The sequence below is a fragment of the Clinocottus analis genome, unplaced genomic scaffold, assembly GCF_023055335.1.
Source record: "Clinocottus analis isolate CAN_PGR_092001 unplaced genomic scaffold, fCliAna1.0.p SCAF_12, whole genome shotgun sequence".
Lineage (NCBI taxonomy): Eukaryota > Metazoa > Chordata > Actinopteri > Perciformes > Cottidae > Clinocottus > Clinocottus analis.
The window spans coordinates 3,769,061-3,910,000 of NW_027175843.1; the positions used below are offsets into that span (position 1 = coordinate 3,769,061).

A 140,940-nucleotide genomic window follows, 5' to 3' on the forward strand; every position below is an offset into this window, starting at 1 on the left:
TTGGTTTAACGATGGTCACAATTGCAGGGGCCCACGACTGGAGAGGGCCAGAAGGAATACATCTTGTGAAATAAAACGTATAATATAATATTTAAGAGCAGTGAAAAGCCATTATCACTTTTTTTACTGTGAGTACTTATTTTGGTGTCTCTGTCTGTGTTGTTGTCACTGGTTTAAAGACGGCTAGCTTGTGTTATAAAAGTCAGACGTCCTTCCTCCCAGCAGGCAGACTCCTCCTTTCTCTGAGAAAATACTCCAGCTTTGTGTGTCTATTCTTCTCAAACAATTATGAAGACACAAAGTGACATCACAGTTCTGTTCTTCTCCACCAACCCCGTCTCTCAGAAAGGACGCTCAGATAAACTTTCTGTAAGCTGTAATGAGAAACTCCATCACTGCTTTGATGACGTTCACCTGCAGCGTTTTATCAAGTGAGTGAAGCTCTCGTGAAGATGTATCTGCGGTGCGTGAATCCTTTGGCGCCAGACTTCCGCATGTGATTAGGAAAACAGAAGTCCTTTGGTATGAGGTCACTGACAAATCATGGGTGTTTCATCAAATAATGAATAAACACGACATGTGTTCACCTTGACCTTTTACTGACATTCAGTATCCACATTTTGTGACTTGCCAGATATGGTAATAATATATATGATAACGTCCTCATTATGTCGTGATAGAAAGTGTAATCCAGATTACACTTTCCCTAAAAATAGTTTTTTTTGTGTCAAGTAATTTCTAAATTGACTTAAAGATAAAACCACTACACCCATTTTTGATTGGCACTTTTTTTTGACACTGTCACTATCGCTCATTTGTCTAAAGTAAAAATAATAATAATCCACTTTGACCTGTCTCTTTTCTCTGCTCTCTCTCGCTCGCTGCCGAAAAGCGACTCGCTCATAAAAATGGTGGCGAACCCGTCGCGTCCGTCGGGTCTCCGCCGGTGACGCTGTCGAGAGCCCCTCCCCTTCCACTTCTCTGTTTCCCCTCAAAATAGTGAAACAGTCCTCATCTCTTCGCCCCATTCATCACCCCAACAAGCAAAAGATCAAAACCCACCCGTGTAATTACTGCCCCGCAGAAAGGAGGCCTTTTGATTATTACTCCCCTCTCTCTCTCTCTCTCTCTCTCCTTCCATCCTCAAATTCTCCCTGTTTCTCTGTTGTGAGGAGCCGGGACAGGGGTGATTTCGGCGCTACACTCATTACACACACTCCACAATATGTTCAAACGCCCAGAAAATGTGTCTCGCTGAATGGGGGCTCGCTCCTGCAGGCCGGCCGGCCCTCTGGAAGAAAGCGGGCAGCCTCACTCTGGGCGAGAATAAGAGGCGCCGGCGGGAGGGAGGATATTTCTCAGCCGCAAACCTGGCCCTTAGAGCGGCTTGCATGAATAATAATAATGAGAATAATCATAATCATAATGCTGATAAAATACTCAAAATAATTGCTACCCCGGAATAAGAGGATTACGGCGGGTGGATATGTGAATGGTGGCGCGTGAAAGGACGGGAATCTATTAGCATCGGGGAGGACAAAAGAGGAGCTGGATGCCATTAAGTGAGATTAAGCTAAATAAGGCTTGATTTTCTTCCAAGGAACAAGGAGGAAGGAGATGAGGGTGGGAGTGAAGGAGGAGAAGAGGGGGAAGGCGGCGAGGGGGGGAGGCTGATTCATAGATCAAAGTAAGATGGCCCAACTTCACGTCTTTCATTTACATATAGCTGCTTTATCTCCGGAGGGATTAGCTACCTTGCTATTTTCTCCGGGTCGCTCTCCATTCGGCCACCTTTTGCCCAACCAGCCATTTCCTCCTGCTCTCAGGATGGTTCTGCTTCTTCTTCTTCTTCTTCTTCTTCTTTTTTTTCTTTCTTGAGTTTGGCTCCTTAATTTCTCCCCCCTCTCGTTCTCTGCCCTTTCTCTCGGTTCCTCCAAGAGGCTCTCACTTTCTCGAGTTTGGTGGTTTCATTGTCGCGGCGACGCAGGGGTCTGGTCAGTCTTTGTGTTGGCACTTTAACTCATCTCCATTTCATCACTGTTGTTCAATGGGGCGAGGAGGGCTTGTGAGACAATGCACACCCACACACACACACACACACACACACTCACACACACATGCACGCACCAACGCACACACACACCGTTCACTGCGGACGACTCGGCGCTGAATGCTTCTTACTCTCGTTAAAGGTGCAGCGCATCCAACACATGTGGCAGCCAGATGAAAGTCATACGGTGCAAAAGATGATGTCACTAACAGGTGTGATCGTCCAAAGTAAAGTAAAACTAAAGTTAACAGGATGAATTACAAGCGATTCCCAGATTTCACTAACAATCAGCTCCATTTTACACTTTTTTTATCCTTTTACCAATTATTACTTATTCTGGTAGAATCAGTCATTGGAGGCAAGTTTTTTTTCCCGGTTTGCTGTTTGTAAACATGACGATCCAAGTTGAGCGCTTCATCCTGACGATGCGTTCCTCATATTTCTGTCTTTTTTTTCCCAGTGTTGTGGCATTTTTGCTGCTCGCTCCTGAATGCGCGCTCACAATCCAGTTCGCCACGTTTTTATAGAGGTCGACTTCCAGAAACATCCCGAACAGGCAAAAGAAGAGAATGCAGGCACAGTGTGTGTGTTTGTGTGTGTGTGTGTGTGAGTGTGTGTGTGTGCGCGTGTGTGTTTGTCGGCCTGCTTGCCTTGAATTGCCTCTTGTGTGACGGACAAAGTACTTTGCATTGAATCGCAATGAAATGGCCATTCAAGCTGATTACCGGGCTATAACCGGCCACCTCAATAGTCAAAACCAGCATTTCAAATCCGTGCGTCTACTTTACAGTAAAGCACGGCGTACGAGACCGCAGGTTGCCATAGCGACTGTACGCGCTGTCGCCGCTACGATTCAGCCAGCTAGCTACCGCCGGTGAAACTTAACATAACAATGGATGAAACTGGCTACAAAACAAACCCCTGCCTGTGGTGGACGGCCAAAGCCCAGCGTCCCAGTAAGAGACTGGGAGCCGAGGAAAAACATCCGTCACCGAAAGAAATTTAGCAAAAACTAGGTTTACTTTTTATGTGACAAAAGCATCGGTCGAAGGAATGTTGACTTTTGTTTTTCAGGTTTTGTTATAACTCTTTAACTCATGAGATCACTGTTTGTTTGGAAAGTTGCAAAGAACCACACGGGGTGGGGGGGATAACTTTTTAAGTAACTTTCTCTGAAGATATCATACGAACCGTTGCATTAGACTACGACGCCCAGTAGCGATGTCATGTCTTTGAACTGACGAACGTCTGCTCAGGAAACGTGTAAATGGTTAGAAGGTCCTGGGGGTCGACTCCCAAACGAAACAGAAGTGCTGCGATGTCTAATTTGAAGGACTTGAAATTATATTCATATATTGGATATGAATGTTTGCCTTTGTATTAAACACAAGCACAATTTGTGGTTCAGTTACTCATGCTATTTTGTAGCGTTTTGAAGGAGAGAAAAAAGGCGTCGACGATGAACATACGAAAGTGTAGAATCAGCTAACGTCAGTGGACGAACCCTTCATGTGTTGAACTGTCAGATTTAAGTCCTTTCATAAACAGATTCCTCTAAATCATCAACTGTATTTGTTCTTTGTTCTCCATTCAAAGCTGCCTTCTACAAAATTGAGCTTTTTACACCAACAAATATGTGCCACGCTACGAACTCTTCAAAAAAAAAGAAAACGCCTGATATATCTCGGTGGATTACAGCCGTTGTTGTGTGTCTCCAAGCAGTCCCTTTATACTCCAACATGTGTCTCTAATGTGGAGCGTACGCATTGTCTTGCACTGTCCCCTCTCTTCCAGCCTCTCATCTCAGAGTGTTGTTTGCCTCCGGCCTTTGTCGCGCGGTTTCATAGCACTTAACCAGTCAACGTGGGGAGTCCTTGGCTTAGGAAGTCCTGAGCCATAAATTTCATCTCCACAATGAGCGGAGCGCAGGGGCTGGTCAGGACCCCCATTTACTTTTCTAACCCAGCTTTTATTCATTCCCTCCCTAAATAACATCAGGCCCTCCTGTGCTGTCCCGCCCTGAAATTCCCGGTCCCCTCTTGTCACCCCTTCTTTCTCATACCGAGCCGATACAACGGGGTTACCGCTGAGCCCGCCGGCCCGCTCATTAAGCATCGTGTTCTCTCCCACCCATTCCTGCCCTCTGTCCCATTCACGCCGCGGTCCTCATTACAACTTTACAGGGCCGCCATCAACCGTCACCTCATTACCCCGATCGGCCGGCAAAAAGACGCGCCGAGATGGTGTGTGGTCACGGGAGACACTTTGTCTTTGGGAAATCTGAAATCACCCCAGAAGGCTTGGCCAAAGATGGGGTGTAGGGGCTGATTTCAGGCAGATTTATTATGATGAAAGGGCTTTTTTTCACGGGTTAATACGTCAGGTGGGGAAATAATCAGTGAAACGTGCTCAGCCTTCCTGTTAGCTTCAAATTTACTGACATATTTTACCCTCGGGGTCAATTTCATCCCAGCAATTTAAACCAACAGAAAATTATTATAATGAATATTTGTCAGGTACTTTATGTTTGGTTGCTGGTTACCTAAATAGCCCTTTAGATTAAAAATTAAAAACCACCCCGCCTGATACAACCAGAATACATGTATCACCATAAATTCTCACTGATTGACCTCCAATTGGAAAGAGATATCTTTTTGGTGTCTTAATGGCTTTGTATTATTTCTAAGTACGTTTTTATTTGTGTATCTATAACATTTGGAATGAAAACAATGTATTTTTTCAAGAATAGTGACAGGGATTATGTTTGGGGTGAAATTGACCCCAGGACAAACAAACACTATTTTCAGAAATTGAGAAGGATTTTCTTTGTAAAACAGAACATCATCAGAACATCAGTAAGGAACACATAACAGGTGTTTTTTTCCCAAAAAATATTTAAGTTCATTTGAGCATTATGATAGCATTATGAGAGTACGAGCAAATAAAGTGTGCTAAAATGAGCGGGAACTGTTAGCAGACAGGTGTCGGTACTTACATTTATCAAGAATGTTGCAACGTTGTGCGGGAACTGTGTGTGTACAGTGTGTGGTCATTGAAAATATCTTCTGATTTACGTTTTTCATCGAAAATGAGGCAAGGCTAATGAGTCTGAAGAACGTAAGAGAAGGAGTTTTTATTTTTATTTCCACGATGGAATCAAATCTTCACGTGGTCCCTGTAAACCTGAGGTTCTCCAGGCCAGACTTGGATGTTGAGGGGTCACAGTCCATCCAGTTGAAAGAGGTCTCCACGTGCAAATGGTGCAGACGATATTTGAAAGTTCATCCAATTAAATTATGTGCCAGAAAACATGGAGCATAAAACATGTGTGTGCATGTTGTATCCAAATTAAATGTTTGCTGGTCATAGAAACTTTATACAGCAATAAACATATATATATATATATATATATATATATATATATACAGTTAGATAATGAGTGAAAACTTGCTCATGGTCCTTTTGAAATGTGTGTGTGCGAGTGTGTGTCGCTGTGGTAATGAACCCCCGGCCCTCAGTTTGCCCTCTGAACCCTCGGTGGCCTTGGAAGCAGGAATTCCAGTTAACACATCACAGATCAGTTCTCTTTTCTTCTGGTTTTGTGTTTTCTGTCGCCGCTCTCGCCAAACGTCGGCTGGGTGTGTCGACGGAGCCTGACAGCCACCAGAGCCTCTCCCTCCTCTGCTTTCCTGTCCTCTTTCTTCCCTTCCTTTCTCCGGCTCCTGTGTTTGGGCTCCTCTTTCTTGCCTCCTTTTCTGCTTAATTGAGTTGTTTGGCAGGCGGGCTTGTCAGACAGCGGCGTCTATGTGGGGAGTCTGAGGGGCAGGGGGGCACCCGCCATTGTGCACCCGGAGACGGGTTAGTTTTTCACCGTTACTGCCGCATGAGAGAACATGGCCCAGATTAGGACGAGGGCGGGGCGGAGGGGAAATTTTAAACCATCGCGGTCAGTTTTTTAATCTAATATTTGATTATTTAGAAGAACATCTGCGTCCCTTTTTGTCACATCTTGATGAACAGTTTGTATTGGCTTATGAACTACGACTTTTGTGCAGATTTGCAATTCGAAATAAATACGTGAACAGTTCAGTTTGTCATGATAATCTACAAATTTCGAGGACACATATTCCCCAATTTCATGGCGAGTACAAAACATTGCGACATGATTCAATTAACGTTGCCGTTTATTCAAAAACGCTAAATACAATAAGTCTGCATCAATCATGGGGCGTACGGCCATTAAGAGACGAGAGAGTCTCCTCAGTTTTAAGTGTTCAGCAAACCCATAAATATCGTCTCCATACCAGAGTGGAGAGTGGTCTGAAGAAGGCAAACACTGAGTGTGTGTGGACTCATCAATCATCAGGACAGAGGAGAGGGACAGAGACGCCGAGCAGCGTTTTCATTTCGCGGGTTTTTTGTTTGTTTTTTGGTGCATCCACGAGTATCCTAGTCATGTGATGCTGTAACTGGCTGGGATGTGAGCGCTGTGGCATAGCAGTCCCGGACCTTTTTTGCGCCACGGACCGGTTTCGTGTCAGACGATATTTTCACGGACCGGCTTTCACGGTTTGGGTGATAAATACGACTTCATACGTATGTCGTAATAATATGATACTCAGTGTGATGGGAGAAAACGTCACCCGACGTGTGTTTGTGTCCTGTTAAATCCGTAAATTTGACCTTTACGTTCAGTCTACTGCTTAATTTAAACCCGCTTCACAAAGACAGGATGTTGAAAATAGAGGCAGGGTTTTCAGAGTTGTTTGGTGATCTGAAGGATGCTCTGCCTTGATTTTAATCCAGAACATCAAGTTGAATCAGACTTTTAAGTTTTGCTAATTTCCTTAAAACATAGTCAGCTATTACATTTATTACAAGTTTAAATATCTTTGTGCCTCTTGTACCGTTACTGTTTCTAATTTGTATACAGTATTGACCATATTTTCCGCAGCTTTTCGACATTAATCTGCGCACAGTGCGACTTCCCTTTTAACTCCGCGAGCCGCCTTCAAAATAAAAGCATCTCATCTTGATACAGGAAACCAGAGCAAGGTCAAGATCAAGACATACAACAAAAACAACAAACTTGATCGACAAACTGCTCGTCATCGGTGCCACAAAGTGGGCTTCAGGCTAAGTCGGTCCAGCGGGTTCTGCGGCGCCGACCGGCCCACAGCCGAACAACCGAGGTTCCATCTTTGCTTGCCTCCTCTTCCTCCTCCGGCACAAAGCCGTTTTTTTTCACCTCAGTAACCGCCAATATGACCAGAAAATTAAACTTCCTCATCGTAGCTTTAAATATTTAAACTATATACAGAGTAAGATGTGACACATTATGTTATCTGTTTATGCTTTACAATTAAGAACTCCATTAAAAAGGACTTATTGGTAGCATTTAATAAAAACACCTCCCGCCCATCACTCATCATTACATTCATCCCCCTGTAAGGACTGCGAGACGGTGAAGGGCCAAATGAACAATACTGCTTCTATTGTTGTGATTGTGTTTTTATTCTTACATCTTCTTGTTGTGTGAACTGTTTATTTTGATTTATTTTTTTTGTTGTTGTAGAAGAAGCGCAGTCTTTTCTCTTCCCTCAGGGTCCATGAACCTGTCCATCTGCTCACGCACACACCAAAACAGACAGCCAAGGGCAAAGGGGAGAGTCTTTGTTTGTGTGTGTGTGTGTGTGTGTGTGTGTGTGTGTGTGTGTGTGTGTGTGTGTGTGTGTGTTTTAAATATGAGGTTTTTGATGGGTCGGGTGTGCAGTCAGTTTACATGGTACAAGGTCTGGACCAGAGCCACTAGACTTCAGCTCCCTCCCAGAGGCTGCCCCACCTCTCTTTACTTTTAAATCACACACACACACACACACACACACACCCTCAGGGCTGCTCTGACAGCTACCCCCCCCCAAACACACACACACAGACACACTTGTGCCATCACACAGCCGTTCTCTTTCTGCTGACCAGCAGAAACCCTGGACACCTCAACCCAAGGACAGTGTACGTGTGTGTGTGTGTGTGTGTGTGTGTGTGTGTGTGTGTGTGTGTGTGTGTGTGTGTGTGTGTGCGCGCAGGGGTTGCTGGGGGCCACAGCTCACTCCTCCTCTCCTCCAGCCTGCTGGAATGCCAAAACCAGCCGGCAGGGTCAAGGCAGGAGTCAAAACACTTCAGAGGAACGAGGAAAGGGGCCAAGCGGCGTCGTGCATTTTTTATCGCACAGGTACATGATTTTGACCCGTTGAACAATAAACCCAAACGACTGGGCTTTGAAGCCTGGAGGGGGAAAAAAAGGAAAAGAGAAGAGCTCCGCCGTAAGTTAAAAGGTGGAGAACGTGTGTTGGCTGTGCTGCCTCAGAGGTCAGTAATGAGGGGGAACTCAACCTGGATGCACTTGAACAGAGATAAACAGGGCGCTTGTCTTATGACTGCTGGAGGTTAACAGAAGTTCCTCAGTAATGTGCAGCGATCGTACGATTCTCCTTCAATCGTGACGCACATGTTACAACTTTGCAAGTATATTATTGAAATCATGCGTCTTCATTGGCATTACATTACACCAGCTCTGCAAACCGAAGAAGCTGATGTGGAAGTAAAATATGGACCCATATTCTATCATTTCTTTCAGTGTCTTGTCAGGCTAGAGAAATAGTGGCAAAATCAGAGCAGTGTGAACACAGTAAGACGACAAATTCAATCAATTTAAGACAATGAACAATAAACTCAATGAACTGTGTTGATTGCATCACAAAGAAGATGCCCAAATTATTATTTTTTTTTAAATGGGTTAAAAAACACATTTTGCATTAGTGTGTGAACTTGATTTGTCCTACTTTTGCTTCTCAAACACATGTATTGTTTTCAGGCTCCAGGCACCGGAAAGAAATGCAGATATTATACCATCGGACAGATTGAATGTTTTCGGATCCAAAAACAACACGGTTAAGGTTAAAAAAAATATCACAAAATAAAGGACGTTGTGTTAAAATGGGTGACTCGTCATACAACTTGAAACGTTTGAAAGAACTGTTGTATTGCGTCAGCATAATATTTTGGACGATAATTCTGAATGTGTGAACTATGCGCCTCCACGACTAATGAGTCCTGAGGATCGCGGCGTGTTTGCGTTAATAAATGTGTGCGTGTTGTCGGGCAGCGTACCCGCCATGCCGAGTCCTCTGTTGGGAAGGGCATGGTCCATTCCTCCTGTGTGCAGGTGTCATGGTTGGACCTCTTCATTTGCATACATTTGCATGCCGTCAAACGGAGCCGCCGCTGACAGCTTCCAGAGCCGACTGTCTTCCTGGACCCGGGCCCAATCCTGTCGGCATGGTTACACGGCACTGCTAAAAGCGTGGTGCGGCGGGCTCGCGGCCAGGACGATCAGCCTCCGCGAGAGCTTTCGGGGAGACTCCTGTGAGCGGACAGACATCACCTCACGCCAACGACCTCCAAATGTCACTGAGTGAGGGCATGAAAAACAGCAGCGCGGTGTGTGTGTGTGTGTGTGTGCTGGTACACGATGACACTTTGGGTCCTTTACGACCGAACAGAACCAGAACGGGAACTAATAAAAACTATTATCGTGTCTCCATTTATTTAATATTCAGTAGTTGCACAAATAAATATATATTTTTTTTATATCTATAAACTAAAGTACTCAAGATGTACTTTGATGAAACGCATCAATGCGAGTGTTAATATTGACGTTTCTGAACAATTTGATCACAATCGGCGTGTCAATGGCTCAAAAAGCCATCTGCTTTGAATCAGAAGCCAATTATGAGATGAGTCGACCGTTTGAGGCCATGGTTTCATCTCACATTCCTCCAATTTATTGAAATACCCTCCGCCCCTTTGCTGCTAGTCCGTTAGCTAACATGGAGCCCACGCTGTCACTAACTGTCGCTGATATACCAACGACGAAAAAATCCTTACACAAGATACTTTTGCATGTATTATATTGTGTCTTCTTCTGTAACCTGACCAATGTTTTCCACTAAAACAAATATATATATTTTTTTCTACAAAATAACGTCTTTATTAAAACACCCGCTTTCTCCCCTGTGTCCACGCTCCAACCTTAAAAATAATAAGAATAAACACTGAAGGTGAGTCCACTGTCCAACCTCCTTCTCTGAAATGAACTGCCCTTTACCCCCCTCCTCCCTCGTCCTTCTGTCTCCATCCATTTTGCTTTTTTTGGCAGTCGCGCCGAGACCTTTCAGAACGACTTGTTTGGCCCCAGATTTTCTGGACATTCGGCGCCAGGAGACACAGAAGCCAAAGAGTCAAAACGGGCTTTCTCCTCGGTTCCTCCGGCCCTCTCATCCCGGCCTCCTCGGCGGGTGTTTGTCATCCCCCGCTGAGCCAAACAGACGTGTGTTTACCAGTTTACTGTAGCTGGCCGGGGAGGCTTGTCGGTGTGCAGGCCAGCGCTTTGTCTCTCACACTGTGAAACACAACAGCAGTTAGACTTCTCCCTGACAGCATGCTAATCGTCTGATTTAACTCTCCCATGTTTAATCATGAGGGGAAACGAAGGGAGAGAGAGGGAGAGAGATAGAGAGATAGAGAGAGAGATTATGATAATTGCTTCAAAGTTCTTTTGTGTTGGATCCCATCTGTACACTTTTAGAATGAGGTGTCACTTTGGACATGTCTGCTTCGTTTCGGTGCAAACAAACCGACAGAAGACTGGAAGTGTTTAGTTTTTTCCCCTACAGTTGCTCTCTAAACCTTAAATGGGTGACTTTTATTTAAATCTGCCAGGAATTAAGAAATGAGGTGTTTGCATGTCGGCATATTGTTTTAATAATCACAATAATAAGTCGGATTTAGCTGTTTCCAGTCGACTCAATGAAACTCAGGAGAAAACTCCTACAAGATGACGATATAAAGGTATCATTGGATCTGACTAGTTGAGTAACGAAGGAGATCTTTGTAATAGTTATAGTTAAGACATTGAGCTGTGAAAACCAGTGAAGGTTGTGAAGATGTCATCTTTAGTGTGAGGCCTTGATGGAGTATTTCTAACAAGGCGTTATGCCAACTGCTTTCATGACATCTTGTCTTTATTGGATGGTCAACCATTGACTACAAAAGGAAACGCATGGAGAGAGAAAGGTGGACGACTTCCAATGGGCACTTAGCCAGAATTGAACTGTGTTGTAACCTTGCGCAATAAAGCCCGGCTCGCAGCTCTGGTTCCAGTTCATTCCAAAAGGTGTCGGATGGAGTTGAGGTCAGGTTTGGTCATAGTTCCCAAGTCAACCTGAGCGATCAACCACTTCCCACTACCAACACGTCCACTACCGACACCAACGCCCATTCAAACGTAGTTATTTTACATAAAAAAACATTGAATTTAATGCAAAACGCAATCTTTTCCTCAATTTTACTTTACCAAGTAATGTTGTTGCCTAAACCTAACCAAGTGAGCCGATAAAAAAAGGAATTAAAGCTACGCTGGACGTTTATTTTGAAAAGACACGTATGTGTGTAACAAGTGGAAAATGACAAGCTCTCCATGAGTCCGAAACTGACGCTTAATACTTTCTATGATTGAAAGTACAAAAAGTGCAAAGTGCTCAGTATGCAGAATGACCCGTGTGTGAAAATGACACAATGCAATTCTTTATTGCAATGAAATAAAACCGCATGTCAAAGAAAGAGTTTGGTTTAAAGATGAGGGTCTTAAATCAAGAATTAAAGGTCGAGTTTGGAGATAAATTATCTGTCGAGACCCCACGGTTTCTTTATTGGTAAGACATGATTGTTTGGGAGTCCGAGTGAGTTCTGGTGCTCAGAACATGTGAGATTTACAGACACTACAGTGTGTCGGGCCGCCACAACAATCCGCTTTCTCTGCGACACAGACAATGGTGGGACTGTTCAACCACAGACGTACAAGTGTCCCGGCCATCTGTCTGCGTAGCCCCACAGTACAAACATTGTGTTACACACACACACACACACACACACACACACACACTGCTGCCAGCCCCCCAAAAACACACAGCCAGCCCACTGTCATACATGTGCTAACAGAAATGCTCATACGACCGCGTGATTTACATATCAAAAACTTTCTTTCTTTAAATTAGGCTAAATTATTTGAACGTAAATGTAAAGACAGCTGGAAAAATGTATAAAAATCTATGTAACAATAATGTTGATGGTCAGTCAGGTAGTTGTTTTGACACATTTTGTCAAGAATGAAAAATAGTTAGATTTGAGGTTTTTTTTCAGCTTTTTAAATGGATCTCCGGAAAAGATCTCTGTTTTATATTGTTGTAATTTGAATATCTTTAGGTTTTGTAGTTTAAAGGCATCATCTTGCACAATGTTCAGGTATTTAATAGATAAAAGAAAAGCTGGAAGATCCCAAAAATGAGCAAACTGTGAGGGAGAGGCAAGTAAAACAGACCAAGAGGATTAATGCTTTGAACAATGAAATGGCAAAGTTGAACTAAAAGCACTGTCAGGGGGCATCCCTGTGCTCTCCCACTGACACACACACACACACACACACACACACACACACACACACACACACACACACAGGGCTTTAAATCTAAAGAGACTATATATGGAGTAGAGACAAAGGGTGTGTGTGTGTGCTTGTGTGTGCATGCATGCGCGTACCAGCAGAATAAGATCGGGTCACCATACAGTCTCGGTGACAGTTGAGTATTGAAAGGCTGCAGCAGAAGAGAGATGCCTCTGTGTGTGCGTGTGTGTGTGTGTGTGTGTGTGTGTGTGTGTGTGTGTGTGTGTGTGTGTGTGTGTGTGTCGGATAGAGGGAGAGAAAGAATAAAGAAGCCTGCAGACAGATTCTCCTTCTCTGTCTGAGTCAATACTGTTTGTATGTGTATGTTTATGTGTTTATGTGTGTGTGTGTGTGTGTGTGTGTGTGTGTGTGTGTGTGTGTGTGTGTGTGTGTGTGTGTGTGTGTGTGTGTGTGTGTGTGTGTGTTTCTATCTTTCTAGATTTAAATATTCTGAAAATGTTTTTAAACTGTTCTTCACAACCTAATGGTAGAAACAACTGTCACCGTCAGGTAGATGTAAAGTAACACAAACATGACTTAACCACAGCTCTATTGGTCGACAGGTACCTCTTTTAAGAATGTCCACCTTGTATTTTTGACCTGTGATTGGTCAGCTTGTGCTTTTCTCACGCAAGCGTCTGTTGGAGGTGGAGATGGTTGAAAGTGGAGACAACATAGAAGACGCTGATACAGACTCGGTCGTCTTCTCTTTCTTCAGCAACAAGCATCTAAAGCGAAGTCATCTCCACTGCAAACCTTCTGCTCAATGAACACGGCGATACTCGGCAATACTCTCCAATTCAGCTATCATCATTGTTTACCTCGGTGTGATTTTAGTTCTTTTCAAGCTATTTTTGCCCGCAACAGTTTGAAGGCTATTTATTACACACGTGCATATTGCTAAAAAAATGAAACATTTTATCCATCAGGTTTGCTTTGCTGTGGATTGTGTAAAACAGTACATCCATTCACTTGGAAAAGTATTTGTTGACCGCAAATTGATTGTGAGATGGAACTAGATGGACTAAGTAAATCCTTTAATTAGAAGTGACATATTTCTGTACAATTCTCACAGAAACTTTTACTTATACTTTGACTTTTAATGTTTTATTCATATTTAAATATCTCAGCTAAACTGCAAAGTTTGTGCCATGACGCCATGTCGGTGTTAGTAGCTAAACAAACTTCTTTAAAGAGGGAAACGTCATGTCTTTGTGTGTTTAAATGTTCTTTTTTAATAATTAGAAATAAAAGAAATGTACTTCATTCATTTAGAATGATCCAGTTGTACAAGTGGGCGGGGCCTATGCCCGTTAGCCCCACCCACAGCGTCACGCCTGCTTGGAATTGATCACGACCCGTGTTAAATAAAAGGCGGCATCATATTTCTACCTCGCTGGCCAACTCGAGCGCTACTCGAGGAGCATCGTGTCCAGTCCGAAACACACACCGCTGTGGTACAGCTGTCCACCACCAGGGGCAGCAATGAGCCGGATGCTGCCTGCGCCATCTTTGATATAGCATGTGTTGTACTGCTGTCGGTGGAAACGTGCACAAATATTCAATTAAAACAAGACAAGCAGTCGACTATATAAGGGGTTGAAAAACATCGACATGTTGCGCCGTACCTTTTGAGGCTTCTGTGGACATCTATTGAAGATAATGCATGAATTCAAATTAGATTCTTCACAGAGAAACTGTCTTCACGCTGGTTTGGACGAGTGAACAGAGGCCGGTTTTGTGCGCGTGTGTTTTGTCCTTATTCACTGCGTCGCACAAAGACAACACAGCCTGGGAGACGAAACACACACCTGCATCCAAACCCACAGAGGAGACCCTCATGTGACGGCCTGAATGGTGTCACTTCTTTCTTTCTGTCTCTTTCTTTGCTTTCTTTCTTCATTTCCGTCTTTCTATGAGCGACAGGCTGAGCACTATAATCTGCGTACCATCAGCATACTGTATACAGAGACGCCCCTGTGTTCAGTATGAGAGACAGTTGGCGTTAGCAGTGTAAATCACAGTGAGTGCTGCCACAGTGAAGGAAGCAGAGACACATTCACTGTCTAGCAGATGGCTCGTGCGCGGCCGAGGCTGAAAACCTTCTATTCTCACACTCAGACGGTTCAAGGAGCTGCGACTGTTTCAATGCTTGTTTGTTTAGGGCAGGAATGACAGAAACACATTTTCATTGGAACATCAGCGCTGGATAATACGTAAATATACTCTTCAGTATCGCCTTAGCGAACTGCGTGCGGCAGAAAAAAAGTACTAAAGAAGAGAATTTGCTGACATACTGTTTCAATATTTTGTTTGCAACTGCTTGAATGTATATGGAATTGAATAATCTGCAGCTTCATCTTTTCTGCTAGCCATGCTAAATAATCCGAAATGAACTTTAATCTGCTCTAACATTGACCAAAACCAAGCAAGTTGGTATCAATCGCCTTCCAGAGTGATCCATATGAATGCGTTCTGAAGCTTCCATGTATGTGAAAAGTTTAGGCATCTTCTGTAAAACCGCTCGGTGAAGGACAAAGACAGATTGACCCTTTGCTAAGCCCCGCCCCCTGCTGCTACTCCGTCAAGCTGCCAGAGCCACTGTGGAGCAACACTGTCACTCACTGCACTCACTGAATATATTTGTTTTGTTGTCGAAAAACAAAGAAGTGATTTCAGACAAAAGCCGACAGAAGGGCCTGTGTATTTAAAGATGGATCAAGGACATCAAACTGATTCAGCTGTGAGAACAGGTTAAAAAGATGAAGAGAAGCTAAAGCTACAGGTCACAGCGTTTGAGTGAACCATCACCTGACGGTCGAGGTGGAAGACAATCACATTTTAAGTAACACTGCTCCTGTAATGCCGGGGCAGCGCCAAGTCTATACATTCTAGCGTTGAAACATATATCTCCTTCCAACCTCTCTAAGTAAGGAATATATATATATATATATATTACACAACTAGTGTTCTGAAAGCTGCAGACACTAAGCTGCTCGCTGCTGCTGAGGAATAAATAATTCTCCTTTTACACCTTCAGAAGGGGGGAAACAACTGCCTGAAGTTCACAGAGCGCTGTGAAGCGTGGCGCTGTGCTCTGTGTGAGCTCTCGCAAAGTGATGCTGGTCAAGGAGAAAAGCTGCAGGTCCATTAAGTCACCGATATGAAGAATGCTTTACGGCTGAGCCGAAAAAGATGGTGCGTATATGAAGTGCTGGGCCCGCAAATCAGTTTAGAAACTGAAAGGTTTAAACCCACGTAGGCTACGTCAGAGGTTACATCGCATGGTGATGTGGCTCTTCTAACCCACAAGGAGTTTCGTAACAAACGTAGTTCTTTTAACCCAAATCATGACATGGCAACACTTTATTCTCACATGTGCTGTCCATGATGCCACCAGCACCTAATGTGCTGTTAAGAGGTTGTGGTAATCACCTTCCAAAATACATCTGAAACTGCTTAAAAACTTGCCCACTGAACCAATTGGTAGAGTCGACGCGTTTAACAGCGGATATCCTCATCGTTCACGTTTGTATCAGTCAGTCTTACGGTTGTGTTGGGTCACATCTCAAACACACACCGTAACCTGCACTTTTGTTTGTTTTTACTTGCTCCCTAAGTCACTTCAGAACATTCCCCCATGTTTTATGTGAATATTTTAACAATATATCTTTTGCGTTTTTTGCCAATTAAGAAGCTAAATCAGTCAAACATATGGAAGCAAAAAGCACGGCCTCCATTTCAGAAAAACCTGGACCTTTACATCTAAGACGAAGTGAGGTTCATGTGTGTGATCACCTCAGCTTGTCAATGGCAGATCAGCGCTTGTTCCGTAAAAGACGCCACAAAACCACAGAGACCCGTGTCTAGATATTGTTTCCCAATTAGCCAGAGCGGCGGTCATTTCTGCAGAGACTGTTGCCAACATCTGAAACAACAGCCAGTGTATTTAGCAATTAGCCGCAGTGTGGCCCGATGGGGGTGGGAGTGTCCTGGCAGAGAGAGAAAACATCAGGGACGGACCTGGAGACGGAGCAGGGTAGAGACGACTAATTTCCCTCAGGAGGACTCAGATGCACACACGAGCGCAAACACATGAATGCAAAATGTATACGCACATACAGACATATGCACACAGACTTGCATTCAGCCACACACAGACACACACACACACACACACACCACCTCTTTACATCTTTGATAAAACCTCAGGGGAGTTCAGGGTTGGAGCCAGTGTCGCTGCAAACTGAGTGTTGACCAGTGTGTTGTGCCGCGTATCTCTTGTCTAATGAGGAGGTGCCAGTGCCACCAGTTAATTTAGCAGAAGACAATCACACCCTGACTCACACTGACATTTATAGGCAATTAGGACCTGCCTGAGAAGAGTGTGTGTGTGTGTGTGTGTGTGTGTGTGTGTGTGTGTGTGTGTGTGTGTGTGTGTGTGTGTGTGTGTGTGTGTGTGGTAAGTGTCGCAGCTCTGTCAACGATATTTATCAAAACTGACAGAACAGCCCTGTAGCTAATTTTGTTTGCATACAGATAATGGGGAGACAAAATTTTAATTGCATCATGACATTAAATTCAGCTGATATTGTGTATTTTAAGGCCTGTAAGCAGTATAAAGTATCCATGGGGGTAGTGGTACACACACAGAGATACACGGAAATGTGACCTTTCTGTCATGAAGTTGGCTGTGTGTGTTGGGAAATAGTGTTTGACAAATTCAGTTTTTTTTATAGTGTTTTTTTTAAGGATGTGTTTGATACTTTATGAATATGAAACCTTGATGATTTCATTCGTTAAGGTAAGAACTTATGAGTTTCATGTTGTTCAATCCAAAAATCTGAAAATATTTTAGACAGCCATGAAGATTAGATCATGAAAAAGCTCTAAAAAAAAGATAATGGTTTACCAGTTTTTAAGAACATTTGCTTTAAATACGGCTAAGAATAACCCCAGAATATAAATTGGTGTAATTGGCGGATTCCAAAGGCGCACCAATCATGTATCACGCTATGATATGAAAATTTATATTTTCATATCATATCATCATCTCCATTGAGCATTGTTGAATGCTAAATTTTGGTAAATTTAGTAGAATTCTACAGATTCAAATAGACAAAATTGAAAAATGCACATGTTACGGACGTAAAATAGATCAGAATCTCAAAATTGACCAGAGCATGAAAAACCTTGTGTTGGTCTGCAGGCAGTGAACGTAACTTCAAGTCACTTCTGCATCATCTTCACTTTTCAGCACCAGCCTGCTCTAAAGCCCCAAAAGCGACTTTAAATTCTCAGCCATTCTCCGATCGAAATGCACGTTCACAGAGACTCGATGACGTTTTGAGGGTGGGTTGTATTTTCAGCCCTCGGATGAACCCATAGAATCTCTTACAGCCAGTCAAAGGTCACCACACAGTGCTAAGCGGTGAAGAAGCGATCGCCTGGAGGACCGTGTGTGATGTAATGCTGCTTGCATCACACTGTATCTCCCCCAGCTGATGACAGTCAGGCCTGTTTCCCCTGCCAGCACATCCCAGCTGCTATGAGGCAATGTAGTCTGCCAGGCACAATACGGCGTGTCAGCCCTCAACAATGGAGGACTTGTGCTCCCTGGATGGCATCATTGTCACAGTTTTTTTCTTCTTCTTCTTCTTTTTTTGGGGAGGGAAGGCTTTGTGAGTTGTTGTTGTTGTTTGTGGATGTTGTTTTAGGTGCATGTCTCTCTAGGTTAGCCAGTTATTAACCCGTGCATTGTTGGCGGGGAGACAAAGGATGCAGTGAGTAGTGATGCACGGCTCGTATGCAGACTGGATGTGGGTCATGGGAAGAAAAAGGGCTACGATAGTGCCGTGGGATCTATACTTTTAGGTTTCAAGGGCGCCAAACCAGGTCAGACACGATATGGTAAAACCAGGACTGGAGACTTGAGGTGGTCTTATTACGTGGCTTTTGAAAGAAAGAAATGACTCAATCATCTCTGACAAATGAAGAGTTCAATTTTAGTGTTATTGTGTTATAACTTTACTACATTTCAGCATTTCTGTTATTGTTGCCACAAATGCCAAGGTTCTGTACTTTAAAGCCACTACCAGGAACTTTATTCTTTTTATTCTGTGATGAATTTGGCGACCCATGTGGACAAAAGTGATACTGTTTTTGAGTAATAGAGTGTCTTAAGGAAACCTCTCGTTTTACAGGTGAGCTGGTCAATGGTGAGGCCTCATTGGAGCTGAGCTGAAGGACTCTTTATGTACCTCCATTAACACTTGTTAACTTATGTTCTTCATATAGAAGCATCAATATTGGATTGAGACTGTTTCATAGCCAGTTTAAAGTTCCTTAAAGTACCTTTAAATCAGAAAAAAATGTGTTCCTGAAACTTGACTTGGACTTCTCGTGGCTTAAATTTTCTTGCAGTAAATAGTCCTTTTTTACAACCTAGATTACATTTTCATAGTTTGGTTGTTTTATCAAAAATATTGTACCTATCAAGTTAATTGCTGAGATCTCCAACATACCAACATCACAAAAAATTAGACAAATGTGGCAGAAGATGTCTGCAATCAGACAGTGAGACATTTGTCATACCCACAAAAATAAGACCAAAGTCATCCCCATCTTTCTATACAAGGAAGGTTTGGTCACCTGTGACTGATTTGCAGTGGAAAGAACATTAATTATTGGAAAAGGTTTTGCTCTGTGGAGCAATTATTGTTGACTTGCAGTGCCGTGTAATTATGGGTGGGTTAACACTTCTGAGTCCTTTGACAATTAAAATAATGAACCTCTTACCGATAAACAGGTGCCCTGGTAGTGACACTGGTGAATGCCTCGGGCCAAAGAGTTTGCAGGGTCTCTTCTCCTAAAAGATTCATTAAAACTGGAGAAAATAAGTCCCATGAGAGTAAAATTCCAAGGTGAAGGATGCATCTTTTTGTTATTGCATTGCAATGTTCTTGTTAGACATGTCAAAGTACTGATATTGATACTGAACTACTGTGTGACTGAAGTTTGAAGAGTAGTCTGTGACAGATATACATTACAGTTCATTGGGGTTGAGTTAAACATGTAGTCATGGGATGTGTGAGGTTGGGGTCCTTGGATTGTCTTTTTTTTTAATCAAATCTATACTAGTGAAAACCTCTGAAAATATGATGGATGTGAGTATTTCATTCCCAATAAATCTCTTCATTGGAATGAGAAAGTGTGTGTCATTTCTTCTTATCTTCTTGATGGCTATCCTTTATATCCTACATTGTTTCCTCATAAATTGGAACGAAATTGGCCGAAAGCGGGGTGTGACGCTGGGGACGCTGACCAAGTGTCGGTATTTGACGAGGTGAGACATGGTTGCCAAATCAGGTCACAGTGACCGGGCAAGGAGCCAAACCTGCGAAGACCCGTGGAGAGGAAACGTTCTTCTTCTTCTATCCTTCCTCAGAGTTCCAACCTCACACATTTTGTTGTCACAATGTAACTCCTGATCCTGTGCCCGCTCCCTCCTCCTCCCCCATCTTCCCCTAGTGTAGCGTTAAAGTCATAATCCCCCCTTTCCTCCCTCACCGCTCCATCTCACCAGGTCCCCCTGAGCTTTGCCCGTCCTCATTAGCGTGTATTTTTCCCATGTTTGTTAATTGTGTCCCGCTTTCCACGCCACCTGCCCCTCCCTCGCCCCTTCTCTTTTCCTCCTTGTTTCCTCCTCCTCTTCCTCCTCTCTCTCTCTCGCTCGCCCTCTCCCCTGCTCATCTGTGCTCTCTAACAGCCACTAATTGTCATCATAAGGATGCGTCCGCTGTCACAACTGGAGAACAGACTGCAGACCGACAGTGTGCAGGCTGGCTCCTCTGGCCCCTGGAGGCCTCTGCACCGGTGTCTGGGGGCCCCGGAGGACCTTGGCAGGCGGCAAACCTCCCTCTGCAAGTGTAGCTAATGAAGATGGGATGAGCATTTTTACCTGAGAAGGAGAGGCAGTGAACTCAACATAGGCAAACTGGGAATTAACTGTAAGTGAGAGGGGGACAGAACGTGCTAACAAGGTGACGATGGTTAGAACTACGCAATAGTATAAACAGACGACCTTTCTTGATGATTTCATCACTTATGTCATTTGTTAAATCCTCAAGATCCCATCCAACCTCAGAAAACACATTTAGGTAAATTAAGATTAATCCCATGAGCCGCGAGATTAATCTAATGAGCCGCAACGTTAATGTTTAGTTATCATAATTAGCATAAACCTGTATATCTAGCAGTGTTTCCCACAGAATTGGAGTATATCTTTGGCGGAGGGAGAAGGGGTGAGACAGGTGTCTGATCCTCTAATTTAGCTAATCGTGGTGTATAGGCGAATGTTCGCTATCTAATGTAAATAAGATCTTGTTGATTTGAGTCATCTTAGCTATAATGATTGCAGCACTAGTTGACAATGTTAGCTAACTTTATGTTAGCTAGCCACTGCGCCTTAGGATTGACAGGAGCTGTGAGAGCGCAGCATTACAATTTGAACCACGTTGGAGATGCATGCAAGTGTGTGTAGTAAGCGGGGCTAGCTAAAGTGCAAGTGTGTGTAGTAAGCGGGGCTAGCTAAAGTTGCAAGTGTGTGTAGCAAGTGGGGCTAGCTAAAGTGCAAGTGTGTGTAGTAAGCGGGGCTAGCTAAAGTTGCAAGTGTGTGTAGCAAGTGGGGCTAGCTAAAGTGCAAGTGTGTGTAGTAAGCGGGGCTAGCTAAAGTTGCAAGTGTGTGTAGCAAGTGGGGCTAGCTTAAGTTGCAAATAGGGCTAGCTAAAGTTGTTATGCTTACAAAATGTCTTTCTCTCACTGTTTCAGAGAAAGCTCCTCAGAATTACCTTTGATACTTAAGTAGAGTAAAGATACGTTAAGACTTTTACTAATGTATTATTTTATAAGGTGTTTTAAGACTACTTTATTAATAAGTTGTTGTAAATGAACGTCATGAAAATGTGATGCCGCCGTGTTTCTACGAGCGGACTGCTGAATCAAATGGGTTATTATTGTGCACTATGTTATACACATTTGTCCAAAATTCTTGTTTTGTTTTCATAAGATTACCCATCAAAATATTTTTGATGGGTAAATATAAATCCAATTAAGCTTGAATAGCAACAGACAAACTTCCCTTTTTTATTGTCAATGAACTCATTCAATATCATATTTGTACATGATGGTTTCACCGTTTTTAAAGCAAACCTTTTTTACTATAAGCATTGGAAACACAGTCATATTTACTGCATTACTGAGCAGTGGTAAAGTGAGGTACTTTCATAAAAAGAGTACTATCCAGGTAAAGTGTATTGTAGTTTGAGTAAAGTTGACTGAATTGGCATTGAGTTAGGATGTCTTTTCTCTGCATACTGGTGTTTGTGCATGTTTATGTCTCCGTGTGCAGCCGAGCATGTGTCTCCATACATGCACATGTTGGTGTGTGCGTGCGCGTTGGTGTGCAAGTGGGAATTTGCGCTTTGCGGCATGTGCGCCCTCAGCATGGGGCCACGGCCGGCCCCGTGCCGGCCAGCTGGAGGCTCAATCTGTTGAGGGGGCGCGCTGCTCAGTGGTGGGAGGTCGGCCGGACCCACAACGACGCCCCGACCGCTCGCCCCGGCCTCCCCTTCTGACCGGGACGTGCAGCTTGGCAGGCCCAGCCAGGGACTGACAGCCCTGCACAACCCAATCCACAAGAGTCTAGGAGGAGGAGGAGGAGGAGGAGGAGGATGAGGAGGAGGAGGAGGAGGAGGAGGAGGAGGACGGTGATGGGCTGGGGATGTGGAGATGGTGGCAACTTTAGGGAGGGAGGGAGTGAGGGGGAGGCTGCTCACAGCAAGGCAGCAAAGACAGCAGCGGAGCAAAGTCCAGGCACACTGCCAACTGCAGAGAGAGCAGTAGAGCCGCTGAAGGATGGAGGTGAAGAGGAAAAAGGGGAGAGAAGGAGGTAGCAAGAGAAAGGATACATTCGGGGAGAAAAAATGACTGATTTAGGGAAGAAGTGTGAATTCATTTTTGTTTACTTTTTTGAAATTGGTGAGGACTCTGTGTATTTTATACAAGCGGTGAATGAGAGCATTATAATGGATGTGTATGGTGCCACTCCCATGCTCACATATGTTTCCTTGGTCGTTGTTTTCGGGTTGATATATTTGTGACAAAAATGTTGTCCGAGATGAAAAAAAATTCTGGTCAAAATATCTCTAAAATACCTTAATTTTTTCACATTGGGTTGATGTTTAAAGCTGTTTTTGTCTTGCAGAGTTTCTTTCTTTCTTTTTTTGCCCTTTACCACCGGTCCTGTTCGTGCCTTTCATGGACAGGATCTCTAGACGCAGCCAGAGGGGGTGGAGGAAATTCGGTTCGGGGGCCTCGGGGATCGCCTCTCTGCTGTTTGCTCTGGGTCGTGACCGAAAGAACGAGGTCGCGGATACAAGCGGCCAAAATGAGCTTCCTCCGTAGGGTGGCCGGGCTCAGCCTAAGAGATAGGGAAAGAAGCTCGGACATCACGAGGGAATTTGGAGTTGAGCTGCTACTCCTTCGTATCGAAAAAAAAAAATAAAAAATTTACAAACAAAAAAAGACTCAAGATTGAACAATTTGTAGATTCTGAACCAGGTTGATGACAAACATCCAGAGTGAGTGGAAAATTCAAAAGTGCTCGCTGCTTACTACAACACATACAACATACAACACTTTTCATTCCTAAATCAGATCACAAATAAAAAATTTATGAAGATGAAATGCCTTCACCACGATAAATGTACCGGACAAACTACTTGTGCACTGAAATACTTTAAAAGGCCTGTTCTGCAAGCTTTGTCTACATAATTTTGTTGTGTGTGTGTGTGTAGGTGCTTTCTGTGTGTCTTTACCAGGCTGGTCCGCTGCTCTCTCTGACAGTTTGATGCAGGGCACCGGGGTTACATCTGAGGGAGTGTTTTTAGCGGTCACCAGTCTACAGAGGGGACGCTAGCTGGCACCATCTGGTCCTGAGATCCAACGTTTATCTGGCACGGTCTTGGCCAATGTCCATACCTGCTTGTTCTGCACGCACACACACACACACACACACACACACACACACACACACACACACACACACACACACACACACACACACACACACACACACGTACTGGGGGTCAAGCTACCCTAAACGACAGGCTGAGAGCAGATGTCCGTCAACCCTCCAAGTCCAGTTAATTAAGCAGAATCACAAACAGAAAGGACACATATGCATACTCTACACACGCACACGCACACACACACACACACACACACACACACACACACACACACACACACACACACACACACACACACACACACAAGCATACTGTATGCCCACAGCCGGATAGCCCAACGGCTGTTTGTCCTTACTCCTTAGCTTGAAGGAAAATATGTCCACAAAGTCAGCACATAACTGTGTGTGTGTGTGTGTGTGTGTGTGTGTGTGTGTGTGTGTGTTTGATTGATTTTTTTTTAATTATGTTTTTTAGTCAAAAGCTGCAACCACGGATAAAAGTGGTAATATCATGGACTGAACTGTAAATAGATATTATTATCCTATAATAATAATGTAGAGTTTATTTTTACTTTGGCCTATTGTCTTTGATCAAACATGATGGTTCTGAGAAGTTGAACATGTCATGTTTTGGGTCAATTCACATCGGCATGATAAACGTCAGAGGTGTCCTGTGGAATCCACTCCTATGAATGTAGCGGATGGATTTGATTTAAGAAGTAATGCATGAAAGCAAACCAGCTTCACATGTTCGCAGTTTCACATTTATCTTTGCAGAAATGTCATGAATGCAAACTATTTCCATGGAAACAAATAATTATCTCATCAACTGTGTACGTGTGTGTCTGTAGATATATGTGTGTGTGCGCGTGTGTGTGTGTGTGTGTGTGGTCGGGCTGGCAGCCCCTGTGGTTGACTGTGGCATCATATCAGTGCCGGTGAAGGGCCTCAGTGTTGCTCCCTCCATTGTAATCCCAGCAGCCGGTGGGGTGAAGTAAAGGATTGTGCGATCCAATGAAGCGTGCCGTTATCAGAGACTTCAGCCCCGGACATGAAGCTGACATCACCCCGTTGCCTCAGTTCAGACCTGCGTGATGCACAGCGGGTCACTGTTGGACGGGGAGGGAGAACCCCCGAAACGGCTGCAGAGCCATGCGGATCGACTGCATCATCGGTTTACCAGGCCCGGTTCCGCTGGAAGGCAGTCCTTCGGCGCCTAAAACACGGCCTCTTGTCAAATGAAAGAAGTTTTGTTGGAAAATGGGGATGACGGTGGCTTGATTTATTTTCCTTTACTCTCTGAAGATTTGAGTCAAGTCATGCTTTGGCGCTAGAAAATCCTGAAATAATTATTACTAATTATGAATACGTTATTAAGACACCAGCGGGCAGCTTTGCATAGCCACACAGCTTGAATATTTGTTCAATAATATTTATTAAGAATGAAGGAAAACAGTTTGCATTCAGAGACTTGAAAGTCCTGAATCTTAACTGGCAATTTGAACCTCATAAATCCTTTAATTTACATATATGTAAAAAAAATATTGAGACAGTCAGACACATCGAGACATGTGGGTTCGAACAACATCTGATCCCCCTGCATGACGGGGATAGATTGGATGCACTGGCGGGTTATTGAGACAGAAAACCACAGGTTTCTGATCTGTGGGGGTTCACATGAAGGAGAGCTGACTTCATCCACGTTTCAGTCTCCGGCTTCCTGCGGTGTGCTCAGCTCTCCGCCTCAGAGGAATGAGATGAAACCACACCTGCACCGACTTATCTGTGCTGCTCTGCTGGACAGAAACAAGAGACAGGGACCTGCAGAGAGACTGACGCCAGAAGTCCAACTGGCAATGCAGATCAAGCTGATTCACAAAGTGGAACTCTTGCGCCCTCTGTCGGCGAAAAGCCGGAACGTTGACTGTTCAAAAAGGGGTTTTAATTCAATCATTGATTCAGATTAATTGCTCACTTAACCTATAAATTGAATTGAGTCAGAGCTCAGCAGGTCAGGAGAGAGGAAATTTATGTGAAATGTGTCAACAGGGAAGCATGTAATCCAACAAATATGTATCACATTTCCAGAGACATGAATCTTTATGTGACCAAACCCTCAAGAAATAGTTTGGGCAGCATCAAGCTGGACAAGCGTGCAGACAGCAAGGCATGTGCAACAGACAGCAGACAGGAGCTGGTCAATGAGAAAAGAAGCTGAAAGGGGGAGAAAAAAAAATACAATACTTGTGTATTTGTAAAAAAAAAAAAAAAAATCATTTTAAATAGATATAAATTCTAATTATTAGTAAAAAATATTTTTAAAAACAGAGAAGGCTTAGCAGGCGCTGAAGGCCCGCCCCCTGATAAGATGTCTAACTGTGAGAAGTTGAGTTTCCTCTGTGCTGTCTGAGTTTCTCGCTTTGTTGACAAAGCCAGACCGGTCGCGCTGCTTTTAGTGCATGTTCATGCTTTATGAGCACACACCACTGGTTAGCTCGCGGCTAATATATTGTAACTAAACGTTTTTTTTTTTGGAGCGGCAACAGTTTTGTTTGAAACAACGAATTCACCTGATGAACTCAGAATCCAACTCCACTTTGTTGTGTATGATAAACTCAATCATTTCTCACTGGAAATACATTCTAAAATTGTAATAAAATAAGTAGCATTCCTGAATGGAGTTTATGAAGCTTGAAGAACACAGACATCAGTCAGTATCAGTCAGTCCTCCTTCCTTCTTATCCTCCGGCTGATTCACTGCCTGCAGGTAACACGTGAAACAGAGAGCAGAGGTGTGAAACCGTTTCACACGCTTGCGGCCTGAAAAACTATGAACTGCAAATTTACCAGGAACTCAAAGAGCTTTATTAATCCAGTCACTATAAGTACAAACAAATCTCTATCACCGAAGGAAACACATTTAAAATAAATTCATATTTTTTTAGATAACCGAAGGAAATCAACGAGTATTTTAGCATCATAGAGTTATATAGTCATTTTATTTATTTAAATAATGAGTTGACAATCGTTTTTAGCTGTATTAGGACTGGAAAATACTCAGCCAGGCCTTGTAGTCGATTTTTTTTAAATTTTTGTAAAGAAATGTCTTGAGTAGTCTGTGAGATGTTTATTTTACTTTGGTGTGTACTTTAGTTTGAACCCTCTGTGTTGGAAAGCCCGCGGGGTTTAGTACGTCTCTGGCTCTCATTGGATAACAGATTACCATAAAGCCTCCTCAAAGAGCAGCCTTCATAGTCCATAGGCGGGTTTTTAATATGTGGGAGCCCTCTCTGATGCAGGTCCTGAGCTGAGACATGTTGGGGAAATAACAGAGTACTCTCTCTGCAACCTGAAGGTCATGCTCTCCAGGGTGTATACGACCTTTCTGGTCCGGATGCAGCACAGCTTGCAGCCGCTTTTCCAGGGCCGAGTCCTGCTGCTCACCAACACCCTGAGTGGAGGAGTGTTAATGGCACTGGGAGACACGTTGCAGCAGAGCCGGGAGAACTATAAAGAGCCAGGCCGAGTACGAGACTGGCGGAGGACAGGTGAGAGATGGAGATAGAGAGGAAAGAGGAGCTCTCGCAGCCACTCAAATTCACATCTGTTAATATATAATCCAATTTTGTATTTTGGAGAGTGTCTGTGCAATGTTTTACATTTTGAATGACCAGCTCAAAGCGATTAATGCTCCCATTTTCCTCTCTCCACCTGCAGGTAGGATGTTGACGGTGGGCTGCTCCTTCGGTCCCGTGGTGCATTACTGGTACTTGTGGCTGGACGGAGTGTTTGTGGGCAACGCTCTGGAAACGGTGGGGAAGAAGCTTTTCATGGACCAGGTGGTTTTCTCACCGGTTTTGTGGCTGAGTTATTTTCTAGGTGAGAAGGACCTTCTTCCCTCAGCGCACACACAGTATACACACATCTAAACGTGTGTCACAGTTTTAGTACACACCGTGTACATTGGGATAGAGCGGAGCCTTCCTCCACTGCCGAAAGGCCCGACGCGGGTTCTTTAAATATTCATATCTCCGCGATAAAACGTCACAGAAATGAGATTTAAATGTTGCTGGAGGCGCAAGGCTTTCAACACGATGATCGGTCGTTCAGCCAAGTCGGCCACTTCTTTAATCTCGTCTTGTTCCTCTTTTTTTCACACACATTTCTCAACCTCTCTGCTTCCATTTCCCCCTTCAAAATAAACCCCCCGAAAACACACTTGAACATAGCTTTCATACAAAAGCTTACATTGCTATTGGCTGGAATAAAAGTCGCTAGAAGTTACTAAATGACGCCATCGCCTAATTTGCAAAGTGTAATGATTCAAGATGTTTTTACTGTCATATGCACATGTAACTAACAGTTAGTCCATACAATGAAAATCTTAATTTGCTCGGTCCTCCTCACATAGGATTACAACAAACTTAAGGTAAAAAAACAAAATAATAATAAAATAAGGCACAAAATATAAAAGATATAACAGTATTGCACAAAAATATGAAAATAGTATTGCTCATTGTATCTTTATACACACTATCTTTATAATGGAAACCGTAGACACAGACACAGTTGACGAGGTGACTAACGTGATTTATTTTAGTGCGACAGTGAAGAAACATTTTCATCCCGCTCTGTAAGCCGGGACGGGGTCACCTGCGGCTTTGTGCGAAAAACAAAAACTGTTGTAATATACATTTTTCATCTGCACACACCCCATGAAGTTATTCCTCAGGCTCATTTTTTTTATCTCAGTCCCTCTCATTTTGATAAAAGTAGTGACAGACAAGACTTCTATTAGACATGTATTTAATATTCACTGAACATAAGACCTTCGGTAAACCAATTTCTATCACCAAAACAGTTTGTCCACATGAGTAAAGGTATGTTTTCACAAGCTGGAGACCTGCCATGTACCAGCTTCAAGCCTCCACCATCATTCCCCGTCCCCCCAAAAAAAACAAGGATCACAGGACTCAATGACTTCAGCCTTGACCTCGGTGGTCATGAATTTTGAACTGTTGCTTGGCACTTAGGTCCTACTTTTATTGCCACCCCTGACACTGAGTTCATTTTGTGCGTGGTGATTGAAAAAACAACAACAAACAAACAACAGACCGCCTCCATTGTTCTCTTTTTCTTATAAAAGTGGTGGAATCTGACTGTGTATGAGGCTGTAGACTACATTTTAAATAATACATGCTGTTCACTCATAAATATATAATTTCATCATATGTTCCATCACTGACAGCTGACATGTGTTCAGAGTCACAGCGTTTTATTTTGAGTTAACTTTACGCTGTAATATTTAAAAACCAAGGCACAGAAATGCTGTAACTTTTCCTCAGAAGCAAACTAGTATCTGATCAGGATGAACGTGAAAGAAGGAGGAGACGGAAAGAAACTCAGGATTTGTTAAAGAAAACCTCGTCGTGAGACAGACCCAGAGTTAAAGTCTTTGTGAAACTGAGTTTCCTTCATCTCAGGGAGAGCTTTCACTAAATCTGCTTCTGAAACAGGACCTGACAGACAACTGTGTTTATTGCAGGTACAAGTCTCATGGAGGGACACACTTTATCCGAAGGATGGAATGAGTTTACAGACAAGTTCTTGGAATTATATACGGCAAGTACACCTGTCAGGGTCTCACCTGTAGATCTGGAGCAGCTGATCAGTGATAGTTCATCCTCAATGGGCAAACTAGGAATCTTCAGTATTCGGCCTACGCGCAAATCATGCATGCGCGGCCGACTCCTAACGTAAACACACACCTTAATCAAAGCACATTCATTGAGGCTTTGACAAACTTTAGTTTACTAATATATTTGCCAAATGCATTAAATAACTATGAAATTGACACATATTTATTTTGATAATGTGTACATTTCAAAGCTTCTTTTGACATTTTCAAATGACATATTTTATGTTGCAGAACAATACGTTAAAATACAGTGAGCTTGTGTTAATCACAGAACTTTTAACAGCATCTGACCAAAAACAGATGCGCTGTGTCACCGCATGCTAACTAAATATCTTCTTTGAGGAAGCTCACTTACGGTTCCCTCTCTATGATTTGGTAAAACAGATCTTATTTGCCTGCTGAAAGAAAAGTTGTTGATGTTGTGCCATCAGTTGAGTTGTGTTAATGCTCCCCTGTGTTCTTGCCTGCAGGTGGAGTGTTGTGTTTGGCTTCCTGCTCAGGCGATCAACTTTTACTTCCTCGCCCCTAAATTCCATGTTGTCTACATCAACTTCATCACTTTGGGATGGGACACCTACCTTTCCCACATCAAACACAGAGTAAGTCAGGCAGTTTTCATAATTCTTAGGAAGATAATGTTTGTTTTACATATTAAATGATCATTTTACAGCTTTTGTTTTTATGTTCTTGCCTTCGTGAAAAACACAACACCATTTCTTTGCTTGTGTTGTTCAGTGTCTTTGTCACAGTTTTCGACTTGATCAGTGGTTGAAAGTGAAGGGATATTGATTACATTGACGTGTGTATTGTTTTTTGTGGGACAGGATGACAGCCGCACTGAGCTGCTAGCAGACAGCAGTGCTGTGGAGGTTCAGCAGGAAGCGCTCCCATCATCCAAAGATCTGGAGGAGAAAACTAGAGACGGAGTTAATGCTCAAGTGTGAAGTTGTTGATCAAAGGCAAAAGAACATTTAGCATAAACCAAGTCATTCACTGAACAGCTGAGATAAACAGTATATGGGCTTCAGAAATGCTCCAACGGAGGTAATAGGGAATAAAATATAAGATGCTAATGAAGAAGATGAACCATTTGTTTGGTCACAGATCCGACAAAAAGCATTTGAAGAACCATGAAACTCTGCCAGTAGTGGCATATATATATATATATATATATATATATATATATATATATATATATATATATATATATATATATATATATATATATATATATATATACATATTATCAGCTCAACAGGTTTGACAAAAGTATGTCATTACAACACATGTCCAGTAGAGGACTCCCTTGTAACTATAGAATAGTAGGAGACTGACTGACCTCCACACATTGGAGAAAAATCATCATTGATTGAAAAAAGAAAATCATAAAACAAATGTGCTGTTTATTTTAGAGATATGGTCCCAGCAGTTTGGAAACAAAACAGCAGCGTACTGAAAACATCTGATGTCATGATGTGTCTTTGAGGTCTCTATGTATACATTTGCGCGGGTGAGCTCCATTCATGACGTCATCATGAAAAATTGCATGTTGTTGACAAAAGTCATTATTTTTAGAGAAGAGATTGTTGTGGTGTTTATAAGAGTGTGTCAGAATGTAGGGGATTGGCTCACAGGGTGAAGAGGTCATTTCTCATTTCACTGTGAGCTCCGTCGTGATCGTGGGACCGTTTGAAGGCCCCTGGCCGAGCAGAATGTACAGCAGAGTTTAGGTGGTTTAAATACAAATTTAAATATATATATATATATATATATATATATATATATATATATATATATATATATATATATATATATATATATATATATATATCATGTCTCTAAGTTGGCTGTGGATTCTGCTACAATTGTTGGAAGAATACTTTCGGCAGAACTCAGGGCTCCTTACTGGAACAACTCAGAACCGAAGGAATTCTTCCAAGATGTGGCCTCTTTGAAGGCCCGTTCACACATTTAATCTGCTTTTTGTGACTCTTAAATGATCAAATTCCACTTACTGCCCCCATACTTTCGAGGCCTTTTCTCTGACCACACCTTTGAACTCGGCCTTCAAACGACAACCACACATCTGGCAAAGTGCTCAAGACCTCTTCTGTGGTCGTTCCCGCTGCAGCAGGTGTTTCCGGGACCATATCTTACCGTGACGACATCCCCATATGGTGACAGACAAAATAAAAGTGAATTAAATACATTTTGTTGTCAATTTACTAAAATGTAAGGTGTGGCTTTTTGGGCACAATTAAAAAGAATAAAACACTTTTGTGAGAGGCAGTAATACAATAGACACAACATCACAATCATGCGATTGCCGCAAGGTAAAAAAAAAACTGACTGTATATGTACAACATTAAGATACTATTTTTCTTAAAATATATATATATTTTTTATTTTATATTTTCATTTTGTACTTCATAATTTTGATTTTAAAAGAAGGTCTGAACTGACTGACTAGTCCACCTCCTAGTTTTGATTTCGCCTAATATTTGACACATTTTACCACACGAGTCCGTTTCTCATGAATTCGTCACAGATCTTCGACTTGCTATGAGATGTTGAGGTTTCCGGTGTGAAACCGGACTGCAGGATGCGTTTGTGATGTCGGTCTTCACGAACATCCTTTAAGACAGCGTGCAGGGAAGAGAGAGAGAGAGAGAGAGAGAGGGAGAGAGAGAGAGGGAGAGAGAGGGGGAGAGAGAAGGAGAGAGAGGGAGAGAGAAGGAGAGAGAAGGAGAGAGAGCATAAACGGACGAGATGATCCTCTGAACTACACGGGACATCTATCCTGCTTCACCTTTAACGTGGCGGTGTGGACTGCAGGTTTGTGGGAGTGGACACACGTGATCAAAACCCGGTAAAGTGCTCGTTTTGTCTCGATACGGAGGTACAGACCGAGAGAGGGCGCGTGCTTGTAAGGTAAGAGCCGCCCGTGCGTCCAAACAAGCAGACAAAGTGGACTGTGTTGTTTGTGCCTGTGTGTTGTTTGTGTCTGTGTGTGTGTGTTTTGTTTTTGTTGACAATGGCGTCGACCTGTTGCGCGGGATCACCGGGGGGGGGGGGGGGGCGGGGTCAGGTAAAAGACACGCGTTGGTAACGTGACACCTGCGGGGAACAGGACCTCTAGTTGTTGGGGAGGAAGCGGACACTTGTAGCGCGAGACGACCCGCGGGGACAGCGAGGCCGCTGATTGGCTGTAATGGTCACGGGGTCACCGGGAACTAAGAATCATGCTGGTTTCTTTTTTTTAAAGACAAGAAAAGAAACATGATAGTTAACCGGAACAGTGTCTTGTTCAGGCTGATCTACTGGCAGACATTGCATATCATAATAAATATGTTGTCTTTAGTGCATAATCTCCGACAAAATTAGAATTGTTGTGTTTTCTTTATCCAAAGAGACGCTAAGGGTGTTGATTTCTTGGTCAAACCATTTCATTTGATGTAATTTAACTTCAGAGGCCGTCACGTGATGTTGTTTGCACCCCCATATTCCTTTCCCATAGAATTACTTAAATCATCTTAAAAGTTGTCACAAATTGCACTAAAGCTGATTCCAGAGTATTTTTCCTGGCTCTGTTCATGTGGATGAGCTTCGGGGGATTGTATTCTGGGGTGTTAAAGAAAACGCTATAGTGACCTATAGCTCTCTTGATGATCTGGCAAATTGTGTCTGAATTGTCTCCTCTGAAGTAAACCTTGTTTGCCTCCAGCCCCTCTGAGCTCTTTCTACATCTATGGCGGGTCCTCATTGGAGACGATGCCATAGTTTCTACAGTAGGACCATTGTAGTTCTCAACTACAACAGTCTTCTGCCAACTGCAATTACGAAATAGTCATTTAAAGGCATAGTGCAACTTTTTTGAAAATACCCTCCTTTTTATGTGTTTTTTTTTTTGGTGGGGGGTTGTGCTATAACTCTTATTTTTTATTGTATAACGCTCGAGCCTTGATTGCGTTAAGACTGGAAGGACGAAGTGGGGGGTCTTTGTGCTAAGCTAACTAGCTGCAGGCTCCAGCTTATATGTATTGTACAGACATGAGTGGTATCTATCTTCTCATCTGACAAACTGTGGAACAATTTCTAGAAGCAGGACTCGAAGACATTTGAAGTTTTCGAGGCAGTTTGATGGTGTCACCATTTTTTTCGATTTGAAAACCGTTTACCCATCCTCTCCGGTCCTTATACAGGGTCTTGACTGGTTGCATAGCAACTTCTTTCGGTGCATTTTACATGCACTAGAGTAACCTGGTTACAGTCTGCTTTCTTTAGTTAGCGCTTCTCATAAATGTCTTGTGAACAAGAAGCTTGGCTTTCCTTAAATGAGGGTGGAGGCAAAGAGAAACCTTACTTCTCCATCTGGATGTGTCCTGGAGAATGCCTTTTCTTCCTGGCCTTAAGAAGGAGGTTTCTCATTGGCTTTTTAATGTGTGCATGTGCCCTGAGAAAAATCTGGGTCGGACAGGAGGGGGCGAGTATTGACACAACAGCAGGGCGGCATAATGAAAGTAAAGATCATTACAGAATCATAAATGAATTCCATCCGACTGATGAGATGGAAACAGACGGAAAAGTGGCAAATAAGTGGTTTTCCACCACTGAACCTTTTGATTATTTGTCCAATCAAGACACATTTGGGCTGTAAAATGGCTGGGTCTTTTTAACTACAGATAAACAGGTAAAATAAGAAATGCCTCCAACTTAGAGTCCTATATATAAATAGAATGGACTTGCTGCACAGGCCACATGGCTGTGAAGACACCGCTCCAGGCTTTGGCTTCTGCACAGTTCAGAGAGGTTTGTAAATGTCCACAAGCAATGCCAAGAATGTAGACAACTTCACTGCTCGGCGTCAAGTCTTCAGCGCCATGCCAAAACTGCACATCTCTTCATTTTACCAGTTCATTGGCGGTGTACCGGCATCCGTTGGGCTGGCGGTGCAAGTGTCCCAACATGTGTCGTCTAACTGAGGGAGAATATTAAGCTGCCGATGGACCGCTGTATCACGCTGCCAGCAGGCCGTCGGATGAAGTGCACAGCAGCTTTTCTGTTCAGCTCCGTTCCATCAAGTGTTTAATCAGACCGGTTTAATTCAGTGTAGCTAATGTTTGATTAGTCATTGACTTTAAATGTGGAGGGCTCTCATATTTTGTCACAGAAGCCTTTGACATTCCTCGCCTAGAGTCCTTTTTAAAGGTTCATTTCATCAGAGGATCAGCCATCTGGTACGGCTTTTATTTTTTTTTATCCACTTTAACACTTATCAGCATGCAGTTGCAAATAGATTGAAGTCTGAGTTTGCTGCTGATGGACACATTATGCATTTCCTAAAAATGGGCATGCTGGAAATTGCTCAGTTGATTACACAGCGGTGAGGGCGGTGTGACGTCGTCTAAAACCAGAAAATAACATAATTACTGTAATTCCGAAGGTCTTTTTTGCCAACTATAAGTGGTCATGTTTTGATTTTGGCAGTAACTTTACTAAAGAGATTTTCATTGACGTCGGTTGCATTGCATACTTTATCTTTAATATATGAATGTGGCTTTGTGGCCAAAAACAAAGGGTCCTTATCATTTAAACTAATGAACTAATAATACATATTAATTCTAGTAGATGGGACATTCTAAAATATCACTAGAATGGGCAAAACGATTACAACAAAAGCATAATTGACTTGAATTAACTAGGGCTGCAGCAAACTAACATTATTGGATTTATGTGTTTATGGTGAGTAAAAAGTGGGAAAACCGGTGAAAAAGCAACATGCATTTTTACATTTGAGAAGCTGGAACCACAACTTAAAAAAAAGTGTTATGCTAGATAAACTATGAAACGATCATCCAAAGTGTCTCAATTCAGTCTTTGTTGAATAATGAAATGTTTCAACTTCAGACTTTACTTGAGTTAATCATCTAAAAGTAAATCAGAATGAAATCAAACTCATTCCCAGAGCCATGTCTTACTGACAACAGCACCTCTAAAGATTGAAAAAGGATTTCCATGAAACAAAACTTCAACGATGCTTTATATCCTGGTATTGTGACGATAAAAGCTCTTTAAAAATGAGCAACCATCTGAGCAAAGAGGTGGAGCTGAGGCGTCCCGGAGCTGACAGCTAGCAGCTAGCAGCTAGCACCCTGAGACAAGCAGTCACACACTCAATTTAAACAGGTACAGTCATGACTGGGGGCATTGCCTACAGAGACCAAGCTGTAAACCTGTCTATAATTATGACGTAAAGTTGGGCATTTAAAAAAAAAAAAATGTGTGAGGGGGGGAGGGTTCTATGGAGATTACCTCGCTTTTGAAGCCAGCCTCAAACGGCCATTAGTGGAACAGCCGTTTTTGGCACTTCAGCGTTGGCTTCATTTTTCAGCGCCGGCAGCGGCCACGTGGTGAAGTGTTGCCCTGTGACTGAACCTTGACCCCAGGTAAACCACTCCCACCTGTCAACTGTTGAATCGCTCACAGCCCTCTCTCCTCCCCTCTCTGCCTCTCTCTCTCTCTCTCTTTCCCTCTCTCTCTTTTTCTCTTTCCCTCTCTGCTCCGCTCTGCGCTGCATGTCCTGACATGCACAGAAACACCGGGGGAGGGAGGAGACAAGTAAACCTCAAACAGGAAAAACCGGAGCGCATGAGAGGAGGACAGACACAGAGATGGAGAGAGAGAGAGGGCGGTGTGAGAGTTGTAAAAGAGCTGAGGGCATGAGAACGGGGGGAAGAGGATTTCACGCTAAGGCTGCAGTTTTGGATCGATGCTCGAATTCTTAAGAGAAGCGGGGCAGATACTGAGACGAGGGAAGCTGTCATTAGAAGACGGAGGACGACTCCGTCATCAGCAGAGGGGTGAGAGACGGTGTCATTATATCTGTGGAACACATGCTGCCAGTTCCTCTCTTGACTCATTCCCTTTCCCTCCCATGTGATTTCAGACTGAACGGCTGGACGAACCCCAGGAGAGGCGCGCCGAACGCCGGCAACCACGGATCCTCCTCTTCGCTTTGGCACTTTGGAACCAACGCAACAAAAAGATCCCAAAATCCAAATCAAGGGGTGACCCATCAGCTGACTCAACCTTTCCCTGAACTTCTCTTCTTGGCAGAACTACTAAGGACAGCCACTGATAATGATCGCCTGACGCAAGACTGTCAGGAACCATCGGTGTGAGGAAACACCCGCCGCAGCTGTCACAAAACCAGAAGTGTCACCAGCTGCAGCTCGACCTAGAAGTTGGAGTACGACTACCGGAGGAGCATGGGACGTGGCGTTGCGAGCAGCGAGTCGTCACCCGCACTTCAGTCGCCTGGGAACAAATGAGTAGCGGCGGATTCCCCAGCCTGCTCCAGGGCCGGCGTTTCTACTGCCGGGAATGGGCCCTGGACAAGCTGCGGCGATGCCTGGACACCCGCTCCGTACCGGGGCAGCCGGCAGGGCTGCTGGTGACGGGGGGCCCCGGCGCCGGGAAGACCGCCCTGTGCACCGAGGTGGTGTGGCCCACCTCGAAGGCAGGGCTGGCGGTCGGGCTGGCGCCGCGCTGCCTGGCCTCCCACTTCTGCCAGCGGGAGGACCAGAGGACGACTTCGCCGTGGAGGTTCGTCCTGAGCCTGGTGGAGCAGCTGAGGGCCTCACCTCTCCTCTCTCCTGGGTACCAAGAGATCCTCAACAGCCCGTCTGTATCCTCTTGTCTGGAGCCTGTCGCCTGTCAAAGGCACCCCGACGACACCTTCAAGAGGTTTGAATCTCTTTTTTTTCTTAAAGATGTTTTAAAGCTTTGAATGCGGCAGTCACACGCTTGATCTGAAGAAGGTTCATCGTTATCGTGACAAGTTTGACAAATGAGAGGGAGAGTTTAAGGAAAGTGTCGCAAGCCCGAAACCCATCCAGGCGCTCTGCATGTGTGTGCTTGTCCGAGACGATGCACGCGTGCTATCACATTCTGTTAAAGGGTGAGGGTTGATTTCGAAGCCGCAGCAGCGGAACAAGGTTGCATCTGACCCGAGTCAGCGGGCAAACAAGTGGTTTTGTTGGTAAAAACAACAAGGAGAAAACCTGCTTCACAAGTTGTTGTTTTTTGTATTTGGTAAATTGACAGTTTCAACATTGTGGTGACCCAAAACATCCAACGTGGGCAGTCATTTCAGACGCCATAACCCTCATCCTGAGACAGCGTAATCTGATCTGGTGTCGACCAGACAAGTTGTGATTAGAGATCATTGGGATCTTAATGCTACACAACATGGATAATGTGTCATTTGATTTGTAGTCTTTTGCTTCAGTTCCAACTAGTGCTGGATGGTAAAATCAATATAGCAAATGTACATACAAAAGCAACCCCGATTTAATTCTTAGTACAGTAAAAGTTGCCCTCCATACTTCTTGTTATACTACTGAATGGCATGTGTACAACGACACTTTTAAGTTTGCCTGGTATAACTAAATTGCACAAGATGATTTAGTAAAAGGATTAACTGTAATTGACCCGTCGCAAAGTCCCCCCCCACCCCAATGCTACTCCATTAAGGTGTCAGAACTGTCATGGAGCCCACACTGTCACTAACTTCACTCCCTGAAGAACTGTTCTCTGAAGGGTCACCAACCTGCTATCGAAGGAGGATGTCCAACTGATTCAGGGTTCAAATGATAACGCACTCGTTCCGATATGAGAAACACTGTAATACAACTTGCATGTAAAAAAAAAGCTCCATCCTCACTCAAAATTCCCTCACTCAAACGCAGTGGCAGCTCAAGTTGTGAGAAGAAGACCCATGAAAGCTTTACGGCTGCAACCAGACAGAGGTGCTTTCTGCAGGCGTTTAGACAGTCAACGGACAAAAAGAGTTTCAAAGCCTGTAAATGTAAAACCCATTTGGCCATCACGAGAGAGGCCACGGTCGGGCACAGGGGAAATTGACGGCCGCAGCTATTCTCCTTCGTCTTATATTTATTTCTCCTCTCATAATGCGGCCCATTCACAGCGCACACAATGGGCCTCCACTGTGAATGAATGCTGCGGTGTTATTTACGACACAACTTCCCTTTCAGTGAGGGAGGGGGAGAAGAGGAAGAAGGAAAGAGGAAAAAAAAAAGAACAAAGAGGTGAAAAATGCCTCCAGTACCCCAGTGACCGTCTCAGCGGCAGTCAGCGAGGTCACCCTCCTCTCCGGGCCTTTTTTTTTTTTCTTCTTTTTTTTTCACTCTCTCCCGACGTGTTTACTCTGCAAGGAGTCTGAGCCTTTTTACGCTCCTCCTGTGTTTGCGTACCTCTGGTGTGAAGTACCGAGCTGGATTCCTCACTCCCTTCTGACTGGCTCACGGCCAGACGCTGTTTGTGTTTGGAGCGCTCGTGAGAGAAAGTAGCTGCGGGCGAACCCTCGCCACGTGATGACAGCCGTTGACACGCCGCTGAAACATGGGCTCGAATTGGCAGTGGTGGGGGAGGGAGGCGGGTGGGGAGAGGGATGCAAAATAATGGGCTTGCGTTAAAGCACAGAAGTGTTCTCAGCCAAATGGACTTTAAAGCATTAAAAGTAAAATTGCAGAAGGGCTCTTTTTGCAGCATTATTATAGAATATGAATACACAAGAGCAAGCTAATGTAGCACATTAGTGTGGCGCCAAATTGAGATACTTTGTTTAAGTAGTATAGTACTGGCATGTCATGTTTTCTAGTTATGTCTCTAGTAAGGTATAAGTGTAGTAAAGTAAAATGTACATTTCCCCTCTAAAAATGTATATTAGAATCATAACGTAGCATAGAATGAACATACTTAAAGCTGAGGTAAGTAACAGTGGTAAACAGGAAGAGTACGCTACAGTTAAAAATGTATCCCACTGAATAAAAATCAGCCCAGTGTTGCCAACTCTGTCCCAATGACAGCAGACAGCAGCTCTCGCTCCAAAAGTCACTAAATCTAGCGAGAAAGTCGTCCAGACTGGCAGCCCGTCCCGTCTGGCCTTCCTCCAAAGCCACTCCCGCAAAATCCTCATCTTCATCATTGTAATGAATGTAAACAACCAGCATAGGCTATTGTTAGTACTGTCAAGCGAACAGCTTGAGGAAGCACAAAGATTTAAGAGCAGGTCGGGTTTATTACAGTCCTGCGGCAGCAACAGGGTTTTATTATTATTCATTTTTACTTTAATGAAAAATATAACAGGTCTCTCGAATGCATTTCCCGCCCAGTGCAGTTCATAAATAAATGCATGCACGTAGTTCAACGTACTCTGATTGTTCACCTCTGCCGCAGGAGTAAACGCATCATATGGACCGACTCGCACACGCGACTCGTTCCTTAGAAATGAATCTTCGCCTCAGTGGGCCTCGACACTCTCGCTGTCACAGAGAGCGCTCTCTTCATTACGAGCGCTATCCGTGGAGAACGCTACCGGACCACATGTGACGCACATGCAGATGAACAGGTAGCAACGTGATGGAAAGTATTTTCATGTGGTGTGTGTGTGTGAGGTTATTAAGGTAACAGCTGCTGCGCGGTTTCAACTTTTCACTAACTTTTAATGAGGCGATGCCAAGGAACAGAAAGTAGGACACGAGCGTAATGCACTGCTTCGGAAACGGCTGTTCTGTGTCTGACAAATCAGGGAAGATCCTGACACTTGAATGTGGACATGCATACGTGCATGGAGCCTAAATGCTCAAAGACACATTTTATGTCTTCTACGGTTTGCTTGACTGTTAGTTTCTGAATTCATGGCGACGTCTTATCCTGCGGTTGCCCCCGCTTTGCTTTAAAACCACAAACTATTGACTATTTCTTTAAAAGTGATCTTTTCTTTTGGCTTTTTTATACAGTATTTGTAGTCTGTAGCTTGTTGTTAGTGCTGTCTATCTTGCCCAGGGCACAAATAGATTTTTTATTTTGTCTGAAAGTTGCTCGCCTGGGAGAGTAAAATAGAAATGTACGAAGACGTGCACATCAGTCTGACTGTTGCTCCTTAACTCACACAACACAAGGAACGACTGAATAACCGAAAAACCCACCAACGTAAACTACAGACACACAGTATGGTATAATAGCGAATCACGAGCCTGAGATGATAAGCGACCATCAGGCAGTTTGTTCCAGAAAACAGGACTAAGATTGTCTCTGAATCTGTAGCCTGCTCCAGGCTCAAACCACCACCTGAAAACCTGCCTTGTTTGTGACACGCTAACCTCCACAAGCTGAATTAAAGCTCAGGGTCAAAGGCCACGCGCTGCCTGGTGTCCAGGACTGCGTGGGCAGAATGGAGCGGAAAGCCTCAATCGGCAATAAAAGATCATTGACACAACACTCCTGCGCGGACCTGAACGTGCGCTCGGGTTTTTGGGAGTGTCGCTGCAATCCGATGACTAAAGCAAACAGAGGTCCGATAAGCTTGTTGTAACCCAGACGTGGCCGTCACCCGAGGGCAGGGCTTAAATCTGCTTTTAATTGCAGCTTGCGCTCCACGATGAACGCCAAGGCTACCGTGTTGAAAGTAGTGAGATGACTCAGTGGCCTTTCGCTACAGCGGATCCTCAGACTGCTCGGGGTAAACTGGGACGGCAGTGCAGACGAGCTGGAGCTCTCTGGAGGCCGCTTTGAAGTCCTCGCTGTGGCTTTGGGAGCCGAGGGGCAACACTTGGGGCCCCGTTGGTGATGATAAAAGAGGGACGTGTCAACAAAAACGTGTGTTATCAGCTCTCGTGCACATACATTTGTGTATCTAGATTGCCTTTCAACCCACAAACTGTGAAATAACAGTTTGGTTATGATAACCTAGTTCATTTTTTTTTATTTTATTTTGTTGGCTGCATACATCAGATTTGACTCCCCTTCATATGTCACATGAAGGCTCATTCGAATATATATATATATATCTGAGTATTTCCACCCACTTGCAAAGCCGTGGGTGGAAATACCTTTTGCAAAGTTGCGCCATACTTTTTCTCCAGACTTGCCTTTTTAGGAATTGGGCCATAAAGACAGGAGCTAAAACAGAGCGTTTCAAGCTAATTTAGATATACAGGTAAACATTAAATGATGTAAACATGTTTGAATAGAAACACAAAAAACAAGTATAAACCTAAAAAATGAGCATCATACGGGGCCTTTAAAAACCCTGAACTCCCTACGATCATGTTGTGACCACTTTCTACACACATTAGGACTTTGTCTGTAAATATCTTCAGAGGAAGATACGAGATGCAACCTTTCTGACTAAAGACGTTCTCACTTTGTGTGGCCATTACTATTTGCATAGCTCTTTGTATTTCTTCTAAATTAGGTTTAATGCGTAATTCATCCAAATGAAGTTGACCAACTGTGATTATAATTCTTCATATGGAGCCAAATCAAGCCAACGGTTGTATATAACATTAGACATACTATTCTACACAACAGATGACATATCCTTTGAGTCTTATCACTGTTGAGGCCGCTTTCTTCTACCTTTTTTATTTATCATGAACGGATATGTGTCAGCAAGTGGGCGCTTCCCACCTCTGCTGAATAATGTCCTCGGGCAAACCCTGCATCCGCGGTGTCGGTGAAAATGTCCATCATGTGAGAACAGTTTAATGGTAGAGGTAATAGTTACTTATTATGACTTGGAACAACATGCTTGTTGTAACACACAATTTCATGGCTGTAGCTCAAACTCGCCGATTTGTTGCCAAACGTACTGGCAACACGTTGCGCATGACTCATTCCTGTGATGTTGAAATGTCACACTCCCTCGCATATCTTAACCCCGAGACGGATACTTTGATGTTGACCCCAACGTGTCTGCAGAATGACCCCGCTTTGATTAAATTCGGCGAGCTTCTGGACTTACCAGAGTACACTGAAGCGTTTACACATGCAAGTTAAATTACATTTTACAAGATGAAAAAAACAAAAACGCTGCTTAATTTGCTTTTATTAGATTGTTTTTTTTTTCATAACTTTTAAGTTTAAAAAAAAAAAATCAACATTTATTTAGGTTTTTTTTGTGGCGTAAATTCTGGGTTTAAACACTAAAGGTGACTGCACCTTCTGGTCATTCCTAAAATATAGAGCGTACCAATAATGACAGCGCACACACAGGCGTGAACCCGGTGTTTGCTGTATGATGATTGAGTTTAGCCTCCGTGTGACCCGTTTGTACCAGACTGCTGTCACAGGTTAATCACTGTTTGTCGCCTGTAAACTTAGATCCCTGTCTGTACGTGCACTTCTGTACAGACGCAACACAACCAAATTTTATAGAATATATTGTTCAATGTGTGAGTATTTTGCTGGAGTTAAAGTTATGTTTTATAAAGTTATACAAGACACAATACATTATAAATATTCTAAACTTAAAATGTCAAATTTTATGGTCAATGATTCTAAAAGCAGTCGGTAATCCAGTAACTACTGCTTTCTGCCGCTGTTTGGTTTGGACGCGGTGAACATGGGTTCCGGTTAATAACTAGTGTTACCATACGGGTCTCAAAGCATCATCGGAGGTGTAGCAACACAGGAGCGCGTGTTTTTCCTGCGACCACAGTAATCATCTGAAAGCATCAACTTTGTTCTCAAGGGTTGCTTCTTCCCTCGTAAAACTTGCACTTTCATTATGTAGTGCTCATCTCCTACAGCTCTGTACTGTAATCTTGAGGACTGCAGGATTTGAATCTGCCATATCCGTCGTTGGTTTGAACTCTCTCTTGTGCATGTGAGGAGAAATGAAATCAAAACTCAGACTTGTTACGTTGAGGGTTTTTTAAATGCCTTTAAAAAGAAAGCCGGATAGTACAAGTATGATAAGATGAGATAAGCTGTGTGTGTGTGTGTGTGTGTGTGTGAGTGTGCCCGGGGGGTGGAGCAGGACATTTCAAAAGTTCTATGAACCTGAGTCACCATCCGATCTCAGCAGGGTGCGGGTGCTAGCTGTGCTCTTCAAAGGACAGTTGCGCTGGGATTTCTGTTCTGTATTCTGTCTTGCATAATATTCCAGAGTTTAATCACAGTCCAAGGTAATTTCAAGGTTTGATGTAAATGTTGTACTGAGTTCTGAGTAAAGAACAGGGGGCCAAATTTGAGTCATGCTTTCTGCTCATGTCGCTGACAGAAAGTCAGGACAAAATACGTGCTTGCATAGTGATTCCAGTGATTTTAATTTTAGTGCCACTGACTATGTGCAAAATGATCGTCCTGCTGTGCTCGTGATTGTAATCACACTGCAGACATTTAATCTCTTTCCTTGTGTGTCTCGGCTCTTTCTCACATGTCCTCAGAGCAGTGTTGGGACCCCTGCTAGACCTTCCTCCTCCCGCCCGGACTCTGATGGTGTTGGTGGACTCCCTGGACGTGGCAGGCGAGGAAAGTGGAAAGAGCGGCTCCATTGCGCAGCTCCTGGCCGATAATCAACACCTGCTGCCCGGATGGCTGCTCCTGGTCTGCTCCATCCGCCGCCACAACAAGGCTATGTGCAAGATGTTCTCCGGTAAGAAGAAAGAGTAGATCGTCTTCATGGGATTTGCATTTTGACACTGATCGAGTCGTTTTTATAACAATTGATAAAACAATTATGTCAAATTACTACAATGCTAGATGTGAAAAAGAGATCAACATTTTTTACATATTTTTTCTGGTAATATCAACATCCACATTAACCATGCATCAAATGAAGAAATATAAAGTTCTACAGTATTGGCCTTCTGTGTAGCTATAGCTAAAGAGACCTTGGATTGAAACTCTTGTTAAAAGCTGGTAGTGCTCTGGTTATACGCTCCAGCTTTACTTCACTAATATATCATAAATGTAAAGAGGTATTGTTGGGGAGCAGAACAAAACATTACACACATTTCTCCTCTTATTATTAAACTAAGGTGTTCTCTCAGAGAAAAAAAAAAGCAGAGAAAAAATATGACTTGATTGTTGTTCACACCTGGACCGGAGAAGTACCAAAATAGCATAACACTGTTAAAGTATATCAATAGTATGTAAACTATATCTTAAACTAAAACTTTCTTTCTGTGTTTAGGTTTTCATAGGATCTCTCTGGACGATCTGCGTAAACCTCCGCCAGTCCGTGACGTGCAGCAGTACATCCTTTGTCGGCTGGATGAAGACACCACGCTTCGCCGCCAGCTCACTCCTGACACGGCCGACATGCTGAATCTGCTGCACATTAAGAGCGGCGGCTGCTTTCTCTTCCTGGAGCGTGTGCTGGATGGCGTGGCAGGTGCACTAGTGGGTCTCAGGGAGATCCGTGACATCCCCGGGACTCTGAATGGCCTCTACCTGTGGTTGTGCCAGAGACTGTTCCCCCGGGGGCTCTTTGTCTTCGTCAGGCCCCTCCTCAATGCACTCTTAGCTGCTGCGAGGCCCCTCACGCCTCAGCAGCTTTTCACGGCAACATGGACACATGACACTGCGCTCAACCCCCAGGACTTCCAGAACAAGCTCCGAACCCTCGCGCCTCTCCTGGTCGATGGCCCGAGGGGAACCAAAGTACTTTTTCATGCCAGCTTTGCTGAATGGCTGACGGACGTAAAATATTGCACACAGAAGTACCTGTGTAGCAGAACAGAGGGTTACAGCATGCTTGCCATGGCTCTGACTTTGCAGGGACCCCATCTGGACATTGAGGACACTTGCCAGCTAGCCACGTATTTAGTTTTATCAGGTCACCACAAAGCTAACCCCTCATTATTGGCACTGTGGATGCTGTGGGCAGGTGTGCCTCCTATGCCTCATGGCAGGATTGCCCTCACCCCTCCTGTTCTTGTCAGTCAGGACGTCCTTCAACTGTTAATGAGTAGTGGGCTCATCTCTGCAGCCTGTCTTTCAGATGCATACCCAAGTGTTGAAGTGCATTGTACAGGTGACGAGCGTAGTAGTTTCAAACAGGCCTTTGAAAGCGACGTGTCTGTAAAGAAGCGTCAAAGCTGTGGGGTCTCTGTAAACCAGACTAGTTCTACAGATGAACAGACCTTGCTTGCCAGTGCGGCCCACGAGGGTTCTGCAAATGTAACCAAACTTCTCCTGGTACGCGGAGCTGATCCACTGGTCAGTGATCAACAGGGTCAAACGCCTCTCACCTTGGCTTCCAGGCAGGGGCATGTCAAAGTGTTGTCTGTGCTCCTGGATTGGACCAAGAGCCAGGGGCCAGAAACCGCTGTGCGGATGATGGAGCATGTCGACAACGAAGGCTGGACTGCACTGCGCTCTGCAGCTTGGGGAGGACACAGCGAGGCCGTCCGGCTTCTGCTGGATGCAGGAGCCGATGTGGATGGCTGTGACGCTGAGGGCCGGACTGCTCTCAGAGCGGCTGCGTGGGGGGGCCACGAGGAAATTGTCCTGACCCTGCTGGACTACGGGGCACAGGTCGACAAGGGCGACAGCATGGGACGCACGCCGATTATCGCTGCCGCCTACATGGGACACCATGAAGCTGTGGAGATATTGCTGGACCACAGAGCAGATGTTAACTTAGCTGATGGAGATGGGCGCACTGCCCTGTCAGTCGCTGCCCTCTGTGTTCCTACAGCAGCTGGGCTCAAAGGCTATGGTGAGGTAGCCAGTCTGTTACTGGAGCGTGGAGCAGACCCAGCACACAGGGACCACGATGGAATGACACCATTGCTTCTCGCAGCCTACGAGGGGCATGACGACATAGTTGAGCTGCTGTTAGAAGCTGGTGCGGATGTAGATGAGACTGCTGGCCCAGATGGCAACGTCCCAGCAGCAGCGGCCGTTACTCCCCTGCTGGCAGCTGCAGCAATGGGCCACATGAAGACCGTGTCACGGCTGCTTTTCTGGGGAGCGGCTGTGGACGCCATCGATTGCGAAGGCAGAACGGCACTCTGCCTGGCGGCGGCAAGGGGCAGCGTCGAGGTCGTCCGTGCCCTGCTGGAGCGAGGCCTGGACGAAAACCACAAGGACGACCTCGGCTGGACTCCGCTGCACGCCGCTGCCTGCGAAGGCCATCGGGCTGTGTGCGCTGCTTTGACGGAGCAAGGCAGCATGGCACGTGTCGGAGAGATGGACATTGAAGGACGCACCCCTCTTATACTGGCTGCCCAGGAAGGTCACTGGAGCACCGTCAGGCAGTTGTTGGACAGACGTTCTCCCATCGATCACAGGGCGTACGATGGACATTCTGCCTTGAGTGCCGCCCTCCTGGAGGGCCATGTTGAGGTGGCTGAGCTTCTCATGAGACGAGGGGCTGATACTGATGTTCGGGACGCAGAGGGAAGGCCTCTGCTCTACCTCCTGGTGTTGGAGGATCGCCTTGAAAAGGCGAATCTCCTCATAGAGAAAGGAGGGGTGCCTCTGGAGTCCCGGGACTCTGAGGGCCGTACAGCACTTCATGTTGCTTCCTGGCAGGGGTGTGTTGAGATGGTGGACCTATTGCTTAAGCATGGTGCCAACCCCAATGCGCAGGACACAGAGGGTAGACCACCAATCCATTCAGTGGCGTGGACGGGACATGCTGAAGTAGGACATCGTCTCCTTAAAACCAGTGGCGTCGTTATAGACCTCCCGTGTCACCAGCGGGCAACAGCTCTCAGCATCGCCGCCCAGGAGGGGCACGCGAACATTGTTGCAATGCTTCTGGAGCGAGGTGCGAATCCCAATCACATGGATAAATATGGCCGTAGCCCAGTGAAAGTGGCTGGCAAACACAGGCACTTTAACATTGTCAGACTCTTGGAGAGCTACGGAGCCAAGCCATACGTAGGCCCGAACTCTAATACTGTCTCCCCTTCAAAACCTAACAAGATCCTCTCCTCGGGCATCTTTCAGAGCAATGGAGGTGATGTGCCAGCTGCAACCTCCTCCTCTTCAGTGTCTTCTCCCGGCTCCACTGCCGATCGATTCCACTCCATGCAGAGCTCCCAAACCTCGTCGACCTGCCACTCGCTGGCCACGGTGCAGACGGTGCCAGCCGACAGCCTCAGCTTTATTCAGCAAATCCAACAGCACTCACTGCCCCGGAGTCGGAGTCGTCACTCCACCCTCCCCCCGCCAGGGAGCTCGGTTATGGGCAGCCTACATGGAAGCAGTCAGAGGCATCACAAAGGCAGCCCTCCTTCCACTGGGTGCACCGTCGCTGCCACGGTGCTGCACCCCTGCGAACTGCCTCAGAAAGGCTTGTCGTCTGGACTTGAGTACCATGACAAAATGAGCAAGCAGAACTCAAACTTAATCAAAGCAGAAAGGACTACTTACGCGGGGGGCAAATGGAACTCAGTCATGGCTTCCCTCGGGATAATGCCAGGGCAAGACTGCCCTGCAGCAGGTGCTAAAAACCGAGAAAGTCCTCCTCTGGGCTACCCATATAGACTACAGAGCCCACTTCAAGATGACGCTTGGGATTCTCTACCCCAGAAGAACATTTTGTCACCTACTTGCTACAGTTTTAGCCCAGTCCCACATTGTAGTGCCTTGCCAGAGGATGTTATGGTCGGTATGACAACCACAGACCCGCAACTTAACCTGAAACAGGCTATCAAACTGCAATTTGAAGGGCCCACCAGTGCAGCCTTATACAAGAGAGAGACACCCCTGTGACTGGTACTCCAGTATGTGAAGTTAGCTATTGCTCCACGTTCTCAGTTCATTCTCAGTAAACAAAGTCATTAAAATAAATAAATTATCAATCACACTGCCAAATATTCTCTGGTTGCAGAATTTCAAATGTGAGGATTTTTACAGCTTTTTGTCTTCTATCCTTTTACAGCAACAGATTAGGGTTCAAATCCATTGATAATGCTGTAGCGAGGGTATGTTCAGGTCATGTTGTGGTACCAAAACAAAAATAGTCTCTGGTGCAGAAATTTTAATTGTGAAGACAACATCTTTTGTTTTAGGTGGAGTTGGACCATTTTGCATTTCAAAGATGAGGCAGTTTCCACTGTGTACAATAATGACTTTCTGGGTTCAGAGGAGGAAGGAAATGCTCTCTCTCTCTCTCTCTCTGCCTCTCCCCCTTCTTCAGAGAATCAAAGAAACAACAAACTGAATGACATCAAAGCTTACATTCCGGCCTTTCCGTTGCCGGTTGTGTGTGTTGAGCAGGGCTCTCAGACAAGATCGTACTATACTATTTAAAGTGCGAAACATAACTATGTTAATTTCGGGAGTAGAATTTATTTAACAGTTTGGGTTATGTTCTAATTTATCTTTTTTGCGATTTAACCATCCCTTTTTCTTAAGCATTAAACAACTTTGTTTAAGAGCTTTAGGCTTGTGCCTTGATCTTTACAGAAACCTTTGATATTTACTATAAAAACCGGTCGCCGCCCCCATCGTTGCTGACGACCAAAAAACAGTTTGCAGAAACACCAACCTACCGAAGCCTGACCCAGTGTGGGGTTTATAATACAAACCATAAAAGACAGCCAAGTGTACTTAACCAACTTGGCTTGCTGTGTGTGTGTGTGTGTGTGTGTGTGTGTGTGTGTGTGTGTGCGCGTGTGCGTGTGCGTGTGCAGGAAGGAGAGCAAAAATTGGACCATAAAAACTGGGGGCGGTTTGTGGGACGTTTGTTAATTCCAAAAGTTCTGTTTCATTTTTGCATTAGATTGATATTTAATTGCATTCATTCATTAAAGTGGCGAACAGTGCCATAAAACCTGTCTACCTCTTCCCTGTCTGCTTATTTGTAAATATTTCATGCGCTCTACTACTAAATGTCACAGAAAGCTTCAGATGTCGTGGCATCGTGCAGAGATGAAAGTCTGGCAGTGGGCTGTCGGTGGCCATCTGGGAGGCTAAAACCAAAGCGCTTTTGAAACCGGAGAAAGGAAGGCTCTGCACACCGGGTTTTTGTGATATGTTGTATCTGTGAAGCTATTTTGGCATTTGGACCTTGGGAGCCACATTTCAGAACTTCCTTTCATGCGTGCTTTCGTCATAAAAAAAAAAAGCCCATGTGTGCTCATTTTTTGCTGTGGATGTCAGCTCTTTTCTCAACGTTTCACCATGAGCCTGAAAAGCTTTATTAAATTATGCTTATGTTGGACCAAAGTGAGCAGAGCGTTTGCCTTCTGGCATGCTAGCACTGTGTCGTGTGGAACGAACTTCACAGAACAAGAGTTTTGAAGCTAAAACATTTTCATTTTCACCAACTTATTCATCTCCCTTCAGTGACTTAAAATGTGTCATCATGTCAGTATCCTCCAACATGTCATTATTAACATCTTCTGACCAGGAATTGACAGTGTCATATCCAGAGCTGTCATTTAGTTCAGAACATGGATAGAAACCCAGCGGAAACATTCATTGTTTCAGGAGGACTTAAAAAAAATGAGCTGCTCTGTGAGAGAGCTCCATATAATGGAACAAAAGCAAACCCCAGATGTGTGGTTGTCCCTCTATGCTGAAGCACACACAGTCACAGACATGTGTTTAAAAGGTAGAATGTGACAGTTTAATATGCCACGTTCCAACCTGTGAAGAAAAGAAAAAAGGTATTTAAAAAAAACAAAAAATGGTTGCTTCCAATCTAAAGAGCATTTTAATAAGGTTGTGGCCAGAGGGCCAACTTGGAGAAAAAGAGGCGCTTTAAAAAAAAACACGCGCATTCGAAGACGCAGTGCGATCTGCATCCGGCAGAGTGTACTGCACTTTATCGTGGTTTCCTAGTCGGCTTTGTCACCAAGGTGACTGAAAGAGAGAGAGACAGTGTGTGCATGTGCTATATGTTTGGCTGCGTAGGCCGCAGGTTGTGCCGACAGCTGTGCTCTAATAAGGACAAGCTGCAAAGGCAGCAGCTTTCAACCACACTGCCTCTCTTTAATCCAATGCTCCTTAATAGAGACATCAGCCTACACAGAACAAAAATAAAATAGTATTTTTTGGGAATGGGTCTGTTTAACACTTTTAAACACTTCTACGACCACGACTGGCGAATACAGCAAAATGTATGTTTTCTCGACACTATAAGAATGGGAAACTTCGAGCCTCTTCTGTTGAAAATCCCTTTACTTTATTCCAGTCATTTTTGCGTCGGTGTCTCGTGTGTAGGAGTCCAGTCATTTCCATAATTCCTCCTCCGCAGCTCAAATGTTAAGTCAATATCAATACATACACCAATTATGATTATTTTTAGATAAATGCGTTCATAGTTAGTTGAAGCAACGCTTGTTCCTAACACGCAGATTGACAAAGAAGATGTTTATTTGTGGTATTTCCTGTGGTTTGAAGAAATCTCGCAGGTGATGGTCACGCATTTCTTCAGCCAATAAACTGACAGCATCTGTTTTAAAATCCACAGTTTAGGCCTTATAAGTGTTCAAATTGTATCTACTGTACATATAAGAGCCGAGTATGGAGTCGGGGGCAAGTGAAAGGGGCAACAGAGGCTTCATAGTCAACTAGGAGAGAAGCGGGAAGCGGACTGAGGAACAGGAAAGCTGAACGACGGGACGACCAGCTGGCTGGAAAACAAGAAGGCGGGCTGACTGGAGAACAATGGAGAAACAGGGTAGGTCATCAGCCAGGAAACAGCTGATGGGATATGGGTGAACCTGATGACCGGGGCACAAGAAAGTGAACTCATTAGTAGCACCTGGTGGCAGTGGCAGGAAGGTGCAACGAATGTGCAGAACCTGAGGAATTTATCAATGGTTCCCATTTAGTGCCAGAGATGGCTCACGTGGTGGGTCAAATGAGTGACAAATGATTGATTGTTGAGTTAACGTCACCTACGGATAAAATGGCTGATTTATTGAAAATATTTAAATTGAATAAATTTAGTTGTATTCATAGAGCAATACTCAGATGACTCCACACACACAAATCAGCTAATATTTTTTAAATATACCTGTAATCTTCAATAATCAGTTTGGGAACATAGAAACCATGACGTGTCTCAGCAATGTGCTAAAAAATATACTTTTGATTAAGATTGTTTTCTTTTTTGTTATATAACGAAACAACTCACAAAAGGAAAAAAAATCACAATAGACAACTTTTCAACAAACCTTCATTTTTAATTATTGTTAACGTCATAACAAATCATCATAACAGTAGATTTTCACGCTGATAATTATAACCCTATACTATATTAATCTCTCCATTCTGTCGTTCATTCAGCGACCAATGTAACTAGTTTGTCTTTGAGAACAAAGGCTCACATCCACAAGCTTATAGATTAATCTTAAACTACAGCTATGTGTCTTATTGCTGCTGAGAACTATGTCTCAGGTTTTAAAAACTGATACAATATTGTCAGAAATGCAGAATTAAAGCTGAAAAAGTTTACATACATGTAACTTACTATCTCATACTAAATGTAAAATCTTAAAGTGTAAAGTAATGATTAACCACATCTGTCAAACACAAGTACAAAACATCCTCTGAGCTGCATTGAAGGAAAGTAAAAAGTATCCCCAAAATAAAATACTCAGCAATGGTCCACTGATCTGCTATAAACAGACATATTTCACAGATAATAATTTGGATGATTCAGCCAAGCCTGTACTTTCTGGCATCAGTGCATCCACATGTTAAAGACAGAATCCATCAGAGGTTGGTGGATGTATTACAGTCACTGCTAATGAAAGAAGAGAGTGGGAGGACAGAAAACAGACACTGAGCTCTAGCGCCTGTCAGCGAAGCTCAGCAACAGCGTGAGAAATTGTAAATACCAAAGCAAATCGTGACACAAACATTAAAAGAATGATATTATTAACACCTCAAGATACAAATGCCACCATGGACAGGAAACAACTGCATTAAGATTTTGTTTAATTTATTAAATCCATATACAGTGAAACTCGGCGTTGATTTGTCAGAACGAGGCTTCAGCTCTGCAGGTTAGCAGATGTGGGTGACCCAATATTATAAAAGACAGCACACAGACTTTATACAGACTATGATTAAAATCTAATCAATAAACAATCTTCATAAATCCATTTGCTAATCTTATTTGCAAAACAATTATGCCAAACTACTCGTATGCTACTCGCTAACGTAGCACCAGCTTATCTTTGTCTCTATAGTTTTTCTTCATATCTTCTGCATTTAGGATGAATGGAAAGCCTTTTGCTTACTAATTCAGACTTCTGACTATCCTCTTAAGATACAGCTGGCACAGGGGGAGGCAACCTGCAGCACTTGGCACGCTAATGTCACCAATAAGTGCCTTCTCGTCCGCAAGCCAAATAACCTCTTTCATAGCCACTGGCAGTCATTTATTATAGTTATTTATGGTAGTTTGCGTGATTATTTTTGGATGTGTGGATGACAAAATAATCCGTTCTGTTTCTTTTTTTTTATATTACTGCTATGCTCGTTGCCAGTATGGAGGAAAAATGCTGATCCTTTGGTGATTTCAATGTTTTATGTGGTGGTCTTAATGTTTAATATTAACACACACTGATTAACAAGAAAATGTAAAACAATTCATATGAAAAAGGTTACCAAGCCCTGAGCTATATCAAACACCTATACTTTGTAGTCAGTCTAAATGCAGAAGTTTACAGAATCATCACAGGAGCTGCATCTGATTGTAATTGCAGTTATGTTGTAAAATTACTCAAATAATGAGGAATAAATAGAGACACCATCCCATGTGTGATTGGTTTCCTCACCAAAGTTGTGTGGTGGTAGTTTTAAACATCAACTGGCGCTCTCTAGTCGCGGGTCACTTTGTACGGATATATCTTAATGCAATGGTGCATGCTATCGGACACAGCTAGTTGGCCCTCAGGTAGAAGGGTCAGTCCACGTGGACTACTCAAGCCCTGGGTCACTACTGGCCAGCCCACTCCCTGTGCTGGGTATAAAAGGACTCTGTGCTGCTCCCCCCAGTCTGCTACCAGCACATTTCCATCTGTATCGATACAGATGCCCCAGGGACAGGCGAGGACTGGTCCCATCCCAGCACATATACCTAGAACTCTCACTGTGTTCCAGCCTGGCTCCAGCACTTTGATGCAAGGCACACAGCCTGTTTCATTGCCCCTTTCGGACACAGCTACCATGCCGGACTTGGAGCAAGCTGCCACTAAGTAAGGCCGGTGGAATCCGGTCACCACTGTGCGCTCTAGACGGGAGCCTGTTTTAGGCTCTAGCTTAAGGGCAATGAGGCTTCCTTTCCGGATATCAGCGACTAAGAACTCATCCTGTCTGGTTGTGGTCACGCCCCGGGGAGCCTCAAGCTCATCTTTTGCAGAGCCCAACCCTGACCCACCAAAAGTCTGGAGTAAGCGACCATGCCGGCTGAAGATAAGCAGGGCCCGCTCTGCTGCACAGCTAAGTGCAATCAAACCTTTAGCATTGACCGCAATGTCAAAGTAGTTCCGACATCTTCTCGCAGAGCCATCAGAAGTCGGGGAGGTCACTTGCTGGAGGACATTGCCCCGAAGGTCAGTCACCTGTTTCAAAGTTAGATTCAGTTTTGATATTGGCAATTTTATTTGCTATAGTACACACACTGTATGCTGCACGTGTCTGAAAGACGTTTGACACAACACATACCTGAATACGCGCATTTCCACAGTCCACTACATAGAGTAGGCCCTGTGGTGTGGCATGGATACCACTTGGCAGTGTAAGGTCGGCTCGACCTGAACCCTGCTTCCCAAACTGCCTGATCAGATGGACTCCTCTGGGGTTGAATACTGTCAAGGACAAGTCTCCCTCCTCCTCCAACTCCACCAGGGCTGGCTCTCCTCTCTTTTCTCTGCCTCTCTTTGTCTCTTGAGAGGATCCGTCAATGACAGACATGGATAACGACCTAGCCACCAAGGTTTGTTTTGAGCCGGTCACTGTCATTTTTTTGTCTGACTGGTGCAGCATATTATGACTTCTATGTGTAGGGTACATTGAGGTTTGCCCCATGTCAGAGACCCTTGACCTTCTACTAAGAGTTGGGGACATTGAGCTTGACATAGAGTTGAAGTCATTACACGTCATAGTCCACTCTCCGAGGTGCTCATTCGTCCCACCGCTGATCATCGGGCGAGTCTTGTGTGTCAAGTCCACTGCAGACTTTGATAGACGGCAATTGTGATTCAAAGAGCCTCTATTCATGCTGTAGTCGTGAGGGGGGCTAACAATGAAAGTATAGCTGGAGTCAAGGCTATCTGTTGGGGATGGTGCCCGGCCATTGTCAGCATGGGGCCCGAGAGAGTGTTCATCAGATGACTGGCTGAGGCGAGAGTGAGGTCGGCCCCTGGAAGTGAGGTCTAGGCAGCTTTGACTGGTCAGAGGCTCTCTTGACGTCATCTTGGGCGATGTTAGGGTACTGTTTCTATACTTTAAAGGTCTGCTGTTGGACTCTTTACTCACTTTTACTCTACCTCCACCCTGGCTGTCTAAACTGAAGTTGCGACCAAGCTTAGCATGCTCCTTTCTTCGTTCAGGTGATGGGGACAGCTTCCTACCAGAGACCACTGTTATAGTTTTCCTTGGATCCCTGGGAGAGTAGTGTTTACCATGACCATTCATCTTGTACACCCGCTCCTTGTCTTCAGTGTCCATGTTTTTAAGTACCGTAGGGACAGTCAAAAATATGTCCTCGCCTTGTGGCTGAAAAGAGGCTGACTCCATCTCGTCATCCTGAGATGACTCCCAGTCAGACTGCTCACACTTGGGAACCCAGGGAAATGGCTTTGTTGGGGTGAGGTTTTGTTCCTCCTCTGATTCCAGATCACTCCGAGCAGAAAGACTTATTTTCCTGATAACCCTGCCTGTTGGTGAGGTCCACCCCTGTCCGAGGGGGCTTTTCCCTCCTCCAGCACCTAGATGGTTTGTATCTTCACACGGCATCTCCTGTGAATGGAGAGCGCACAGCTGCCCCTGTGGACCGCAACCTCCGACATGAAGGCACAGGCTTTGTTCTTGCACGCGAATATCTCCGAAGTTGACAGCATTAGGTTGGGAGCTGGGTTTGAAATTCACTTTCTTCAGGGAAACTGACACTTCCCAGGGTTGTAGGAATTCTGCAACGTCCTTCAGCAGCTGGTTTGGTCCTCCATCCTCTGGACATGGCTGTTGACCAACCTCCTGAATACACTGCTGAAGTTGAGCAAGTTTACAGAGCCTTTGGTCCAACAGGGACTGGCTGACCCGGGCTGCTGCCGTGTTCTCCCTCTGGACCTGCTCCAGATGCTGCTGAGTGTCCCGGTGGTCTTGTTCCACCCTTTCCAGCAGGCGCCGCTCTTCTCTGCGGGCTCCCAGCACGGCCCGCTCTACACCCCTCTTAACAGCGTCTGTCTCGGTTGCATGCCGCTCTTGTAGGCGACGCAGCTCTGCCTCCGCCTGTGCAAGATCCCACCGGGCTTGTGTTGCCCAGCATGGAGGGGACTGAGCCACGGGAGCGAGGGAAGGACCGCCTGACTGACGGTCAGGACTGGGGCTGTGAGCTGGGATAGTGGAGGAGAAATTGCTCACCAAAGGAGTTCCCACAAACATCATGATGGATTAATGGATGGATCTTAGGGTTCCGTTTGAGTTCCTACATTAAAGACACAATAAAAGGAAAAAGGAAGATTAATTTGCCTACATCAACAACAAACTCATTACCACAATTGAGGCCTGAACCACAGTGTGTCAGGTAATTCAAAACATGAAGAGTGGTATTAGAGTGAACATACATTGATGCTGGTACAACACTGTTTTTGTGCAGGCATAACATATTTTTGAACAAACACATGCATTCCTCTAGACTGTATAACCTCAACATGACGCATTGCCTATTACGCAATGAATGAAGTACTGTAGTAAGCTAGCAGAACTAGTCTAAAATGTAAATCCATTCATGTCCATAGATTTTCATTTTAATGCAATCAAAGCAGCTTCCCCGGTAAAACTGTGCGGTCCACAAATGTATACAGTATGATTACCAGCTGTGGCCCACTCATATAGCCCAAATAAACTTGGTTAAGACGAGACACTTAAGGCAAAACACTAATAGTTTATGCGATGTTCAATTTTGGATTTTACTTCCAAAACACATCTCCTTTCAGCCTTGTGGTAAGACAACATCTAATGTGTCTATTTTACTATTCTATTTCCGCCTAAAGATTTTTCTTACACCTAAACTACATTTAGCATTAGGTATTACTGCATTTAAACAATGTTTAAAAAAAACTACATTTTTAATTTGAATTATACCATGCAAACCTGCATGGTATAATTCTTTTGGATATATCGTATAAAGCTGTGTTGTGGTATTTGTAGTCTTATAGTATGCAGTATATTAAGCAGTGCATCTGTGCAAACCATCGTGGCACGCAAACGATCAAAGAATGAACTTTACCAAATCTGTTTTATGTACACCAGTTAGCCCTTTTTTGTTGAGTGAACCGATGCTTATGAAAAGAAGATGAAGCTATGAAGAAAGGCCATGAGAGAGCTGCGTCTGTGGGCAGAGAGGACTAGAGTAGAGCAAGAGGAAACTTTTTCACTGAGAAATCTATTAGCATTTCAAATGGAGTCAGACAGCCAGAAGCATCCAGTGAGGGCGAGAGTGGGAGGTAAAGAGACAGCCCAAGTGTCAACAGAACAATACTTCTCAACTATCCGGCTCTGCAAACAGACCCCGCTTTGATATTTTATTCATGAGAAGAACAAAGTGATGTAGAGAGACGGCAGAGAAGGACGTCTGTCCCCCGTGTGATGTATTGTCATAATACTGGAACCCCGGGGAGCCGCCATACGATAAACGCAAAGTAGCATTCTTACCGGGAATAGATTAGGAAGTTTGTGGCCCCGATCAATTTTTTTTATGTACGAAGACAAAATGGTTATAATTGCCAGTCGCCAGAATGCTATATAATGCTTTTGTTGCTACATTATAAAGTTTTTTGAAAATAAAAGCAGACAGAAAAAACATAAAAGCAGTCTTATTAAAATTATAAAATATGTTTTTAAGTTAAGAATGATAAAGCATTCATTGATACTTCCCAATTTGTATTTCTTAATTGGGCACAAAAATGAGCACAGAGGCCCATTCTTATAGTTATGGTTCATTACAGCGAATGGTTTATGTGTTTTACTCTTTATTGTGGAGATTAGAACAAACGTAACCTTCAGTTAGAATAATGTGAGAGCATTGGAAATAAATTGACATCAATGTAACATTTAAACCACAAACTATTAAATAGTTCAGTATGAAAGACCGCCCAGCTGCACAGTATGAGTATCTAGAAGTATGCTGTGTGGTTGATCTATGACATTCAGAGGCACTCCAGTTTTTAGGGCCCAGTTATGCAGAAAAAATCTATTTCATGATTCATGTTGGCCACTTCCCTCCCACTGACTGAATATGAAACGCTTTAGAGCCTCTTAAAGACTTCTGTACCTTTGATAGGGTCTTTCGTTGATTTAGCTTGTTGTTAAACCTCACGTTTGTTCATTTAGTTTAGTGATGAGGACGTAGGAAGCATCCAGAAACAGTACTAGCATTGTATAAACTGTAAAGCCGCCGGATAGTCACTGTGTAAAATGACCTGTTGTGACCTCGAGGAGTAGAATAGCCTCATTAAACTACTGAGGACATTCAGGATGTATTAGATTATATTATCTTATATTATGTAGGTATATTGACAATAGGAACTTTTCTTAACAGTTATCAGCAGGCCATCATATATATTCATCATAATGGTTTAACTCCTTTTACACTTTCACAATCTATATTAATTCCTTAATTCATCTATAACAACTTGACACCGCCCCTCTAAAAAGCAATATGTGGGCCTCTCAGAGTTACATCATTACTATTTAAACATCTTCTATCCTTCTCATGAGTTACTTGTAGTCTCAATACTCCAGAATATATTTGTTAACTTTTCCTTACAACGGGCTGGTTAGTTTTCGATATATCTACATAGCGATACTTTGTAAAGGACTCATTTGGGCTGGAGATGAGTGACAGGTGTATCTGAGGAACGGTGCCGGTCCCTTTCCTTTGTGCCGGCGGCCAGGTTTCCACTCGCTTTGCATTATAGATGAGGCGGGTCCAGTTGCTCGCCTCGTGAGCGCTGCGGGATAACTGGGTCACCTCAAGAAAACCGTCGATGTGCACGCTAGAGATAGTTAAATTGAGTCTCAAACAATAAGACGGAGCTGTGGAGGTACTCATACGACTAGTGCTAAATTTTAATTTTTGTAAAAGATTTTTTTTTTTTTTTTTTTAAATCCTGCAAAAATAGTAATGAAATCGAGTATGCAATCACATAACACAATTAAATTTGGATTGTGTAGAATGCAAAGACAAATCCACGGCTGTGTCTTACCTGCAGTCAGCGCTGCTTCGGCCCCATCACGCTCCGCTCCTCTTCCTCGCTGCTCCATCAACCTTCGGCCCTCTGTGCAGTTTCGCCTCTTGTTGGCTGTTGCTAGGAGACCGGCAAGCCATCTCCAGTTTCCCTCTGTATGCCAACTCAGAGTGAGCATCCGCAGTTTACATTTCTCTTGGTCTTCAAGCTGTGCACTTCAAGCTTTTACTTGGAATCCTGCTGCTGTTTGTTTTTAAAGTACACCGCCTCGAATGATGAAGAGTCGGAGCGAGGAGCAGATTTATTGACAACACAAACCGCTTGGGGGGGCCGAGAGTCCGATGAGCTTTTTTGTGCGACTAAAACTGAAACTAACAATTCTTCGTCGAAGCAGATAATCTACAGATTATTTCCTCAATTGGCAGATTGATCGTTAAATCCACAAAATGTTAGCAAATAGTGAAAAAGTGCTCATCCTTAGTTCCCAAACTGCTTGGTCTATATTATCTACTACCTAATTAGAGTCAGATTCCTTTGCATACTACACACCCGTCAAGGTTGGAGAATCCTGTGGAGCTCAGATTAAAGCCACGAGACGACAAAGAAAGGACACGGGACACATGCGATATTGCTAGGCAAAAAATTTATAAATTAATAAAAACATTCCCTTTGTAGTGTTCTTCCGACAGCTTGTTTTTTTTTTCTCCCCACTTTGTATTTTTGTCCTATGTTTTTCTAATGATTTCAAAATATAGAAAAATATTTCTGACAACATTCATCATTACATTATTTTTAGCATGATTTTCATTCTGTCCTGTTGGCTTTTTCCACACACACACGCACACACACACACGTCTGCATTGCTTTCATTTTTTCCTTCTTTTTTACAGTATTTACACATTAAATCAGTCCACGTCGTCTTTCAGCCTCAAAAGGGGGACACCAGAGCATGTTTTGCATAGATCACAGGGGAGGAATCCGTCAGATTTATGGATGGGAGGGTGGGGTGGGGGGGTGGGGGCTTTTTAAGGAAAAAAAAGGACAAGTGAGAAGATAAAGTACATCCCGTGATGAAGCAAAAACAATGCTGGAACATGAAAAATCATACAAGTAAAAAAAACAACTGTGAAAATCCCTTCAGATGAACCGAATACTACATCGTCAAAATGTTGTGTTGAGTTGTCGTGGTTGTACAGGCGAGATCTCTAGAACCGTGTGTGTCTGTGTGTGTCTGAAACAAAGTGGACACCCTCGTTGGTGTGATGGAACAATCATAACAGTCTCTGGAAACTAACGGGCGTGCTGGGATTAGAAAGCGAGTGCAAGTCAGCGACAGTCGGACACTTTGGCTCGCCGTTTTGCTCGGTCAACTTAAATATTAAAAAAAAAAAAAAAACATGTAACCAATCAAGTCACGACTGTGAATTCCAAAGATCCAATTCTAGGTTGAAACTCACTGATAAGATCATTTGTAGTGTTCAAGTAGATCCGGCTGAAACACGGACACCAAAAAGAAGAAGAAACATCTTTTCTGAAGCTTAGCTTTGGGTTTATCTCTCGCCACCGTCTGTTTTTGTCCGTTAACACAACGACCAAGCGAGTAGGGCCGAGACAAAAAGACCTTGTAAAGACATACATTTAACCGTTAACAAAAAAAAGGTGCAGTGTGTAGGATTTGGCGGCATCTAGCGGTGAGGTCACAGATCGCTACCAGCCGAAACTTCTCCCGCGGCCAACGTTAAACTGCAAAGGCCGTCATGTACTAAATGCTACACACTGTTCCTTTAAGAGAGTTCATTTACTTCCTTTTCACCGACGCTTCATTACAGAAAGATGCTCGCGGTGGTTGACGAAGGGACTGAGGTCAGAGACGTTTCTGTGTGGGCCTCAGCACAAAATGTAAAAGACTTAAATTCAATATTGGGGTTGTGTTTGTTTTAAAAACAGGCTGCTGTCCGTGATCCCTACTGGTGCCTCGACAGCTGGAGGACCTACTTTTCTACCAGCTCAGGAAGCAATATGAAAAGTGCAACATGATGATGGTCACGAAACCGCCTCGATCGCTAAACAGAGACACTGGATGGAGAATCGTCTTTGGCGTCCGCGAATGCGTCAGAGAATTTACATATAGCCGACGTGACTGAACGGCCGGCCGAGGAGGTGATGAGCGCTAAGAAAGAACCGCCCGTCTCGAACGGAGCCGTTTGTAAAAATAGTTCAGGTAAAAAAAACACAATCTTGAGTGTGAAAGCAGAGGACCTGGTGGACGGGGGAAACTCACTGCATGGGAGATCATCTAAAATGCAGAACTTTTAAAACCTGGACCGTATTCCACATGGTTTTTTTTGTGTAGGTGATAAAGATTGTGTATTTGTAATTGTTTCAATAGGTCTCGTATTGATGGCGAACGCTGCAGACGGCAGCCACTAAACAAACTGCAATGGCAACGGGGCGAGTCGACTGGGATTGTTACCACGAGTGTCAAAGAACGCTTTCTCTCGGTTACTGTGCCCGTCGTGTGACTTGTTGTTGGTGTGAGGTTTGTTTTTCTGTGCTGGAGTACAGAAAGCACACTTTTAAGAAAAGATTTTCAAATGTAATGGCCGAATTCTAAGATGATTTTTGACAATGTGGACACACAATAACAGACAGACGGGATCAAGCTATCACGTCGTCAAACAGCGTTCTCCCTCCGTACGAAACAGACCAATTAAAACAAATAAATGAGAGTAAATGCAAATCATCCTGGTTGGAAAAACACCCACGTTACTCTTTAGTTACCCTTTAGTGCTCAGCACTGTCGCAGGAACCAAAGAAAACTTACTCTACACTATCTAATTACAGACCGGGCCGCAATTCACATGCAGAGACTCTTGACTACCAGTATTAAAACCGCGGGGGTGTTACAAAACACGCCTAGAAAAGAATTCCATAGAAAAGTGGAACGACAGTTACGAACGCGCCTTTGACGAGTTGAGGAGGCGACGACTTGTCTCGGATGGAGGAGGAAAAAAAGCGATGATACGGCGTTGAATCTCAAAGACGAAGACGGCGAGATGGCAGTGGCTAGTGAGAGAATGGCTAGTGTGTGCGGTAAACTGGACGTACTCAACAAAACAAACTACCAACACGCGACAATTCTCGTGCCTCAAAAGGTTGCCGAATGTCGAGGAGGCCAAAGACAAACATCGAAAGAGAATTTCGTCTTGGCAAATGCTTTGAACACTGAGTGGCTGTGACGCACAAACATACATTAAAAGCCAATCACGACGCCGGCACGTCCTCGCGCGCACATTTATACTTGGTACCTAAAATAATGAAATTACACCGAGAACAACAAAAATGGGCGTTTGTGTTAAAAGAGCCAAAATAGCAGCACGTTAAGTTCCAGGATGGAACGGTTTGCGATGGAGAAACTGAGGCTTTTTTTTTTCTTACAAGCTTCACTTTAAGCTCACAACAAAGATCGTTAAAAAAATAAAAATAAAAAAAAGTCAGTGAATGCCTCGTGAACTTTTTTTCCTTTTTTAAATGTCAGTTCAAAGTAAATGGAAATCATGCCAACGCTCCCAAGAAGAAAAATAAACTTTCCCCTCTCGCCCTTTATTTCCTGGCAGACTCTCAGGTCTTTACATTTATTTATTTTTTAAACACTAAATGACACATAAAAAGGTACGACGTGCAAAGCGGTGCTGCCTTCAAAAAAAAATCCTGCGGCCTCCTTTATGGCAACAGGTGAATGGCATGGCCCGGAGAGTTGGCGTCAACCTTTTCTTTTTAAAAAAGGTAGTTCAAATAAACCTTCCGCAGACAACACCCGCTCCCACACGATGCTGATATGTCTGGAAAAATGGTGCAAATGCAAAAGACAAACAAAATATAAAAAACAAATAAAAAATGGTACTCATTATTCCAGTACTTTTGTGTTGGCCGTGAAGAGAAAGTGGCACTCTCCGTCCCCTGCGTGTTCTAGTTTCCATCGAGTTCAGACACTTGAGATGCTCTGAGAAAAAAAAAAAACACTCTCCAGTTCCCAACTGGATCACTTTGCGGTTGGTTGATTGACGCGTCTACGCATTCGATGTTTAGTTTTGCAATTGTGTTGAGGACGAAGCGTTCTTCTACTCTGTGCCGCCCTGAAAAAGCGACTAGAAACTAGCACCCGACATTGCGCACCCTTTTTTTATCGTTGGCTTCACCGGGTCACAGTACACCATGACGAGGCGACGTGTATGTACAAGCTCCTAAAAACCTCACGTGCTTACTGAGATCTAAGTGTATAGAATGTAAATATAATACATGATATGCACAATACCCTAGACGTTTACAGTTGAGGGAAATTCTTCCAGTCCTATTAGGTGTCCTATAATGATTTTGGTACAAAAAAAAACAAAAAAAAGAGTCTTGCTTTTCGTCCGTGTCAATGCACGACCATCTTACTTCAAGTCCCAGTGCTTCAGTTTGTCCTCTGTCGATGGAGAATCCTACTTTTCTAGTTTTTTTTTTACAGCCAAATCAAAAAAAGAAATGGTCGGCTAAGAGCTAGATTTGAAGAGTCATTCTCTCGCCTACTCCTCGGCCTCCTGGCTGTGGGGGAAAGGCAGGGTGACGGCGTGCTCTTGGGCCAGGGCGGCCAGTTCCTTGAGGAACTCGCAGAAGACGACGGCGCAGTAGACGGCGTTCTTCACTCGCAGCGCCTCTGCTTGCTTCTCCAGGCCGGAGGCCCCCGCCCCGCCGCCTCCCTTGAACAGGGCGCTGTGCAGCGACTGGCCGCCGTCCCGTACGTGCGCGAGGGCCAGCTGGGCGGCGTGCCGGGCCCGGGTCGGGCTGTTGGTGTGACGGAGGATCAGCTCTCCGAGGGAGGGCTTACGGCTCTTCACTGGAAGCAGAGAACATGAGTTAGAGGACAAGAGTTAGAGGACAAGGGTTAGAGGACAAGAGTTAGAGGACTAGAGTTAGAGAGGCGAGCGCGGTGCTGACGAGGACATTGATCTCGACTAAAAGGTCCAGGTACCACTTTTCTAGACCCTTTAAAGACGCATGCAAGCTCTTTAAAAAAAAAAGCTACAGAGTTTGGAGGTCTTTGTTCAACTAGTCTTTGTATATACATCCGCACTACACTGCAAAACTATCTTTATCCCAGGACAGATGTATTCGTTTCAGGAATTTCTGTGACATGAATTTCTTGAAAACGGGACGAAATACAGATATCACATATTACAAAATTGTTTATTTATGAAAATATTCATGAATTATTCTACGTTTCAATTATTCAGAAGCACGCACACACACACATATGCGCACACCTTCTGGTGCTTCCACGCTCACCTAATGAATCGGAGCGCCTCAAGGTCGGGACCGCCGCTGGCAAGTCGGCCCAGTCCACTTTGCCTCGGGCCACCAGGTACTGCTGGGCTTTCTTCAGCATGACAGGGAAGTCTTCATGAGAGGCTGCAAACGCCTCAATGCGGTTCTTCACAGAACCTAAAACCTGAGGGGCATCGGGAGAGAGAAAAAAGGTTTTGATTGAAAGATTTGTTTCTTGATTACTTTTACTGACTGAAATATATATATATATATATATATATATATATATATATATATATATATATATATATATATATTTATTTCTTTTCTCACTGTCCAATACAGTATTAGTCATCCATTTACAGCATCTTTGAACATGAACAGGAATAGAATATGAATAAAGAAACTCTACGGAAACGCATTGTGGGCCGCATGCTTTTGGAACACGAGTTAGCACAGAAGTGACGTGGGCAGGAAGTGGACGGCGATGCCCACAAACGGGGAGCTAAAAGCTGTCACCAGATCAAACGGAAATGCCAGGCACCCGGTTCAGAAATGTAACGCGTGTACCTGGATCAGCGACTTGACGCTGGGCTGGAAGACCATGTTGGTGTTGAGCAGGAAGGAGCGCAGGAGGGGCTGAGGGTAGCAGGCCAGCTGGGCCACGATGCCCGTGAGCAGGACGTTGACGTACAGAGAGTTCTGGAGCATGTTCTCCAGCTTGGTGAACAGAACCACCATGAACGGACCTGCGCGGGAACACAACTTTAGCTTGACTGTGGATGGACTATTGACTTTTTTTTTTGTTTGTTTTTATAAGTGAGGGGACGTAGAGGCTACACTGCAGAGTGTAGAAGATGAAGCGCGTGGCGAGAGAGAAACTGTAACCTTTAACCCTCAGATTTTAGAACCAGATGCAAAACTGGGCCTCTATAGAAAAGTTATTACAATGGAGAAAAAGTTGTTTGGTCTTGGGGTGTTGCTAAAAATTTGATTAAAGTGCTGTGTAGGCGCGAAGCTGGCTTTCAGAAGACACTAAATCTGCTGGCAGTAAATAGTAAGAGAGACAGACAGATAGTAAAAGAGACAGACGAATACTAAATATATCAAATTTATCAAATGAAATTACAATCACTATTAAATATGAAGTCCAAGCTGAGAACACACGTCTCACCTGTGTACGGCTGAGACGCGGGCTGATTGAGCGGGCGTGCAGGGCTGCAGAGGCCGAGCGAGGGCCCGTCTCCCTTCGCGTCGCCCTGTGGCGGCTTCGGCTCCGGGGCCGAGGGCGGCTGCGGTTCCTCCTCCTGCTGCTGCTGCTGCTGCTGCTGCCACCGCCGCTCGGACGACAGGCCCTCTCTGGCGGTTTCCTCCTGCTGGCAGGCCGCTCGGCCGCGCTCCCTCACCCGGTCCTCCAGCTCCCTGAGCTCCTGCGTGAAGGCCTCGATGCTGATACCCTGGCCGTTGGAGTCTCCGGAGAGCTGCGGCTCTCCCGGCGCCTGCTCCAGCAGCTCCCGGATGAGGCTCTCCACGGACTGCGGCGTCTGGTGGGCCTCCGGCAGGTCGGAAGGCGGCTTTGAGGCGTCGCTGGCCGGCGGTTTGGCGCCTTGAGAGAGGATCTGATTGGGGAGAGGCAACGTCACGTCGCTTCCGCCGTCGTTAAAAATGGACTGCGGCAGCGCGGCGCAGCCTTGCGAGGAGCAGGTGACAAGGGATCCATTCTGATTTGCGTTTTCATCCAGATACTGCTGCTCCCCTAAGTCCCTCTTCACTTTCTTTACCTCCACTCCTCTGTCCCGATTGTCTGAGCTCGCGTCCACCTGCGCCGTCGTTCCGTTAAACATGGCCTGGTAGCCAACGGTGACGGCAGAGGCGGGGTTGTGAGGTGCCGGGGACGAGGCGGCGTGGGATGCCAATAAAGGGGTGGCTGAGGACGAGGAGGGGACGAGAGGCGGTAGAGGCTTCGGGAGGACTTCCTCCCTCTGCAGGCTGCGCTTCTTGGAGCGCGGCGTGAGGCTGATGCAGTTGTTTTTGCCGATGGTGACGTCCCACTCGCCGCTATCCCGCTCCGAGCTGCTCCACTCGGAGCGCGCGGCGGCCACGATGGCCGCCCTCTGCTGGCCCGGAGGGGTGCCGCCGCCGCCGCCTCCTCCTCCCTGCTGGAGAGAGAAGTGCTCGGGGAACATGGCCATGGAGGGGTTGGAGGTGGGCGGAGGCGGGGGTGGAGTGGCTGCGTTCGGCGAAGGGTTTTCCCCGTCGTAAGGGGCCGACCAGTCGCGGCACGCCCAGGAGCAAATCTCGATGCTCCGTCGGGAGTCTTTGAGGTACTCCAGGTAACCCGAGTCCCAGTCCAGACTCTCGGTGTTGGCCTGCTGCTGGTGCATGGGGCTGTCGGGGGACTGGGGGCGTGGGGAGCCCGACTGCGGCGGCTCCGTGCTGGTGGGGGTGGAGGGACCCCCTCCCCCCGGCCCACCTCCGCTGCTCTGTTGACGGATGAAGAAGGCCAAGCGGGATGGCGTGCTGGGTCTGGGCGGCGCTGGGGACTCTATGCCGGGACTGTTCACTCCTGTGAGGATGAAACAGCATCAGGTTAAGGGGAAATCACATCAAAACTCATCAAGTTTGTCTTGATTTGATTTCACAAATATGCTTAGACAATAAAAAATAAAGAAAAACATGCGCTTTGAATTACTTGATGTATGCCACCCAATTGAATAATTAAAAAATAACAGTGTTTCATGTTCACATGTCCGTGGTCGGTCCAAAGCGTTCGTTACCCACCTTTAACCCAGAATGCACCGTCCTCGTCCCGCTCAGCGGAGGACGCCGCATTCAGCCGGCAGCACTCGGGGATCAGTGACAGGAACTTGTCCGCCGACTTGCCGTACAGGTCCGTCTCCCTGATAGCGCGACGCTGACTCAGCATGACGTGGGTACAGGGCAGTAGATACCTAGGGGAGCAAGCCAGAGATACATTTTTAAGACGCCATATTCCTTTTTGCTAACATGTTATTCAAGATTCTCCATCATCCTGGTGAGGAGATAAAAAGTTTTGTCACAGGCAGCCAAATGTTGATGCTTTAGTCTTGGAGACAAAAAAAGGGAAAACTGTGCACAGAGCGTGTTGCTTTGCCGTGTGAAGGTGCCGAGGCGTACCTGAGAACGAGCTGCAGCATCACGTCTTCACAGTTCAGGGACAGAAGGGTCCTGAAGAGGCTCAACGACACCATGCAGAGCTGCAACACACACGGACGAGGAAAATATGCTACAAATCATATATTTGTGACAAACTTAACTTTTCCAGTAATTAAAAACAATGCTCAACAATTTTCCCGGACATGTGGGAATCGCGTGTTCAGCGGGCTTCTTCAAATACAAAAACAAATCGTCTGAGTGACGTGAAATTTAATTAAAATCATTGTTTTTCTGACTCGGTGACATTTACTTCCTGCAATTGTTTTGCAAAACCAGATACGTCTCCCTCCTGGCTGAGAAGCTTTCAATCAATTTTTGCTCTCAGCCCACACACCTCCCGCACAACCGAGTTCACATGAGGGCTTTGAGGCTCCATCACACAAACACGCATATATTTATACCCGTGAATTGCTGCTAATGCGTGTGAGCAGCGTGTCCAGGATGGTGTCGTTGTCGTGGCGATGCAGCAGGATGAAGCGCAGGAAGGTTTTGAGGAGGGACGTCTCCGACACGCTGCGCAGGAAGAGGTCCAGGTAGGCGGTGCTGGCGATCATCTCGTCCACCGACGACTACAAAAGCGCGCGAACACACACACACACACACACACACACACACACACACACACACACACTTTCTCTTAGTGCGAGTGTGAATAAGAAGAAATTTGAGATTTAAGAAAACAGCATTCCAACAATATTCTCAAAGATTTTTTGAATGGTTTCTTTTTTTTGTCAGTTTAACTATGTACAACAAGAATTTTAGACATTTTGATATCCTGAATGGTATCTGGCCACACAGATCATACAGAGTGACGAATACCTTGTGCAGCGCGGGGCCCATGACGGGCACGAGGAAGCCGTTGTGGAGGTAGTCCAGGAGCTGGGACCGGACCAGCGGGTGAGTGACCTGCACCACAGCGTTGCAGAACTCCAGCGAGTTCATGAACAGCACGAGCGACGACACGCTCATCCAGTCCTCCCGCCGCAGGGCGTGCCAGTCGTCCCCGCGGACCTCAATCTTCCTGGGCAGAGAGGAGTAGAGACCACTGAGGCCCGTCGCCAACACCTGAGGGGAGGTACGAGAGACAGCTTTAGAGGGGGCTGCTGTGGGCCAGGAGGAGGGGGGGGGGGTCTCGCTCAGACTCAAGCGGGGCCTCCGGCAGCAACCAGGCCCTACTGTTTTTCAGTTCCTCGCTCGCGGTAGCTTTAATAATATATAGCCAAAATAATAAGAATAAAAACAACAAGCTGAAACACAATATTGATTAATTGATGTCATTTGTCAAGCAAAATATTCTAGCTTTTGGTCTGACAAAGGAAGCTATCTCAAGGGGTCACATTGGGCTTTTGTGATGAGTAATCGCTACCAACATGACATTTAGTTTACCATTCACTAGACTAAATATCGAAGAAACCAAGAAATTAATGAGAAGATTACGGTTATTTAACTACACAGATCCCTGTTTTAGTCCCACAGATGGCATGATTATGTCTATGTAGGCTAGCTGCATAATACCTGGCAGTGTTTTCTTGTTTCTTGGCAGAAGCATATTGTGTTTGCATTACAACGCTAAAGACCCAACGGATATGGACAACAGCTCGCTAACCTGCCGCAGCCTTGGGGAGGCCGCTTGATGGGCCAAATAACTCGCCATGATGGAAAAATTCCCATTTAAAGTCCTTGTGTAACTCTGTTTTGACAACAGCTGATGACATTCATGTTACTGTGTTCTGGCTTGCCGCACCAGTGAAAACGCACGATGCAGAAAATGTGGGCCCTGTTAAGATTCAGAGAGGAGCAGTTGGTCCTTGATGCCACCTCCGCTGGTCCTTGCAGCCTGTAAGTAGGTCAGACTGAAGCTGCTGGAAGGAGCGCGATGCAGAAAATAGCTGAGTCGGCTCTTTAACATCAGAGCGAACAGGCAGAGGAAAAGATAACAGCCCCGGCCGCAGCTTTTATGCGGTTTACAGACATATGCCTGTCATTCTCACAGTGCAGTTTGGAAGCCGAGCTGTTGCTCAGTTAGTGTAATTTATGACCGGAGACTTTGTCTGCTGAGACTTGGATTCAGGACGATTGGGCCCAATGTTCGAAGGTATGCACACAAGTCACTATTCAAATTACAAAGACTTATTTAAAATACATACATAAATACATTTGCAATTAGCAAAATATGTCTCTTTAGCAACACCTAGTGGCGGCGTGTGGAAACTACAACAACAAAAGGTGAACACAGCTTCAATATTCTTGGCTTTTGATCATTTAAAGACAAAATATGTCAAAACACACTGTTTTTTATTTTATCTTTTTATATTATCTAAAAGTAAATTCAACAAAGTGATCACAAATTAATTAAAAGACATTTCTTTAAAAAAAGATAAGCCGCTAAATGACCGGATGCGTTCCATCACAACGTGACGTTTCCGGAATTTTTTTCCAATGAGCTTTTCAATAGTTTGAAACGCTGTCGATTTGTGCAGAACAGCAGCAGAATTAAGAGTCTTAGGTGTTGGGTAAGGCGGTTACTTTCGCAGAGCTCTGCAGGAAGCCTTCTAAGTTGAGGCAGAGCCGATAAGATGTAGATCAGGATTAACGGCCTGTCAGAGTGCAAAGTCAAGTCCTTCCCCTTCCATTATCACACATCATCACTGATGCATCAGAACTATAAAGCATGTACACACACACACACACACACACACACACACACACACACACACACACACACACACACACACACACACACACACACACACACACACACACACACACACACACACACACACACACACACACACACACACACACACCTCTTTCTTAAAAGCGGTGTGGAGAGCAAGTCAGGATCTCACATTAGAAGCTGTCCTCAACCATCACATCATTGTAAAGCAGGTCATACTCATGTGTGTATAATACGAGTGAGCCCCTTTCTGTAAATAATGGAGCCGACTTTGATATCATGCAGTAATGTGGATTACTGTCCAGTCAGTTGAGGTAAAAGTGGAATAAAACCATTCTATTTGGACAGTAGAACATAGAGGGAAAGACAAGGTTGTAGATTCTCTGGAAAGTTAAAACTGTATATCAAAATATCAAGGGTGTTAATATACTGTGGCACCAAAGTGATCGGCTCTTTGCCCTACTTAGTGAGTTATTGACAATTGAAAAAAAGATGACTAATGTTTGAATATGAGTTGTAACAATTTACTTCACCGGCAACTAAAAGTTACAGTCAAACCAAACGTTTGTTCAGCCCGATATTACACAATATGTCAACGGTCAGCTCAAGAGCTATTCGAGAACAAGTGGCAAAACGCCTAATCCTCTACAAAAAAAAAAACCCAGCTAACGCCCGACACGCAGCGCTTTCCTCTACGTAGTTTTCTTGTGCGCCGACACTCACCGGGCAGAAGTAGGAGTTCTCAGCGATGTACCGCGCCACGGCCTCGTTGCTGGCCGACGCCGCCATGACCAGCAGCAGCGCGTCGCGAGCCTGCTGTCCGATGGCTCCGTCCCGGTGGATGAACGGCACGAGGAGGGAGAAGATGAGCAGATTGGTGGAGCCCTGCTGGGCCGGGGCCGCCCGGAACAACATCTCCAGGACCACAGGCTGCCGGGCCATGGACACGCAGATCTGGTGGGATTCACACAGTCAAGTTTCTTTACAGTGCTGTGGTTAATAAGGTGGCGTGCTCGTGGGAATTATTCTAAAATTCAGTTTGAGGTTTTAGTGCAGAGTTCATATGAAATTCAAACACCGATCCGCCATTTCATCTAAATTTAACGTTCTTTCCGTTTGCCTGCATATTGCAGCAGACTTAGCGAGATAGAGTGAAAACTTCCCCCTAAAGTGGTCAACTGGAGTTACCTAGCAACACGACTCTAGTCAACTTGTGCTCCTTTCTGACTGTCAGGACAAAAAAACATGTCCGAAATGTTGACCAAAATAGTCACATGTAGGGGTATCTATCTATTGGTCTTTGTCTGACCTAACAATCTAAAACGCCTGTTCTCATCTTCAAATTACACCTCCTGGTGTGGACTACAGGCATCTTTATGCAAGTTAGAGAAGTACACAGGCTGCTGGTGAGTGTACCTGGTTGAGCAGCAGCACCAGGCTGTTTTCCAGGGCCAGAGGACAACCGAGATCTGGGTCGGCGCATGCCCCGAGCAGCCTCAACAGCGGGTGGAGGACGGCCGTGTGCCGCAGTAGCGGCTGCTGCTGCGACTGGCCGATGAGCATCTCGAACAGCTTGAGCAGCGCCCCCTGGCTGTCGGGGTCCAGGCCGCGGCGGAGGTGCCACTGGACCAGGCGCTCCAGGATGTTCTCGGTGACCACCAGCTCCAGGATGGGGCCCATGGCCGCGACGCCCTCTGCGCTCTCGGCGGGCCGCTCCTCCGCCAGCAGACACAGCATCTGGTCGGTGTGATTCCTCACCGCTGTCAGGTCGTCGCTAGAGGACGAGGGCTCCTGCTGCTCCAACACCCACGAGACCTAAACAAAAAAAAAAAAAAAGGAAGAAGAAATTGAGTATTGTTTTAGTTTAAGACACAACTCTCGACATAGTCCTTGATGTTGATGCAGGAGCTAAAAAGGAAAAAAAAGAGGGATACTTCAAGTGCTATTGCAACTTAGTGCTGAACAAGTAAAGAATTTAAAAAGCCAGCGATGTTGCTCGACTGGTTTTATTCATCGAGCTGGACATTTTTGACGTGTCAAAGCAGGAAAATTGCAGGTGTAAATCACGACATTGAGATTGGCTGAATGCCATTTAGCTGCTTCAGTTACTCTGCATCGTCTTATTGTCACAGCGGCTGTGTCCAAAATCACTATATTTACTATCTGTCGAACTCGAGTGTCTGAAATCTATACTACTGCCCTCAGAGGAGGGAAAAAAAAGTCTTGTCCATGTTATAGATAAAGATACATTACAGTAGTGCGACACTACAGCCGTCAGTGCCGACACTAAATGCTGACGATTTAAAAGTGTTCGAAGTCTCAGTTTACTGCTCACAATAGAGTAAACTGTTAAGTCAAGTCAGTTTTTTTTTCTTCCAGGACTTGAACCAAAGGGTTTTCCATTGGAGGTGGAAGGATTAAGATCCACTGGAACACAATCAAAGACCAAAGTCAAAGGCTTCAAGAGGTGCATAAAACCTAATGAACCATAATTTAATACAATGAAACAATAAAACATAATCAGTCAGATTAGATTGAATGAAAATGAAATGAAACCACGAGCAGATTCAAAACTAGAAGATATTTTCAAAAATAGGTATTCAATTTCTGCAAAATAATTCTACTTAAAAACATTCTAGACTTTATAACGTTTGTCATTTTACAGAGAAGCATGAAATTTGGCCCCTGCATTCAACCCGGTCGTAGCATTTTGGGAGCAGTGGGCTGGTGTGAAGCGCCCGGGCAGCAACTAAGGAGGGGTTGAGGGGTTTAGTGCCTCGCTCAAGAACACTTCAAATGCAAACTGGCCAGGGATGGAACCAGCTACTTTGTGGTTACAGGACGACTCTATCTCATGAGCCACAGCTGCTACGGAATATATTAAAATCTAAAATGTGTTGTCGGGTATTATAAACACAATAAAATGTTATGTTACGAAAGACAGTCGTGTTAAAAAAGAAAAGAGAAAAAATAAATAAACTGACAAGCGAGAAGTTTCGCAACATTTGAAAACAAGACAAGCTGCAGATCTGAGAGCAGCTTACAGGAGACACGCTACTCTTCAGCTCGATGTTTGTGGTGGGGAAATATACAATCTGAAGGCAGAACCTGTGGGGTTAATGTTGCACAACACGTGTTTGTAAAAAAACACTTGTCTTTTTTCCCCCACAATCCCACATCCATTTATTGAACTGGGGTATGGAGATGTTCGCCTTTATCCTGAGCCTCCACTAACAGATCATAAAAACATGGGAGGATTGATATTTCAACAAAATGACAGGGTGCGCCCGTTTCCCCAAAACAAGTGCACGTTAGGTGCGGCACTGGGAGTCATGTGGAGACATGTGGGAGTACTTAAGCATCTCGTGGATATGTGGCAATTCAGCTGCCACTTATCCACCCATTATTAAGACGGCTTTCAGCCTCTTCTGCGATGGCTTTCTGCTCGAGCAAATTAATAAGGCGGAATGCAAAAACCTCTGGCCTGGAAGAACACATTTGCAAAGCTTAGGCCACATTCATGCCCCTCCTCCTACTCCTCATTCTCTCCGCTACACACAACAAAGCAAGAAGTCTGATATTGCCCCTGAGGAAATTCTACGGTCAGACAGTGTCTCTGGAACCTATAAAACATCCATCCAGTGGTTGGACACGAGCCAGTCTTGTTAAAGTAGCCCGACCGACCACTCTGAGCCAGCCGAGCGTGTGAACGTGCACACTTGGGGTCAGGACGGATAATCAGTCATTGAAACGACGAGAGAATATTTGAGCCGGTCTCGCTATCATTTACTTTTTAACTGTAAACAAAAAAACACCCAAAAAAACATGCCACTATTTCTCAACCACTGTGAATAAATAATGGCGGTGCATGGGTGTGACACAGCTCGTGCCGGAATGAGTAACCTTTATTTTTTTCCCTAACAGAAGATGAAATGATTTATCAGGCAAAAATAAGTAATGATTTAGGGGCAAGTTTAGAGTTTTTCTATGATTTCCGAGTGGATTCGCGGACATTTCTTTGCCATAACAACAGATATGATGACGTCCTCCCAAAGTGCAAATCACGCTGAATCTAAAGAGTGCATGTGTGTGTGTTCAGATGTTAAAAAGTGAGCAACACCCTCAGGGGAGGTAAGCCTCACAGTTTGAGGACCTCTGGATGAGATGCACACTCTTTTTTCATCTCACTGAGACCTGAATGAGAACGAGGTGATAAATAAAGTCGACAAAACATGTCATTTTATGAAGAGTCAAACAGAATAAAAGTGATGCGTTGTCTCACCTGTCTCCAGTGGTTCTCAAACACCATGAGGCAGGTCTCCGGGTCGGCGGTGCAGGGCCCGGTGGGGGCGGCGCTCCGGCCGGTCCGACTCCCGGGACCCCGCGGGTTCAGCCTGCTCAGCCAGCTCATCGCTGGTACCCGGCGAGAGGCGGGTCTGACGTCACGAGGAAGTCAGCGACGAGCGACAAAAAGAAACCCGGGGGGTGGGGGGTGGAAAGAGGTGGAGAGGGAGAGGAATGAAAGGGAAGGGGGGGGGGGGGAGTGTGAAAGGGAAAGTATATTCAGACAGAGAGGAGGAGGAGGAAGAGGGGGAAGGAGGTCTGCAGTAAAACGCGCTGTCACTCCCAGTCAGTGTACATCTAGTAAGAGACCGCTGCTGCTGCTGCCGCTGCTGCTGCTGCTGCTGCTGCTTCAGAGTCCGTGTGACCCCGTCCGCCCTGTAGACCCTGTCATCCGGTCTGAAGCCAACACCACTCCATCGCCAGTCAGGGCGGCCACTCTGCGCTGCGTAAAACAATAACAAAACACATGGGCTTGTTTACAACATTTTCAAAACTTCGACAGCGCCCAAATTATAGTGTTGATTTTTATTTGTCTCTCCAAGTGTATATTACTTGAATGTCTGTTTGTATTTCCATTAGTTTGGCTCTCAAATTGTCATGTTATATTCTTTATGTGTGTGATATACATATACACAGTGCACACATGTTCAAATGTAACGGGGAGCTTTTCTAAACAAAGAAATAACTAGATGGGAATGTCCATTTTGGCTAAGTCCAGTGGGTTTGATGTCAGTTTTATCATTTGTGTGGATGAGCGTCCATATTCATTCATGCTCAACATAGAAGGATCATCCTGTTCTGCATCAAGCATGCTCTTTCCTTTGCGTCAAGGTTAACGATTTATCTTTTTGCCCCAACAAGCAAAGAGAATTCAGTAAATGACTCAAATATATTGCCAGTTGTAGCTGACAAAGTGTGGTAGCTTTTACTTGAGAGTACAAGAGTCGTATGCAAATAAGGATCTCCGCTGATAAAACATCTGGTTGCATGATTTGCATCTTATCGCTAAGAAGTTACGAAAGATAAGAGGAACAGTGAACCGATGGACGGGTGTGCAGTTTGCATTCATACTGAAGAGGCGGAAAAGCCGTTTGAAAAAAAACAACGTTGGTGTCTTTCAGGAGGCGAGGGATTACGGAAACATTGGCGGTCAGAAATCTCTTTTGAGCATCAACTACTCTCAACCTTGTTGAACAACACTTTGCCATAATGCAGCTAAATACACTATCGCATTCTAAAAGCTCCAAAAAAAAAGATCTGCCGGAAGTATCTAGTGATTTATTGCGAGGATTATTTGGAAAGAGCAGATGGGTCGACAGCGGAGATGTGGATTATGCTGAAGGAGTGGTTTTGATGTCTTTTTTTTTTTGCTGACCCAACATCTGAGGTCAACAGCCCTATTTCATAAAAACAAAATAAAAATGTCCTTTGGAATAAACATCAAGAAAAACTTATGAAAAGTTGACATTTTGTGCTGGGGAAACCGGATTTCCCCTGTAATACATGTTGTTCAAAGTTGATGATAAGTGGAGCTTGAGAGCTATTTCTGTCAAATCCGTTTCCTGTTTGAATAAAACATCATGTCTCAGGCCCCCTCTTGTTGATGGGTTCAATGCTATTAACAAAAGTGTGGATGAATATTTTATTCATGGTCACATGATGTGGACTAAAGTCACATGACTTGGACTTAGGTCAGACACAAATCCCAGGTCATGACTCACCTAAATCAATATAAAAAGGCCCATGCTTTCCTTTATGGGATTTATGATACAGCAGCTGTCTCCACGGCTGGCACTGTAAAAAGGTGCAGGTGGAATGTAACATCCACACTTCTTCTAATGATTCACCAGCCCTCAGGCCAGCGAGTCAAAGTCAGTTACAGTCGTGTTGCTCAGAGAAAAATACATGCATTTCTTTTAAAATCTACCAAATTAATTCAGACCCAGATATGACAGAGGAATGACATCTACAGCAATTTGAAAGACATTAAGACAAAACGTTCTAACCGGCACGCGTAAATTCTACATATGCTGTTTTATTTTCATAACTCTCACACACTCACAAAGACACCATAAAAGACACCCATAACATGAGTTCAAAGTTCGGCTCCAGATTCCACCAAAGGGAATCATTAAGACAAGAGGGTTTGTCAAGGGTTAGCTGTTCCACAGATCCAGAAAGTTTCTGTCACTTCCCACAATGGGCAAGCTGACACGCCCGCTTTCTGCAGGAATTGTACAGGTGTGCACACGAGAACAAAAAAAAAAACAGGTCTAAGGCAGAGACTTTGGACCCGGGCTCCAAAGTCTCTGCAGATTCTGCCTTTCACATTCCTCATGTTTCTACTTTTGTCCCCGGGACTTTTTTTTACTGCCATGTCAGAGATCATTTTTGTGTTGCAGCGTTAGAGCTTTTGCAGCAGCAGATGCGACAGTCATGAGCAGATTCTCCCTTCACCTGATACACATATTTTTTTTAGGTCAGTGGCAAAGCTGATCTGAAACACAAACGCCACAAAACGTTGCTACCCATGTGCTACCTGTAATGTAATCATTCATTTCCTGTAGCCTGTTTACTGATCTCTTGTGCCCACAAACACGTCCTCTCTGGTAACCCGCCACCCCTCACTACGGCAACTTGCTTCCCCAACGCACATTTAAAAGCGTCTCCGTGAAAATTAAAGTGCATCTTTTCACTGACATGGCGCACAAATCCCAAAAGTATTCCAAGAGAGCAGATTTCAGCTTTGAAAGTTAACTATTCAGGCACAATACAAGACATGAAAACAAGATATTAGGTGGGTCTCTTTTAAGGACTTCTCTGGAGAGGTCAGGGACTTGAACCAAGTGACACAGAGGAGACTTACAATGCTCCATGTTTGCCAATTTGTTATAATGCATAGGAGATATCTGATCCAGCAAATATTAAGATTGGCGAAGATGAAATCAGGTAATAAAGTTGTCATTGTTGCTTATATTTTCCCATTTTCTACAGATTCAATTTCAGTCAACCGACTAATCGTTTCAGCTCTACTTGAGTTTAATATCCACTAAATTATTCATAACTCTTTCTTGACCATGCTAATGAACAACTTGATGTGCATTTTGAAGATCTGAAAAAGTCAGTAAGAGGACCTTGAGTTAAGTGCAGGAGTCTGATCGAGCGTGTGTTGCTTTCCATACTTTGAACATTATTCAAAGAAAAAGTATTGGCACCCAAAAAAACTCAACTTGAGCAAATGCAGACAATAACATAATCTGTTTAAAGTACAGAGTGTAACTTCAGATATTCGCCTTTGATCCAGATAATCTGAGATACTCAAGTTTGAGGTGAATTAAGATGACCGATTACTGAAGGATTGAGTGTTTTTGCCTCAGCTGACAAGGGGTAAAGATCACCCCCGGTGACCGAGTCCCTGGGAAAACAACATCCCTTGAATCCAGGACGTCCCCACACACACTTACACTCCCAGGTCGTATCATACACAGTCAACCATCAATCACTGCAGTGTTTTTTGGGGGGTGTGGGGTTGTGTGTCCTCAGTCCTGACAGGCTCCTAACGTTTGGCACCTCGGCACTGAAACACCAAATAAAACGAGCTCGCCTTCAAACTAATTGCTTAATTATCGTTATCATTAAGGCATTTTAGCTGGCGCTCTACACCTGATCTCGTAGTCATCATCCTGCGCCAAATCTAGTGTCAGCCAAATCCGAGCGGCTTACGGTGGAAAACAGCAGTCAAACCTCAAGTGATGTTAGCGAGTCAGTCTGTAACGTTTAGTTACTGCCAAAGATAACGAGCTCACAAATGTGTCAGCCACGTATGTGCTGGACTGGTCCAGTAGACATGTCCGCGCGCTATAACGGCCGTTATTTAACGGTTACTCACCTTTGGTGTTCGCGGGAGCCTCTACGGTCGTCGCGAGCGCCTTCTTTTTCCTCCGGATACCCGCTAACTTAGCCGGGTCGCTAGTGGGTTAGCGCTGGTGAGTTGCTAACGACTAGCTGCTAATGAATTCCACAATGTCAGAGCCGTGGACGGGCAAGCGGCGCGCAAGAAACCAGGAGACAACTGGCGAGCTAGACCATATTGAGCCGGGCGAGCTAACACGTTGACCACTCCTTCGCTCGGGCTGCCGGGCATCCTGTTAGAGACAGATAAACATCCCATCTGATGATTTCTCAGACACTCTCCCCTTTCCCGCAGCCATCTTACTTTGACTCCTCCCACACGACTTCTGACTCACACCCACAGCGACGCTGCTCCTCTCCGCGTTTTCCTCTGTGCGTGTTTGCATGTGCGTGTGTGTATGCGTGTTTGCGTGTGCGCGTGTGTGTGAGCGTGTGTGTGAAGGGTGTCAGGTGTCACAATTAAGGAGGTATCTGTGACCCAGTTTCACACGAACGCTTGACAAAATGTGCATTTTTGTACTGACGGTTCTGTTGTTGAAATCACATCATGTCAGATAAGAAAAGATAAGATAATCCTTGCTTTGTTAGTCTGATTTGTGTTGTCTGATTCACTTGTATCAAGTTGTACAGATATACAAAGAACAGAATGATCCAAATGAAAGCATCAGAGGTCATAATACCCTGACATTGAAAGTCACGATGGGTCAAAACTACACACACACACACCTACATTTCCCCTCATACCTCTCAGTAATGTCTTTTATTTAACCCCATCTAAAGAATGGCCTTGATTTGGATAATTTGTGCTAGAAGATTTGATAATAAATCCCCTCTGGCCAGATCCTCCGTTAATTAAATCATCCATACACAGCTCTTTCTTCTTTTTTTTTTACTTGCATCTTCTTTATTATTTAATTTTCTTAAATTAATATTTTATTGTATTGTATATATTGAGTATTACCATACTTAATAGTTTGCTTAATAGTGTTTACTATGAAATGTGCTTGCTGCTGCCACAAACACATTTCACAAAGTATCTATCTATCTATCTATTACGATAAATAACACGTATCCAGCATGTATGTTTTTAAACCTTTTAATTTCAGCATTGAATGACAGCATCAAAATCCTTTTTTAATATGGCATAGCATAGTGCACTCTGTGTTTATTGACAGTGACACCTCCCCCGTTTATTGGGCTCTAGCTCCTGTTATTGTTTGTTGTCTCTAACAGCCTCTGGGGTGTGCAAAGGAAGACCTCTCTGGTTTTCTCGAGGAAGAACGAATTCCCAGAGGACACATGACATCTGTTGTGGTTTTCTTCCATGGAGACCTGCATCACCTGGTTTGTTGTTAGGTGAACCACGTCGCTCTGCCTGATGCAGGTCAACCTTGTTCGACGTATTGTCCGAGAAAGGGCAACGCTCGTGCAGGAGGAAACGAGAGCAAAGGTCATGCTCCCTGAATAAAATGTGTTAGTCTCAGGCTACTCTTTGGAGAATGGATAAAACAGCCGATGTTAGCATTAGAGGTAACCAATCGCAGAGACTGCTCAGGTGGCAACGGGGGAAGAAAGTAATGGAGGAAGGAGAAGATGGAGTCAAGGATGAAGAGAAACGCAACGCCAATCTGGGTCTAAAGTGGAACATTAAGTAAGTAATAAATGGATCTTATTCATTACAATTAGTGTGAGGACATTTCTTCATTTCTTCAGACTTCATCACTTCTGCATTGGTGAAGAACAAACAAGCCTTGTGGTGGGAGAATGAATGTCCTATAAGCCAGTGGATGTAACTGAAAGAAAGTATTTTTTATTAATAATAAGAACATTTGTCACAGTTGTATTTTCTTGGTTATGCATTTCATTAGGTATTTTATTTTAAAAAGCATCTACCTGATCATGTTTAGTACCTTACCAACAAGTCAGGAAAGAATCAATCTAATTATTTCCACAGAATCCTAAAGATGTGTTATCATACTATGAAAGCATTCAGAATCCCTTCATAAAAAGTTACAATTATACTCATCCCAATAAACAGATGATGAAAACACTGTTATTCCTCTTTCAAAAACACCCCTAATCTTAAAACTTAGTTCACTCCCATAGCACCTCACTTTAAGAAATCATGCGGTGACAGATTTTGAAAATTATTATTATTATTATTATTATGTAGAGAACCAAAAAATACAAAATCTCCATGTAAAAATTCTCCTCATGTTACATCAACATCGTCATGACTGATCGTCCTCTTTTCTCCTCGTCATCATTTCCCCATAAGCTGGAAAGAGTGGGTGGTTGATCCGGCAGAACAGTTTTATTATGTCTGGCTCCAGGTCATGATCTTTCCTGTCGTCTACAACTGGGTGATCATCATTTTGAGGTACATGGAAAATATCAGATATGAATCCCTCATATAACCTGCATGCATGTGACATCCATTGTCTCATTGGTTATGTTTTCTCAGGACATGCTTTACCACAATCGCACTGAGCTACCTGCCTGTGTGGCTTACACTGGACTATCTGGCAGACCTCATGTATATGGCAGACATGATCATCACTGTCCATACTGGTAAATATTCTGTATTATTATTTTGTTGCTTTTGACTTTAAAATAGAATATAACTCTTCAAATTCAGCCTTTATTTGTCACTAGAATGGATATGACAAGACGTTTCAGCCGAGTTGTAATGAACTGAACTACTTGTATTTATTTGTCAGTCATCATTCACAGAATTAATGAGTTAATGCTGTATTTGTGTTAAATGGGAGTTAAAACCGAGACTGTGAAACTCAAAGGGAGTGACGTGAGTAAAAGAACCAGGACTGAGATGGACACTGCAGTAAAATGAGACGTTTTTTCTAAAGGGTCTCCGATGATCGCAAACACACCACAGAGACTTCCAAAACCCTCCGAAAATATGAGTTCCCATAGTAACTTTTATAACAATCAATGGCTATCGTGTTAAATTGACCATGCACAGTAGTCAATTCAATATGCTATAATGGAAACAATATTCTAAGGACAATATTTAAAGGTGTATGAGCAACTCTGCAGCCAGACAATCATCTTGAGAGGTTAGATAATGAGAAATATGGAAATATTTCCTGATGTGAAAGCACTGGGCCAACAACTATTTCAAATCAGATGGATTTAATATCCCGATCTAAGTGACAACCACACTTTAACTTGGTAACTAGTGTATGAAGTGTATTCTGGGCTTTGTTAAACCTTGTTCTTCCCGCTACAGGTTACTTGGATCAAGGCATCCTGATCAAGGACGTCGCTCAGCTGAGGAAGTGCTACCTGCACTCCAAAACATTCTTCAGGGACCTGGTTTCCCTGCTGCCGACCGACTTGCTCTACTTTGTCTTTGGCATCCAAGCTCCGCTGGTGAGGATCAACCGACTTCTACGCATTCCTCGACTCACCGAGGCCCTTGATCGCATGGAGACGAGAACCTCCTACCCCAACACCTTCCGCATCTCCAAGCTCATGATCTACATCTTTGTGTTGATCCACTGGAACGCCTGCCTCTACTTTGCACTGTCCAGCTACATCGGCTTCGGAAGTGATCGTTGGGTGTACCCCAACATGACCAACCCGGCGTTTGCCTCCATGCGCCGTCAGTACTTTTATTGCTTCTGGTTCTCAGCCCAGATTTTCACCACAGTGGGAGACACCCCCCTGCCAAAAAGGGAAGAAGAGTACTTGTTCATGATTGCAGACCTGCTCATTGCCGTGCTGGTGTTTGCATCGATTGTTGGCAATGTTGGCAATGTCATCACTAGCCTCAGGGACCGTGATAATGTCTTCTTCCCTAACCATGAGCTGGTAAGTTAGAAAACCTCAGTTTCTGAAATGAATCTTCTTCCTGACATTTTCTGTAATTGATACAATCTTGGAACCCACTGGACTTACGATTGATAAGTCTCTGAGAGAAAGGGGCTGTATTTCTAGGGATCCGGTGTAGCTAGTAGGTTTTATGGACCAAGACTTCATTTTACATGGGCTGCTTGTTGTTTACAGTTTGATTAGCAACTTGCGATGCAAGACTGTTGGAGGTGAGCCAATGTGCAGATTTGCTCTTCACACAAACTGGTAATCTGCATTCGATCAAAGCCGGTTTGGTCAATGCCCCAGCGCCAATACCGATCTGCTGCATGTTCAACTAACACCACTTTAAACTCCCCTGTATCATGATTAGACGCTCAGAGCAAAAGAGAGAGCTATAGTCCACACAGGGTGAAGGGTGGGAGGAACAATATTGGAAAAAAGGGCCGCAATTCATGTCCCATATGAAACTAAAAGTAAACTTTTCTGTTGTCACTCGCTCATGCTTCCTTGCATTCTTTGGCTAGACACTAATGTCATTTGTTGTACAGAAAATAAGACGCTTCTTTTCCTCTCTCAGGTGAAGGCGTACCTGCGTAGCCATCACATTAGCAAGGAGCTTCGTCAGCGCATCGACAGCTGGTACCAGCATCTCCACATCAACAAAAAGATCATGCGAGAGAATGAAATCCTGCAGCAGCTGCCCGTTCACCTGAGGACAGAGATCGCCGTCAGCGTTCACCTGCCCACGCTCTCCAAAGTCACCATCTTCCAGAGCTGTGAGAAAAGTCTGCTGGAGGAGCTTGTGCTTAAACTGACGCCACAGGTCAGGGGGGAGGGACATGCTACTTATTCATCAAATGATTTGGAAATGCTTGCAGAAAAGGATGAAGAGACTTCTCATGCCTTTTGTCTCGCAGGTGTTCAGCCCGGGAGAGTACGTCTGCAGGAAGGGAGACGTGGGCCATGAAATGTACATCATCAGAGAGGGAAAACTTGCAGTCGTAGCAGATGACGGGGTCACAGAGTATGCTGTGCTGAGTGAATCCAATTTCTTTGGGGAAATTAGCATCCTCAATATCAAAGGTACGTCAAGCGTCAAGTATTTTGCGCATAGTGATGCGGTATTTAATATTACATGTAAGTGAGAGGGGATGGGCCAATTCTTGGCACAATACAGAAATTCAAAAAAAGAAAATCTCATTTAAAGCTTCAACCTGATAGTTTTCCATTCTGTTCCTTTGAACTCTGAGATGGGCTTCTTTTAGATAATCCCTTGTTTAAAAAAAATAAAAGAATCTCACTTAAGATTTAAAGACACCACATGTTTTTTTTTTAGGTAACAAGTCAGGCAATCGGCGCACTGCCAACATCCGCAGCATAGGCTACTCTGACTTGTTCAGCTTGTCCAAAGAAGACTTGAGGGATGTGTTGTCCGAGTTCCCTGCAGCCAAGCGTCACCTGGAGGAGAAAGGCAGACAGATCCTCACCAAGATGGGCATATTGGAGGAGACCGGAGAGCAAGAGGAGGCGGAGGCCGAGAAAGTCGAAACCAAGATATGCAGACTGGAGAGAAAACTGGAAATCCTGCAAACCAAACTAGCTCGACTTATGTCGGAATTAGAGTCGAGCCACCGCAAGATGCAGGCCAGGGTGGAGCTGCTGGAGTGGGAGCTGGCAGCCATGGAGCCTCAGCTGCCAGAAGATGGGAAAGGAGAAGGAGAAAAGGAGAGAAGTGAAGGAGTGGGAGGGGAGGTTGTAGGGGAGGTTGGATGGGAGCGGGAAGAGGCAGAGGGGGAGGCAGATGAGGGTTCAGATGCAGAGGTGAAACAACAGGGACAGGGAGAGGATGCTGATGTGAGCAAAGAAGGAGACGGAGAGAGCACTAAAAGTACAAAAGAGGACGTGGAGGGAGATAAATGTGGGCTGAATGACCCTAGTGACCGGGAAAAGAAAAGAGAAGAGGATGGAGAGAAAAACAGAGCGAAAGGAGATGACAGACCTGGTAAAGGAGATGGGGCTGAGATTACATACGAAGATGAGAAAGAAGAGGAAAGTGGAGCGAGAGAATCTGAAGAGAAGAGAAAAAAGGTTGAAGAAGACCCAGAACATGAGGAGATGGAGCAAAAAAATGAAGGGCAGAAAAAGAATGAATGAAAAACTAAATTATATCAAAAAAAGACTGTGGGTGTTTGTTTTATCTGAAAAATATTGAAGATCTTAACATGTTATTGAAACACTGTGCAATACAACCTTTTACCCCTAGATGGCAGCATTGTATCCCCACAGATGTGGATGCATATCATCCAAAACTGTTGAAACTAGACAGTAGATTTGATTTCAATAATTTATTTCTTTATTTAAACACATTTTCTTCATTCAATGGAGGAACTATAGCAATTAGACCATCTTGGAGTAATAAAATCTATCTCTGAACATTACTGAATTAATTAATTGAATTTGCAGGCACCGTTTAGGTTATGGCTGTAAATTATTTTCAGGAAAAAGGGTTAACCGTGCAAAGAAAACGAAAATTATGTATTCATAATTTGATTCTCATGATAATATCAAAGTCACCCATATTCCCTGCAGCCTACAGTCAGAGTAATAACACCATATTAAAATATATGATTATGTAGAACAATGTTGGGTTTACCTGAGGTGAGACTTTAAACCATTTCTAACAACATTATTGTTACTATTTTTTAAATCTCATTCAAATGTCATTGATTAATATATATGTATATATATATATATATATATATATATATATATATATATATATATATATATATATATATGTATGTATGTATATATATATATAAATTTATATATATATAAATTAAGGAAAATTCATATCATTTATTTATATTACTTAAATTATCACATTTTATTTTCCTTATTGCTGTCAGGTATGTGATAATCCTGGTCACGTGAGCTGAATAAATAAAGTGTATGATAATGACTATTGTTATTTTTTAACTTTTTTTAAAATAGTTAATACATTTGACTGTTAGTACTTGGACAGCAGCCTGGTATTCTACCTCTCTTTATCAAAACACCTGTCATGGGTGCCATGAAAAAGCACAGGTCGCTCCTTTAATGACGCATAGTTTACGCACTTCCCGGAAGTGCAGCGGGGACACAGGCCCCATCGATTCAACACAACTGCACACATAAGCATTTACTAATAATAAAGCTCGGTTTGTATATAATTTCCATGGAGTCCTACCGCTAACACATATGGAGTGTCAAGAGGAAAAGCCGATCATCTATACTATGGAAAACAAGCCGATTGTGACATGTGAGTGTTTATTAAACAAAAGGAGACGTTCAGTCTTATTTTCTTTCTGGTCTTGACAGTTAGCTAGCTAGCTACATCCAGTAGCTCGCTCCAGCTAGGCTAGCCGCTAGCTACCCACATTAACCAGCTGGGAGGCTCTCCTGTGTGTTGCGAAGTGTGGTTTAGTCGCTCCTTGTCGGGGCTTTAATAGTTTCATACTTCCATAACCACAACACTGTCTGCCATGAATGTCCACTTGGGGAAACGGCAGCTCTCTCTCTCCCTCTCAGCTAGCTCGCAGCTACACTGATTAAACAGGCCCGGCTAACGATGTAACGTCACGGCTAGTTTGCTGCAGTTTTGGGGAAGGATCCCCACCTCGCTCGCTGACGGACAGCCACAGTGCTCCCCGGGTAGCAGCTCTGACAGCAGTCCGCCACATGACGTGTGGGTGGCCTGGGGGTCAGCTTGCCATTCATAAATCCTCATGGAATCCTCATGCAAGCTTCTTGGAGGGGTTATTTTAGGAGCCGACTCTGGTGGTGGGAGCCAGGCTTATCTTTGTAGCGGAGGCTGCTTCCATTTTTAGCACACGGCGGTCCAGGTAACAACCTGCACCCCGAGAGGCAGCGAGTGCACTCAGGTGCATGATTTTTTTTATTTTTTATTTCATCTGATTATATTAAGAAATTAGCATTTCATCCCATTATGACTTTCACCTGCAAGTCGTATAGAGTCTGCAGAATTCAGGCTGTTTCCGGGGACAAATTGTCCTCTCCAGTTGCCCAAATTGTTTCCTCAATGAATGGGGAAGTTGCCATATCGTGGAGAGGAATCTTGTTTTGGAATTTAAGAGATGTAAAAGAGTCCTTTCTTTAAAGTTTGCCGGCTTACAGTAATACAAAGCACGATGTGTAAAGCCATACAACAGTGCCCTGACCCAGACAGTCCCTGCAATTAAATTGAAAGAATTTCTGCAAAGCGGATACACACTAGATGCATGTCAGAATATTCTAAGAAATGTGTTGTGTTCTCACCAATAGTTGATTTGAATTGCATTCAGACTGCCTGTGTGAGCCCCCTCCAAAAAATGTGCATGTCCCCAAACCCAGATTTTAGACTTATGAATAAAAAAGGCCTGCATTTATGTTTTTTTAAATGTGTAACTCGTGAGATGAGCAGTGTTTGTACTCTCACCACTACTTGATGCTTTGTGCCAAGATCCACTCGCCCCGTGGCCACAGGGGTTGGACTGATGTTTGCGTTTCAGGGCCTGCATCTGATAAGAGATTTTTGATAGCCTGTGTGAACATTCAAAGGTCAGCTCTATTTGGAAACGACACTGCAAGCTTTAACGCACTGGAAAGATTTCAGCCACGGACGCGTTAAGCTAAATGACTCCCTCACTGGATCACGCTGGAATGTCTTTTAGGAAAAAGGGCCACAGTACGACTGCACATGCAAATGACTTATAAAAACTGTGTAATGACTTGTGGCATGTGATGTGATAGTTTTGACATTCGCCACACACGCAGTGGTGTTTTGTGTTAAAAACAGCCGGCAGCAAAGGGATACTGGATGCATCTCACTATGAGATTCAGCCTGAGTGCTGCAGTTACTCGCGCAGGGTGAATAAGGGACTAGTCTTGTGTTTTTTTTTCTAGTGGGGTTGTTATTAAAAGGGCTTTTCACGTGGCTCAGTGGATGTGGTCCAGTTCCAGTGTAGCTGGAACGATTGCCTCGTGTGTCCATGTTTATCAAAACACACACTGCTGCTTGGGTTGACAGTATTTTTCTTAAGTGGAGCAGTGGTGGTGACATTGAAGTAATTTTTTAGTTGAGCTGGAGTTTAAGATTCTCCCGCAGGTGAGGATTCTGGTCCACTGACTTAGTTGGTTAAGATACTACAACGTAAAAAAAACAGCCCTCAAATAAAGCTCAACGGCACCATCTCCATCTCAGTTATTGGCTCTCTTTCCTATGTCAAATGCAGTCGCATTAGAATATATACCCGTATATATACCCCCACCTGGGCTTTTTTGTAAGGCATCTTAAAGAGACAGGTGCTAAAATGGAACGTTTCACACAGAGGTGTGTGCGTGTATATATATATATGTGTGTGTGTGTGTGTGTGTGTGTGTGTATGTATATGTGTGTGTGTGTATATATATACACAGATATTTTTCAAAAGGCGGTAATGTGTTAAGTGAACATTGACGCATGTAAATGTTTCCTACTCAAAACATCAGCTTGAACCTGAACATGAGCATATAATGTGTCCCCTTTAAAAGCTTTCTTTAAAAAAAGATCAAGGTCTTGTCTTTCCAATCAGACCGGCCGATGCGGTTCATTTTGTTGCAAGGACTCCACGTAGGACCCCTCAGCCTCTGTGCCCTGATATGACACGGTGATGAAAAAATTGATAAGAAGTATTTTTATGGAAATGTACCAGTATAGTTAAAGCTTCTGTCTTAATGTGATGTGTGTTTGAATGCATGTGAACATAGTCGGTTTGTAGCTGAGAATTTCTTTTCTTCTTCTCTAATTTCACTTGAAACAGTTCACGCTCATTTTGCATCTTAACTAACTGAAAAGCTTTCAGTGCTTCTCGTTTGTCAAGTAGTAAACTCACACAGGTCTACACAATATGTATCATATGTTAAGATTCAATAGAGTAATTGTTTATTGAAATACCAGAAAATACACTTTATTGTCGTCATTCATGAAAAGGACATCTTCTTGGATGTGTTCATCTGTGTGGTGTTATTTCTTGGACAAAGACTATTGGAGGTTTTTCTGGAATCGAGTGGTTGAAAGCATATGAGCTCCACCGCATCAGCTGTTTGTGGAGTAACTGTCTAATGAGCAGGCTGCGACACAGATGCTCTCCCCGACACGGTTGTGTCCCGTTGTAATTTCCAAGCGCGCACTGTCTTTGGCATTTGGATCCTCAATGTTTAAAAACTGTCAGTAAATCAAGTATTCATTTAAGGGAATGTTCCCTTTTGAAGTTGTTTTCCTGCTTTTCACGGGTTTTTTGAGGGTGTTATATTGTTAGTTTTTACATTAGTATGATGGCATCCGATTACGTACAAAATATCCTCCTGTTTTGTCCCTCTGGATTTAGATTTTAGTGCTTTTTAACGTCTTCATTTCCAGCCTAACTTTGACTTTTTCTTTGTCACAGGTGCTGGAGACCAGAGCTTGTTCACGTCGCTCTATACCTCATTGGCCCAGCAACTTCCCAGGGAGCCAATGGAGTGGAGAAGGTGAGTGCTGTCCTTGGTCGATGCATGCTGGGAAAAACACAGTAGTCCATATCATTGTAAAGCTTTTTGTTTTTTGGTTTGTTTTGGAGGATTTTTCAGTTTGCCTTTTTAGTTTTGTTATGTTTTTTGGTACAATGAGTCTGACATTTAACATCATCACAAACAAAAAACAAGCATTACACGTTCACAGTAAAAGACAAGCAGCACGCATGAAGCAGTGAGTGCGACATGTGCAGAAATAGTAGTTGATCAACTGTTTGGAGAAGGAGAAGTTTGAGTTTGAGTCAGTGCCAGGTCAGAGTCTCACTCCCTTTACAACCTCTGTTCTTTTATGATAGAGACACATAACTGGGAGTGCTTGAGAATTTGAACGACTTAATGACAATGCGTGCTGGAGTATATTGCACGAGATGCTGCTGTGTACGACGTCAGAATGCTTCCTCTGATGGCTGAGCAAGGGAAATTGCCTCACCTCGAGTTTTAAGCCACATGAAGTTGCTTATGCGCGTGTTGTTCTCCGATCTTCTCCTTGCTTTGTTGACATTGTTGGCCGTTGTTGCTAGTGTATGCGAGCGCGCCCCACCGGTTGGCTCGCGGCCGCCGCTCTGCACCGCGCCCACGCGGCGGTAACAGCTGATAGACGGCGTCTCGACCAACAGAGTTGAGGGTTCAAAATACTCCCTCTTATCCTACACCTAAGTTTTTTTATTTGTTTTAGCTTTTCTGTATCATATCCGTTTTGATATTCTTTTCAAGGTTTTTTTCTTAATTCTGTTTAAGGTCAGAAAATTTGAAGTCACAGTCGTACGTACACCCGAGATGAGTGTCAAAGTTTCGATAGGCGACATCCTGGCGTTGGCAGGTGTTCAGAAGGAGACGCTGGTGGTTTCTGAAGTGTGAGGTTGACATCGGTGAATGAACAACACCAGGGGTTCCTGTTGTGAAGGTTAAAGGGAAGGAGGGGAAATATGCATACTCCACATCCTGGATTTATTATTATTGTTGTTGCTGTTATTATCATTGTCATCATTGCTTAGGAATCAAGCAGTCTCCTATAATACTAATAATAAATGGATTGGTATACAAGATGTAGAAAGTATTTATGTAATTATTATTATTTAAATAGGTAAGAAAATCATGTTCTTAAATGTTTGTTATTTGTTATGTAAAGGTTAACTGGGATTTTAAAATAATATTCATCATCGCAAGCAGCGTGTAGTTGACCCTCTTAAACTCTGCTCGCTGTTCCACGCAGGACGTATGGCCGCGCACCAAAAATGATCCACCTTGAGGCTAACTTCGTCCAGTTTAAAGAGGAGCTCCTCCCCAAGGAGGGCAACAAGGCTCTCCTCACCTTCCCCTTCCTCCACATCTACTGGACCGACTGCTGTGTGAGTAGCTTCAAACACACACACATATACACACAGCCTTCGCACACCAACCTCGATCATTCGCTCATCATCTATTCGCTGTAATTTATTTAAGATGACTGGGAAACATTAATTATTGCGTTGTGCATTATCAGACTGGACCGGGATACAAAGGGAGGGAGGGGCTTGTTTTAAAATTCCCTTCGGACAAAACACTCTGTTCCAGTGAGACAGTAAAGAACTGTTCTAATGAAATCTATTCACTCGGGACACGCAGCGCAGACGAGGTCCTCGGGGTTAGTTTTGACAAGCTGTCAACTAAAAGGCTAATGAGCAATATGCGGCTCCTGTGACAGTCGAGCGGCTGTGTTGCGGTCATCGTCGTCGCTGACATCATCGTCTGACATGACTGTAAAGACGCATCAATGAGAACACTTTTATCCCGCGCTCAGTGACAGCCGAGCCGTCGCAGAGAGCGACGGCGGCGCCAACGCGGGTCAGCTTTTTAATGTCGCGGCCACGGGCACCGAAAGCTCCCGAGGCATTTTTCGACGCTCTCCCGTGTGTCACGGAGGATCGGGAGCGTGTCCTCGTCTGCACTCTGAGAATAGACGAGTACTTACCGGCGTCCTCGCCGGGAAAAGAAAAGAAAAATATGAAAATAGGTCACAGACGGCGCCGTGCGGCAGATATGCAAAGTCACAGAGTGAGCATTTTAAATATGCAAGGTAACTCAGATTAAGATAATTTTTGGCATTATTCCATGTCTGTAAAAGGTGGACATGCACGCACAGGGCTTTCCACATGCATATGGAGGGAAAGTAGGCCTGTTACTTTGACAACGTTGCCTGTTTTAGTGCTTGCAGTGCCCTCTTAGAGACGGTTCTGCTAGTGGGGCATCCATCCTCATGCTTGCATCATTTTTTAAAGCACATGCTGGTGGTTTGTAAAATGTGCAGACACAGCGAATCGTGACTTTAATCCAAACTGTGTGCATATGACAATTAAAAATAAATATATGGACACTCTGGTTGGGAAAGAAAATATATGTTCTATATGAAAATCTCTTTTCAAATGAAGTGCACTCAAATTTAGTCGAGCTGGTGCAGCCCGAAACTGCACCAGCTCGACTAAACTCTTCAGGAAAAACAGATGAGAGAAGAACGGGAAGGGAAACGGGAAGCTGCTGCTGACTGAGCAGCTGGTTAGTTCAAGGCAGTGTTATCATCGGCGCGTGACTCATGACATTTCCTCAGGACTGTGCCTCTAGTGTGAGAGTAGAGTGTTTGTGTAGAGCAAAAGGAACACAGTAACAGTGTCACACAGCAGACCTGCAACGGCAGCTTTTTTAGACTGAAACAACGCTTGTTTTGCACGTTTTGTAATGTAACGAGGAGGAAGTAGAAGCTACAATAATTAAAAAAAACAAAAAACATTTCCCCAAAAGTGATCCTTCAAACTGTAACTGCATGTTCACTTCCAAAACAAGTGACAATAAGTGCGACGGACCGGCGCTTCAGTTCCTCTTCCCTGCCGCTGGACGCACGCTGTTGAATAACAACCCGTCTCATCACGTCTCGCCTCTAATCCGTTCCAACCATTTTTAAACGAGCGGTGCCCTCAAGCAGCACTGAGTGAATCCTCGTCACCGGGTTTAGGAGCGCATAAGTTCAGCCATTACGAAACGTCAACTTGCAGGCCAGCATTCTATTTGTCACGTCCGTCCTCTGATGTCTTCCGATGTGCAAACATCCTCGTTGTGTGCGACATGCAGGTTCACTTAAAGGAGAAGTAACCGTTCCCTCTTTTCTTCCGCCGTTCAATCAGTTTTTATGCGACATGCATCAGTGATATCGTGTTTGTGTCGTCGTCTCGCTCATTATGTTTCGCCTCATCCTAGGACACGGAGGCGTACAAGAGCACGGTGAAAGAGGACATGACGCGATGGCAGAGCAGCCTGCGGACTCACGGCTCAGTGGACTGGGTCATCATCGTCGTGGAGACCAACGATACCAAGAAGAAGAACAAGACCAACATCCTGCCGCGGTCGTCCATCGTGGACAAAATCCGCAGTGATTTTTGCAACAAGCAGAACGACAGGTGAGGAGATTGCTCCCGACAGGCTGACTTACTAGTGCCCTTCATGTGCAGGCAACGTAATCAATACCCTGTGAGTACAAGAAACCATGTTGATTATTAGTATGTAACGGTTATTGTCCTTCTTTCTTTTTTTGACGCAGATGTGTGGTGCTGTCCGATCCTCTGAAGGACTCGTCTAGGTCTCAGGAATCCTGGAATTCCCTGCTGCTCAAGCTGCGCACCCTCCTCCTCATGTCCTTCACCAAGAACCTGGGGCGCTTTGAAGACGACATGCGCACGCTCCGAGAGAAGCGCACGCAGCCCGGCTGGAGCTTCTGTGAATACTTCATGGTCCAGGTGCATAGAAAGGAGAGAAAAAAAGAGAGTTTTAATTTGCTGTTTGTGCATATTTAGATGCAGATGATTACATTAAACCAACATGGAGGTGCGGGAGAACCAGGACTGCGCGTAGCAGACTGTCAGACCCCTTGAACAGTAAAATTAGAGGTTTTTTAAAGGGAGTCTGGTGCGAGGGAACACTACCTTTTTATTTTTTGTCTAGAGTAACCGCCACTATAATCACAAAATGAATAAGTGACCTACTTCAACTGTCTCACATTACTGTGTGTGTGTGTGTGTGTGTGTGTGTGTACGCGCAGGAGGAGCTGGCCTTTGTTTTCGAGATGCTGCAGCAGTTTGAAGATGCCTTGGTCCAGTACGATGAGCTCGACGCTCTTTTTACCCAATACGTGCTTAACTTTGGAGCTGGAGGTGAGTTGCCCCTCCCCCGGTCTTCTCAGGTGGAAGGAATGGCGTTTCGTCCAAAACGCGTTCCGTCTCCGGGATCAGGGGTCCATGTGGTCTGACGGTTCTAACTCTTCCCTACCGCAGACACGGCAAACTGGCTCGGGTCGTTCTGCGCGCCGGTGCGCAGCTGGAGCGGCTTGCTGCTCCGGCGGCCCATCGACATGGAGAAGAGGGACGGGATCCAGCGCGGGGAGGCCAGCCTGTTGGATCTACGGAGCTACCTGTTCTCCCGCCAGTGCACTTTGCTCATCTTCCTCCTGAGGCCCTGGGAGGTCACCCAGCGGGCCCTGGAGCTGCTGCACAACTGTGTGCAGGAGCTGCAGCTGCTGGAGGTAAACACGGGATCAAACAGACCTCATGAGACACGAAGTCAGGCGTTGCACAAATAGTTGGGAATCCTCATTATCCACTCTGATGAATGGACAGCAACGCTACACTGAAAGCCCAAACGGACTGATTGTAATACTGTACGTTGTTGTGCAGGTGTCGGTGCTGGAGGGGGCGCTGGACTGCTGGGTGTTCCTCAGCTGCTTGGAGGTTCTGCACAGGATCGAGGGCTGCTGTGATCCGGCCCAGTTGGCTGCAAACTGCTCCCACACCGTCGGGCTATGGGCCTACGCGACTGACAAGGTAACTAAAAACGCTGGCTTTGATAGCAAGATAGAGATGTATAGAGACAGAGACTGTTTCCACGTTCCAGAAACAGCCAATAACTGGTAAACAAATATATATATATATATATATATATATATATATATATATATATATATATATATATATATATATATATATATATATATATATATTCCAAATAATGAGTTTATTTCTACCTTATTCTTTCTGCCTCCTCCAGCTGAAGTCCCTAGGGGAGCTCTGCGGCCTGGTGTCGGAGAAGGGACCCACATCCGAGGACCTGAACAGGACTGTGGATCTGCTGGCCGGACTTGGGGACGAGAGGCCCGAGACTGGTGAGTCTCCAGACCTGCTGGGTGGTAACGAGAAGTGGATTGCAGGTTTATATATATATATTTATTTAAAAAGTCTCAAGCCCTCCCTCCCATCGATGACATCAACACATGGATTGTGATTTATGGCCCCGGCACACCGAGCTAACAATCTGACATCTTTAAGCGTTGCATGTGGTCGTCTGTTCCCAGGAGCTCTGGTAATTTGATCGGCCCTCGTGAGGAGCAGGTCAGCTGATACAGAACTGACTGGATGTCTGACTGGCTGTTCAGCCGGATGGATTTGTGGTTTCACCCATTTAGTGCGGTTTCTTTCGCCTTCTGCCTTTTCTTATTTCGTCCACGGTCGGACGACTGTTGGCTGAAAACACCAGAAAAGCAAAACTTTATTTTTTCAAAAGAAAGAAGTCTGGTTGTATAGAAGTCTGTAAGAAAATTACTTTTCACTTGATTTATTCCCTCAGTAAACATTGTTAGCATGAGTTTATGGTCTCAATCTCTAGTTTCAAGTCTTCTTCAATACAGCATGATGTTCATTTAGTAGGACGAGGACGGATGAAAACCAAGATATAAGAAAAGAGAAACCAAACTCTTCCAGCCAGAGGATGACGTCACGCTGACGTCCTCTTCTTATAAACATATTGTGGTTCAAGTGCATGTTTGAGCAGCAGTCTTGAAGCGTCTGAAGTCCTTTTTCTTTCAGCTTTGTGTGTCGAGCCCTTCGGGGTTGGGATTTCCCTGACACAAAGTGTGAGCTCGTTCGATCATGTTGATTATGACGTAAAGCATCTGAAACACGATAAATAAACTGTCCGTGCCTCGTTTTGACATTTTCCTGTCGTCTTCCTCCACAGTCAGCAGTTTGCAGAGCCCTTACAAAAAGCTGAAGGAAGCCTTGTCGTCTGTGGAAGCGTTTGAAAGACACTACCTGGTAAGTCAATGTACTCGCCACAGCTAGGTGTTGTATTTCAGCAGTTGGCTAAGCAGGAAGTTGTCACAAATTCCTTTGAAGTCCTGTTTTAAAACTTAAAGCGATACAAAAAAAAATGATGTAATCTCCTTGAAACCTCAGTGGAAACGGTTGTTTATCTCTCTCCTCTTCCCACTCTCCCTCCTCTGCCTCGTTGGCCGCCTCTTGCATCAGGAACTCTCTCATGCTGCCATGGAGATGTACAGGGCCATCGGCCGGCTGAGGTCCGCCCGACTGGTGGGGAAGAGCCTCGCCGAGTTCTACATGTAAGGAAATGCACACGCCTCTCAAAACGACCTTAAAAGCCCACGCGTCCACGCTGGTGTTTCCTGTTCTTGTGGCTGATTAGACCTCTTCTCCAGAACTGTCTATCAGCCGCCGCTTGGTAAACACCCACGCTCTCCGGATGAGGAGGTCCAATCAGGCAGAATAAATGGAAATGTGTTGCGATGGGTGTGAAGGAGATTTAAAATAACTGTGAAGGCCTAAATGTGCAAAGTTCAAAGTAACGTTTCAAACGCATACTTCTCAGAGCGGTCGTGCGGCGGCGGGTCTTTCTTGAAGCTGCAGATGGAAGTGGCTTCAAAGTGTAATCGGAGCCTCGAATCAGAGCAGTGTGTCACATTTGGTAGAATATAATATCAGGAACTATGTTTTTAGTGTGTATCACAGGACAGTTGTGTTGTATATCCACACACGGAGCGGGTCCTCTTCAGAGGCTATGCTGCGCCCCTGTGATTCTACTGTAGCTCAGGAAGGACACACCAAGGACATGTTTTTACGTCTCCTCGCTCGGGACTGAAGTTTAAATTTGTTGCAAACCTCAACCTCACCACTAGATGCCGCCAAATCCAACAAAACACACAGGGCCCTTTAGCCTATACGTGCGTGAGGTCCTCCAGCTAAACAAACCAAGTCAACTGGTTTTCCGATGTCGCGTGATGATGTCATTGTTTCTAAATACAGATCATTATATCAACTTATGCCAAACACCAACCAATAGCAGAAGGATAGTTCATCACCTTGCGCTCACAGGAGACATCAGCCTTAAAATATATTTTGAGTAGCAATTTAATACCTCTACCATTTATTTAAAATAAAATAATTAAAATGTACAGTCTCATAGTGTAAATACATAAATGATATAGATAATATATGTTGTTGGTCTTTTATTTAGTGGATTTCACCTGAAAGTAGCATTGAACGGGTTTTATAGACAAGCACGCGCTACATCATTCATTTCTGCGGTTTTCTGTTGATGGATCATTAGAAAAATATGGTGTGTGTTTATGTTCACTAGGAGGAAGGGGGACCCCGAGCGGGCGGAAACCTTCTTACAGGAAGCTCTGAAGTCGTACACATCTGAGGGATGGAGCCTCCCTGTCACTCACACCAGGAAGCAGATCGCCGAGTGTCAGAAGCTGCTGTGCAGAACTGAAGAGTATCCTTCCAAACAAAGAGTAACAGTAAGAGTCGGTGGCGCCAAGTCACGAGCAGATATTCCCCCTTCTGTTTCGTGACTCATGATGATGATTAAATAGCCAAAGCTGTAAGTAGTGTTTTCTTTTCCTTCACGAGCCACCGCAGCTACTTGCAAACCAGTGCCTTGCTGGCTGGTGACGTGAATCTGACCACGGAGGAGAGGAAGCACTTTTGTCAAGAAATTCTGGCGTTTGCCGACAAGTCTGAGGATCAGTGTAAGTGATCACGCTCAGAGCAGCACGAAGCCTTAACGGGGTTGCTCCACGCTCCAGTGGTGAATGTAACTCAACAGCTGTTTTAAAAACACCCACAGTTTTTCCCTTGTCGTCACAGTATGCCTCGTCAACACCTGCTCGTCTTTTCTTCCTCCCCAGCCTCCAAAGTGACCCTCAGCATGGGCGTTTTCTCCCAGCTCACGCGGCTCCAGTTCCGTCCGGCCACGGCGTCGGTGCACTCCGGGGCCGTCCTGCAGGCGGAGCTCACCCTGCGGAGTCTGATGCCCGTGGCGGTGCGCATCCAGCAGCTGGCCGTCAGCATTCACTTCGAACTGGAGCGGGCGGGCACCAACGGACGGTCCAAGGGCGCGCCGAGGCAGGCGAACCCGGGCACGGTGGAGTTCAGCCAGGCCAACGCGTCGGCGGGCCCCGCGTCGTCCTCGGCCGCCGGCCCCCCGCTTGAGCTCGACGAGATCCAGGACCGGAGCCCCACGGACAATTCCCTCAACTCCACGGGAGTGGTGTGCAAAAACACTCACCTGGTCATGCGCCGCCACGACAGCGGCTCGTCGCTGGACACGCTCAACTGCGTCAGCGCCCCCGCCGTTACCGTGAAGGACGGAGCGCAGATGCTGAAAGTGCAGGATGTGACGTTGGAGCCTGGGAATAACAGCATTGTATTCACAGCACCGGTAGGAGTCTCTCTCTCTGTCTCTCTGTCTCTCTTGTCTCTCTGTTGTGTTGTTTTCTTACTTCCCACCTTTAATCCTTCTCTCTGGGTTCTCTGCAGAGTGGACAACCGGGTACCTACACGTTGCGTCAGCTGTACGCCACCGTGGGTCAGGTGCAGTTTGTGCTGCCTCATATCTACCCATCGGTCCAGTATGAAGTCTATTCTCAGGAGCCCCAGCTCACTGTGGAGCCTCTCTCAGGTCAGAGTTTTTAAAATCTATTTCATAGTTTGTGTGCTCGAGCGGTGCTCACCGTACCCGCGTTTGTGCTTCCAGAGCCCCTGTTGGCCGGCCTGCCCCAGCTGGTGAAGTTCACCCTGCTGACGGGTCACTACGCCGTGAAGAAAGGCGACGCTCTGCAGCTCAGCAACACCGACACCATGCCCATCCTGCCCTCCGCCAGCTGCAGCGCCCGCATCACCAGCCCCGCAGCCGGTCAGTGCCCACTGTTGGAAAGGATTGGATTAGATGTTTCTTCAGCGTGAATCCGACTTTAGTGAACCTGTGTTATCTTTAAAAACCCAACTGAAACCGCGCGTCTACTAAAGCCTGTGAACCAACAAAGTTCTCTTCCTGTCCCGCCGTTGTGTGCAGAGTTGGTGGGTGAAAGCGTCCTGTCCATCCAGTCGTCTGAGAAGGTGACCAGCATCAGCCTGCCCGCCACGCCTCCTTACCACACCCTGGAGTTCCACCTGGAGGTCCTGTGCGTCATCCCGCACGGCTGCGACCGGCCCGCCAACGAGCGGCTGACCAACGGGGAGGTCCGGCACCGGCCGCGCAGCTACAGTCACCCCGACACGCCCATGACCGCCATCGACCAGAGGGTGAGATCCGTTACAACGGGTGTGACTGTTGTTAACTGTTGATGTTATTGAAAATGATCAAAACATTGATATTTTCGGATTCTTAAATGTCATGATATGAATCTTGGTTGGTCTTATTTTAAGAAGGGACTGTTGGCCAGACAAAACAAGACATTTTACTTGAACTAACAGGCGTTCATCACTGTTCCAATGTTTCATGGACTAAACAATGAGTCACTTATGTGAAAAAGTGTTTTGATTATCAAACATAGTGATTATAATTGGGCTAGTCATCCGTTTAGGTCACAGTACTTGAGGAGATTTGATGGTAAAGTTTCGCTGGTGTCCGTCCTCAGATGTCCATCGACTGTCCGTGGTCCATCTACTCCACGCTGCTCGCCCTCACCTTCTACATCCCCTTCAAGACCAAACACTCTCTGCTTTCTGCTGGTGACCGGTGAGCCTCCTTCCCCATCGAAATACATGCATGTGTCACAACTCGTGTCCCGGGAAATGTGCTCTTCTACGTTATTATCCTCAACCGACAGGAACCTATAATTTACTTATTTAACATAACCAGAGGTCTCCTCCCTCTTCACTCATGCAACCTTTTCTCCCCGACCCCACAGGATGTACATCCAGGTGTGTGTGCAGAACATGTCTGATTTGAACTTCACGCTGGCCGAGCTGAAGCTGGCGGAGAAGCAGCATGCGTTGCTGGAGCTGCAGTCCCTCAACAGTAAAACTCAACAGGTGAGGAGTCGGCAAAAACTACAGAAAAACTACAGAAACTTTTGAGTAATCATGGGGTAATTAGAGATATTTAGGAAGATGGTTCTCAGGCCATGTTCACACTAATTCCACATCCTTTGCGTGTGTGTGCGTGTAGCTTTTGTGCAGCAAGCACAGCGTGTTCTGCTTGTGGGAGGTGAGGTGGAAAGACGACCTGCCCTCCTGCCTCGAGTGCGTCTTCTCCGCCAACTTCTCTCCGCCCAAGCAAGACGCCTCTGCCTTCAAACCCTTCCACTACCAGTTCCAGCTGGAGAGAGTCACCGTGAGTCCGCTTCAAAAAACACTCACAATGTTCCTTCACCCCCCCCTCCCCTCCCCGAGAGGTTTTATCGTGTTGTCGGTCGCTCGAATGTCTCGATTTGTGTCTTTGAAACAGACGTTGTACAGCGTGAGAGCCGAGATCTTGCCTCCTGCCGGCGAGCAGCACTGCCGCTCCGGTTTCCTGTGCGGGCTCGAGGTGTGCATAACGCGACTGACCGAGCCCGCCGAGGGAGAGGCGTCCGAGGACAGCAAGACTGACACAGACGGCCTCAAAACCACCAAACTCATGTATGAAGGTATGTCGGGAGGTGAAGGGCGTGGTCATCTGGGCTTTGCAACCAAAAAAAAGATGGATAAGTAAGGAGGGGGAATAATAAGTCTGCCGCAAATGTGAACGTTAACATATTTAAGCTCTCATAATGGCGTAAGACAGGCCAAATTACTATATGATTAACTACAATTGTGACTAAAATGTTCATTATTTGCGACACACAATTAGTCACATACGTAAACAATATGGAGTCGGTTCAAAGAAAACAAAATCCATCAGGTGCAGGCAAAAATGAAACATACAAATCATCCGTGTGTGTGTGTGTGTGTGTGTGTGTGTGTTCGTGTGTGTGTTCCACAGTGGCCGACAGCAGCAGTAACTGGGCGGTGTGCGGGAAGAGTTCTGGGATGGTGTCCATGCCCATGGCGGCCGACGCCACCCACAAGGTGCAGATCGAGGTGATGCCTCTGTTCGCGGGACACCTGCCCTTCCCCAAGATCAAAGTGCTGAAGTACCTGCCTCACACGGCAGCCGTGGCCATTCAACCAGACCCCGGTAAGACACCGAGCATACAAACGGACACCATGTACACCACCGTCTCTCGGGACACCACACCGGTCTGCCACAACCATGAGAACCAGGATGTGAAACGTTTGCTGACTTGTTCAAGCGTCTTTTCTCTTTGTAACGTGTCCCGTTTGTCGCCGTCCTCAGACAGCTGCGTGGAGAACGACAGCCTCTCCCTGCTGGACAAGGTGCTGGACGACCAGGGCGACACGGCGAGCATCCGCAGCCGGGGCAGCGTGCACTCGGTGGGCAGCGGCGACCAGCAGCAGCAGAAGGGCGTGGCCATGCCGCGCCTGGAGCCCTTCGCCGCCGGGCAGGTGTTCAACCACAGCTACACGCAGCAGGTCCTGGTGCTGCCCGCCACCGACGACCACATCATGGAGGTCAACGCCACATGACCCCGGTGGCGAGAGATCCCGCCCCCTTCTCATAGAACCGAACCCGGGCCCCGGGGGGGACTCAGCTGAGCTTTTGCTCCGGGGCGGATCGGGTCCACGAGTTCATGGCGAAGACCGCCGCCGGTCACCGTCATAGACTCCTCCCCCCACCCCCTAAAGCATGAAACGCTCACGTCACTGGAGACATTACGGACTGGACACGGTGAAGATCTGCTGATGACATTTAAATAAAGATTTCTTCTTTGCCATACTTTGTACATAGCTCATTGGATGGATTTATAGTTATAAATATAAATATATACATATATATATAAATATATATATGGACTGATCAATCAGATCGGGTGCCTGTCGCGCTCCATCAAACTGAAGAATACCAGTCCTGATTGTCCCATGATGCACCAAAGCCCTAGATGTGTGTCCGCCCTCGCTCAACTACTGGAGCACTTGTACCTTTTTGACTGGAGTTCAGTTCCCGCGCGGCTCACGTGTCGCCGCTTTTACATTTCAGATGTTTTGCCTTCTACGAATCACATTCAAGTTGCTGAAATATTGCAGAAAATTACTGTAAAACAAGGCAGGTTACCAAACTGTAATGCTTCTTTGCAGACGGATCCATAATCCTCATCGGCTCTTCTGGGCTGCAGAAAATATACAAATACACACTCGCACTCTCACACACACTCCGGTTTATGTTGAAGTATAATATTCGCTCTGGCATCCTGCTACGTACCATCAGCCTTCTGACAGTTGGAACCTATTTCTTGTGAAAGAGGATTACCTCATCATTTTGTTTTGAATATGCATAAACATTACCGCAACGTTTTAATTAATTTATCTATCAAATACAAGATTGATTTGCCTCTGTCAAGAATAACTACATTTTTAGACAGTGTTTTTTCAGATTAATTCTAGAAAATCCTTAAAATATTAATAAGACATTTCCTGTCACAAGTTTTTATTTATTTAGTTAACGCATTGGAACACCTAAAGAACAGAAAGATGTCCATGACTAATACTACACGAGCTTTACAGCAAAGGTTAATGTGTTTTTGGACCTGCAGGAGCTATTCTGAACCAAAGTGTGTCCTCTGACTGAAATGCAAACATTCTGAAATGTAAAACCACTGATGACATGAGTCTAGCGGGGTGTGTGTCTGTTCAGCTGTAGATGTGTGTGTGTGTGTGTGTACGAGTGGATGAGTGCATGTGTGTGCGTGTGTATGTGTGAGAGAGATCAGCCAGTGCACATTATTGTCTATCTATTGTCTTACACTTCTCAGTGGATTGGTTATATACAATATGTGTATATTTATTCTGTGTGTGTCCGAGTGTTGGACGGATGAATGAAATGAGTCATTATTGGATTTATTTTTTCATTTCTTTGAGTGGATAAATGTCAGCTAATTCTGCCCTCCCCTCCCCATGTGTCTCTTTCACACTCTCACACACACACAGACACACACACACACGCACAGTGTAACTACAGCCTCCTGCTCTTTGACCTACTGTACATACTGATTTGTAAATAATGATTCAAATTCAAATCATCTTTGATTGCCAACTATATTAAAAAAATCATTGGAACTGACTTGATGTGTGCTGTTTTATAAACAAGATCATCTTTTTTTTATTGATAAAGATAATATCCCAGTAGTTATTGGGACCCCTACACCTTGGAACTCGGCCCTTCATTTTGAGCTCAGCTACACACGCCTGGAAAGTGTCTTGCAGTTTGTCGGATTACAATAAGGATGTGCCTAAAATGGACACATGGTGGCATGAGAAAACTCCCTGTGTGTGTGTGTGTGTGTGTGTGTGTGTGTGTGTGTGTGTGTGTGTGTGTGTGTGTGTGTGTGTGTGTGTGTGTGTGTGTGTGTGTGTGTGTGTGTGTGTGTGTGTGTGTGTGTGTGTGTGTGTGTGTGTGTGTGTGTGTTGCCTGCAAAAGCGCTATTATTCATACTGCCACTTGGGGGAGTCAGAGTCCTCTTGTTTACTTTGTCTTTATTATACACAGCCTAAACAGTTTTTACAATGTATAATCAATGTGATGGTTTAGAAGGCTGAGACAAAGGCTGACTTAAAGTTAAAACAACAGAAGAGAGGAGGGAGAGAGAAAGAAGTTTACAATAAAGTTGCATTGTAAAAGCAAGCAGTTGCAATTTTGCACAACAGAATACTCATTGCAATGGACTTAGTTGTATTATTTAAGTAGCATTTATTCATTTCGTTGAAAAAAAACTCCTAATGTGGCTGCAGGTTGACCCTTTAAAAAGTGCATTGTGTGCGACTCGGCGCCATCTAGTGGCGTGGTCGCAGGTTGCAATAATTGGAACTTTCTTCTTTGTGTCAAGTCTGCGGACTGCATTTGCCCTTAAAGTTATGAGATTATTTTTGCTAAACAAATGGCGTGCATATAATAAGCGTTTGCCACAGAGGTTTTTTTCTGCAATCATCCAAATCTGCCGGAAAAGTCCTCGAGGGAATCAGTGCGACGCTAACTTCCTGGTTGGCCTACAAAAAAATATCTGTTGCTCTAGAGACTGCGGTCAAGTGAGTCCTCATCCGCCGAGTGAGCCGCACGCATGAAAATAAATGACCGTCTATTCCTGGTGTTACGGTATGGAGGTCTACGGTGGCTTAGATAGCACAAAAAGTATTCAAACGTAATTTTCCAATATCCCAATATTCAAACAGCTATAAAAACAGATCCCTAAATTTGTAAAGTGAAATCACAACGTAGTCTTGTTCAGGAGGACCTCTGCTATGCACATGAACATGGCCTTGAGATTTTACTGTACAATTTTGGAGAAAAGTGAATTAAAGTTCAGCTTCAATGACATAATGATATTCATAATGTTACGCTGATTTTGAAGTCACTTTTCTCCAAAACCGTACCGTTAAATGCCATAGCCATGTGCATAGCAGAGGTCCTCCTGAACAGGACTGCGTTGTGATTTTACTTTACAAATTTAAGGATCTTTTTTATAGCAGTTTAATTATTGGAAATTGTGACATTATGAATATCATTATGTCATTGAAGCTGACTTTGAAGTCACTTTTCTCCAAAACTGTACAGTAAAATCACATGGCAAAGTACATGTGCATGGGAGAGGTCAGCATGAACAAGGCTGCGTTGTACATTTACTTTACAAATGTAAAGATCTGTTTTTATAGCAGTTTGAATATTGGAAATTGTGACATTATGAAGCTGAATTTGAATTCAATTTTCTCCCAAACTGTACAGTAAAACCTCAAGGCCATACACATGGACATAGCAGGGATCAGTCTGAATGAGACTGCGTTGTACTTTTAATTTACAAGTTTAAGGATACGCCGTTTGAATATGAATATCATCATTTCATTTGAGCTCGGCTTCTCTGGCTTCTCTGTGCTGCGTACCGCCCCCGTACACCTTGAATAGAGATGCATTCAGAATTGCAATTGAGGCTCACTCGGCGGATGTGGGCTCACTTGACCGCAGTCTCTAGAGGCCTCATTCTGAGTTAAATTTTCTATTATTTTTAGGTAAAAAATAGAGAGAGAGAGAGAGAGAGAGGGGGAGGGGGAGGGGCAGAGCTTTGGGGACATGGAGCAGGATGGCTGAACACTCCAAATAAGTGTTATAACATGTACCGTTACTTAACAATGTCAGAATGGCATGCTGCTTTGTCTTTGTCTTATCTGAGGACCTGACTGACCTGAGAGCAGTCTGCCCCTCCCCTCTTATCACCTGCAAGTCTGCCCGCTTCTCATTAACATAATTAGCAGCAGCTGCTACACACCAGGAGGTTAAAACAAACGCCCCGCCCACTCTGAGGGGGGTTTGGGAGACGTTACAGGTGAGGAGCCAACAGAGCAGACCACAGACAACCATGAGGCCTCACGGGAGGCCGCACGGGACTCCTCAGGGGCTGCTGGCGGCGGCGTGTCTCCTCCTCTTCCTCCTCTTCCTCGGCTCGTGCGCGCTCTCACACGCGGAGGAGGCGAGCAGCCCGGAGCAGCTCCTCCTCGGCTCCCTCGGGCTCTCCGGGCGGCCTCGGCCCGCCGGGAGCCAGCAGTCGCGGCGCCACGTCCCCTCCACGCTCTGGAAGATGTTCCGGAGGTCAGAGGGCGACAAGGCCCGGGAGAGCGAGCCCTGCATGGTGTCCGAGTACGGAGTCCGCGGCAACATCATCCGCTACGTGCAGGACCAAGGTGGGTGGTCACGTGTTTGTGTGTGTGACATTGATTGGTTGTCAAAGCTCAATTTACTGCAGCTAATAACCCCTCCACTTTTTACACATTTTTAAAAAAATATTATTTTAGGATGCTTAAAAAAAATAAAACTTATTCATTGATATAATGTAGATATAATCAGGTTTGCCAATCCACAATAATTCTTTACAACATTATGCCATGTCTTTAAATGACCTCTTCCAGTACACCAAACATAAAAAAATAGTCCTATCCATGTGTGAAACTGTAGTATCGGCATCAACATGCACTGCTTTTTTAAATGCATGTTAAGGTAACACAAAGTCTATATGGTACTCTTATGCGAGTATTGTAATTTATATGTATTTGTACTATATATCATGAGCCAGGCATCTGGTGGCTTTCCCTAAAAAATCAACCAGAAGTGTCTGTTAAGATCCTTGTGGAGTATTGGTTGTAATTCTCATACTTGTGTATTCTTCATTCAATGAGCTGGTTACACAGTGATCGAATAAGATTTATAGTGTTAAAGGGGCAACCGGCCCTACAGTGGCCAAAATAGTATGTGAGAAAATGCACACCATTGGTTATTGATCACTGTTTGTTTTTTTTAATTAACAAAAAGGCTTGTTCTTTTAAAGTGTTTGCAATAAATCAGACTGCACATGTGTCTTAGTTGTAGCTTACTGCTTAATTCTTCCTGATTCAAGTTCCTCGTGGAATAAAAAAGCCACCTCTCCTCCCCACTGATTTATGTTTTGTTGTTGCAGGCCGGCTGCTATCTGACTGGAGCAGCAGCTGTCAGGCCTGTCTGCAGAAGCAGCTTTACTTCAACATGTCCGCCCTGCAGCCTGTGGAGTTGCTGTCTCTGGCTCAGCTGGAGATCAAGTTCCACTGGAAGCTGCTGCACGGTCCCCGGGCCCTCAGCATGTCCCTCTATAAAGTGATCCGGGCCACGCTGAGGGGCGCCGACCCTCAGTCCGGCCGCAGACTCCTGCTGTCCCAGTCGGTCCAGCTGCAGCCCGAGGCCACCTCCGTCGCCATTGACCTGACGGCAGTGGCGGAGAGCTGGCGCAAACCGGAGCGCAACTACGGCCTGCTCCTGGAGCTGCTGCCCCTGGACGCCGAGTCCGAGGAGCTGCTCCCCTTCCGCCCTGGGAACTCCCTCCCGCCGTCCTCCGCCCTGCCGCTGGTCCAGGCCTCGCTGGTGGCCGTGTCCCTCAACCCCCACCAGTGTCGCTCCAGGCGTCGGCGAAGCGCCGTCCACATGCCGGTGACTCTCAGCAACGTGTGCAAGGCCCGCCGCCTCTACATCGAGTTCAAGGACGTGGGCTGGCAGGACTGGATCATCGCGCCGCAGGGCTACTTGGCCAACTACTGCCACGGCGAGTGCCCGTTCCCGCTCAGCGACAGCCTGAACGGCACCAACCACGCCATCCTGCAGACGCTGGTGCACTCGCTGGACCCGCACGGCACGCCGCAGCCCTGCTGCGTCCCCATCCGCCTCTCCCCGATCTCCATGCTCTACTACGACAACAACGACAACGTGGTGCTCCGGCATTACCAGGACATGGTGGTGGACGAGTGCGGCTGTCGGTGAGGCTCGGGTCGGACATTCCTGCTCTTAATGTGACTTAATGCCGTTTGGATTTCTGTGTGACATGTTCTTTTGCAGTCAAAGTTTTTAAAGAATTTAACATTTTGTATTTGTTCGCCCAAAGATGTAGATGAATATTTGTATGACAGCTGATGTTAATAAAAATTGTAATAAAGCCACACTGTAGGATATTTTTTTATTTTAATTTTAAAGATCAGTTTAGTTAAAAGGGTCTGATCCCTGACCAGGTGTTCCTCTCATCTCCCTCTAGCCTGAGTTTTCTTTTAACAAGTTACATTTTGTCTCGAGAGAGATTCTATTTTCAGTAAACTTCTCCCATCGAGAGATGTAGAGCCTGAATCCAGAACCACGAGACGTTCTAGATCAGTGTGACTCTCAGCACCTCGTCTCTCCTCCTCTCCCGAGTCCCTCGCACGCTGCTCTGCATGTTTAGTGCGACGCTGCTGCTTAAGGAAGCGGTGACTTGTGGATCGCTGCAGGAAAGTCTGCTTGAGCCTCCGCGTGTCGCTGCCCGCCTCCCTGTGGAGACCGCCTCCTCTTTTATCAACTAAAGCAGAAATGAACTCTTATCTCACCTCCCTGCCTGATAACACCGCCTCCCCCGTCCCCCACCGAGCCAGACGGACCACTGGGGTTGCCGTGACGACGGATGGTCCCCCGGCAACAGAGAGGCTGACAGGCTGTTGTAATTAGTGGGGGGGGGGGGGGGAGGAGTTTGGGGTGTGAACGAGGGGAGAAGCCCAGAGTAGGTTTTGTCTCCCAGGATGTTTCCAATGTGTGATGTGAAGTTCAGACTCGTAAAGGTTCACAGAAATGGGTCACGCTCTTGAAACATTCATGTAATCAAGCGCATTTTAAAAGCAATAGTTGGACACTGAAGGACTTTAAATTGAGCTATTGTCATTTATGTCCCCCACGGTGTTACCATTGCATTTTAATACAATTTTTGTTTCACTGGCCACTGACTTGAAATCAAACTAAACGAATGAAACATCACTTCATGTGCACGTGATAATAAATGTGTACTTGAAGTTCCAGAGTACCAACCCAGCGTGACGTTCGTTGTGGGAAGCCAGAAAACACCATTTTCTAGGCTCCCCTTCAAAGCTCAATGACATTTATTTTGAAAAGCCCCAAATCACAAATTACAAATGTTTTTGAAAAAAGAGTGAATAAAAGTATATTCAGAGAAACCGTGTGTGAAAAATGTGTTTCGTGAGCATTAAAGCATAAACATGTTCTCGGAGAAACATGAGCATGACTTTTGATCTGAAAGCAGTTAAGCATTTTATTTATATATTTTTGCATCCCTTCCTGTTTATTCCTCTGCCAGGGTTTTTTAAACCTGCTGCTTTCTTATTGTCCTCTGATGTGCAACACAACTGAGCAGAGAGAGAGAGAGAGAGAGCAGCAGCAGCATGGAGACAGACAGGAAGAGGAAGAAGCCTCAGGCTGTTCAACAGCACTTTGCTGTCAAAGACAAAGTCATTTCCACTTTACCCTCTGGGGCCCACAATACACACTCTATCTCAAACAGACAGCCTCAGAAGTGTTTCCTTACTGTCTCGAAAACTAAAACTCTCCTCCTCTTCCTCCCGAATGAATCTTCGCTCCGTTACCGACGAGGCCACAGAGTCAAACTACATTTCAGCTTTACATCAGTGGAGAAGTCTGGGGACCTCTGAGCTCCTTCAGCACTCGCACCGAGGGGTTCGAGTCTGTTTTTAGCCCGCTTGTAGCGCCGCGTCTCCGTGGTCCGCCACCTTTTGATCCGGACCAACTGTTGGATGAGATTGTCATGTGTTTTGGGACAGTGAATCATGCTCCCCAGAAGGTGATCTCCTGACCGGTCCTCATGCGCCACCATGAGGGTAACGTCTGTGGTTTTGAGGGAAATGTCTTGTGGCAACCAGGCCACGGGTGGATTAACCATGACATTTACTTCACACATTCATGTCCTCACTCAGGATGGAATATTACATCCTCAGTTGAACAAGTCATGTGATTCCACCCCTTATAGTATAACGGTACTCAGGCCAATTTATTTTGCCTAAGTCGAGAGATAATGTGACTTAGGCCATTTTACAAGCTTTTCAAGATGGCATCTTGAAGCTAGCATTCAAGCTAGCAATTTAGTTAGCATTTTTACGAGCATTTTTGTCAATGAAAATCTCACTCGAACATAATATTTGTAATCATAACATACTTTGAGCGGTATTACAGTCTGCCTGTTGTGCAGTGTCGACAGGCAGCTTGTGCAGCCATCTTACATTTGGTCAAGTTTTTGGTGTTTTCTGAAAAACCTGAAAAAATGACACAGGGCTACGCCATTATTTTAGGAAGGCGACGATATATATATATATATATATATATATATATATATATATATATATATATATATATATATATATATATATATATACGGTATTGGTGAATATTGCATTTGCATATATATATGTGTGTGTGTGTGTGTGTGTGTGTGTGTGTGTGTGTGTGTGTGTGTGTGAGTGTGATATACACTAACTTTCACTTGGATTCCTGTAATTCAAATATGATCTAACAAGCCGGCTGCTGACTTTTTACCTGCCACTGACAGCGCTAACAGTAGGTTGTTACAGGAATTAGCTGATGAGCCAGTATGACTAACTCGATGTAGCATTTCCTCTCGGTGAGATGCGTGTACTCTTAATGGCCCGTCGACCACCAACAATACAAATGGATGTGCGCGCGCTCACTTTGTCGAAATCCTTGCTTTCATGGCTTCGTGACCAGAGTTCCGATGTTATCGGCTAATGGCTTCCTCTCTCCCTCCCTTCCTCCCTTCCTTCCTCTGCTGTTTCTCTCTCCCACGTGTGCACCGTCAATGAGAAATGAATAATCAATACCAGTCGAGATGGAGCCGGCATGACTCAGCCATCCTTCCTGGATGTGGCTTCTTCTTCTTCTTCTTCTTCTTTTTCTTCAGTCTCTCTGTCCACTCTTTCTTCAAGGGAAAGGACATCTTAATACCTGAGCAACAAAGATATTTTACACACAAGTGTGCTTCTACTTTTGTGGCTTCATTTTCTAAGAAACTCTATGGTGGTGGATGTGACATTTTATACGGCAATCATGCAACAAATAGATTATTCTAAGAGCTGTACTTTTACTTCAAATGTTTAGCAAGTGAAATAAGTAGTGAATAAGCTGAGGCGGTAGAAAGAAGCAGTTAGATTCAGCTCCTCCTGGATCAGCCTCAACATCATACTGCCTCTGGGTTACCACAGTGTTTAACACTGAAATAATGAGTGCATTTACAGTCTAAAGAATGTAAATACTGTTCCTCTCTCCACCAGCAGGGGACAGTGTGGCTTCAGCTCAGAGTCCGACTGGCTGCTGCAGCTCCCTTTGCATGTATTTGGTTGTACGGAGGCTCAATGCTAAGTTTTGTATTATTTCATAATTGTATCAAGCTGTGAGTGTGTCAGTAAAACATTTCAAACACAGTCAAACCTCATATTTGTTGTAATGACCAATGGGGGTCGGCCCACTCAGAACATAAGAAGCAATGCGCCATCATTTCCAAATGAATTGCACATCATTACAACTCGAAACATCACAATTAATGTCCGCTGATTCTGTACAAAGATGTATTCGTACGTAAAAACTATTTCCAAATGAAAACAGCGCAAAAAAGTATATTTTACATTTCAAACTCTGAAGTCATATTAATTATGCCTGAACCTTGTGTGGAGAAACATAAATATACAGATTGGACCTGGATGAAAAAAATACAAAAATCTAACACAAAAAGGATTTTACCATTTCTATATAATCAATAATGAACATGTCACAGCGGCTGGGGAACACAATGAAGCATTTAGCTTCTAAAAACACAGTTTCCTTCATAAATTGGTGGAGACCAAAAGCAGAGCTGAAAGGAGACAGGGGATAACTTACATAGTGATCTTAAACACAACTCCAAATGAAAGCAAATTCAATACAAAGTTCCGAGAACACGAAACTTAAAAAGACAGCGAAACACTGTTCAGGGAATCGGACTTAATGGATGAGCCGTTACGCTAAAGTACTCTAGATAGACTTTTAAAAAAATGAATTGATTACCTAAAGACTGAGTGGTACCGTCAACGTTTTCCAATCCCCAAACCCCCTCGTAGAATACGATACGTCAGCGTCGGCGTTAGCGAAGCGAGCTTACAGCTTCCATTAGATGTTGCAGCACCTTTAATACGAGTAGATCATCACATGAGTGGCAAAGATGACAGCCAGGCACTTATTCTCTTTCTAACACACACGGACTCATCGTTCCATTGACCTCCATGGTGAGTACAGTAATGCCCCATTTGATAGCACAAGCACTCTGACTAATGTTCTGTCACCACACACACTCACACAGACACGCACACACACACTTTTCTTGGCTCCCATACTTCTAATCCCTTTACAGTGTGTGTCACACCAACATGCGTTTGGCACACACATTCTGTCACCTAATCAATGATAATGGAATCACTGTGTATCCTGCCCGGTAACACAAGCCTCCGTGTCATTAACATGCTAACATAAACTTTCGGTCACACACACGCACGCGTGTTTGCGTGTCGGAACACGTATGAACAATCAACAGCCGGCTGAGCCAGATGCAGCCGATCGCTGCGCTGAGGGAAATAAAGCAGGTTTTGATGAGAACTGTTTTTTTTTAATGTTTTGTGCTGCAAAAGAAAATCGATATTTTTTCGATATAAACAAGGAATCAAAAGATTACGAGGAGTGAAAAAAGAGGGCGTCCCTTTAATTGAACACATCATCGCTCGCGTCGACCTTTTCTGTTGCAGCATCAGGTCGTGTTTAAAAAAATGAAAATTCAAATGAAAGAAGACGTTCACGACGTTGTTTGACATTTAGCAGCCGAGGAGCCGGATGTGTTCATCAGGAGACCGGAGCCCAACCGCCAGGTCCACAGAAACACGAGTCAGAATGAACGCTAGACTGTTGCTCCGTGTCTGCATGTGTCAGACGGTTTACTGGTAGTGGACGTAGTCATCATGAGGTCACCTCATTGGTTTGTGGACTGCCGTTATGAAGCCTTGAGCTTCTGCGTTTTCGCCATCTTGGGATACGGCTGTCGCCACGTTGGCTTTTTTTTTGCAACCGATGAACAGAAGTCACCATATTATTTGGGATGGAGAGGAGTGACTTAGCGACGCCGTACATGGCTCTGTTAGCGGTGGCAACCTGTCAATCGCAGTAGCCCCGCCCCCGAACAACATCATGCTGTATTAAAGAAGACTTGAAACTAGAGATTGAGACATAAACTCATGTTTACTATGTTTACTGAAGGTTTAAATCAAGACAGAGGAGGAGTCATTTTCTCATTGTCTTCTATACAACCAGAGGAGTCGCTCCCCTGCTGGTCAGTAGAGAGAATGCAAGTTTTAACTTGACTTAATTAGACTGAAGACGACGTCTCCTGCTTCAGCTCTCTGCCTGAGTGGAGGTCATCAGTGAGAGGAGGTTGACCTTTAACCTCCAGCAGCCGGCCTGCTCATCCTCTCTCTGCTGCCCAGCTCCTGCATTGTCTTTGTGCTGCTTTGGTAGCACAAACACCATGCAGACACACACACAGCAACAGTACTCAATTCACACACGTTTAGCTTTCCCATGCTCTGCATATGCCAACGAGTGCAGCACATACATCTTCAGAAAAGGAAAATATAGACTTTATTACTCAAAAAGGCTTCTTTGACACGTTTGAGAGAGTGTAAGCGGGATAAGAGTCCCTTTTCTTCCTTATTGCACTCTCTTTAATAGTTCTCTCCATTCCCCAGTAAAAGTTGCTCCCAGCAGCTCCGCGAATGGGTCTTAAGAGGAAAATCTCTTAGCTCAGAACTTTTCGGTGCCATTTAGAGGAACTCCTGGTGGTGAAATAAAAAACACTGTGCGAAACACGGCCGCTGGATGTCAGCGTGAGCTGTGGGCCGGCGGTGTCCTGTAATGAGGTGACAGCAGGTTCCACCAACACACACTTTTAACACCTCACGTACACACACACACACACACACACACACAAACACACGCATAGAGGTGACACCATTACCCCTGACCCTATAGCCTGCATCTGTGTGTGTCCAGGTGTGAATGTGTGTGTGTGTGTGTGTGTGTGTGTGTGTGTGTGTTTGCAGTGGGAGGGGCCGCAGCAGTTGGGAGTATTTAATTACAATCCGTACGGCTGAGCTGCTCTACGCTGATGCAGTTCAACACATTCCCATTAATTCGTACACAAATATGATTTTAACGAGCCTCTAATAACTGTCACGCAGTCAGACGCGGGTCAGCGACCCTCTTCAGGTTAATGCGTCTTATTTATTTTTTTTGCCATATCTGGGAAGAATGCTCTCCGTTCAGCGAGACGGCTCCGTGACAGGAAGCCACAACGTCCGTCTTGACCTCCATTTATATCACCGCCGGAGGACGGAGCGGCTCGGCTGCAGCGGATTCGTCCTGCGAGTCGGGGGGGGGGGGGGGGGGGAAGAAGCCGGGGATGGAGGAAGAAGCCGGAGAGTTATTTCATGGCTTTTGTGGACTTGTGGAAAGGAAACGAGAAGGCGCGTCGTGATCCCCGGTTGTGGTCACCGGCGCCAGACCGACAAGGGCAGCGAAGGTTACACAGGCCAGGAAGCACCGAGGAGCCGCTATACGCATGTTTATCTGAAGATAGTCTCACTCAGGCTGGAGCTGGTTTATCCCTGTGCACATATGCAATTAGGTTGGAATATTAAAGCGCATGATAACACCAACGGTTCACAATTTTTTAGTAAAAAATGACCTGGACTGACAATAGAGTACATCACATTTTGGGCCTGCTCCAGATTCGCCATTAACAAAAACACTAACATGTACTGAAATGATATATAACTCACACACGCTGACGTCATTCTGATACAGACAGCGGCTCACATGTTAACATGTCATGACAAAAGCTGCGACGAGATGCAAAAGTGAAACCTGGCGTGTCATCAGGTGGCCTTGTGCCGTTTATTGAAACAAAGGGAGGTGGTCGTGGGTCTTAGTGTGAATAAGTTTTGTCTCTACGTTATCGTCTGTCTATCTATCAATCTTAGTTGCATTATGTTCTCTACTTACTGGGAATGAGGGCCGCTGTAATCCCGTAATTTCCCCACTGAGGGACTAATAAAGGACTATCTTATCTTATCTTATTGGCAAAGCCGTGCTATACTCTTTGTTGAAGCAGTCACTACAATGTATTTAATGGCAAAGCTGTTTTGTTTGAATCCAGTTTGAATCATCGCTTGCTCCATTTTGCGGCCATTTTGACTCCAACATACGCTTTTTACAACCGCTTTGTAGGTCATTTAGTTTGAAAACGGACGTGAGAGAAAAGTTGAAGTGTTTCTGTGAGAGCTGAGCTTTCCATCCGTTACGTGGCGCGAATTCCAAGCAAATTCCCCTCCAAAAACTAAATCAGCAGAAGAAGATGCAAATGAGTGCACGTTTCTATCCATTACTGTTGTGTGAATAGTCAGAGCCGGGAGCCATGAAATAATCAGCTGTTGGAGTAGAGTCCTCCAGCCGGCTGCCCCTGAACCAGCTACATCCCTCGCTCCGATGCTCAACAAAACTAACAGGATCATGTGTGGTTTCAACCTTGAGAGGGGCTAGCCTGCCTCCAATCCCATTTGAGAGGCTAATGCATTTAAATTGATTATATTAAATTGTTAAAGAACAGAGGAGGGGGGATGACGTAACGAAAAGAGCACGTCAGAGCTCAAATAGAGGAAAACCAAATGGCAAACATGGTGGAAGTATAAGATCTATTCATCCGAGGAAGGTTTCTGTCTCCTCATACGTTCACGTGTGTAAATACATATTATTACTTATCATTTATGTTCAAGTGCTTCAAGAATATCATACAGTCTTTGTCGCATTTTTTATTTTTATCGCTTTTTCAACTGTTTTAATTCCTACTGGAACAAGGCGAGAAAAATCACACACACACAGACACACAGACACACGCAGACACACACACACACACACACACACACACACACACACACACACAGACACACACGCACACACACACACATACACACGACAACCCCGAACCAGAGAGATAACACATATAAAGAGACAGGAAGACCTATATATAGATCAAGTGTTGAACTGTGTGTGTGTGTGTGTGTGTGTGTGTGTGTGTGTGTGTGTGTGTGTGTGTGTGTGTGTGTGCGTGTGTGTGTGTGTGCGCTCCTTGGTGAACACACTGCTTCATGTCCCCTGCTGGGACGCTCAGACCAGCATGAGTAAGCACCCAGTCGGATTTACAGCATATTGATTAAATTAGCATTCGTTCCACAACCTGAATATTAACTCATCCAGCACACACACACACACACACACACACACACACACACACACACACGTAGTGGGCGTATACACCACGAAATGATTAATTTCTTCTCAGAGAAAGAAAATTGACTCGATTGGAAAAAAAACAGGAGAAAAAACTACCGCGTCTGGTTTGTAGGTCAGTGAAAAATGGCGGCAGGCGATGATCACCTGTCTGCTCCCTGAGGAAGAGCAGGATGTTTTTTTACCTTTTTATTTCTCCAGGGACAAAGCTGATTTACAGAAACCCCACTGCACCACATTTATGCAGCGGGCTGTCCAGAGCTCACACACAGTGAGAGCAGTGACCTGCTTAGTGTGTGTGTGTCTGTGTCTGTGTGTGTGTGTGTGTGTGTGTGTGTGTGAAAACAATCGCATTTCCATCCATTTCATTTGTTGTCGAAACACCACCAATTAGACAGGAAAGAAAAAGCAGGAAGTACCGAGCGGTTCTTTTGTCCTTTTATTTCCTCGTGTACTCGATAAGCTCCCCCCGTGGAAGCAAAGCTCACGTCGATATAAATGATTCTCTGCCGCCCTGTACGATACCGTTTTATGTGTGAGTCATAAACGTGACTCGACGACAGCGCCGAGGATACATAATAGATGAGGAATGCGAGGAAAGGTATTGGGTCCAAAGAGGAAGGCGGGAGTGAACGACGGACCACGACGACCACGTTCACTGTATTCTTTGTGCCTTACACAACGTTCATGACACAAAACATTACACCTCTTATAAGTACGCGGTGTAAAGATGGCGGCTTCTGACAGAACGCAGTCCTTTTCACACGGTGGAGGTATCTTCTCTTGACAGTAAAGCCCTGTTCCAACTCTTCTGGAACAAAGGGCCCATGTTGCACTTGTTCCCTTGTTTTCATGGGTAACACGCCTTCACCCTTCACCATGAATTAAACCCCACACTCGCGCTGCACTTGACTGTGCCCTGGTGGGACTTCCACTACAGAGACTCTCAGCGTATCCACGTGCACAGTGGGTAGAAAACATTTTTTCTTTCTTTCATTTTTGGGCCTGAATTCTCTCAAGGCAACACGAAGGTTCAAACAGTCTGTTGGTCTTGGAGTCCCGCCTCCCATCCGCCGCTCCTCAGCGGGCTCAAGGCAAACAATCAAAATGGCCGCGATTGTTCGTGGAACCCCGCGAAGCAGTATGCCGCCGAGAAGCACGAGGACGAGCTCTCGAGGGCGGAATGAATCGGACGCCTCGTCCCGACCGGGATTCAAAAAAGGTTCAACGCTTGTGTCTCGTGGATTGAAGTCACTTCGACATCTACCTTGTTGTGAGTTTAGTCTCTCTGATTCAGTGACTTTCATCGGATAAAGCATCCGAAGCCAGTCGGCAGGCCGGTCAGACGATCTTTTCCGATCGCGGAAAAGCTTTCACTGCCAGTTCTTCGCTCTTTTTCCAGGCGAGAAATAACTTTGCAGTCCTGATACAACTGGTGCGATTCCAGCTATGCGCACGTCTTTATGAGCCGCCATTGTTGTTTTGTGCCAACAGACGTCACACACATACACACACACACACACACACACACACACACACACACACACACACACACACACACACACACGCGCATACATACCAAAGCCGATTGGTCCAGATGCATCACTCGACCTGATGGATTCCCCTTTGACACATGACGCAGCGATTCTCCGGACATTGTGAGAATCCAAAGAGAAGATGGAAGATAGAAGAGATTTCTGGTCTGTTTCTTGGTGATTGAAATCTTCGTCAGCGCTTTAATAAAACTGAAGACCACGACCGCTTTCTTTGAGATGCATCAGACTCCCCCACCAGCTGCTAACCAATGAGAAACAAGCATTTCCTGTCGAGCGGTTTACATCAGGGTTAGTATCTGACAGCGTCGTGTGTCTATTATTGAACATTTGTTTGCAGAGAACAACAGAAATATCATCACATATTCAATATTGACAGGCGTTTTTATGCACATTTAAATTTAAGGGTTTGCAGATTGTGATATGAAGCGTTATAGATAAAAATCAACATGATGTATTCAACATTCAAGGTAATTCTTTTTTTTTTTTTACTTTACTCGCATCTCATGCGCATGTTGAGATGAAACTGAAGCTCTTTCTCCTCCGTTCATCTCTCTCTCTGCTCGCCGCTGGAAGATGTGACATAATGCACTTATCACCATGGTGATCACTCGGAGACGGACACGCTCTGGACAATGTCAAGCGTCTGTCTCTCTCTCTCTCTCTCTCTCTCTCTCTCTCTCTCTCTCTCTCTCTCTCCCTCTCTCTCTCTGTAGATTTGATTCCAGACTTGAGAGCCGAAGCAGATGGACGACTCTTAAGCGCCTCCACTAGAATATGAAAAGTCAAATCCAAGGGCAGGATTTTCCGTCTCATGAGAAACAGTGTGAATGCTAAATGACAAAGCTTACGTAAAAAAAAAAAAACACCGGCTCAGGAGCTTTGTGTTACCAAAAGCGTGCGTTTAATAGAGAAGCATTATTCAAACAAGAAAGAGCACAGCTGCAATGTCCCAGCCCGCTTTTCATATTAATTAAACCCAAAAGCTGGCGGCAGGTAGTGACTTAAGCTTATCAATTGTGGAGACTTCACTCCCTCCAGAACAAAAATCAGAGAGCAGTAATGAACACAAAACACAGCAAAGCTAATCCTGCTCGGCTAATGTAAGCAACCTCGAGGACTTTGATATAGTAAAAAAAAAAGAAAGGGAAAAAAGTGCTTTCTTTATGGATAAGACGTGACTGAGCTTTTTGTGCATTTATGTTGCTTTCGGGTGAGATTTAAAGCTTCAGGATGTTCTCTTAGATTCCCTTCTTGTTGCAGTTTTAATGAAAACATGTGAATCCTCTTTTTCTGGTTTTAACGATGAAATGTTTGTTCTTTAATGAGCTCAAAGGACTCAATTCATTAACTGGTGGTAAGGTGGAAAATGCAACTCAGCAGTATTTTCCTTCCATCCATCCATCCGTCCATCCACCCATCCATCCATCTATCCCAACCATCCATTCATCCACCCATGTATCATCCATTTATCCATTTATCCATCTATCTATTCATCTATCCAACCATCCATCTATCCATCCAACCATACATCTATCCATCTATCCAACCATCCATCCATCTATCCATCCATCCATCCATCCATCCATCTATCCATCCAACCATACATCTATCCATCTATCCATCCAACCATACATCTATCCATCTATCCAACCATCCATCCATCTATCCACCCATCCATCCATCCACCCACCCATCCATCCATCCATCTATCCATCCAACCATACATCTATCCATCTATCCATCTATCCACCCATACATCCATCAATCCATCAGTCCATCCATTCATCCATCCTACCATTCACCCACCCATCCATTCATCTATCCATCCATCCATCCATCATCCACCCATCCATCCATCCATTATCCTTCATCCATTCATCATCCATCCATCCATCCATCCATCCATCTATCCACCCATCCATCAATCCATCCATCCTACCATTCACCCACCCATCCATCCATCTATCCATCCATCCATCCATCCATCCATCCATCCATCCATCCATCCATCCATCCATCCATCTATCATCCATCCATCCACCAGATGCCCTCAGGCTCTCCCAGCTCTCCCAGTCACCTGCCTCTCTCATCCTCCTGCTCACTTGTTTCCACTTTCCCCTCCTCTGCCCTGCAGCATATAACCGGTCCATCTCCACACTTTCTCTTTCCGTTGTCACTGTCGCTCACGTCTTTGCTTTCGAGCCTTCTGACCCGGTCTGTTCCCGCTCTTGTGCTTTGACCCGTGTTCTGTTCCTCGACCGGCTCACCTGCATCCCCTCTGGGATTTGTTTGATGTTCAGGCTGCCGATCGGTTGTCGACTTTTAAACCTGTAAACCTGTTCCTCGCCATCGCTTTGAGCAGATTTGCATGGGGTGTACTTGTCTGCCTTTGAGTCTTCTTCCCTTTGTCACCAGGATTCAACTGTTGTAAGAGCACTGTGTCCAGATGCTATGGTTTGGGTTGAAATATCTACTTGGTTAGATGAACATCTTGGTTCGGTCACCCTGACCTCTGTTGAAACAATAACCGGGCGGTGAAGGTAAGGGATCAAACGATCGTGTTTAAATGCGCTGTGTGGTTTTCTACCACTCGGGGGTTCTGTGTCAGTGTTCATTGTTAAAGAGGTTTTTTTTTACTACAGAGGTCGAAACAAACTGACCTGGTGAAAACCAGTTCAACATTAATGAGCCGAGCCAAAATATGAAGTTCAAAGCCACCAAAATCTATAAAGTGTATTCTAAAAATGTGACTTAAAACTGGACAAAAAGTGAATTCATGACAACTTCAATGCAGACGACCACAAGAGGATGATTGAAGGACGACCAAATGAAACAAACCGCGATAAAAATGATAGATTTAAAGGTTTGAAAACTGTTGGCAACTCAACAACTCAATTGAAATATGCTCATAGTGCAGAAAAGTTAAAACTACACTGTTGACCGTCAGTCGGACATTTTGTGGGTGAAGTTGAGGCGGCCCCAGATGAAGTGGCCACGCCCTCAATTGTGCCTAACTGTTAGCCTTCATATAATTTCAATGCGTGAGTTATTATTAAAAATGAACCCCCTGATTGAGAACTTCCGCATATGGGCTTCGTTTTCCAGCACGAGCGCGATATTTTTCCTTGCTTTGATTAGTTCAGCTCCTTTTTATAGTCCACTGTAATGGAGTATTATCAAATTAATTTAAAGTCTATTAACTGTACTCCAGGAGATAATAGCGCTGAGGGTCAGGGTTAAAACATCTGTGAGCGTGTTCTTGTAGCTCGGGGAGAACCGAGATGGAGACAGAGATTGAAAGAGAGAGGAGAATGAGAAGGAAATAAGGTCCAGTGCGTCCTAGAATAGAAAAAGAAAATCCATTTATCCTGAGAGGCCTGTGGGGCTGGAGGTAGCAGGAGTCCACTGTTACTCCACACATGCACGCGGGCACACACACACACACACACACACACACACACACACACACACACACACACACACACACACACACACACACACACACACACACATGCATGTAAACCTCTCATCCTACTGGATGAAATGAATTCTTTTCCTCTTTTTTCCCCCCTTTTACCTTTTTGCTTCAGTCAGCGCAGCCACAATAAATCCAACCTGGGCACAAATCCCATCACGTATACACACACACACACACACACACACACACACACACACACACACACACACACACACACACACACACACACACACACACACACACACGTGCACACGGAGTCATTCACCTGGTCACCTGCCTCAGGCGTTGTGATGCTGTTCCACTCTTTGCAGGGGTCTCTGTTTCCTGTCTGCCCGGCCACAGAGAATAGGAAGCCATCAATAATCCTGCTGGGAGCAAAGGAGAGGAGAGAGGAGGGGAGAGAGGAGGGGAGGAGAGGAGAAAGAGAGAGAGAAAAGAGGAAACTATAGTCAAGAAGAGGCAGGGAATTTGAAAGCAAGAAGGGGAGGAAATTGAAAATAAGGCGAAGGAGAATACAGCAGAACAAACAAGAGGAAGAGAGGAGAGGAAAGGGAAAGAGGAAGCAAAGAGAAGAGTAAAGATGGGAGGATGAGAGTAAAAACATAAGATAAAAGCAGATAAATCATTGAATGGAGAGGAGAGAAGGGGGGAAAGAAGAGGAAATAGGAAATATGGTAAAGAAGCAAAGAGAATAAAACAAACATGTAGAAAAGAGAGGAAACAAGGAGACGAAATGATGGAGGGATGAAACAAAGAGCTGAGTGAAGACTAGAAAGAGAGGACAACTTAAGAAAATGTGGAAGAAAATATTGAGTGGAGAGAAGAGAAGAAACAAGTTATGGAAGAGGAAAGGAAAAAAACAGGAGGAAGTTAAAGGAGCGAGGGAGAGTAGAAGAGACATAAGTGACACCTTAATCCTAAAACTAAGTCTTAACCCTCGAGCAGCCGATTAAAGAAGTGAGGAGAGGACAGAATGTTCTCACTTTCTGAACAGTGTCCTTAATGTTAAGGCATAAAAGTCAAGCTGGTACTCACAAAGACATACACACACACACAGAGAGAGAGAGAGAGAGAGAGAGAGAGAGAGAGAGAGAGAGAGAGAGAGAGAGAGAGATGAACAAGGAGACAGAAGTTCAATAGCAGCTGTTTTTGCCCTGTTCTCCATTAACCTCCATGCTGAGTTGATTCTCCCTCCCCGTTTCCCCCCCAATCCATCTAACTTCTCTCTCAGCCAAACGAAATCTTTTTCCTCGTCTTCCTCCATCCTCTTTTCCTCTCCACCTGTCCCTCCGTCCCCGTCAACCTATTTCCTCCCCCTCTAATCCGCCACCCTTCAAACCACCTCTAAACCCTCCTCCCAAGTCCAGACAGACCTTCTGCTCTCCGACACGCCCCCGACCCAAAATTAGAGAGAGGCGGGCCGGCCCCGTCTTCACCGGGCGGACTCATGTTGGAAATACCATCAACACATGTTGGTGTTGGAGAAAAAAGGAGCTTCAGCACATCCACAGGTCACTTCTCTGCATGTTCAGGGTGTTAACAACGATCCATGGAGTGTCGAATTGAAGCAGTAAACTCCAGAAAATGTAAATTGATCGTTTTTTTCACACCGTATGGAAGGGATGCTAATGGCTAATATTACTAAAAATGCTCATTGAGACCGGAATAAGAAACCTGAGCTCTACTTTTAACTCTAAAGCTCGAACCTCTATGTGTTATTCTGTTGCTCTCTTACTGCAAACAATGAGTGCCGGTGTGTGCGATTAACTTTTATCGGCCCCCACATGCGTCAAAGCCCCTTTGGGCCAAACTGTTTATTGCTGACCGCACAGTTTGCTCTCCACCACATGCCAACACGGTGGACTGCAGCCGGAGACTGATCATTCCATTCCTTCTTTAGTCCCTTCTGGCTTTCCGTGTCTGATGGAAAGCCTCTTGAAGGGCATTTGGGAAATAATCACCCATCTGCAAGGAAGACGTTTGAGAGGATAAATGAAGGTCGACAGACAGTTACAGAACAAACATGTCCGTCCACATGTGTGGCTCTGCGGGATGATGCTGCGTCTCGGTGTTCCCCACAAAGCCAGGATACGGAAAAATGCTTTCGCCCGGATCGGGTTGGGTCAGAAAACGTTGAGAGTGGAATGGCAATGGCAGCCATCTTGGCCACACTGAGTCGTGGATGGAAACGTGTGGACATGGCAGAGTAGAAGAAGAAGAAAAAGAAGAAGAAGAAGAAGAAGAAGAAGAAGAAGAAGAAGAAGAAGAAGAAGAAGAAGAAGAAGAAGAAGAAGAAGAAGAAGACACGTACACAATGAAAGTGTACGGATTGGAGCCGTATGTATTTGTTTTATGTACGTGTTTTCATTTATATTCCGTGTCCTCCCTCATCTTTAATGCATAATTATATAATCAGACGTACCTTTCATGCTGTTAGACTCTACGTTTTTCATCCTTTTTGTCACATCCATTTTTTCCCTAATAAAGTTCAATAAAGAAAGTGACTTGCCTCATCACCTGACCCCGCGTCAATGTGCAGCGACGGTATACAACGCAAATACCGAGCCAACTCGCTCCTGTGATTAACTGATGATTACTTGTTAATTAAAAGGAATTGTCCAATTAACTAGAATCACACTTGCGGCCCCTCAGAAGTGCAATAAAAGCAATCACACGAGAACACAACTATGACCAGCTCAACTTCAGCAGCAGTGTGTGTAGGGGCAGTGTGTGTGGGGGGGTAGTGTGTGTGTCTGTGTGTGTGGAGAAGGGGGGGGGGGGGCAGGTGAGAAAAGGCCCACATCCACCTCTGGACCTCCGGGGCCAATATTTACCGTAGTGCAGGGGGGGGGGGAGGGAGGGGGAGGGGCCTGAGGCTCTAACAATACCCCTGCCTCAATATATTGGTCCATGAGTGTGATGGAAATAGATTATTATCGGTGACTAACACTCGGGGTAAATTTGGCTCGGGACCCAAAGGAGGGCGGGGGAAGTTTTGGCGCGACTGGAAATAAATCTCCTGTTTGGTGAGGAATGGTAATGACCTCTTAAAAATGGCTGAAGCTGTCCCCTTTTATCATGCTGCTAAACTGCAGCGCCGACCGGCGCAATCATTTCCAACAAGAGTGACGGAGAGACATATATATTTTGTCATCTTTTCAGACACGCGCACTCACACTCTGCTCCTGAACACCTCCGCAGAGGAAAGAGGAGAGGCGATTAGGGAAATAAAGTGAACTATATATATAAGGGCCATGTGTCTTATTGCGAGATAATATGAGATAGTGTTTTTCTTTTATTATTAACCATAAAACAAAGACTTGCTCTGGATTAGAGAGAGGAAGACAGACTACATTGGAGCCACTATATCCTGGACCTACTGACACATTGGAGACGGGGAGGAATTAGGTCAGGACTGGAATGTAGAAGGTAATAGATGGCTACAGCGGAGATTTATGTGCGACACCCTCTCTCCAGAGAGGACTGGAGAGGGAGAGACAGAGAGAGAGAAAGAGAGATGGGAGGTTGGTATTGGAACTAAATCAGACTGTCAGTTGGTGCTGAATTCTTCCTGAGGCGACAAAGGGAGGGAGGGAGATGGAGGGAGATGGAGGGAGATGGAGGGAGACGGGGAGCAGAGCAACGGGGAGAGAACTGGGACATGGAGGGAGGAAGAAGAGCGATGGTGGAGGAAGCAAAGAGGCCGAAAGAAAGATCCGGGTGGAGGAGTTATGGGGCGGAAGACAGCGCACAGCCAGAGAGAGAACACAGGAACCTTTTAGATGATGTAACATACTACGAGGGAGAAGTATATGTGTGTATGTGGGGTAGGGGAGGGACATGGAACCCCTTAGGTCAGAGAACCCTGATATCAGAGCACAGGACCTTGAGTTTAGAGCAGAGCGCCATCATGTCAGCGCATAGAACCTTAAGATATGAGTGTAGAACCCTGATGTCAGCACATAGAACTTTAATATATGAGTATAGAACCCTCATGTCAGCGCATAGAACCTTAAGATATGAGGATAGAACCCTCATGTCAGCGCATAGAACCTTAAGATATGAGGATAGAACCCTGATGTCAGCGCATAGAACCTTAAGATATGAGTATAGAACCCTCATGTCAGCGCATAGAACCTTAAGATATGAGGATAGAACCCCGATGTCAGCGCATAGAACCTTAAGATATGAGGATAGAACCCTGATGTCAGCGCATAGAACCTTAAGATATGAGGATAGAACCCTGATGTCAGCGCATAGAACCTTAAGATATGAGGATAGAACCCTGATGTCAGCGCATAGAACCTTAAGATATGAGGATAGAACCCCGATGTCAGCGCATAGAACCTTAAGATATGAGGATAGAACCCTGCGCATGGCATCCTTAGGTCAAATGGCAGAAGCCTGAAGTCAGAGAAACCCTGAGGTCAGATCATAGAACCCTGACTGTGGGTTGTCTCTCTTGGTTGAATTCTCAGTACAAAAGATGGACAACTGACAACTCCTTATCACGTTGATAGTAGACTTAGTGATCCGTGTTAGAGTTCTAGGTATAGCTGTGAACGTTGAAGGAGAACAGTCCGACCTGCAGCCGTGTTTTGCTCCCAATAACTGACTGAAGAGGCTTTGTGGACGCGCTGCAGAGCGATGCCGATGCGTAGGCGGTACCTCCACTTTGCCGAAGTGAAGGAAAGAAGACGGTAACTTTAACCAACGGGATGTGGTCTCTGGGTTCAGCGGGCCTTCTTAATCCTAAAATCTGATTGCTCAGCAGTTTCACCTCCGGGCGGAAACAGCCGTCAAAGACGAGCAGGATGCCAGACATTTTTGAATTGTTTAAGAAATCAGACGTGGGTAGTGGTTCAGAGGTAGTAGGTTGGTAGTAGCGGCTGCTGCTAGAATTTACCCGTTGAAAACTGTGGAACCAATTTTGTCTCTTGACCTCTTTTTCCCTGTGTTTGAGTTGTCGTAGGAACCCTAAATCAATAACAATACTTGTATTTATTGTATGTATTTGTTCAGCAAAGTCTCGGGAAAAATATCTGCAAAAATCACTTTTAAAGATATTTTGATAATAACTATGAACATCCAGCATGATATGAGCCGGATTCCCCAAAAATGCCTCCTCGAGCGGTCAATAAGACACCCTTTTGGAAAGATTAGGACCTAAAGAATCTGCATCTGCAACAAAAGTCACAATAAAACAAAAACATTGGTCTGTTATGAAGGAGTTTCAGGCCAAAAAACTGTGTCGTTCAGTTCAAAAATGGAAAGATATTACATATTTTATGCCAAAAGATTGTCTGAATGGGGCATGCTGGGACTTCAAATTGATGCGGGAGAGGATTTTCTGGCACGGTTTTCAAAAGGTTAAACATACTTTGACCATTTTCCAAATGAAGAGATTTTTGTAATGATAAAACATTAATCCATTGCGACTGGAACATGATGAAAAGGCCGGCGGATCAATTCAGGTCAAGGTCTTCCATGTAAAAAACACTCAAGTATTGATTAGTTTTACATCAGCCCATATATGTAATCCAATACGCTGCAACTCATCCATCATATTCATACTGGGTATTATCCCATTTGAATGCAGTATACGTATGCATGTAATGTTCTAACTTCAACCCATCCAGTGCTCATTGCCTGTCGACCCTCTACCATCAAACCACAGAAGACTGACCTGCCGATGCCAATCAAAGTATCCGATCTCGTCAGACGCATGGAGCCCTCGCCGGATAGTAAGTGATAAAGCCGCGGGGGCAACGGACAAAAGAGTCGAGTTTCAATTGTTTTCCCGACGTTTTGGGGGTGCCAGACCTTTTAGAAAGCAAGCTTACAGAAAACTAAATTACAGATACACCAATAGACAGACAGCCCCAAGTGCTTTAAGAGCTTTTTCACAAGCAGAAGCAGTCATTTTGCTGTCTTTCATACTGTGTTAGTCAAGCACACACACACACACACACACACACACACACACACAGTTGCTACCAGTGACCCTTATTGAAGGCTGTGTTAATGATGACTTAAACAAACAGTGTGTCTTTTGCTCCAGTCAATAGCTCTAAACAGCCACGAGTCACATCACCCATTACAATTAGGGTAGAAATATTAGAACTGCTGCTAATGCGCACGTTCTCATCATGTGTGTGTGTCTGTGTCTGTGTGTGTCTGTGTCTGTGTGTGTGTGTGTGCTAACGATGGTATTGAAATTGTCATTAATGTGTGTGATGACTCAACACTCGGAGAGCAATTGGGTTTATGAAAGGCTCATTGCTTTCCATATTTCAGCCTTAAGCAATATAAATGTTTATGTGTTTTCTCATTGACAAGTCCATTAAAAGCAGCTTCCAAAGAACTGACAGGCCATAACTAATTCCCCCAAGCAGCCGACCCACCGCGGATACACTGACACACTGGGCTCCTCACATAATGGTCCTGGTTATCCTTTTTGTCTAAAATAGACACAGTGAGACCGTGCAGTCTGTATCGTCCATCCCTTGGTACACTGCAAGGCCTCCTTCCCAAAATAATGGACACTGACATGCTTCTGCTTCATGCAAGACTCTACCCTTCTGGTTTCCGCTTTTCCACCAGTTTCTGGATCCTGGCTGCAGGGATTTGATCCCATTCAGCCATGAAAACCATTTCTCTTCCCCGACTAAATCCATTTCCCCAAACCTCAACCCGCTCACCTGTATCCATTTCCTTTTAGTCAACCGCTATAACCGGCCAATTTTCACTCATACGTCATTGAAGAAGGCGAACCCGGAGAAGCACATTATGTGTCATTGCATGCTGACGCGTTAGGATTTTTCTTCAGGAACCCTGACTATAAAAACACGAGATAAAAAGTACTCAAGTATCTGGATGGCAGAACAATGACGGTATTGGTTGAGCCAAAACCAACCCGTGCTCACGTTTTCCCCCAATGAGTCGGTTGAACATGAAGTGAACTCAGCAGGTACCCGTCTCCACTTCCACCTCACGAGCCCTGTGGTTCATAAACCCGTCTTTATCCCCGATCACCAAACCTGAACCTGCTTCCAGACTCTACCGGGAGGTTTGCAATCGAAGGCGGGGGCGTCCATCCTCGATCCCTCTATGAGTCCAGACTTGACTTGACTTTATTTATTTGATGTTGACATCTCAATGGCATGATAATGCCTAGCACACATCTATACACAAAAGAAAACCAGATGCACTGTGTTGAGTGTATGGAGTGAATGCTAATTTCCAACACCTGTCCACAGGAAACAAATTAAATATACAGCACATACAAGATGGTGCTGGCTGATGATGCTGACGAAGCCGATGATGCTGATGGAGAGGTGGAACCCACCCTGAAAAAGGACACAGCTGCAAACATGATAGGGACCGATGCAACAGTGGAGGCGCGTCGCTGTAGTATTGGATAGAAGAGAGCGGCCGGTTAGAACAGCTGATTGACAGCGAGGAAAATACAGACATCTCCCTGACTGAACTCACGCCAGAGCTTCATCTGGGTTTAACTTGCAGAGGTTTTGTCCTATCCGCTGCCAACACCACACAATGGAGTAAGTGCTCGTCAGTATGTGGCGCTTAAGCAAGTCGTATTTGAAAGACTCAACAGCGTCTCGCGATTCCAGAAGTGATAAAGTTATTCAGCGAGGTCTGCGGATTGGGAGTGTGAGTGACTGGAACATTGTTTCTCGGCGGAGACTTTCGCTGTGGAGTTTTTAATGTCATTTTGAGTGAGTTGAATTTCTTTCCATTTGGCTCCGTTTTATCGGAGAAACGGCAGGAGTCTCAGAGACGGTTATCTGAAAAACCTTAAACTGCAAATATAACTGAAAGCATGACTGGAAACCGCTGAGGCTGTGTGGAGGAAAATATGGTTCTGGCATGATTTTGAAAAGCCCTTAAAGGAAATCTCAACATCTGTGTGTGCGTACGTGTGCGTGTGCGCGTGTGTAGATGTGATAAAGCTGCCGAGTTGGAATGGTCTCAGTGTGTACTTGGCCTCCATTATCTTTTATTTGTAGGCTGATAGTGTCTCTTGGCAGGGAATAAACAGGCTGTAAATCAGAAATGTGTTTGTCCATGGGTATGAGGGAATTCAGACGTGCACCAAACACCAGCATAAATATGCAGGTGAGGAACACCAATCCAGGCAAGCACTCCCGCAAAAAAAAAAAAAAATTGGAAAAAACAATGAGCCTGATGCGTCCATTAGCTGTGCGGAACGTGAACACAAACCCCTCTGCGTGAATATGCACATTAGAGAATCAGCCATGGCAAGCTCCACTCCGCCACGCATTTGAATATGCAAATGTTTTCCCGGCACAAAAAGCCTTGACAAGCTGTTATTACATGACTCCTGTGGGTGCAGACACAACAGGCTGAATATATATTATGGGAGGCAGAACAAGAGAGGGGAGGGGAGCCCCAGACAGTTGCCGGGGAGATGCGTGCCCGCCGCCTGCATGTGGGCGCTTGTTTCGTGTGTCGCGATGCCAGCGGTGTTTCTGGAATGGGAGATGTGGGTCTCACTGGTGGGGAAGGGGTCGGTCACAGAGGGCATCGAAACACTCACGGGAGGAAATTTGGATCACGACTCGGCAGCGTCGACTCTCAAGTCCAAGACAAGTCCCCCGGACGGCTCTGCCTCAACAGCGGTGGCTTTTCCAGGACTCAAATTAAACATTGTGGGATAACGATTAGGGGCTAAAGGAAGCACAGTACAAAAATGACAACAGAGGACAGTACTTCCAATTAAAAATAAAACCATAGTTAATCAAACTTCCTTATTCAAATCGCACCCTTTTTCACAGTGAATACCATCTTTAAGAGAGATTTTCCACAAAGATACTTGCATAGTCGAATTAAACATGTACTATAAAGACAACTACATTGAAGTAAAATGTAGTCCGGTATATTCTGGCCCAGGAGGCTTTAACCGGACTCTTGTTTGGCCCGAGAGTGTTAATGTCCCCTGAAAAGTGTCTTTTCAAACTGTCTATTCAAAGTGTCTTGCCAATTTTATGGAGGTTTGTGGTCAGTCTAAAGTTAACATAAATGAGCTGCAATACCTTCTCGTACATGACTGTTTAAAAAGCTTCTTGCAGAGTCTACAAACATGGGACCACAAATGATGAATGGGATTATTTCAAAACTTAGAAAAAAATATAACAATGTATCTGATTTGTGTTCGTCTATGACCATCATTGCATCCTCCTTTGACCAGTCTATTGTCCCCTGGATGACTTGTTTCTTTCTTCTTTGTTTTGGGGATGCAACAAGACACATTCAGTATACAGGACTCTAGCCGTGTGATGCATTTACGATGTGGAAACTGGTCGTTAACAATTGTGTTTGTTGAGGATTTATTGAGCAACCACACCCAGACGGATAATCCAGCTCCTTCTGCCTTTTCACGGTTGCTTCTTGCTCCGTCCACACCCACTGTGCAATTACAGAACTCACCACAGTTTAAAAAACGATATAGTTTTGGAGTAAATATCTACTGTAGACTCCAGTCTTTCAACCTTACGTGTGCCGACTGCACCTCGAACATCCATAGCGAGCTTTGGCGAGAAAATCGGACAGCGGTGAAGGTCAAATGCTAATTTGGAGGAAGAAGCAACAATGAGAGAAGGGAAATGGATACACCTCCCATTTTCTGGTCATTTTGTAAAGGTCAGGGGGAAATGTTAAACATCTACAGGGAATGAGAAACTGCAAATTGCAGAGGTAAAAAGAAATACTCTGAATTTGGAAATGTGGTCTTGTGCCAAAGCTCTAAGTTCTTTTGTTTAACTGTTGGCCTCTGCTTCAGAGGTTTTTAAACTATTTTACAAGGTCAAATGACTAAAGATCTGCATGAATCGAATGATGAGATGGGTTCTTGGATTTGTCTTTATCAACTGTAGTTCCTGTGAAATGGTCCTGTGGCATTGAACAGCTCAGAGAGTTTGATCCACAATCCACAAACCTGCCAAAAACATGGAAAAAGACTTCTATTACTAATATCAATGGGCAACAAAAACAGATATGTGTACCGCATGTTTGTCCATGTGTGACTGTCCCTAAAATATCCCAGATTAAAGCTATAGAGTTGGTCTGTGGTTTATATCAGATGTGAAGGGGTGGACAACAGATTGACTATAAACGTATTGTACCTTTTTAGTTTAAATTCAAGTTACTGCAAACATCAAAACAAGTTTGAACGTGTTGACAGTGTGCCTGTCTGTGGGACTAAAGTTCCCTGTGTAGATACAATGGCCTCCCGAGGGTTATATTTCAAACAACTTGGCCCGTACTTAGCTTCCTGTTCACTTAGAATGTGAGTCGGGGGGTGTAAGGAAATCTAAAAGCAAAAATGAATTGAAATAGAAAATTGTTAAAGCCCAAAAGCATTCAACTGCACTGCTGAAAGACCTTTCTTGCCTTGTTGCTAGCATGCACACTCGCAAATCTTGATTTGACAGTGTGCCTGGAAAGATATTCATCAATTATTATCAAGCGAGAAATTGTGAGTTTGATGTTGTGCAACGAGTTTTGAAATCCAGAAGGTGTAGAAAGCTACAAGTAGCCCGCTGAAAACCTGTGAAGTACTTTGAAGTGCATCGAAGGAAAGACGCTCAACCGCTCGACCCGTCAAGGTCGTCTTTTGATTCACTGCTTCTTACCCCGCGTCTTGGAGTCTTCCATATTAATGACCGGCATTATGCTAATGGTGTCGTAAGGCAACACTCTGCACTGCAGGTGTCCATCCGCGGCTAACTTCCACACCGTTCATCATCACGAGTACGCCCCTGTTCAGACGGACCCGACTGCGTGGACATGCGTCTTGGGTGATCCGATCACAAGTGGACAGCTCTAAGTGCGTCGCTTTACGGCTGGAGTCTCCCAACGAGTCTCGAGTGACCACTTGAGGTTGTGTTTCATGTCCCCGCTCTATATGCAAATGAACACATGGCAAGGCATCAAAACAATACAGACCGGCTCTATTCCTCGGTGAGTTCTAGGGAAACCCAATCACTCAAGATGTGTGATGCATTCGTAACATATCTCTACAACCTTTTTAGAAGTGATCAGATCTCATGGGCGAAGCCAGCGAGCTCGCCGTGGGTTGAGTTGGCGGTCCTTGACATTTCCATACATTTGCGTACCTATTGCTGAGAACATGAGGCCATGTGTTTCCCAGACTGGAAAAAGTGGTCTTAACGATCAGGGTGCCGGGTGGCGCAAAGACATCTTACCAGGCGTACCCTCCTCGACGAGGGTATCCCATCGCACCCGCTTCCGGTCAGCCGAATCAGCCTCTTCCGCCGCCGCCGTGTGGCTGGGGGACGTTAACATTTCTCAACTCCACATTTCAACTCGGTTATGTTGTGACTGTCCCCCGCCGCCTCAGACTGACACGGCGGCACGTAGCAGCCACCAAACGAACAATCCGAATCGGGGAGTTGCAATCGCCGCGGGCGTGAGATTCCTCTAGCCATTGTAGGTTCTTGCCATGTCTGGCTGGGACTCACCGTGCTTCTGACGAAAGAGAAAAAGGATGATCTCCTCGGAGCTCCCATCCCCCAGGAAGAGCTCTTTCGATCTATTTCATCTGTCACTCGGCGCTTTAGATGTCTGCAGGAGGAGGAATCACAGCTCAGCAGCCATCTCACCGCTCTCTTCTCGCCCTCGGAGGAAAAAGCCGAGACGAAAGCGCAGCGGCGCGACAGTGAAATAAAGGGATCGTCGGCGGGATAGAGCAACCGCGCCTGCGGCCGTCTCCACTTCCTGGCCCGCCTGGGCCGACGTGCCCTGACGGCGACCCCCTCGCAGGGGAGGTGAATGGGTGCAGCTGAGCACTCAAAGTCAACAGAAGGATCCTCCTTTTGAGCAGATTGAGCCCACGAATGTCTGTGGGGGAGGTTGACAAGGTTCACCGCGCCCCTCCCTCATTCCTGTTGATGTCGTTGGCCCATAAAGTTTCATCAACCTTTTTTAATAGGCATCGGCTGGACCTCCTCAATTCATCCGGCTAATGATGCATACAAGCAATCAAATTATGAAGTCAAACATTTCATCAACTGGACGTCATCCTCAAATAACCAACAGAGTGTGAAACACCAGACTCATTTTATTATACATACATTATATACGTTTACAGTACAGGGTGGGATCTCACTTCAATGCTTACAGCGAACAGCTAACTTACAATGCTAATGGAAGATAATAATGATGAACTCTATATATTTGATGCTTTTTACCTCCAGAGATTTCCAATATCTACATTCTACAATGCCTTTTTCATCGGTCTAACCAATATGACCAAGAACACAGATTACAACACACACTGAACTGCACAGTGGACGCCGGCTTTGGCTGTTTTTGTGCCGTAATTGCGTCACAATTTTTCAATGAATAGAAAGATGTATTTTCAATGGCTCAGACATTTCACAGTGAACACACATGTGACCTGACCTCTGAAGAGTGAAACAGCTAAATGTCAAGTAACAATGAAAGGAGACACAATATGCCTCACACAATAAAAAAAAAAAAGGACAAGAATAGGCTGCTGGTTTCTTTTCTACAGCCCCGAAAGGTCAAGAACCACTTATTGTATGTTCCCAGATGTCAGAATGGGCTTTTACATTTAGACCCTATTTGAAAATACTGCCACTGTATCCACAAACTGATGCCACAAACACACACACGCATACACACACACACACACACACACACACACACCTGCATGGAGACACTCACACACAGCCCCATTCAGCTGGATGGTTAAATGTCATTACAGCTGACAGTGTGAGTGGGCAGAAGGGCAGCCAGTCATTTACTGAAGGGTGCTCACACTGAAGTGTGTGATGGCTGTTAACAGACTTCACATCACCATCAGTGCAGCTCCACAAATAGAGGGCTTCTGGGAAACACGACACGCTGTACTATCAGGAAAGAATCACGTTGTTGTTCGAGGGGCTTTGATATGTGAACTTTATTTCATTGAGACAAATAAAAGACTATAATACAGATACAATTGGGGGATAAAAGCATTGTATTCTTCATTTTGGCCGACCACAGTCACCTGCACTGTTTGAAATGCTGGTGTTTGACTGTCAACCAGCTGGATCAGGAGCTGGAAAGCTTCAATGAAACCCAAAACACACCAAACAGAAATTAGGATTCACATATTTTATCTTTTGTTTGTTGTTGTCAGACAACCACAAGATGTAATTCAGACTTTTGACACTTGGATTAAAACAGGAAAACGGTTAAAAAAAAAACAACCGATGCATGAAGTAAATGTAGTGCAGCCAGTTGGTAGTTGTTCCTTTCATTTCCATCATCACATCCATATTGCTCTGAATGATGACCTTCTGAAGCAAAGTCTTGTCACGGCGTTCGCTGGAGGCCCGTCGTGTTCTTGTGGAACTGGACAGCCTCCGGACACCTTAACACAGCCACACTTTTCTCAACTAGTTCTTCTTCTGAGAGACTGCAGACATCAAATTGAACAAAACCTTGAATAGAACAAATTAGTCACATCGTGTGCACCTTTTCTTTCACCTGCACTGATAATGAAATACAGAGTTCAGCGCTCACTAATTTAACCTCCATTTGACCGCCGTAGGTTGTGCAGAATTGAAAAGTGTCTCTGTTAAAGGGCAACCTGCATAATGCATCTCTGTGAAATTCCTTTGGGGACGCTTTAATGGCAGCAAACACAACAAACTGAGGAGGGGAAACGCCACTTTCCTCCATCAGCGCTGCGTCCACGCCTCTCTAATTGGATCCCGACGTCACGGACAAACTTCCCCAACTCCTCTGTTCGGCTTGGAGCCAAATCAAAAAGTTCCACATCATTAGCAGCTGAAGGTTGCTATGCTGTTAATGAGAAGTCCAATTAGCCTTTGTTAAAACACAGAGAGCTGGAGGGAGAGACTCAGAGGAATTGTTTCCCTCTCGTATAAAACGTGTTGACCCATCGCCGAGCTTGCACTAAACCAAGAGAGCGACGGAGAGAGAGAGAGAGAGAAACATCAGGACGAGAGATGAGAACAGATACTGTCGGGCAGAACACGTGTTTAAGGCGTCACGCCTTCGTGCGAGTGTTTTATTGACAGCTACTCCATCAGGAGACGGAGAGCCAGAGCGGAGCGGCACGGTCAGAGCGCCGGCAACCGTTGCCATTGTAACGCTTATTAGAAACCGAGACGTTAGCCGGAAAGCTGAAGTGAGTTGTTTTTTTTATCTTTTGTGTGCGTGTTGTGTGGCTGTGAGCATCAGGTGGCGGTTATATAGCCATAATATATCAATATTTCAAATGGTTTGATTGGCTTTTTGTACAGCGACACGACAGCATCCTGACTCATAAACGCACAAAAAGAAGTGTCACCGTCGCAGCGACTGCTAAAAGCTGAATTCATGAATAGAGAATTGTATTATTTCCTCTAAAAAAGGAGGTAGAAACATTAAAGGAAGCATAGAACAGAGAGAACAACACACCATAAATAACGCATCAGGTCATTCTTAACATACAATACAATTCCTGGTAGTACGCAACACATTGCTGGTGCACGTCGTGTATGACAAGTTGTTGCATTCAAATGATATAGATTAACATAAATAAATGTGCTTTGAATACATACTTCATACTTTCTACGACGGTCACATTTCCAGGCTGCTTGTGAACTCGTTGCCATCTTCAAGAGTCCACGTCCACCCTTTACCCACCACAGAAGAATAAAAGAGCATCACTTGCAAGGCAAAAGGTCAACATGTCGCTGTGCCTTGTGTGCTTTCAGACAGCACATTGTATTTTCCAGGTGTTTGTGTCCAGGCGGTCATCACTCATTGGTAAACATCACATCAACCCAACCAATGAAAAAAGCCACAGCAGGGTGTAAATAATAAAAGCTCGAGGACTCAGAGGGATCCCAGTCTCCCCACTGGGCCTCCGGCTGGCGCTCAAAACATCCGGCCTTCACCACAAAGCTATTACATAAACGATTTATAGGCATCGAGGAATAATTTTGTTGAAATTAGAGACTGGAGGCGCTGTGAGAATGGGATAGAGAGGGCTGGGTTGCGACTTCAGCCCCAAGGCTTTGCTGCTTGCCTCATGTTGTGACAGGTCACGCATCACAGAAAACAAATTGCTCTGCTCCAGTGTGGATGCCTCCTCCTCCGACACTCGCAGGGGTGCAAACTCTGGGAAACATGCAGACGACACCAGCGCTGCCCTTCCTCTGTTGACCGCCCATGCTTTAATTCAAATTCCTGGTGGGAAACATGGAAATGTTAAACTTTACAGGATGAAGAGGACCACCTGAATGCATCATTTATTTGAGTCTCTGTGAGGAGGATGAGCTGCCCTCCGGCCCTGAAGGTCCTGAAGGAATCCTTTCTGTAGACTATGTACTTGGATGTTGTCAGTCAACATTAACTTGTGATGAATGTTGTTGGGGATTTTTCTTGGACTTCCAGCCGTCCAATTAGCGCAATGCCAGAGCCTTTTGTTTTTACAGAACTAATTGGACATGTGGATGGTGTTGCAAAGCAGCGTCTGGAGCACGGCAGGTCCAGATGGGAAAATTAGAAAATCCCTTTGCTTGAAATTCAGTTTACTGACATTGATGTATGTTTGTCTATCAGAGTGACATTGTGTACATTTCACTCTTAGCTAAGGTTTAGGTTTAATGTTCAATACTACATTTAGAGCACATCTATAGATGTAGTATAAGTAGGGTTGGGTGCAGAAAACTGGTGCCGACCGGAGCCAATTTTTTTACTCTACTCTGATGACTTTGTCCTGGCAGCAGGTTAAGCTCGCCTATCGTTTGTATAGCTACAGTAGCTAGCTAGCCAGAAAAAGTAGTTCTGTTGTACACGGCCCTGATCAGGCCACCGAACGCTCGTGTCTGTTCTATAGTTGGAAGCTGTAGTTTGACGTCAAGTGTTTTGTATTTATATTATACTTTAAACAGTTTATATATCGTTCAATTTGAATTAAAAAAATTGGGAATTTCTTGCTGTAGTACCACAAACGGCCACGGGGGCAGAATTGGAAACAAGGCTGAGTGGCGACGCCGTTTCCAGTTTTTAATATACATTGATGCTGCATGTACACAGCTCTCAACATGGCCGGCAGCTCGCTGCTAACAGTGCAGCCAGCGGCGACAGCGCCGAGAGCTAACAGTGGCTACCTGAGGAGCGACACTTCATCGGCTGCAGCTGGCGCAGTGCGGAGCGGCGGCCGTGAGGTGGCGAGTGAGCCAATAGTTGCTGGCTGCTGTTTTAATGCTCCGAATGTTGAATAGAGAACCTTTTGGAATTTATTCTTACGGTCACTAACAGCAGCGTCAAGGTCGGCCATCTGAACCACTGTGTTCTGAGGTCTGTTCCCTGTGTATTAGAGTAGAAGGGGAGAGAAAAAGAATGAAAGAGACAAAGCAACGCTATTTCACAGCGTGCCAGAGAGAGCTGCTGGCAAATTAAAGAAGAAAGAGAAGCCCTAAAAATGTTTTAGGGGGCCTTTTCTCTCTTCTTTTCCAAGTGTATCTCTTCCACACTGCTTCTTTTTTTCCCCATCTTTTAATCAACTCCCTCTCCCGCACACCCAAACTCTCCGTTTATCAGCCTCCATCTCGATCTCTCTCCACCTTATTTATCTCCGTCTCCTCTCTGAAAGCTCGTCTGAAGCACAGCTAACTCTCGGGGGACTGCAGACCTCTCCGTCTCCATCAGCATCTTCCCTCCTGCGGTCTCCTCTTTCCTGTCTTTCTTCTCAGAGTTGTCACCTCAGCAGAGAGAAGGAGAGAGAGAGAGAGGGGGGTGGAGGGTCTCAGTTTTCCAAGTGACACGCTCACTGCTGCACAAGGTGATCAGAATTTGTCACGGCAATGAAAAATGGCAGCGACTCGAGGCAACCGGATGAGGGAAATCACAGCATCCATTGCAGCAGCGTTGCATGGTGACATAGTCAGTTGGTAACCGCAGTGTTGAGATGAAACTACTTCAGGAAACATTATTTGGGAGATTTGCAGCACCCAGGAGTCGCCTCAATTTAAGTTACAAGTTAACAATAGAATATCTCAAGATTTCTTATCACCGCTGTTTAACATTTCAATGTTCTAATTTCAGGCGCTTGGCAGCGTAATTGGAGGCCCTGCACACTCAAGGGGCTCCTGCTCAGGTGGTTTCTCTCACGGTGCCTGATTAGACCTCTTCTCGGGGCCATGTGGGTGCACACAGGCAGCGCTAGATTTACACTTAATTACTGCCTTCTAACTCTGTTGTCTTTGTTCGGCGGGACAGGGGGACTTGACGAAATTATCCAGAATAACTTCACCCATCTTCAACCTGACTCGAGGTCTAATCAGCCAGAATGAGTGAGAACATCTGTGGCAGGAACGGTAGTAATTGTACTACGGCTGATAATCAATTACACATGTTGCCTTTGTTTGGTCCATAAAATGTCAGGAACTAATATTGTCTGAACAAAAGTTAAAAAAAAGAGAGCCATAAAAGGGATTAGGTTGGAAATGATAAAAGGGATTAATGATCAAATCGTTCCACCACCTTGTCTGAGGCCTCAAGCGCATCTGTAATAAATCTTTAAAAAAAAAAGGCTTGATAATTTCCTGAAACAGCTGGCCATTGTAGGTTTTATTATATCTCATGAAAATAAGAGGACATAATGCACTTCAGTGGTGGATAAATCCAATCTGGGTGATTAGTCGTAGTAAAGTCGGAGTATTTCCAGGCGGTGAGATGGTGTATGTGAGTCAACACAAACCACCACTGTGCACGTCATCAGCTGATTGGATTGGAGATATCTTATATAAGTGGTGTTAGTTAAGGATGGAAGTTATATGACAGGTACGGGAACGTGATGCTGCATACCCCACAAATCACAAGTCACAATTTTCACAGCTTAAATATCCAACTTTCGACCATAATGAAGCATTTTTTGGGCCATTGTTAACATTTTCATGATGAACTTTTATACAGTAAGGATAACGTTCTGAGATTGTTCACGGTTTCCATCTAATGAATAACAGGCCGACATATTTTGACATCAACTTACATGCAGAACAGCTTCTACGATGATAATATCTATCATTTTAATCAAATAGAGGCACATATACTTTGCGATGCCTTTCAGTTGATGGTTTACCGTTTACAGTGTGCACTTCCATTGTTGTGAGACGTCAGACAAGCGCTTGTGATTCGCCTCAAGTTCACAAGTAGGAGCTTGAATCAACTTATTCGAGCAGGAGGTCGGACATCTTTTGAGATTTCGAGTTATCTGGTCAAAGTAGATTTTTGGTTTCACACGTGACATGGACAGCTCTATGGCACAGAACAACAACAACGTATATCAGGCTTTGTGTACACACACAATACTTGTTCATAGAAACAATCTGCTGTTGGTTTGGGGAACACATTGTACTGCAATCAAGGACATAAAAAAAGTGTGCATATAAGTATTAAATTACTAGATAACGGACATCACTGAATCGTCCGCTGTGAAGTGTTTACTGTTATTACATGTTTGACACGTTTATTAACACACACAGCATTATCAGCACTAATACTGTGATGTAGTTTACAATTGTGACATGATTAAGTTCTCAAACTTTTCATCAGGCCGTGCACATTTGACGTGGACTATTGCCTGTATCTGGTCCTTGTCAGAGCGGAATGATAGAGATGGCACATAAAGACGGTGGTGTGTGGAGAAATAAACCAACAGCCTGCCAGAGAGCAAAAAAATAAATAAAAACCCAGTGTCCAGGGAAACGCTTTCATCAAGTCTCGCTCATAAAAGACGATTTACGACCATCTGGGGCTTTGACCAAGGCTGAGGTGTGTTGGTGTGCAGATGGGCGTCTGCGTGGGGTTTGTGTTCATAAAGCCGTGATCATAACTCACCGAGACGAGGGAAAAAGTGAGAAGGGGACCTGGTAAAAACACATCAATGTGTTTCAGCACCTGGATGGATTTTCACATAGGTGACCAATGTGTCATGTAAAATCAAAGACGATTTGTTCGCTTGTCAACACACACACACACACACACAAACAAACACAGACACACACACACATATGCACACAGACTTATTTTATTTCTTGCGACATATACAAAGTCTTCTGAAAGCAAAAACATTGTGCTTCCAAACATTGATTAAAGACCAAAAACCTGAAACCATGAAGCGTATCAAATATTTAAAATGATGGCTGCCTTTCCTCCAGGCCACCCATCCAGCATCTTGATAAGGAAATCATCTTAAAAAATGGGGTTTAATGTTATTCTTTAGCCGGTAGGAAGACATTTCTTGCTACATGATCATCCACATGGCATCACGTGGGTCCAAAAACTCTTTTTACTAATTAAACAGACTTACGGCACAACGTAGGAAAGCACATTGCTGTCGTCATTCAGCAGTAGCCCTTTAAGCCCTCCCCCTAACCCTTAATCCTATTTATTGTTTGAGTTGTGTTTAGAGGTTGTACATGGGAGTTATATATCATTGTAGCCCTGATTTATATGTTTAATTTGATAGCTAACATGTTTTTTTTATTCATATCATGTTTTTTTCTTGATTTGTACCTTGTGACTTGATATAAAAGAGTAACTAAACCTAATTAGGGGACCTCAACGCACTCAACAGAAGCTAGCGAGCTAACGATGGTACAGCCTTCAGTCAAATGAGCACAAAAAGCAATGAAAAGCTCCTTTTTTTCTATCTCCATGGGAGGAAAATACGAGTGGACGTGAGTTCACCTGCTGAGATGGTCGGCATGAATGAAACATGTCCTCCATAGCACGTCACCGCTGTTCCCCGATCAAAGCAACCTTTGGATTTTCAATCAAACAATCCCCCAAAGCCCACTCAGATGAGCTCAAGGCCAGGTTCATTAACACCGCCAAATGTTCCAGATGTGTAGACTTAAACTCATACGGATGTTATTCGTCATCTTTTTTCGTATAAAACATAGTGATGCTGGAACGTTCCTATTTTCCCCAGTGTTATTTGGCCCAGTTTGCATTCATGCTGCTTCCACCTGGAGTTGCACAAGCTGGAACTTTTATCCATTTCCCATTCCACCTTTATGCATTGCGACTTATCTGCTTGCTTTTGAACTAGTCTTCGCACACTCGCTCACAGCATGTGGTGTGAAAAGAAGGTAGGCAGACACAGCCACTGTATCGCAGCTGCTAGCTTCTTCCCTATTCTGACACTGAATACACTAATCCAGCCTCCAGCTTAATTATAATCCTCTTTCTGTTTATTTTCCTCCTGAACACAAATACACTATGTGTATATTAGTTTGTATTCCATTCAGAATTTGAATTTGTTTCCAAATTAGCAATCCAGCAACGGCAGAAACACCCTAGAGCCACACATGCCCCTCACTGAGAGCTAAAGGGGCATTCCAGAAAAGATATGCTGAACATCATCACATACAGCGTGAAACAATCCCACATCAGCTCACATTGTGGGGGACAAAGAGTGAGCGTGAAGGCACACTGGAGCAGACATTTGGTTACCTGGAGAGATAACGAGACTCCTGTGGCAATTCACACAGCAACCCGTAATAGATTACAGCTAATACAAAGAGGTATTTAAAAAAAAATAAAAGACAGTAGGCGAGCGGTACAAATGCGAGCTACACATAATGAGTGACTTTCCCGTCCATTTCTTTTTTGTGAACATGCAAATGAGAGCCAACGCATTTGCATCTCACCTGACTAAACAAGCAGGAATTAGCAGAGACAATCACAGCACACCGGGAGCGCGAGATGAGATGTGAACGCCACCTCTGCCCATGCTGAATAAATAATATGGCGCTGTGGGTTTTTAAATAGAGTACACAGCCGTTAAGACGCACACACACACACACACACACACACACACTGAAACAAACCCAACTGACGCTAATTATGTCAAAAAGCAGCGGTGACGCGGGAAGCCGGCTACCGAACAAAACGTTCACTGGCAGCAGGGCTTTCTGGTGGGAGACCACGTCGCTTCCTGACACTCGATGCGACCTGACAGGACCGGGAATTCCCCGGAGAAGTTCACAGAGCCGCCATTTGATGACTTTAAAGTGAATGTGTGCCGAGTAGATGTTCTCTGCACTGGCACACAAGGAGTTAAGAGCATCCGCAGCCCAGGCACTCTGTCGGTAAGGCCTCTCAGATGTTGCTGTCCAAGGTGCTGAAGAGTTCATTTCAATGTAAAAAAAAAGGGTTTGCTGATATCATTGAAAGGGATTCCCTCAAAGTGGTTCGTAACGGCAACGTTTCCTATCTCCTACCTCCAACATGCAGCTCGGTCAGTGCTCCTAAGCTTCAAGCTATAAAGCCAAAGGTAACGCTCGCGCTTCTCTTTTGGACATGTCAGGGAGGAGTTCCAGAGGCCGCATGTCTTGTCAAAACAAACTTCCATGATCACAGGAAACGTACGGTGTCCTCTGACGTGAATACGATTGTGACGCTCCACAATCCCCTCGAGCGTCCGTTGTTTTTTTTTGGGGACGTGTCAAGGACGACGTGTCAGTTTCCACACACGTTACATGCGAATCCCTTTT

At 44.9% G+C, this 140,940-nt stretch overlaps 7 protein-coding genes across 10 annotated transcripts in view; 6 read left to right on the plus strand and 1 right to left on the minus strand.

The window, feature by feature from the left end:
* Nucleotides 1–94, plus strand: part of olig1 (oligodendrocyte transcription factor 1) — a 1,423-nt gene extending 1,329 nt beyond the window's left edge. Inside the window, exon 1 of the mRNA XM_068573088.1 lies at nucleotides 1–94. This exon is cut by the window's left edge and continues 1,329 nt beyond it. The gene's annotated coding sequence lies outside the window, so the exon portion shown is untranslated.
* A 26,904-nt stretch (nucleotides 95–26,998) lies between these two features.
* LOC137783206 (mpv17-like protein 2) lies at nucleotides 26,999–30,282 on the plus strand. Its single transcript, XM_068573003.1, has 5 exons — nucleotides 26,999–27,188; nucleotides 27,358–27,519; nucleotides 29,186–29,262; nucleotides 29,809–29,937; nucleotides 30,163–30,282. Exons 1-5 carry the CDS (start codon nucleotides 26,999–27,001, stop codon nucleotides 30,280–30,282), a joined length of 678 nt encoding a protein of 225 aa, XP_068429104.1.
* Nucleotides 30,283–32,076: 1,794 nt separating this feature from the next.
* On the plus strand, nucleotides 32,077–48,918 carry ankrd50l (ankyrin repeat domain 50-like). Of its 4 annotated transcripts, none has more exons than XM_068572810.1 (5): nucleotides 32,077–32,269; nucleotides 35,932–36,198; nucleotides 36,285–37,084; nucleotides 43,594–43,802; nucleotides 44,343–48,918. In XM_068572810.1, exons 3-5 carry the CDS (start codon nucleotides 36,666–36,668, stop codon nucleotides 47,876–47,878), a joined length of 4,164 nt encoding a protein of 1,387 aa, XP_068428911.1. In that variant the 5' UTR covers nucleotides 32,077–32,269; nucleotides 35,932–36,198; nucleotides 36,285–36,665; the 3' UTR covers nucleotides 47,879–48,918. The 4 variants fall into 4 exon arrangements, with proteins under 4 accessions (XP_068428911.1, XP_068428912.1, XP_068428913.1 ...); XM_068572811.1 differs by having other exon boundaries at nucleotides 32,077–32,173; XM_068572812.1 differs by lacking the exon at nucleotides 35,932–36,198.
* A 10,247-nt stretch (nucleotides 48,919–59,165) lies between these two features.
* On the minus strand, nucleotides 59,166–78,278 carry fhip1b (FHF complex subunit HOOK interacting protein 1B). Its single transcript, XM_068572241.1, has 12 exons — nucleotides 77,952–78,278; nucleotides 74,001–74,504; nucleotides 71,135–71,533; nucleotides 70,442–70,672; nucleotides 67,861–68,106; nucleotides 67,443–67,610; nucleotides 67,003–67,082; nucleotides 66,628–66,797; nucleotides 65,021–66,412; nucleotides 64,417–64,595; nucleotides 63,868–64,030; nucleotides 59,166–63,418 (listed from the first exon to the last, which is right to left on the minus strand). Exons 2-12 carry the CDS (start codon nucleotides 74,127–74,129, stop codon nucleotides 63,108–63,110), a joined length of 3,468 nt encoding a protein of 1,155 aa, XP_068428342.1. The 5' UTR covers nucleotides 74,130–74,504; nucleotides 77,952–78,278; the 3' UTR covers nucleotides 59,166–63,107.
* A 1,195-nt stretch (nucleotides 78,279–79,473) lies between these two features.
* On the plus strand, nucleotides 79,474–83,965 carry cnga4 (cyclic nucleotide gated channel subunit alpha 4). Its single transcript, XM_068573004.1, has 7 exons — nucleotides 79,474–79,625; nucleotides 80,253–80,354; nucleotides 80,439–80,545; nucleotides 81,225–81,808; nucleotides 82,389–82,634; nucleotides 82,729–82,894; nucleotides 83,148–83,965. The coding sequence occupies exons 1-7, from the start codon at nucleotides 79,474–79,476 to the stop codon at nucleotides 83,963–83,965; spliced, it is 2,175 nt and encodes a 724-aa protein (XP_068429105.1).
* A 992-nt stretch (nucleotides 83,966–84,957) lies between these two features.
* trappc10 (trafficking protein particle complex subunit 10) lies at nucleotides 84,958–101,662 on the plus strand. The gene is made up of 23 exons (XM_068572922.1): nucleotides 84,958–85,112; nucleotides 88,279–88,360; nucleotides 89,616–89,751; nucleotides 91,631–91,830; nucleotides 91,971–92,166; nucleotides 92,469–92,580; nucleotides 92,701–92,948; nucleotides 93,100–93,246; nucleotides 93,470–93,584; nucleotides 94,436–94,512; nucleotides 94,726–94,817; nucleotides 95,852–95,992; nucleotides 96,139–96,248; nucleotides 96,408–96,940; nucleotides 97,039–97,180; nucleotides 97,256–97,414; nucleotides 97,574–97,803; nucleotides 98,139–98,239; nucleotides 98,412–98,535; nucleotides 98,672–98,836; nucleotides 98,951–99,131; nucleotides 99,467–99,661; nucleotides 99,821–101,662. The coding sequence occupies exons 1-23, from the start codon at nucleotides 85,052–85,054 to the stop codon at nucleotides 100,069–100,071; spliced, it is 3,798 nt and encodes a 1,265-aa protein (XP_068429023.1). The 5' UTR covers nucleotides 84,958–85,051; the 3' UTR covers nucleotides 100,072–101,662.
* Nucleotides 101,663–103,946: 2,284 nt separating this feature from the next.
* On the plus strand, nucleotides 103,947–105,870 carry gdf3 (growth differentiation factor 3). The gene is made up of 2 exons (XM_068572976.1): nucleotides 103,947–104,268; nucleotides 105,039–105,870. The coding sequence occupies exons 1-2, from the start codon at nucleotides 103,947–103,949 to the stop codon at nucleotides 105,866–105,868; spliced, it is 1,152 nt and encodes a 383-aa protein (XP_068429077.1). The 3' UTR covers nucleotides 105,869–105,870.
* Nucleotides 105,871–140,940: the final 35,070 nt, after the last annotated feature.

What these genes read in the sequence shown, in the direction of transcription:
- trappc10 (XM_068572922.1), top strand. Translation starts at nt 85,052, where the DNA reads ATGGAGTGTCAAGAGGAAAAGCCGATCATCTATACTATGGAAAACAAG. An exon ending in TGCAACAAGCAGAACGACAG is followed by an intron (nt 91,831 to 91,970) that starts GTGAGGAGATTG and finishes TTTTTGACGCAG; the next exon opens with ATGTGTGGTGCTGTCCGATC. An exon ending in CATCACCAGCCCCGCAGCCG is followed by an intron (nt 97,415 to 97,573) that starts GTCAGTGCCCAC and finishes CGTTGTGTGCAG; the next exon opens with AGTTGGTGGGTGAAAGCGTC.
- LOC137783206 (XM_068573003.1), top strand. Translation starts at nt 26,999, where the DNA reads ATGCTCTCCAGGGTGTATACGACCTTTCTGGTCCGGATGCAGCACAGC. An exon ending in AGTTCTTGGAATTATATACG is followed by an intron (nt 29,263 to 29,808) that starts GCAAGTACACCT and finishes TCTTGCCTGCAG; the next exon opens with GTGGAGTGTTGTGTTTGGCT. An exon ending in TTTCCCACATCAAACACAGA is followed by an intron (nt 29,938 to 30,162) that starts GTAAGTCAGGCA and finishes TTTGTGGGACAG; the next exon opens with GATGACAGCCGCACTGAGCT.
- fhip1b (XM_068572241.1), bottom strand. Translation starts at nt 74,129, where the DNA reads ATGAGCTGGCTGAGCAGGCTGAACCCGCGGGGTCCCGGGAGTCGGACC. An exon ending in CGCGTCTCAGCCGTACACAG is followed by an intron (nt 64,596 to 65,020) that starts GTGAGACGTGTG and finishes GTTCCCGCGCAG; the next exon opens with GTCCGTTCATGGTGGTTCTG. An exon ending in GAGGCGCTCCGATTCATTAG is followed by an intron (nt 63,419 to 63,867) that starts GTGAGCGTGGAA and finishes CTCTGCTTCCAG; the next exon opens with TGAAGAGCCGTAAGCCCTCC.
- ankrd50l (XM_068572810.1), top strand. Translation starts at nt 36,666, where the DNA reads ATGAGTAGCGGCGGATTCCCCAGCCTGCTCCAGGGCCGGCGTTTCTAC. An exon ending in CCCGACGACACCTTCAAGAG is followed by an intron (nt 37,085 to 43,593) that starts GTTTGAATCTCT and finishes ACATGTCCTCAG; the next exon opens with AGCAGTGTTGGGACCCCTGC. An exon ending in TATGTGCAAGATGTTCTCCG is followed by an intron (nt 43,803 to 44,342) that starts GTAAGAAGAAAG and finishes TTCTGTGTTTAG; the next exon opens with GTTTTCATAGGATCTCTCTG.
- gdf3 (XM_068572976.1), top strand. Translation starts at nt 103,947, where the DNA reads ATGAGGCCTCACGGGAGGCCGCACGGGACTCCTCAGGGGCTGCTGGCG. An exon ending in CCGCTACGTGCAGGACCAAG is followed by an intron (nt 104,269 to 105,038) that starts GTGGGTGGTCAC and finishes TTGTTGTTGCAG; the next exon opens with GCCGGCTGCTATCTGACTGG.
- cnga4 (XM_068573004.1), top strand. Translation starts at nt 79,474, where the DNA reads ATGGATAAAACAGCCGATGTTAGCATTAGAGGTAACCAATCGCAGAGA. An exon ending in GATCATCACTGTCCATACTG is followed by an intron (nt 80,546 to 81,224) that starts GTAAATATTCTG and finishes TTCCCGCTACAG; the next exon opens with GTTACTTGGATCAAGGCATC. An exon ending in TGCTTAAACTGACGCCACAG is followed by an intron (nt 82,635 to 82,728) that starts GTCAGGGGGGAG and finishes TTTGTCTCGCAG; the next exon opens with GTGTTCAGCCCGGGAGAGTA.